Source organism: Chlorocebus sabaeus, chromosome 20, assembly GCF_047675955.1.
Source record: "Chlorocebus sabaeus isolate Y175 chromosome 20, mChlSab1.0.hap1, whole genome shotgun sequence".
Classification (NCBI taxonomy): Eukaryota; Metazoa; Chordata; class Mammalia; order Primates; family Cercopithecidae; genus Chlorocebus; species Chlorocebus sabaeus.
The window spans coordinates 2871890-2994186 of record NC_132923.1 but is presented as its reverse complement, the minus strand read 5'-3'; the positions used below and the strand labels follow the sequence as shown (position 1 = coordinate 2994186).

Sequence of the window (122297 nt, the reverse complement as noted above, 5' to 3'; positions counted from 1 at the left end):
CTGCCTCCCTGGTTCAAGCAATTCTCCTTCCTCAGCTTCCCAAGTAGCTGGGACTATAGGCATGCACCACCACACCCAGCTAATTTTTGTAATTTTTTTAGTAGAAACAGGGTTTCACTATATGTTGGCCAGGCTGGTCTTGAACTCCTGACCTCAGGTGATCCACCCACCTTGGCCTCCCAAAGTGTTGGGATTACAAGCGTGAGCCACTGGCTCCAGCCATGTTTTCATCTATATTCATTGTAATATCCTTTAAATAAACTGAAATATGTGTTTCCCCAAGTTTTGTGGGCCACCCTAACAAATTAATCAAACCCAAGGAGGGGGCTGTAGACACCCTGACTTATAGCACAGGCAAAATAACCCAGGAATTGCAATTGACATCAGAAGCTGGGGAGACAGTCTTGGTGATTGATTGATCAACCTGCGAGATCTGACACTGTCTCCAGGTAGACAGTGTCAGAATTAAAGGAAATTAGAGGATATCCAGCTGTTATCCACTGCAGAACTGCTTGCTTGTTGAGGGGAGGGAAGTCCACACGTGATTACAGAAGACTTCTGTGTTGCTCATTGTGGTGTGAGAACAGAGGATGAACAGTGCTTTTCCACTCAATGATTAACTGATAAATGGCTCTTTCCATTTGTAGTTTATGAGTCTAAGAACTATCTCAGGCTTAAAAACTGGACAAGAAATTGGGACTTTTCTTTGAAGTTTCTGATTTCAGCCTTCTGTTCAACCATTCTTGATCTCCCTTATACATAAGAGGGCAATACTCTTCTTGGTTGCCCATCTATCCGGCTCCTAGGACCACCCACATTCCGTTAGCCATCTCCACTTTGACCTTGCTACCCTTAGGGAAATTTACTCACCTTGCTTCTGAGAGTTAAATGTTGCCATCTGGCCTCTGCTATGTCAGGATCCTATCATTCCCCCACTGCTACTAAGAAACCATTTTCTTTTACATCTTCTATCAGCTTCAATCTACAGAGACAGCCACTTCTAAATTTCTCAAAGATGTTGGTAACCCTTCATCAGTGCCTTTCCTATTGCCTTTATTAAAAAATAATTCCCAGGTCTTTCCGGGGTATATAGTCAGCTCGTAGGTTTACCAGTGTTATGTAACATTCATTCTTGCATATCCACTTCCTCTAAGTCTTTTTGGTCCCTTTTTGTATGGTCTGCCATCTCCACTTTATTCAATATGGGCCAATGTTTTCTCTAGCTCCCCAAAGCCATCTTAACATCATAACTGCCTCATGGGGCTTTGACAAGACCTTCCAGAATCACAGAAAATGTCCCAATTATCACAAAGTCTGTATCAATTCAATTCTTAATTCATGAAGCCACCCATACAATCATAAATTTGTTATCTAACACATTTAATTTTGGAACAAAGGAGCAACTCCTTTAAAGTTTGGGAGTCGCATAAATATTTCATATACAGCTTAAACCTATGCTTTGTAATGATTATTTTTGAGCAGCAGAAAAGGAAGGCTAGAGAAATGCTAGAGATGTCCTTACTAGTGACACATTCTTGTTGAATAACAAGTTCTCTGGAAGTGAAACTCAAATAGGAGAGAACAAGAGGTACAGATAGGTATCAGTTCTGCGAGGATCTTCAGAGAGACGGAAGGCCCCAGAACAGTGCCACTCAAAGGTGATTTGCAGACTTGTGCTGGTCTGTGTACATATATATATGTGTGTGTGTGTGTGTATATATTTTTTTACCAGTCTGTGACATGGTGAATTAGAAATTGAAAGTGTTTAAAACCTTTTTAGCGTTTTAATGTTGCTGTGATATCCAAGTACATGATCAATGGACTTAACCTACAGAACAGTCTGGCCAGTTTGGGTGCTGTCAAACTTGCCTGGTGGGCAGCACACAGTGTGAACTCCATACTCGTCATAGGCAATAGGAATGCATATTGATAAGTGAAGGACTGGAAAACAAAAAACCTGGTCCTTTACCATACATAGTTAGAGAAAGACTGCCCTAGAGTACCATACTTCCACCACAAGTCCTGGAATAATTCCAAAAGTTTTTGGAACAAAGTGTGACCTGAGGTCAACTTGCTCACATTCTATCAAATCAAAATAAAAATGAGTACCTTGGGAATAAAGCTAAAGTGGACTAGGGCATCTATTTAGATTCCTGGAGTAATCCTTGGCTAGGCTAGCAGAAGTGAGAATCTGTAAAAGAAAACTGGTAGGACAGGAGGCACAAGGTTCATAGAGAAGGGCTCTTTTGTTCTTCCCTCCTCCTCTCTATCCTTGTCCAGTTTTTGGCTGGAGCTTTAAGGAGAAAATAGTGACACTCAGGCCACATGACTATATCACAAGTCTACCTGTACTTTCTCCATCTCTTGCAGAACAGAGAAGTTTCACATTCAGATCCTGGCTCTTCCATGCTCTGGTAAGGTATAAGAGTTGGAATTTCCCAAATAGCCTGAGGCCTTAAGAACATTTCCTTCCTAGTTAATACCATAAAACATGTACAGTCTTCAAGGGGTGAAAAGTTTTAACCTAGGGGCAAGTGACATGTCAGAAGCTCAAAGTGACAATAATGAACGCGAATTTGCTCTGGAGAGACTTATCTTCTGAGTGAACCAGGACAGCCAGCTGGGCTGACCAGAGTATCTACTAACATATGTCAGCCAAGGTCCAATAGACCCACTGGCAGCCACAGAAAAAAAAGCCACGTCAGCTCAAAGAAAAATAATTTAGAAAACATAACAATATATTACTAACATTAATAACAATAATGTAAAATGTTAAATTACAGTACCACTTGGAAGGGCTTTCTACATTGAAATACTCAAGGGAACATGAGGAAAGATGGTCACCCAGTCTCCTTTGCCAACTGAGGTGCAGACTAAGTTGTAGAAGGCGGGTGGCGATGGAACCCAGCATTACAATATTGCGTAGAACTAGTCTCCTAATATACCTCACTCTGCAACTTACAGAAGCTGAGGAAGATCAGAAAAAGACCTGAATGAAAAATAGGCCACACTCCTCACTCAGAATATTTATTATATTCTGCCCCATGGGGCCTTGCAGGAAAAGGGACCCAAGCTATACCCCTACTCCTTTCCCAAGCTACTTTCCTGAACCAAGGGACAGGATTCTAAGAGAATCATGTATCTCAATAAGCCAGAATGTATCCGGGAAAGAATAGCCATTAATTTCCTAGACCTGACACTGGGTTTATTTGTGTCTGCCAGGAAGAGGGGGAGTCAGTGAGAATGGTAGATGGACTAGATGAGGGGAAATAGAATGGGCCCTTCTTTATCACAGCTTGAGCTCAAAAAGGTTGGGATAAACAGGTGTTTAAAAGAGAGGAGGTAAGAGGCAGGACGGGCAGGGGATAGAGGAAGGTCAGGGGCTGGGTCCACCCACATCACACAGCATTGTAGGAAGAAGCAGGGTAACAATTTGAGTTCTCAGGCTGGAACAGGGAGGTGAGGGGTCAGCACCTAGAGAGAGGAGAATCCTAAGGCCTCTCTTTCAACTCTATTGTGATTAGATGCAAAAGCCCTTTCCCTTTAGAGAATTCAGAATGGTCTGTCTGAAGGCAAGAGAGCATAGTGACAGACCTGTTGCCCCAGCCCAGGCTGTTTCTCCCCATTCCCAAAGGCTCTGCCAGGAGAACTATAGAAATAGAGTCCCAGGACTCTGTCCCTCCTCCCCAGATCCAAGAGAGGGAGTAGAGACAAGGCACAAAGACCCTGGGCATAAAGATGAACATCAGTGTGGCCACATATAAAATTATTTTGAGAAAGGAAAGAAAGTGCATGCCCCAGAAAGGATGCCTTCCTTCACCTGGCAGGTAGCTGGAACTTTGATAGTGGCAGAAACCACAACGGAATAGGGGTCACAGAAATGGTCTCTGAAACAGACCCTATTCCTAGACAGAGGAAAAACCTCAGCTGGTATGGCACAATCTTGAATGGGATGACAGAGGGCAGCGGGTAGACTTCTCCCGCAGATGACACTCCTGCCTCAGGTCCCAATGGTTCTGCTGACTCCAGATGTTCCCCATGGCTGGGACTGAGAGAGGAAAACGTGTTGTGTTTCACATGATCAGACACTGTTCGCCACTGGCACCTGGTGGGCCCGAAAGATTGAGGGCATCCAGGTCAAAGTTGAGGCCAGGAGGCTGGGGAAGAGATGAAGGGACTCAGATAATTGCTCATTTTTTAGGACAGACCTTCTGAAGATCCATCCCCAGTAGCCACAGTTATTACCTTAGGTGGAATCATGAGAGGTTAAAGAATTCTGGAAATTGGGGGCTCAGATTAAAATCTGGAAAAAGAAGACATACTCACCATCTCTCCAGCCAGCTCTTTTGGAGGATGGCCCAAATCCTGTAGCTAGAAAATAAGGAAAATGGAACAAGAAATAGAGAAAAACCCAGAAAACAACAGAGGATCCAGAAAAGGAATCTAACAAATCATCTCTCCATTTCTTCTGAGAGAGAGCACAAGAGAGGATCCCTCCTTCACCTAGGTCTAGCAGTACTGCATCCTTCCCAGATACCTCCTCCACTGAACACCTAAGTGGACAGCACCAGTGGGCAAAGGGCAAGAGGCCTTACCTGCTGCATAAGATCTAGCACCATCTCAAAACGAGCCTTTTGAGTGGTCTCACTGTCTGTGGGGGTCTCTGCCTCGAACTGCTCACATATTTTGCACATGACGCTGTGCTGCTCCTGATATTTTTCAAACTGCTCTGGAGGTAGAGATTCCCGATGACTCTGCAACCATTCTGGATACTAGGAAAAGAGAGAATGGGTGGAAAAAAATTAAGTGAACAATGGATATGGATGGGTAATCAGAACAATGTGATTAAAATGTGAAAGGGAAGGGGACGTAGAAAAATGAAAAGCTAAATAAGTAAGTTCATCATGAAAAGTGGCACTGACTCCAACCAGATCACCTGGCCATGTTAGCATTTATGGTCACTAGAAATTGGTAAGCTTCTGTAAAGAGCCAGTGAATATTTTAGGCTTCGAGGGCCACATATGGTCTCTGTCGTGGTTTTTTTTTTTTTTCTTTTTTCTTTTGAGACAGAGTCTCGCTCAGTCGCCCAGGCTGGGGTGCCGTGGCTCGATCTCTGCTCACTGCAAGCTCTGCCTCCTGGGTTCACGCCATTCTCCTGCCTCAGCCTCCCTAGTAGCTGGGACTACAGGCGCCCGCCACCACCCCCGGCTACTGTTTTTGCATTTTTTTAGTAGAGACAGGGTTTCACCGTGTTAGCCAGGATGGTCACGATCTCCTGACCTCGTGATCCGCCCACCTTGGCCCCCCAAAGTGCTGGGATTATAGGCGTGAGCCACCACACCCCTTTTTTCTTTTTTTTTTTTGAGACAGAGTTTTACTCTGTCACCCAGGCTGGAGTGTGATGGTGTGATCTCCACCTACTGCAGCCCGGATCTCCCTAGGCTCAAGCAATCCTCCCACCTCAGCCTCCCCAGGTAGCTACAAGTGTGCACCACTGTGACTGGTTAATTTTTTTGTATTTTGTAGACACAGGGTTTCATCATGTTGCTTAAGCTGGTCTTGAACTCTTGGGCTCAAACAATCTGTCCACCTTGGCCTCCCAAAGTGCTGGGACTATAGGAGTGAGCCACTATCCTCGACTGTTGCCTATTTTCTTTGTAGTTTTTTTCAAATGATCTTAAAAATGTAAAAACCATTATTTGCTTGAGAGTTGGATTTGGCCCACTCAGGTCTTGGCCTGCTGACTCGTGGTCTGTATTATTCATTACACACTTACCCACGTTTCCCTGTGTCACTGAAAAGCTTCTATTCCCATATTTTATCTCTCCAGAAAAACTACTATACACTCTTTAGCCAGGTATGGTGGCTCACACTTGTAATCCCAGCACTGTGGGAGGCTGAGGTGGGAAGATCACTTGAGCTCAGGAGTTTGAGACCAGCCTGAGCAATATAGTGAGAGCTCATTTCTACAAAAAATACTTAAAACATTGGCCAAGCATGGTGGCGCACACCTGTAGTCCCAGCCACTCAGGAGGCTGAGATGGGAGAATCACTTGAGCCTAGGATGGGGAGGCTGTGGTGAGCCAAGATCGTGCCACTGTGCTCCAGCTGGAGTGAGACCCTGTCTCAAAACAAAACGATACAACCACACATATAAGCTCTTTTATGGCAGGGACCATCATTTAAACTACTCTTACACTGTTCACATCACAAAGCCAGTAAGGAAATCCTCAGTTAATTCTTTTTCTTTTTGAGATGGAGTCTTGCTCTATAGTCCAGGCTGGAGTACAGTGGTGCAACCTCAGCTCACTGCAACCTCTGCCTCCCAGGTTCAAGTGATTCTCCTGCCGCCTCCTGAGTAGTTGCAATTACAGGTGTGAGCCACTACGCCTGGCTAATTTTTGTATTTTTACTAGCGACGGGGTTTCACCATGTTGACCAGGCTTGTGTCGAACTCCTGACCTCAGGTGATCCATCCGCCTCGGCCTCCCAACGTGCTGGGATTACAGGCATCAGCCACCACACCCAGCCAAATTCTTGCCAGAGAAATGAAGTCAGAAATGCAAGACTGATTAGACAACAACCCCAGAGTCTTGAACCAGTTTATAGAAAACTAGAACTGAAGGATTTCCTTTTATACCCCAAAAGTTATACCCCTTATACCCCAACATATAGTGTGACAGCTTTATTCTCTCAGAGACACAACTCTCCCCACCCCCTACCTCTCCCCGCCTCAAATAAATAAAGGAAAAAAAGCAGACTCAAGTTACTCTTTCTGCAGGCTCTGAGTAGACAAAATAGCCCACATGAGCGGATGTGATGGAAAATGAAGAGAAAAAGCAGAAATGGAAGTTCACAAACCTTTTCTGTGATCTCCTTCAGTGATGGGTACAGCACATCCTTGGAGAGTAGGTTCTGCATAATACTCTGCATGATGGGGAGGATGTTCCCTTCCCCATCCCCTTCGTCCATGCCTAGCCCCTCCATGGCCTTGGTCAGCTCTTCATCCGACATGCCAGAGTTCTAGATAGGACAAGTAAGAGGTGAGCAGGTATACCACCTTCTTGGGATGCTCACACTCTGTCAGGTGGGAAAGATAAACTACCTAAACTTGCCTGTAACAAAACAAGACAGGAACAGACTTGGGATGATACTCAAAGCATCTGACTTTTGAGACTCTGCTGGAGAAGTGTCTGAGAGTGGACCCCTTGTGGGACCCTACTACTTTCTCCTCACCTGAAGGTCAGTGGCATTTTTGGCTAATCCACTTAGTGTTTCCTTTAGGCAAGAAGTGAATTCTTGTTGGGAGGTCATATCACTGCCTAGGAGAGATTTAAAAAGCCAACGTCATTTAGGAATTTGTTTCCTTGCCTAGACTGAACTGGTTATCAGCTTGGATATGAAGCATTTAGTAGTGAATCATTATCACTCCCCATCTTGGAAAACTCTGCGGTTATCTTGATAGTCTTTTCATACATCTATTTAATACACGGACTCTGTGTCAGTTTATTCTCCATGATACCCACAATAACACTGTGAACTTTCAAATGGTCAGTTTTGAATAATCTTTTCTATTACTTTCTAACCTATCTCACCCCTTTTCATTAAGAGGGATTTCCACCCCTTCTCTCATTGCCTTTACCCATTCCATGGCTGTGACATCATGATTGCTATCAACTTCACTAAGAATTCTGGTGTTTTCAGGCAACAAAGACTTAAGAGTCTGTTCAGATATTTCCATGTATCTAGGGTCTCCTCACCCACTCTCCCGGCAGCCTCTGAGAGCTTTTGGAACTGCTCCACCAGGTGGGGCTCTTCCTCAGCCAACTCCTTCATTGCCTTCTCGAACTCTGCAGTGGCTTGAGAAGCCAGTTCACTGTCGAATAGTTCCTGGAAAAACTTCTCTTGGGAAGCGAAGAGGGCATCCTGCGGGGGAAGGGTGGCTGAAATGCATCTCTTACTTAGAACTACACTGCACCTGGCCTCTGATAGAAGCCACAGGCAGTAACTATGGGAAATGCACTTCCCTCCTACCCACTTCCACTGGACACTCTAACTACTGCTCCTAATGAGAATAGCAAAAAAGGCATCTAGTCTTTGAAAGAGGGTGTGGGATGGCATACCAATCCAACCATTTAAACCTACTATTTTTTCAAGGAACTCTGAGGTTCCTCCACTCAACCTCAAGTCCTTATTTCACAAGGACTGAGGCTGGCAAGAGCACTCACCAATGTGAGGCCAAGGTACCCTCCCCCATTCCCCTCTGGCCCATAGGGGCCTGCCCAACCTCTGCTCAGAGCTGCATGCCCATCCCCTCCCCATCCCTTAAGGGGGTGGAATTTATACTTTGGCAGTGTCTCCTGGCGATCTCTTCTGGGGCCCCGAAGCATCAGGGGCCGTGGTGGTAGAAGGGGGTGCTGGGGAGGGTTTGGCTTTATCGAAATCATCAAGAGCACCTTCAGAGACAAGAGACATGGTGTGTGTGTTGGCGACAGATGAAGATGCAAGCAAGGCTGGGTGGTTTCTGGGCAAAGCATTAGGAATATGATTTTTCAAATTGCCAACTTTCCTCAATTTTCCGCCTTGAGGCTCCCACCTCCCCAGACCACCCTCAATGAGCCTCCTACTTCCTTCCAGATTACCTAATTTATTGTGAGCAAAGGCAAGAAATCCCTTACGGTGAAACAAGTATCCATCTCAGAGCTGGGAGGAGAGGATTAAAAATTTCTGCAGAGACATCTCCATCTATAGTGTCTCCCTTGCCACACCCTAATGATTCCCTAGAAATCCCATACAAATACCCAACAGGAGTAGAGAACACAGATGTCCTCATCCCTCTGAACTCACTCTGGAGCTCTAAAAGGAATAACTTGGTGAGAAAGCACATGACATCCCACCCAGCTTCCTGTTGGTACTGGTACCAGCACAGACTGAGGGACCACAGACTACATTCCATGGTAAGGCATTAAACTATCTTCTCTTATTCTCCAGTTTAGTGCTCTCCCACAACCTCCTAGAGCTCCTTTAGGTCTGATCTTTGCAGATAACCGTAGGCTAATTTACAGTCACTTGGCACTCCTCAGCGTTTCTGTTCATTTTTCTGCCTGCCCACATCTCTGTGATTGAGCAAGAGATTACAAATTCACCTCTGCCCTGAAAAGCCAGTGTCCTCACCACCATTCTGCTTGCCAGGCCCAGGGAGAGAGCACTGGCCCCACTCTGGGCAGGAAGCCAACAGGGGAGTGGACAGTAATGCTAAGAAAACATCCACCGTCTTTCAGGAGGGTGAACTGCTTTCCCCTGAAATCGCCACATCCTCAGTTTCTCAAAATAAGGGAAAGGAGTCCGCTTGAGCTACTAACAAGATGAAAGAACTGTTAAGGGGCCTAACGAGAGAAAGAGAAAAGGACTACGAGGAGAAAAGTGTCTTTCATGTCAAGGAAGGCAGGACGAGGCACAGCAGCATGGGCCACGAGCTTGCTAGGAGTTAATGTAAGCAATCAGTGAGTGCGTGGTTCGCTACCCAACAAGAACCAAATGCTGCTGCTGCTGCTGCTGCTGCTGCTGAAGTCGAACTTTAAGAACTTAGTAACCTAAAGAAAGAGGAGTTTGGAGAGGTATCATGAAACGCCGTCCTGCGGAAACATCCACAATCTGGACCACTGGGGGACCCCAGGTGAGTTCCCCAGCTCCAGTCGCGGAGGTGGGGCAGGATGACCCAGAGATTTTTGGGGGGCTCGCGGTCACTCCGCCCCCATTTAACCTTTGGAGATCCTCTCCCGCCCTGTCCCTAATATCTCAGGTTCACTTAACGCCCGGAATGGGTCCTCACAACTGCCCTCTTCGGGCCTTTCCCACTATGGGCTCTTACTTTCCAGAAGCTCCTCCAATTCCCTGTCTGCTTCTGCCCCGACACCACAGTCTTCCTCAGCGGCCGCCATCTTGCTACCTCCGACTTGCCGTAGGAGGCGGGACCCCTCGGCGCCGCCACGCCCTCCACCCCTTCTTTCCTGCCCTCTTCTGCCTCGGGCAACCAATGGTATTGTTGGCCAGTGCGGAACCGCCATTTTTAAAGGGCCAGGAAGCTTTGAGTTTCTGTTTTGGGTATTTTTCCCCTTTCGCCTGTGAAACACAGAATTAGGATAAGATAGTGTTATTTTCTGCCTGGTTTTAGAGGCCCGGACTCCTTTCAACTTCCCAAATTACCTGGCGAAGCTCTTTCATTATTTCTTCCTGAGCTATGAGTAGGCTAGATTGAGACAAACTGCCTACAAATAACCAGAATCTATACATATATGATTGATATGACAATTATGGTACATAACATACTACTTTCTCTCACTTCTTTTGTTTTTTGAGACAGAGTCTCGCTCTGTCGCCTAGGCTGGAATGCAGTGGCGCTATCTTGGCTCACTGCAGCCTTGGCCTCCTGGGTTCAAGCGATTCTCCTGCCTCAGCCTCCCTTGTAGCTAGGATTACAGGCATGCACCACCACATCCGGCTAATTTTTGTATTTTTAGTAGAGACGGGGTTTCACCTTGTTGGCCAGTCTGGGTAGCCAGGCTGGTCTCGAACTACTGACGTCAGGTGATCCACCCACCTCAGCCTCCCAAAGTGCTGGGATTACAGGCGTGAGCCACTGCGCCCGGCTTCACTTCATTATTTCATTCAAATGTTATCTTTTCTGAAACACTTTCCTTGGCCATTTCTTTTCTTCTTAACACTGAATACTATCTGATATATTATCTACCGTTCTTGTTTATTCTCCGCTCCCCACCCTGCAGAATTTAAACACTATGAAGGTGAAGATTTTCGTCTGTTGTCTTCGCTGTTGTAAAGCCCAACTCCTAGGCTAGGGTTTAAAACTTAGTAGGCACTCATTGGCCACTCTTTGCTCTCGCAGTCCCTAATCAGGCACATCTGTCTGCCCAATCTAGTGGCATCTCTCATTTCCTATTCTCTATTAGAACTGTTTGATTAAAGGACACAGGGCCAGGAACTTAGAACTCAATGTTAGAAAGAGAGCATCTGGGACCTTGGACTGAGCAGGGCAATTAGAATGTAGTAGTTAGTAATAGACTTGCTTTCCCTGACCAATCTCCTTTTCTCCACACAGAACCCAACCTCCAACTGAGTGAACACCGGGGATGCTCAGATAGAGGTAACTCTAGACGTCCCTTTCCTCCTTTGGAATTGTTCTATTCAGATCTGTAAGAATGTAGCAACTGTTTCACATACAGATCTGTTTTAGCACTTGGAGAGCACCTATTATTAAGGTCTTGTTCTGGGCACAGCAAGGACAGAGAGATAAATCAGGACCACCCCCTGCTGTAAGGCAGCTAAGTGGAGGTGAGCCGCAGGTATGATGAGATATACACACAGTAAGTATGACACAAGGTAAGAATTTTAAATGAAAAAAATTCCTGTGTTAAGTCACCTCATCACTTTCATGCTTAGCTTCCTAAACACACATTTGAGTACTGCATCAAGCACCAGATCAAGCACTTACTATGTCTTTCACAGACAGGGCACAGACTTGTAAAATCGTATCTGTGCAAAACCTGTTTCCTTCTGACCACAAGTAGTGTGTTTTGGGATAAAAATATTATGAACTATAAGTTATAAAGCCTAAATTCCAGCCCTAATTCTACCACTAAATCACTTTCTAAGTCCTTTACAATTCTAAACTTCTGTAATCAAATCCTTTCCTGATAAACTTGTTTCCCCAATACCTGCAACATAATTTATTCCAGGGTTTCTCATTCAAATTGCTTACATGTGGATCTCCAATATGGCTATAGGTATAACAAGCACGTTAAAAAAAAGAAAACTTGTCTATCAACAGGCATCTCTATTGGCTTTATTTTTTGAGACGAGTTTCACTGTCACCCAGGCTGGAGTGCAGTGGTTTAATTTTGGCTCACTACAGCCTCCATCTCCAGGGTTCAAGTGATTCTCCTGTCTTAGCCACCTGAGTAGCTGGGTCTACAGGCTTGCGCCACCATGCCCGGCTAATTTTTGTATTTTTAGTAGAGACAGGGTTTCACCATGTTGGCCAGGCTGGTCTTTAACTCCTGACCTCAAGTGATATGTCCACCTTGGCCTCCCAAAGTACTGGAATTACAGATGTGAGCCACTACACCTGGTCAATTGGCTTTAAACTAATGTAATATAAGCATGTTAATTAAAAGATAATAGATGATAATTAAAATGGAGTAAAAAACAAGCATGACTCTTTCTTTGCATTATTTCTTAAACTTGTTTCTGCTTTTCTATTTTTACTACTAATACTTCTAACATCTCATCTCAGTATTTACTGACCTACTACTGACTGCTCCTTCTGCCTTTCTAATGTATAGCGAATACTGTTGAATAACAGTATTTTATAGTACTTTCATATCACTCTGTCCTTAAGGATTTAATGGCTCTCCAGTTTATCAAATTCTAATTCTTGCCTGGGATTCACAATTATTTCATATATATCAATCTTGTTTCCCCAATTATGTAAGATTCAAGAGGCAGGAATTGTAAAGTTTTTCCATATCCCTCAGTAATGTTTTTGTGTGCAAAATTAATTTTGTAATTTAATTTGCAAATTATAAATAAATAAATTTGCCAAAATTTATCACCAACTTGCCTATGTTTATAGGGATAATGTTTATAACTTGGGAAAGTGTCATCAAAGTAGTATGTACTTTTTTTTTTTGAGACGGAGTCTCGCTCTGTCACCCAGGCTGGAGTGCAGTGGCGCGATCTCGGCTCACTGCAACCACCGCCTCCCAGGTTCACGCCATTCTCCTGCCTCGACCTCCCGAGTAGCTGGGACTACAGGGGCTGATACCACGCCTGGCTAATTTTTTGTATTTTTAGTAGAAACGGGATTTCACCTTGTTAGCCGGAATGGTCGTGATCTCCTGACCTCGTGATCCACCTGCCTCGGCCTCCCAAAGTGCTGGGATTACAGGCATAAGCCACCGTGCCCGGCCTTTTTTTTTTTTTTTTTTTTTTTTTGAGATGAAGTCTTGCTCTTGTCCCCCAGCCTGGAGTACAATGGTGCAATCTCAGCTCACTGCAACCTCCACCTCCCGGGTTCAAGCAATTCTCCTGCCTCAACCTCCCCAGTAGCTGGGATTATAGGCGCCTGCCACCACGCCCAGCTAACTTTTGTATTTTTAGTAGAGACAGGGTTTCACCATGTTGACTAGGCTGGTCTCAAACTCCTGACCTCAGGTGATCTGCCTGTTTGGCCTCCCAAAGTGCTGGGATTACAGGTGTGAGCCACTGTGCCCGGCCAGTATGTACATTTTTTTTTTTTTTTGAGACGAAGTCTCATTCTTGTCCCCCAGGCTGGAGTGCAATGACAATCTCATTAGTAGTATGTACATTTTTGAGAAGGCAGCCTTAGTTTAGGGATGCTGTTTAACAAAGCAATTCTTAAGATAAAGGTAAAAAAATACAACGTGCCGGGCGCAGTGGCTCACGCCTGTAATCCCAGCACTTTGGGAGGCCGAGGCGGGCGGATCACAAGGTCAGGAGATCGAGACCATCCTGGCTAACACGGTGAAACCCCGTCTCCACTAAAAATACAGAAAATTAGCCGGGCGTGGTGGCAGGTGCCTGGAGTCCCAGCTACTTGGGAGGCTGAGGTAGGAGAATGGTGTGAACCCGTGAGGCGGAACTTGCAGTGAGCCGAGATCGCGCCACTGCACTCCAGACTGGGCGACAACAAAGCGAGACTCCGTCTCCAAAAAAAGAAAAATACAACGTATATAGTATGAAGAGAAGTAAAAAACAAAGTGAAGCTCCCTAATATATTGATATGAGAAAATACCAAAAATGTTAAATGAAAAAACAAAAGTACAAAATTGTTAAATAATATGGTTTCATTTGTGTATAAAGGGGGATAGAAAATGGCATAGTCATATCTGCTAGTATATACATAAAAAATTTCTGGAAGGATGTAAGCAAGCTGGTAACAGTGTTACCTGCTTTGGGGAAGGTGATAGGAACTGGGTGCCTGATGAAAGGATGGAAAGATTTGTCACAGAATAGCTTTTTATATTTACTGATTTTTAAACTATATGCATTTTTTATTGAAAACATGAATTTAAAATGCAAAAAAGTACATATTTTAATCAAAGGCACAGTAACGTCTACCCAATTATTCTTAGCATATGACAAGCAAAATATTGTATTGTCAATGTAAAAATTTTATCATTGTAATATATATAATGTACTATTCTTATATCTGTATATTACATGTAAAATATCTAGAACAGTGACAGGCGCATGGCAGTTGCTCAATAAATATTGCTATAATCAGCAAGAGATAAAAGGCTGCAATCAAAAACAGAATAGGGGAGCTACTTGCTTTCTATCATTTTCACAGCAGTTTAGGTCCTCATATATATCCTATGAAAAATATGTGCTTCTTTTTTTCTTTCTGTTTTTTTGAGACAGACTCTCACTCTGTCGCCCAGGCTGGAGTGCGGTGGTGTGATCTCCGCTCACTGCAAGCTCCGCCTCCTGGGTTCAAGCAATCCTCTGCCTCAGCCTCCGGAGTGGCTGGGATTACAGGCAACCGCTGCCATGCTCGGCTAGTTTTTTTTTTTTTTTTTCCCTCAATAGTGGATGTTTATTTTGTAATTAAAAATTATTACTGGAAGGAAGACATGTGCTTTGGTGGGGTACCTGCATGGGTGAACAAGAACATGAGAGTGTCCAAGAAATAAATGGCCAAGTCAAGAAGCTCTCGTAGAGATTTATTTAGTGTGAGAAATATGAGAACAATAGTTGTAAAGAACAAATCAATAACCAGCAGTGTGCATTTTGGGAAACCAAATAACTTCTTCAAATTTCTGAGTACACAGAGGGTACCTGCCTAGGAATTTAAATGTCTAAGGAAAATGGGAGATGATTAAGAGTTGGTGTGGCCTAGTCACACCAACATGTATTTATTACATCCTGCTCCTTTCTAGTTGACAGGAAAGAAAGCTGCTGTGGGAAGAGAAGGGATAAATACTGAAGGGATTTACTAAATAAATGTCCATCATAGAGTTTTCCTTTTTTTTTTTTTTTTTTGAGACAGAGTCTTGCTCTGTCACCCAGGCTGGAGTGAAGTAGTATGTTCTTAGCTGACTGCAACCTCCACCTCCTAGGTTCAAGTGATTCTCATGCCTCAGCCTCCCAAGTAGCTGGGACTATAGGCGCATGCTACCATGCCAGGCTAATTTTTGTATTTTTATTAGAGACAGGGTTTCACCCTGTTGGTCAGGCAGGTCTCAAACTCCTGGCCTCAGATGATCTGCCCACCTCAGCCTCCCAAAGTGCTGGGATTACAGGCATGAGCCACTCCACCCAGCCCAGAGTTTTACTTGTTCCTTAGAATTAAGCTGGAAAGGCAGGGCCAATTATTAGAACAACTATAGTCAAGTTGAGAAGACCTCAAAAAAGTCAAGTTTAGGCTTCAGATTTTTCCATAGAAGAGGAAAAGATACTAGGTTTTAGGGTAGAGAAAGCCAAATCCAAAGAGTAGTTGCAGGAAGAAGGTGCTGTTAGAAGGAGGATATAGAGACATTCTCTGGGGGGGAACATATGGTGACTGACCCATGCACACAAAGGGGGCCTTAGCGAAACTGCAGAGGACTGATCCTTAAACCAATCACATCTTTGCCAATCTCTGTCACCTGTGGAAGAGCAAACAGAGGAATAAGTTAGAGATTTGTAAGGTTGAGAACCCTAGAAAACTTATTCCCTATACCCTCAATGGGCGTAGTAGACAGGTATTTGGGTGTTCGTCACTGACTGGCAAACAGCAGTGGGGAGATGCTCTAGCTTTCTCCAGTGTCACTGCCTCAGGGAGCAGGGGACAAGCACAAGAAGAAAAAAATGACCACCATGTTTCTTTCTTTTTCCCCTTCTCTCAATATCCTAGATACATTTATTGAGAACAGTACTTACTGTGGTGACTCTACAGATTTGACCTTTGAACTCAGGGGAATAGCAGGCCCCACTGAGTGGACACTTTTCCACTGGCTTTCCACGGTAGATGGGCCGATATGATGCAGCACAGATGTCAAAGGGGTTGTGCATGTCATAATTGAGCTGATAGGCATCTGCGGGATTCTTCTCACAGGCAGACAGGATTTTTCGGGTCTAGGGAAAGGAAGGAGTATTTTATTTAGGAGGATGGAAAGCTGCAGACAACACCTCAAAAGGATCCCATCACCATGGTTTGGTAGTTGCGTTGATGTGAGATACAACTGTACTAGGTGAAAAGAGGTCCTAACCTCTGTATTGGATGTATGTGAAGGGTTAACAATCACCATTCCTATTGTATCAAACTTTCCCCTCCTCAATACAAAAGTGGCTCCATAATCTAGACCCACATTCCTCCACCAACTCTGGAGATTATCAGGATCAGGTCCTAGAAAGGGTTAAAACAGACTTCCATCACCCAAAAAGAATGCATTTGGAGGACACAAGTAATGAGATGTGTATGTGAAGCTTTGTGGTGGTTGTGATGGGATATCTGGAGCTTAAGGACAGGACTGGGGTTACTTTCAGGTGCAGTGGAGCTATTCTAGGTTGCACAGCACTCTTGGACAATTGTCATGTCTCAATAAACTATTAATTTTCCAGGAAAAAAGGAAGCACCAAGTCAGGAAGTAAACAGAAGGTAGCATTCTGTTTCTTTTTGTTGAATGTTGTTATTTACTGCTTTGTTTCAGAGGCAAGGACCTTGGTCTGTTCCCTCCATGTAAGAGTTGATCTGGCTTCCCTATGGTCACTGAAGGAGCTCCATCTACCTGTTGCGCCACCTCAGGCTTGGGCCCGAGTTCTAGTAGGCGCCGAGCAAAGGTGGCAGCTGTCTTGAAGTTCTTGAGCTTGAAGAAGAGATTGAGGGCTGTACGCAGCACCAGGATCATGTGCACAGGCTGCAGGTTTGAGTGGGTGAAATAGGCTGCCATCTGGTGGACAGAAAGAGGAACACATGCCAGGTTGATGCTACACCTGGTAGAGGTCATTTCTAAGCTGCTACACATGCATAGAAAACACAACACAACACAACACAACAGGATGGGTTATAAAGCAGAGAGGTCTTCTGCCTCCTAGGTATGGAGGACTGGTGAGATGAGGAAGTAGGGTGAAGAAATGTATCCTCCCCTCATAGAAATGAAGGGCCTAAATTTCTCTTCGTCCCCACTCAGATCTGGGTTTGAAATTAAAAGAATTCAAACCTAGTGAAGGGTGAAGGGAAGGACGTCTTCTCTGTTGTACTCAGGGTCCTATAGATCTTACCTCACATATGCGCTTCTGCTGTTCTAGAGTCTCTTTGGGCAGCTTCTTCCTTTCTATCTCCATGGACAAACCCACAATGTACTCACGGCAAATGGTGATGAGCTGCTGGGCCTGTAGAGGGGGCAGAAGGTCAGGATACAGAGACAAGAATGTGGGAGTGCCCAGAACTGGGACAGTGGCTAGACCCTCTTACCTCTGCAATCTCTTGTTTATTGTCCACAACAAGAAGTGGCACACTGAGAAGGATGGAACGGAATTTTTCCACAGCCTCCTCAAATTTGCCAACTGTGGTGAGCTGGTAGCACAGCTGCAACCGTTGGATGAGGTCATTAAGCTTCAGGCCCACAGCTGGTACACCATTCTTCAGCCCTGCATCCTTCCTGGAAAGGGAAAAGTAGGAAGAAGACAGGATAGTCAGTAGCCAACTAGGATCCAATTTCCTTTTCTGGCAAACATCCTCATAGCTACCCTCCGGTCTCCTGTCAAAGTAGCTGCTGTCAAAGACAGCAGATGTAAACCAAACCCCATAGAGTAACAAGCTAAAGATTTTTTTTTCTACTGGAAAACCCTAGCTCTGAAAGAATTCTGACTATGTCACTGAGGCTACCATCTGAAGTATCGACCATAACTTGGAACAGATGAAAGCAAAGAGCGAAGAGCCTTACCAGTTGCGATTAGGATATCCATACATGGAGGGTAGGCAGGGCAGAGCCTGATAGGTTGTGCGGCCTCGGGCATATGTCTGTAGGAACAGTTGCTTGTAGGGGCCAAACTGGATTACCCCTACTTGGTCATGAAGGAGCTGGAACAGAAGGAAAGAAACAAGGATTTTGGCCCTGCTGCATAAAAAGCTACTTTTCCTTGGGCAAGGTAATTAACTTCTCTGTTCACGTTTCCTCATCAGTAAAACACATTTAATTGTAAGACCTACCTCATTTAATAATACCTATTAAAGTGTTTAGGATAGTGCCTGGCACATAGTGAACATTAAATAAACGTTAGCGGTTATTGCAATGTTATCATTATTGTTGTTATTATAACAATACTGGCTTAGTGTTCAAAACAGACCCCTGCTTGGGAAGGCGTACTTATCTCACTGATGTGAGCCAGAAAGCAAGCTATAAATGGGTGGAGGATGACTGAAGGATCTGCCCTAAAAGATTACTAGGCCAAGTGGAAGGCAGATAACAGAAAGTCAAGTGTACTTAACAAAGAGTTTTCATGAAAAATATACACCTTTGCCCTTGTGGGTAGGATAATTTCACTTGATTAAAATGAGTCAACCATCTCCCTGGGACCCTGGGCTAGGCACACTCAAGAGGAAAAGCCAAGGTTACTTACCCGCATGGCTGTTTCGAAAGAGCCTGCCAGGATGTGATCAACTGGAAGCTGAGAGTTATTACACCAGATCTAACAAGAAACAAGAAAACCCAAGCCAAGTGAAACTTTGTTCTTCTCTACTCTCCAACACCTGTTATACACTAATCGAGTATTAGCCACTCATCCCTGCTGGTTTCTTCCTGCTTACCTGAGTTGGACTTGTTCCCTTGGTTGGGGGCACAAAGAAACCATCTTCAGCCCCACCAGCTGCCCCAGGGGATATATCCTAGGGGAAAACCAAAAATTGAGTATTAATTTTTTTTTTTTTTGAGACAGGGTCACACTCTGTCACCTAGACTGGAGTACAGAGGCATGATCTCGGCACACTGCAACCTCTGCCTCCCATGCTCAAGCAATCCTCCAACCTCAGCCTCCCGAGGAGCTGGAACCACAGGCACAAGTCACCACACCTCGCTAATTTTTGTATTTTTTTTTTTGTAGAGATGGGGTTTTGCCATGTTGCCCAGGCTGTTCTCCAACTCCTGAGTTCAAGCGATCTGCCTGGCTCAGCCTCTCAAAGTGCTAGGATTACAGGCATGAGCCACTGTGCCCAGCCAAATTGAGTAATTTTTTAAGCCATTCAAGCACTTTGTTCTGTTGAATCTAGAACACAACCATTTACATTGTTCCCTGCCTCCACTGAGGAAGAGGGGTGATAGTTGTGGGAGAAGACTGCCAAAAGAGGAGCCACCTCACCAGTGACAAAATGACTTATCAAAAACTCCAGGTGCTGCCTTCTCATAAGCTGCTGCTGGAAGAACGCTGATTACCTCATTCTTCTTTCTTTCAATGGGAGTTAAGCATCAGATTAGAGATAAGTCCTACATCCTCTCCTCTTTGAGCATATCAGGACAGATGGAAGTGACAAGGCCACTAACTTTGACTCTCTCGTGCTTCCTGCTTCTTTTACTTTTAAAAATAGACAGGGTCTTGATAAGTTGCCCAGGCTGGCTGGTCTTGAACTCCTGGGCTCAAGCAATTGTCCTGCCTTAGCCTCCCAAAGTGCTGGGATTACAGGCATGAGCCACCGTGCCCAGCCATCTTCCTTCTTTCAAATGGGAGATAAGCATCAGATTAGAAGGAGGGTCTAGTCCCCTTCCCTTCTGGAGACCTTAGGATAGTGGTGGGGGACAATAAGGCCTCTAGCTTCCACAGGGAGATATGGAGAGAACCTTCTAAGGGTACAAATTCCACATACCAGCTCAGGAGGGAGCTCCAGATCTTCTTCTACATCCCAGCCACCTCCTTCTTCCTGTCCCTTGCCAAGAGCATCATCCCCCAAACCTTCTGTAGCTTCCACAAACCCATCTGTAAGGAAAATTCAAGCTCAAAACAGATTTGGGCAGTGGCATAATCTTAGCCAAAGAAAGTAAAATCAATCCTAGTTGGTTTCATGGCCTGGAGGTCTGCAGATCTACCCACAAGCCAGTCCCAATCCAAGGTGTCCATCGCCCCAGAACAGTCTTAAAACAGCACTTTTACCTTCATCCAATTGTAGCTCTGCATCCTCTCCCCAGCCCTCTGTACCAACAGTGTCAATGTCAATGTCAGCAGCCAGTGCTCCTCCCTTCCCTACAGAGGGAAGGAATAGAACGGAACTGGTTATAGTCCAGCAAGTCTGAGATATGGCCTCTTCTGCAGGCAGGTTAAATCCTTTCAAAAACAGGTGCCAAGCTTCTGCCTACTTATTACTTATTTTTGTGTATTATTTATTTTTGTGGTATATATGTTATGCTAACTTGCAGTAGGTTTCACAGAGGGAGGGAATAGAAGACAGATGGAAGGAACTGGCCTTCCTACTACCAAAAACTGGCTCTTAAATAATTTGTACTTACCAGCCTTTGGCTACCACTCTTGAATTTCTTCCTGAGAGCTTTGCTAAGCTACCACCACTACAATATGTACAAGGTGTCAGGCATAGGGTAGATAGAGGAGGTGGAGGAAAGACCGGGGTTCGGCACAAAATGCTTAAAAGTCTGTTTAGGCTCTTACTCATGTGAAATAAACTAGGAGACCAAGAAAACAGGAGGAGGTTAAGGGTGGAAGTGGTGGAGGGTGGTAGCACACATCTGCCTATACCCACATACTGGAATTACAGGTAGTTGAATTAGTACCTTTAAGATTGTGTCATGAATGATAAAATACTGAACAAAGAACATGACTACATATATAGTAAAACTTAAGAAAATATACCAAAATATTCACAGAAGTTACTGATGGTAGTAGAGGGATCCCTTGTTTTTCTCCCTATTTTCCAAATTTTCTTTAATGACCTGAAAATGCCATTTTAAGTTTTTATGACTGCACCATAAATGACTGGCATTTCAATACTCCATTAGGCTTCATGCAGAAAAAAAGGACAGATTAAACTAAATGCTAATGGTATTCTCTAGGACAGTTCTTCACAAAACAAACAACAAAAGTGGTATGGGAGAAGTAGGTACTTACCTTTGCTGGCAATGGTGCCTTCAAAAAATCCTTTGGATACGGTCAATAAAGGCCAATTGGTATCCAATGGCATGATAGGTGCAGGTGGCTGGAGCAGCTTGGCATTAGGGTCAATGTCTGGGATCTGAATAGTAGAAGAAAAGAGGCTAAAAACAAACAGCACTTGGAAGTCACGTAAGGAAAGTTATGGAGCCTCCTTTGATGTCATTTGTTTCTCTGCCTCACCTGATAACCAGGTGGGAGAGTGATATTCATAATTTTAAACTGTTCTAAGATCTTAGAGTTACTCCTGTAATAAGAGACAATCATGTAAATAAAGACTCACTGTCTCCTTCTCTGGGTCAAATGTCTCCTTTAGGCTCTCAGCTTCTTCATCTAAGCCATGGGTAGCAGCTGTGAGATAGGCCAGGGACTCTGTAGAGAAAACAGTCTTTGTGGTAGAGGTACATTTCCAAATGCATGTTGCTGGGGTAAGCAGCCTCTGAGATGGTCCCCCCAGTGATCACTGACTCCTGGTATTCAAGTTGTTGCATAATACCCACCTCTTAAGTGTGGGCTGGATTTATTAACTAGCTTCTAATGGATAGAACATGGCAGATGTGATGGGATGTTACTTCCTAGATCTGGTTACAAAGATTGTGGCGTCTATCTTGGGGTGCCCTCTTTTGCTCACTTGCTGTAAGGTAAACTAGCTACCACGTTACAAACTTCTTTGGAGAGGGCAACACGAAAAGAAACTGACGTTTCTTAGACAACAGGGAGCAAGGACATGGGGGCTGTCAACAGCCATTAAGTGAGTGCAGAAGTAGATTCTCTCCCTGGTGAGTCTTCAGATATCTGCAGTCCTGGCCAACACCTTGACTGTAGCCTCACGAGAGACCCTGCTAAGCCATGCCACAAATTGTGAAATAATAAATGTTTGTTGTTTTAAACTACTAAATTGGGGGGTAATTTGTTACACAGCAACAGAGAACTAATATAGCTGCTTATCTTTGAGACCTATCCATCAGTGCTGAGAACCTTGGATATCCCTGACTCATCTCTGTTACATCTCAAATCTAGTTACTGCAACAAATCATGTTGTTTCTACCTTCAAAATATATCCTGAATCTGACCAGTGCTCACCCCTCCACTAAGAGCACCTTGGTCCAAACCTCATCTTTCACCTTGTTTGTTCCCTAATATATCTCAAGTGCTAATACAATGCTTGGTATATAGTGGGTTCTCAAAAATATCCCTTGACTATATACAAGAATAAATGAGTGAAACCTCCAAACTGAAAATAAAGAATAAAATTCTAATGGCATCCAACCATGTGCATTTACTAGGGTGTCTGCTCTAGGCCTTTTAAAATCTCCTATCTTCCTCATGAATAACTATTTTCCTAAGGGTGTTTGGCTGGACTGAATATTCTGGCTGCACCTCGCTTTGGCTTTGAAGAAAATCTTCTAAGCACAGGAGGAGCATGTTGTCTCTCCTAAAAAAATGCACAATAAAGAGAAATCCCTCACCACTGTACACAAATTAACTCAACAAGAACAGAAAAATACTTCCTCAGACCCTGAAAAAGATGGCAAGTCCCAGATACTTACTCTGCCCACAGTTCTTTAGGATCCGCACACGCTCTGACACATCACCCAGGTATAGGGCATTCTGATAGTGGCCACTCATGTCCTTTCTGATCTCAGCTGCACCAAGTAAGTAAGAGACACCAAGTTAGGTCTTTTCTCTTAAGTTCCCTTTCTCCTTTATTCACCTTCCTCCTTCCCCCAAGAACCCCTCTTCCCATCCTTAGTTTGAGGGCCTCACCAATCTTCATCATCTTGCGAAGTTTTTCTAAATTGCCAGTGATAAGATACAGGAAGGAAAGTTTGTCAAAGTTTTTGGTACGCTGATAGCACATTTCCACAATCTGGTGGTTTCCCTGTAGCAGGGCCACTTCTCCCAGCTTTTCCCAGCAGTTCTTGTCATCCAGTGCTTTGGCTGCTTCCAGAGCAATCTAAAGAATCCCCAGGGTTGTGTTAACAGGTTGAAGGACAATGTGACTCAAAACCAGGGACTCTGCAAAGCATATGACTCTATATAAATTTCCCAAAGAATTTCTTATACTTTCAATTACTCCTAGCTTTTAGTCTAATTCCATTGAAAATTGGCCAGGCACAGTGGCTCGTGTCTGTAATCCCAGCACTTTCGGAGGCCAAGGCAGGTGGATCATGAGGTCAAGAGCTCAAGACCATCCTGGCCAACATGGTGAAACCCTGTCTCTACTAAAAATACAAAAAATTTGGCTGGGCATCATGGTGCGCGCCTGTAATCCCAGCTACTCGGGAGGCTGAGGCAGGAGAATCTCTTGGACCCAGGAGGCGGAGGTTGCAATGAGCCAAGATCGCACTCCAGCCTGGGCAATAAGAGCGAGACTCCTGTTTCAAAAAAAACAAAAGAAAAAAAAAATCCAGTGAACACATAGAACCCCTTTAGATACAGGGATAGAAATAATCACATCACATTTATCCTCCTCCTCAGAAATTTACTTTTACAACAAAACCACCCAGCAGTTGCTGATTCCACAGAGCCAGTTCCTGCTTAGCTACCTTACTTCCTAACTGCCAGGTATGAAGATCCACAGGGGCTTTAGCAAAGACAGAAGAATAATACTAGGAAGAAGTTCAGAACTGGAAAACGTTTTCCTAAGCCCTTTCCACCTTAGAAAGCAATGCCTATACATTCTAGGCCTCAGTGCTTAATAGGTACTCTTTCATCTAAGTAGCCAGTCAGCAAGATTAAGTGTCAAGGAAATAGTAAGATTTTCAAATTCCATACCATCTTGCTTTTATCCTAGAAGTTACTAAATTCATACTAATTGAGGTTGACAAAAATAGAAATGCTGTGGGAGAAGCAGAGGCAGGTAAAAGTAGAGATGGGCAAAGAGCAACAGGAAGATGGCTCAATGTAACAACTAAAAAAATCCCAAATGTCATTATTCTGGCTAAAGAAGCAAGGCCAGAATAATGCCCTCCCAATGCCACTCTAACCCTCTCACCTCTAAGATAATATGGGGCTGATGACCACATTCCTCTCACCTCAATGTTTCCACACTCCAGTGCCAGACTAAAGCGAGTTTTCTCATCCTTGACAAAATGCAGTGCCACTTCAGGATAGCCCTTCTTCTGGAGATAAGCAATAATAGACTGGCCTACTAGTTTGGCATTCCTCACCATGTGCAGTACCTAGACATTTGGGGTAGGGTTGGGCAAGAAGTAGACATCATTCACAGGAAAGAAAAAAAAAAAGAGTGCTGCCTCTCTTAATATTCTAGTTTGCATCCTCACTTCGTACCTCATCATATTTTCTGTTGATCAGGGCCAGCTTGAATTTGAACTCAGTGGGATCAATGGTGAGTACCCGGGGACGACACTCCCTGTCTAGGCAGTATACATTGTTGCCCTTCACCCGTGTAACATAGATGGGTAAATCCAGAGTTCGAATGATCCCGTGGTCCCTAAGAACAGAGGGTAGATGGCACAACTTTCAGTAAGTGAGAGGGAAAATCCATCCTGTGAAGAAATGGAACACACCTAGGAAACGGTCTTTTGTCAAGTGCCATTTGAACAATGATATAGATGGGAAGTGATTCAAAAAAGAGCAGAACTAAATGCCAAATTTATCGTATTCTTTCTATGATGGGGTAGATGGCATGATTTTTCTTTATATACTATTATTCTAGAAGATGAGTAACAGACATGGCTATAGGAATCAGACTTAACAGTTAAATCTTAAGTTCTTATATATAATCAGTAGGTGATTATGGACAGATAACTCCTTTATAAGCTATAACTGAAAGTAGAAGAGAGGTATATGTGAAGAGTCCTGACAAAGAAATAATAAAAAACAGAAAGTATATATATATTTTTGAAATGGAAGTCTTGCTCTGTCACCCAGGCTGGAGTGCAGTGGCGCGATCTCGGCTCACTGCAGGCTCTGCCTCCTGTCACGCCATTCTCCTGCCTCAGCCTCCCGAGTAGCTGGGACTCCAGGCGCCCGCCACCACGCCGGCTAATTTTTTGTATTTTTAGTAGAGACGGGGTTTCACCGTTTAGCCAGGATGGTCTTGATCTCCTGACCTGGTGATCCACCTGCCTTGGCCTCCCAAAGTGCTGGGATTACAGGCGTATTTTGAACTCAATAATAATAAATAGATTGCAAATTGAAGTTTGTCAATATAGCTAACGCAATACTTGACAATTTATAGACTGTATTAAAAGAAATACTAAAAATTATTGGGTTCTACATGTATATATTAGGAGAAACTAAAAATTAACAAGCACTCATCTACAAAATGTTACTGTTCTTTTTAAACCAAAGAAAGTACTTAGAAGAAAATAATAAAGCCAATAGTAGAAATTAAATAGAAAACAAAAATATAATAGAGAAGTTCAATAAAGGCAAAACTTGAATAAAATTGATAAGCCTCTCAGGAGGGTAATTCAGAGAAAAGAAAATAGTATAAATGAAAAAGGGGATATCACTACAGATCTTGCAGAATAAAGATGTAACTTTTTAAGAGAATCAAACTGGCCAGGCACAGTGGCTCACATCTGTAATCCCAGCACTTTGGGAGGCCGAGGTGGGTAGATCACATGAGGCCAGGAGTTCAAGACCAGCCTGGCCAACATGGTGAAACCCCGTCTCTACTAAACATACAAAAAATAGCCAGGCATGGTGGTGCATGTCCGTAATCCCAGTTACTCAGGAGGCTGAGTCAGAAGAATCACTTGAACCCAGGAGACGGAGGTTGAAGTGAGCCGAGGTCGCACCACCGCACTCCAGCTTGGGTAACAAAGTAAGACTCCAACTCAAAATAAGATAGATAGATAGATAGATAGATAGATAGATAGATAGGCAGAGCGAAGGATCAAACTCCTAAAAAATAACATTTGCCAAAGCTGACTCAAAAATAAATAGAAAACACCTATAGTCCTGTAATAGCTAAATAAACTGAATCAAATTTTTAAAATCCTCCCATAGAGAAAGTCCTATGTCCATATGACTTCAAGGGCAAATTCTAACCAATATTCAAGGACGAATTAATTCCAATCTTATGCAAACTCATTGAGGGAACAGAAAAAGATACATTATTTGCTTACTTTATGAAATTCACACAACGTTGATACTAAAACCTAACAAGGACAGAAAGAAAAGGGAAAATTACAGGTAATCTCACTTATAAATATGTGAAAACATCAGCAAAATATTAGCAACCTAAAGCTAGCAATATTTGAAAAGGGTAAAAATATCAAGACCAAGTTAGGTTTATATCAGGAATATAATGTTGATTTAACATAAAGAATCAGCTGGGCACAGTGGCTCATGCCTGTAATCCCGGCACTTTGGGAGGCTGAGGCAGGCGGATCACCTGAGGTCAGGAGTTCCAGACCAACCTGACCAACATGGCGAAACCTCGTCTCTATTAAAAATTCAAAATTAGCCAGGCGTAATTGCTTACGCCTATAATCCCAGCTACCTGGGAGACTGACACACAAGAATTGCTTGAACCTGGGAGGTGGAGGTTGCAGTGAGCTGAGATCATGCCACTGCACTCTAGCCTGGAGTGAGACTCTGTCTCAAAAAAAAATAAAAAATAAAAAAATAAATCAATTTAATTCACTACATTAATCAATGAAAGGAGGAAAATTGTATGACTACCTCAATGCAGACTGAGCATCCCAAACAGGAAATCTGAAATGCTCCAAAATCCAAAAGTGAGCACTGAAATGACACTCCAAGGAAATGTTCATTGGAGCAGTTTGGACTTCAGATTTTTGGATGTGGGATGTTCAATCAGTAACGCAAATACTCCAAAATCAGAAAAAAATCAGAAACATAAAATACTTCTGGTTTCAAGCATGTCAGGTAAGAGATACTCAACCTGTATATGCAGAAAAGTTATCTAATAAAATTTAACATTTGGACCAGGCATGGTGGCTCATGCCTGTAATCTCAGCACTCTGGGAGGCCACGGCAGGCCGACTGCTTGAGCCCAGGAGTTCAAGACCAGACTGAGCAACACGATGAAACCCCATCACTACAAAAAATACAAAAATGAGCTGGGCATGGTGGCATATGCCTGTAGTCCCAGCTACTTGGGAGGCTGAGCTGGGAGGATAACTCGAGCCTGGGAGGCAGAGGTTGCAGTGAGCCAAGATTATGCCACTACACAATGGGCAACAGAGTGAGACTCTCTGCCAAAAATAAATAGTTAAATTACATTGAATTAATAAATATATATAAATAAATAAATTCAACATTCATTCAAGGTAAAAAAAAAAAAAAAAAAAAAAACAAAAAAAAAACTCTTAGCAAAAAGAAATAGCAAAATTCCTTCACAGAAAAGGGATATACATTTAAAAAATCTACTGTAAGCTCACATAATTCTAACACACTGAAAGTTCGCCCTTTAAGTTAGGAATAAGACAAGAATGTTTGCTGTCATTATGTTAACTCAACATTGCTGGAGATCCTAGTCAGTGCAGTAAGACAAGAAAAATACAGTAATATATAAGTACTTGAAAGAGAAACTAAATTGTCATTACCCACAGATACTATGATTATTTGTAAAGGAAATATAAATCCTAGAATTGGTAAGAGTCTAGCAAGATTCCTTAAAATAAAATCAATTTTAAATTGATTTTATTGTATTTAAATTGAATTAACTATATTTCTAAATATCAACAAAATTAGAAAATTAAAAATTTAAATAGATATCCATTTACAAACAGAATTTTAAAACCGTCAAGTGTCTAATAAATCTAACCAAAGAAATGCAAGATCTCTATAGAGAAAACTATAAAACGTTATTGAAGGATGTTTGAGAAGACCTAAATGAATGAAGAGCTGCTATACCAAGTTCACAGATTAGGAAACTGAACACTGTAGGACTGTAAAGATGGTGGTTATCCCCCAACTGATATAGAGATTCAATGCAATTCCAAACAAAATGACAAATGTTTTTGTGTGGAATTTCACGTTACTTTTTCTTCTTTTTGAGACGGAGTCTCGCTCTGTCACCCAGGCTGGAGTGCAGTGGCACGATCTCAGCTCACTGCAACCTCAGCCTCCCAGGTTCACGCCATTCTCCTGCCTCAGCCTCCCGAGTAGCTGGGACTACAGGCGCCTGCCACCACGCCCAGCTAATTTTCTGTATTTTTAGTAGAGACGGGGTTTCACCGTGTTAGCCAGGATGGTCTCAATCTCCTCACCTCGTGATCCGCCCACCTCGGCCTCTCAAAGTGCTGGGAGTACAGGCTTGAGCCACGGTGCCCGGCCAAGAATTTCACAAGTTACTTTAAAAACTTATGTGAAGGGCTGAGCCTGGTGGCTGACGCCTGTAATCACAGCACTTTTGTAAGCCAATGTGGGAGGATGGCTTGAGGTCAGGAGTTTGAGACCAGCCTGGCCAATATGGTGAAACCCCATCTCTACTCAAAATACAAATATTAGCTGGGTGTGGTGGCATGCGCATATAAGGCAGGAGAATCTGGGGAGGTAGGAGAATCACTTGAACCTGGGAGGCAGAGGTTGCAGTGAGCCAAGATTACGCCACTGTACTCCAGCCTGGGCAACAGAGTGAGACTCCATCTCAAAACAACAACAACAACAACAACAACGACAACAAAACTTATGTGAAAAGGCATAATTTCCTTGAAAATACCCTAACAACTTTTAAAAAATAAACAAAATAGGATCAGAGTAAGAGTTGTACCAGATGTGAAGATTTATCATAAAGCTACATTTAAGACAGTGTGGAATTAGAGCAGAGATAGACCACAGACCCTTGCATTTTTGAAAACATGATTTATGTATGACAAAGGTGAGACTGCAGAACAATGGAGAAAGAGTGGTCTTTTCAATAATGCTGCTGAGCAATTGAGTGTCCTTATGGAAAAAGTGGGATTAAGCTTTCTATACCTCACAGCATACATAACAATCAATGTCAGGTAGATTATAGACCTAGAGATAAAAAGCAAAGTTACAATGTTTTTACAAAAGAATACAGAAGAATAGTTTTATGATTTGGGAGTCAATAAGGATCTTTAAAATAGGATGAAACTTAATATCCATAAAAAATAAAGATTCATAAACTTAACTACGTTTTAAGACTGTTCATTAAAGGATACCATAAGGAAAATCAGAAGACATGCTACAAAAGGGGAGATACTGATATTTGCAACATGTAGCCCTGACAAAGGACAGACATCCAAAAAAGAAAGATAATGTAAGACAGATTAAAGATTTGAACAGAATTCATATGAGGAATTCCTACTGGATGGCCAGATGAAAAGGTGCTCAATCTCATTAGGAAACAGAGAACAGCAAAACAAAATTACAAGGAGATACCATTACACATTCATCAGATGGACAAAAATAAGTCTCACCAAACCAAGTGTTGGTCAAGAAGGCAAGAAAGGAAATTTTTTCTTTCTTTTTTTTGAGACGGAGTTTTGCTCTTGTTGCCCAGGCTGGAGTGCAAGGGCACGATCATGGCTCACTGCAACCTTTGCCTCCTGGGTTCAAGTGATTCTCCTGCCTCAGCATCTGGAGTAGCTGGGATTATAGGCACCCACCATCACGCTCAGCTAATTTTTTTGTATTTTTAGTAGAGACAGGGTTTCTCCATGTTGGTCGGGCTGGTCTTGAACTCCTGACCTCTGGTGATCCGCCCGCCTCGGCCTCCCAAAGTGCTGGGACACAGGAGTGAGCCACCGCGCCCAGCCCAAAAGGAAATTTTTATACCAAGCTGGGGGGCATGCAAATTGGTACAGCCACTTTGAAAAGTAGTTTCACAGCTGGGCACGGTGGCTCACAGCTGGGTGCGGTGGCTCACACCTGTAATCCCAGCACTTTGGGAGGCCAAGGCGGGCAGATCACAGGGTCAAGAGTTCAAGACCAGCCTGGTCAACATGGTGAAACCCCGTCTCTACTGAAAATACAAAAATTAGCTGGGCGTGGTGGTGCGTGCCTGTAATTCCAGCTACTTGGGAGGCTGAGGTAGGAGAATCACTTGAATCCAGGAGGCGGAGATTGCAGTGAGCCAAGATCACACTACTGCACTCCAGCCTGGGCGAGATTCCACTTCAGAAAAAAAAAGAAAAGCAGTTTCACATTGCCTAATAAATGTGAAGATATGCATACTCTATGGCCTAGCAATTCTACTCCGAGGATACACTCTAGAGAAATGTATGTACATGTACACCAGAAAACAGGTAAAAGAATGTTAAGCATTGTTCACACAAGCCAAAAACTAGAATTCACTCAAATATTCCTTAAAAGAGTAGAACTGACAAACTGTGGTATAATCATATAATTATACAAAAATGAAAATAAATACATTGGAGCTACAAGATGGATGAATCTTACAAAATATTGAGCAAAATATGAAATAATATATTCAACGTGGTTTCATTTATATGAAGGCAAAACCAGGCAAAACTAAATCATATCAAGAAACACAGGGCAGTAAAATTATAAAGAAAAGCAAGGAAGAAATTAACTGTAAAAACTAGAATGTTATTTTTGGTGGAAACAGGGTGGGTTGTGACCACATGGCAAAGGGCTTTCTGGGGTGCCAGCACTGTTCTGTTTTTTGACTTGGGTGGTAGTTATGTTGATGTTCACTACATAACTTGTTATTCTATATATTTTTTTAATGTAATTGTCTACATTTGTTTTAGAGTTCTCAATTTTTAAAAAGTTGAAAAAAGAATGTTCTGATGCCCTTTGCACATATATGCCAGGTAAGACTTTTCCATGAAGGAAGTTCATTGAGGACTTCAGTTACATCTCAAGACAGGACAGTGATTTCAGGAAGCTGCCTTCTCCCATTCTGTATCCCAGATAATTAACTTACCCAGTGGTGACAGCATATTTGATGTGGTTGCTTGTGGTATAGATAAATACCCCACTCTCATCCCAGGCCCCACTCTTGACACGAATGTTCTCATGAATGTTACATAAAGCATCCAGTTTGCGGTTACAGATCACAATGGCTGTAAGAGGCAAAGGGCATGAGTGTTCTGTTGGATAGGGTAAGTGCCGTAGACTGGCAGGAATGGGGGTGGGAGGGACTGGTCTCTAAATCAGGGTGGATATAATGAAGACTCACCGTGTTTGGCTAGTAGTGCTACATGTGACATGTCTGCTGACCAGATAACATATTTCACTTTAGAAATCTTCACAGATGCCAGAGTCCTGAGATAGACAGAGATGTGCAAACATGAATGGATCTATTTCCCTTATCTCAGGCTATGATCTACATCAACTGCACCCTCTAATTAATGTAAACCCCAATTTCTTAATGCAATACTAATTACACAAAATAATGTAATTTCTACATAGTAGCTCAGTGACTTAAACATTTTGGCTCACACTGTGCACTTTCCCCCTCCTCAACCCCCTCTCCCTCATTTCCTTGTATTGTTAGGGAATCTGTGTATGTCTATTTTCACCACTGGACTGTAAGCTCCTTTAAATATAGGAACTATGTTATTAATCTGTGTCTCTCTCGTTCTAAGCCCTGAGAACACGCTTTGTTCAGGTAAGTACTGTAAAAACAGATAAATAACCAAGACTCTCGCTGTAATGTTAGTGTGGATGTGCAGGATGGAGAGTGATCACAGAAAGGAAAAGTTACTACAAAGAGTCTTGGAGCATAAGAAGTGGCCAAGCAACAAGCAAACTCACTTGGGGAAAAAGGTTCCCACTAAAGATGTCCACTCTCCCCAACTACATGGCTGTTTGCTTAGGGGCACCTGGTATGTTACCGCTTCTGCTGTACGTCAAAGAGTGTGATAGAGTCCGCATCTCGAAGCAGGAGATTGCCTGTGCCGGCATAGAAGATCTCATCACAGTTGGGCACCTGTACCTTTTTGGTGATCTCATTCTTCAGATTCTTGATCAGAAGCTGCAATAAGTATTAAAGATGGGGTTAAGAGAAGAAGTGTGTATAGATGATGATGGCAACTGATGATGTCTCTCAGCAATTGTTCCTCAGTGTCAATTAACAAGTATTTTTTGTCCTGTCCATGTCAATGACCACTGCAGACAGACCACGCCAACCAAGATCTTCTCTAAGGGCTTTAATACATATTTTTTCTCCTCCAACTAAAACATTCTGAGAAGTCCCAACTAAAGTCTGAATTCCTCAATGAACAACAGAGAGAAAACAGTGTTTCTGGGGCTTAAATTTTGTTAAATATTTTCTTCAGAGTGCTTTATCTTGTGCTGGACCTATTACATTTCAAATAACAATGGAGACAGCAGAACAAGGAGGGAAATTTCCTCATCCAGCCCATTCACTTCAGATTTGATGCATTTTGGGCTCCTGTAGTCAACAGTGACTTTAGCTTGGTTCTTAAACCCAGAGCCACAGCAATCGTCAACCCAATCAAATCAGTTTTAATGCCTTTCCCCCAAGAGGGTTTAGTGTAGGGCTAGAGACAGAGGTATAGCCAATACATGAGAATCACGGCTGCTCGGGGGAGAATAGAAAAAACAATGGTCTTTATTTTGCAATACACAGGCCGCTGCCACCACACCCCCCAAATTAGTTTCCGCTTTTAGTCTTAACTCACCGAATGCATCCGATCTAGGACAGCAAACCGATTTCGAGCGACCCAAACAGCTGTCAGGCCTGAGGATCGTTTCCCTTCAGGCGCTGAGAAGAACAAAACCAAAGGGTGGGAGCATGTGGTGAGTCACTGGCAGGTGACATAGTCGGGTGCCATGGAGCTCCCAGTCTTGCTGGATGCCATCTTGGCTTCGCCAGTTGAGCTGCTTCCTAATTCAGCCATAACCTGGGGCTATTATTGAGTGACTTTTCCCCACCAGTCCCCTCCAAACACCAACCACCACCCCTGCCAAGGCTCTTTTCTCTAGGCCAAGTGGTTGCATTTCAGCCAACATCATGTACTGGCAGAAGGGCCGCCCATCTTGGGAGACAGCACACTCCATCAAGCTAACGAGCAGGGCCTCCCTGGCCAAGCTGCAGCAAAGCAAGCCTGTGTCATAAGACCCCCTCCTCAGGATGCAGCTGCTCTGCTGCTTTTAACATGCAAATGCTGACTTCCTAGTAGGGCAGGGTGGGGCAGAGCACTCCCAACTAAATCTTGACAGGAGAGCTTGGTGCTGGGTGGTATTTAGAACCAAGCTGTTGCTCTGTAAATGTCAACTGACCATTCTTATCAACTTGACGAGAGTTAAAAAATGTTTCTCAGTTCAGTGGCTTATTAGAATTTTGAAATGGACACTCCATTCTCTGGGAAACTTGTAGAAGGATAAACAGAAGGGTGCATCAAAATACTCTTTTACCTATTAGACCAGCAGAAAACTGGAGAGAACATGTTGGCCAGTCTTGCCCCTGGCATCTGGAGGGCAGGCAATTTATGAAACTAATTACTATCAAAACTAACACTCCCATTTTCCAGGGGCCAGGAATCTGCATTATTCAAGCCTATCACTGTTGCCCACCATTGGGCTGCTCTTTTATTATTATCTCCCTCAAAAAATGAAGTACAGAATATAAAAGTGGTAATAAAACAAAATATTTTAAATTCTATTAATTGTAAACACAGATGGGGAAAAAAAAAAGCAAAGGGCTGAGTTGGGAGGTACCAAACCATAAGATTTAGTCAGAAATGGCTTAACTAATTTATAAGGGAGAATTTGACTTATGGATACCAAATACAAATATATTTTCTTTCTCTCACTATGAACACATTTAAAAGAGAGGAGATAGATTAGCAACAATAATAACCCAGTGGCACCCAGCTAGTAAATTATTTCTCAGGAAACTGTTGATAGGGTCTAAAATATCATGAAAGTATGCCAGTAAGAGTGGGGATCTGCAGAATAAATCTCTCATCTGGTACTAGCTATAAACCCGCTGGAGGAAGTGCACTGAAAGGACCATAGGCAATAGTCAAATCCATTCTGAGAATGTTTTGTCAGCAAGTTCTAATCACAAGGACGTCAACAAGGGATGGTGGTGATGGAAGAGGTAGGCAGGAGTCTCAGCTGGATCCTGGGATCCCAGGTGGGGTGTGGGGCTGTTAGCAGCCTCATCTTTTTGACACGCAAAAGGAAGCAAATCGAATCTGGATGTGGATGGGAGAGTATAAATCCCTAGTCCCAGGATGAGGCATTGTAAGATTGGAACCACATTTTTAAATAAATGAAACTACCAGGGTGAAAGTCGTATCAACTGACAATAAACTAGGATAACATGCTGTGCTGAAAGAGAAAATGGAGAGTTTCTAATAACCAAATTATAAAATATATATATCTAGCTGGGGTAATAAAATGGAGGAGGAACATGAATATTTCACACCATGGTCGCCACTGATGCAACTGTCAGCAGCACCTGCCAACAGACATGAGTGATGTGGCCATGGCTTGCGGATGGAATGTGAAAAACTTGAAGAGGAGTTATGATGCGGGTGAGGAGAGCTGGAAGCAGAGTGGGGTAGACAAAAAGAACACCTACCATCAGGATTCTGGGAGTCAGCATCTTTAGGGATGGTGTACAGGTCATAGGTACTATTCTCTAAATTGCTAGCTCTCTGTAGAAGAAAAGGGGAAATTAAAATGTTAGTGAGAAGCACCCAAGGTAACAGTTTTCCAGTTTACTCTGACAGAGAAAACAGTTCAATTGCACAGACATCAATCTGAAACCATACTTTTCTTACCCCTCACCCAGAGGGCATTTGACTGTTTCTACATCTATGAATTATAGGGCTCTTTGCCAAACAACTCGGCACTGATGCCACTTTATTTTCTTTATCTTCCAAAGATGCAGATATTATCTGAATGAAGTAAGAACTGCTCTCTATTCCACAAATTAGCAGACTAGGACCCTGATATTCTGGTACCCCACCCTGAGGACTCATCAACGGAGTACTCAACCACTGGAAAGTAAAAAAAGACATCAAAGAAAAGACACTATAGGAATGCAAATGTTTATTGGAAAAAGAAGAAAAGAAAAAACATGAAAGAAAACTGTCAGAATATGGGACTGCTAGATATTAAAGAAGAAAAGATTAGACAATATAGTTATATGAGGAAAGACATATAACTTCATTCCTTTCAACTTGGCCACCAGGGCACTAAAATTAGAATGTCATTTTTTTTTTTTTTTTTCAAATTCTGTTGCAAGAAACAGAGAGGACTCTTTGATGACTCTGAAGCCAACCCCACTGACATGAACTCCCTCTCAAAATCATAGTTCTTCTATTTTCACCCAAAGGAAGGGATCAAGGTAAACATTTTATTTCCATAGGATATATATAGCCTAAACATTCTCCCAAATTATTTCTAGTGATCTGGGTCATTCATCCTGATGCTCCATTAAGTTCAGCTTTATGAAAGACAGGCAGTTCACAAATGCTCAATATGTTTACGACAACTGAAACCTACCTGATTTGAGTCTCTGAGTGATCACCATGTCAGCTCTCACAAAGTGACCATTAAATAGTTTTTAAGAAGCCATTAGAGATTCCCTGAGGGCGTAAGAAAGAGACCTATGGAAAATGGGGAGAACCTAGGAGGGCTCCACAGGTTACTTACCGTACAAAGCAAGACCGCATTTTCTGCTGGATTGTATGACATATTGAATACTGGAAACTTGGAACCACTAGAGATATATATAGAAAAAGGAAAAAACAGGGAAGACACATAAGAATAGAAGGAAGAAAGGAATCACCCCCACACCTCCTACTTATCCAATCTTTACACTATATACTCATCACTTTTATAATCAGGAGTAAAATGAATAAATATTGTATTCTCTTCCTTTAAGGCTTGGCAACTTCCCTAGCTCAGCTTTGAACAAACAGTTTTAAAAAGTAAGCCATAGTAGAAGTCAAATTATTCAATAGAAGGTAGGTAGGGTTAGCACTCACTGTAGTGAGTGGGACTGAAATTCCTACACATAATTGCAGTGGACACCACACAGTAACATAATGTGATTTGTCTCTGGCTGGTTTCTCCTGTCCCTTGGAGTGTTCACATAAACCCATTTTTTTATCGTAGTGATGCTAGAGGGCGGTTATCAAACCCTCATGCCAAAGTTTGCCACCATTAATGTTTCAGCATGCCGATGCAGCTGGCTTTTCAAAAGGACAGTTCCTTTTGCCAGACATTCCAGAAGTTATCATATCTTCAGAATTAAGGGTTTCCAGGGACATATATTCTGGTTCAGAGCTGTGTGCTTTTTGAGGGAAGGCAATGGACAGTTAAAGACAAGAAATGCCAAATAAAGGCAAAAAGTTCTGTTATCAGTTTGGGCCATTCTCTATCAAGAAACTTCCTCTGGCTTGCAAGAGACCCAGCAAATTGTGGCAGAATGGTCACTAGCATTCTCAAGAAGGGAACTCTCATTCTACTCATGACCACTTTCTTGCCTCCCTCACTCACTGAGTTTACACTGAGCAGGCTCATCTAATGGGGATTCCATCTGTGACAGAATACGAGATCCAAAACGTCATTTAAAAGAAGAGTCTTGGTCAGGTGCGGTGGCTCACGCCTGCAATCCCAGCACTTTGGGAGGCCGAGGTGGGCAGATCACAAGGTCAAGAGTTTGAAACCAGCCTGACCAACATGGTGAAAACCCATCTCTACTAAAAATACAAAATTAGTCAGGCGTGGTGGCACACGCCTGTAATCCCAGCTACTTGGGAGGCTGAGGCAGGAGAATTGCTTGAACCCAGGAGGTGGAGGTTGCAGTGAGCCGAGGTCGTGTCACTGCACTCCAGCCTGGGTGACAGAATGAGACTCCATCTCCAAAAAAATAAATAAATAAAAATAAATAAATAAATAAATAAAAGTAAATAAATAAATAAAAGAAGAGTCTTGTTTGTGGGAGTTGCATCAGGGTGACAGATGAGAGGGTTGGGAGGAAAGAAACAAGTCCGATTTACCTCCGCAACTGCATCACAGCTACATCTTTGGAGCTGTTGAAATCCAGCTGACGTAAGAATCGGTCCTTGACATAGTGTAGCATATTGCCGTGAACAGCATAGGCTGGCCGTTCCCGTTCCAGCTTAAACACAATCATACCACCATCATGGCCTGGGGGACAGGGAGAAGAGGAGAAAGAATTAAGCTGTAGGCAAGAAAAAAACCTGGAAATTGGAGATACATAAGGATGAAGATTATATCTGTATGCTATTAATAAAAGACAAGACACCTGAATACATCTCTTATTTGCCTAAATTCTCACAATTCTTGGAATCTTTATTTAAATAATTCTCTGTGAATCCTTTTCTAATACTATTCACACTGCCACACTTAGTGCCACTATTCACACTGCCCTTTTCTGTGTTCCCCTAATGCTTTGTACAAACCTCCATTACAGTACTTATCATCCTGCACTGTAATCATTTAGCTCTATCATCCACATTATAACATGAATTCCCTGAAGGCAGAAATTATAATTTCTGTCCTTCCTCAGTCTCTAGCATATAAAAAGAGTATAAAAAGTATTTACTGAAAAAATGAATGTTAGTTTAAAAACCCTTTATGATTCTGTTTTTTAAAATGTTTTGCTCTTTCCCTACGAGCATCATCGTCCCTTAGAGAACCCTTACACTTTTGTTCTCCTACTGTTTGCTCTCCAAATATAAACCAGATCATGTCACTTTCCTGCCCAAAACCTTCCAATGGCTTTCCATTTATTCAGAATAAAATATTAAGTTCTAACCGTGGCATAGAAGGCAATACACGATCTGGCCTGACCTCACCTATTACTTAGTCCCTTACTCACTGTGCTCCAACTAGCTGGCTTCTTTGGTGTTCCTTAGCATGTGATGGTGACACACTAAGCACCTCTCACAACACAGTCTCTGTATTTGCTGTTCCCATTGCCTCACACCCTTTCACTTTTCTGAACACCCAATATAAAGCAGTAGACCCCATACTTATCCATCTCTATCTCCCTTAACTTTAATTTTTCTTCAAAGCATTTTTCACCACACATCATTTTATGTACATATAAAGTGGAGAAAAAAAGGAGGAAAGCTTCAACTAAGTGGCTCTGAGAGTCCTTCTTCTTCTTGTCATCCTACTACATATTTACTAGAGACAAAGCTAATAATCACTTTCAAGTCTTATATAAAGCAAAGAAAAAAGAGAGAAAATGGCCCTTACCTGCTGCAAAGAGGTTAAGGTTAGGGTGAGCAGCTAAGACCCAGAAACGATCATGGTCTCTGCGGAAAGTCTGAACCCCAGTCCTAGTAAAGGTACACAAAAATAAAAATATTAATTTCCTAGGAATCTTCAGCCCATCCTACACAAGAATATTAAATGGTAAGCCAGCAAGCTGATTAAAATGTAAATCAGGGAGCGTAAACTGCATATCTTAAGTAACAGTAGTCGTGATAAGTTCTACCAAAGAACAAAAAGCGGAGACTTCAAAACTGACCACATTATCATGATATATAGATTTCCCCTTTTCAGCATAATTTTATGGCTTTCATTCCGCATTTCTTACTTCTCTAGCTACAGAACTGGAGAAAGGTGGAAGAAGAAAAAATGTTTAAATTTGGAGGCAAAAAATAATAAACGTGGAGATTTCTATTTGATGGAAAATTTGTAAATGTTGACTGATCTCTAGGTCTCTTCAAATTTTCATAATATATGATTTGATTTGTCTACATGCTGAAGATGATGAAAGACATAGAGAAGTATTCCAATCTAGTTTTAAAAGAGAGAGTAAGAGAAAGTTCACACAACATTGATGACTAACTTACCGCTTAGACATATCCCAGACTCGAATACTCTTGTCCTCAGAATTGCTGAGGATCAACTCTTGGCGAGGGTGGAAGACGGCACAAGATACATTGTTATAATGGCCCCGGCAGGTATCAACCTCCCATGCCTTTGATTCTGAAGACAAAAAGAATTAGGTCATCACAATTCCCTACTACTATAACTGTAGGATTTGGAGATATGACATCCTTTTAATTAAGAACTAAGTACTATTATAGAATGCTAAATTTCCAACTTCTGTCTAATATGGCAATCTCCTTCATTTAAGCCTCTTAATCTTTACATTTCTTGGTTCTTTCATTCTGACCCTCTTAGTGATTATAACACATCTTCCCTTGGCCGTACATAGTGGCTCACACCTGTAATCCCAGAACTTTGGGAGGCTAAAGTAGGGGGATCACTTGAGCCTAGGAGTTCGAGATCAGCCTGGGCAACATGGCAAAACCCCACCTCTACAAAAAATACAAAAATTAGCTGGGTGTTGTGGCACACATTTGTAGTCCCAGCTACTCAGGAGGCTGAGGGGGAGGATCGCCCGAGCCCAGGAGGTCAAGACTGCAGTAAGCCATGAATGCGCCACTGAACTCCAGGGCAACAGAGCAAGACCCTGTCTCAAAAAAACAAACACCTCTTTTTCATCATTCGCCATCCCTTTATCCTGTTTTATCTGTCCTGATAACAATTTGTCCTAGTTGCCCTTTTAATTTTTATTTTTTATTTTTTTTCAGGGACCTGCCACTTCAGGAGCTGCCATTTTAGAACAAATATGAGCTCCTTAAGACAGGGGCCTTATCTGTTTTAGCCACCACTGTATCTCCAGAGCCTTAAACAAATTCTAGTACAAAGGAGGTACTCAATAAATATTTGTCAAATGAATGGATGAATTCTATGTTCATACTCCTCAAAACAAGGGTACCATCACAGGAAAAAAGGGAAAGAAGGAATACTTTCAGTTGCAAAACAGTGGTATAGAAACAAGTTGGCTTCACTCCCCTCCACAGAAAACCCAAAACAAATATACAGGGCTGAGATTTTCATCAGCAACAACCCAGACCTCAAATATGACAATGAGACAGTTCCCAGGGCCACAGAAAGATGAAAAAACTCTGAGCAGATGGTAAGAGAATCTGATTTCCACATCTGCAATGCCCCTCCCCCCAACTCATGGTTTCTACACTGCAAAAAGTAAGACTGAGGTGGTCAACTATCTTCCCCATCTTCCTGGGTGCCCCGGCAGGACATCTAACCTTGACTTAACCCATGGGAGGCATCACGACTGCCTGAGAGAGGAAATATCCCTGAGGACAGGCAGAGAGAAAGTGGGGAGGCAGGACTATCATACCCAGCCCCAAAAACTTGCTCTGTTACTTGGCCAAAGGAGATGCCAAGTAGCACTGCATTGCAGGAAGTATGTTCCACAGGTCCCCCCATACACGAACCTCTAGCCAGGCTTGACACACAGATGGGATAATCCCTTTGGGACCTCCCCATTCAGGACAGACAATGCTCGGGTCATTTACTAGAGCCAAGGTGAACCTGGGCTTAAGGTGTCACCTAAAGTCAAAAAGGAGGAAGTGATCGAGCAGTAAAGATTTGCTAAGCAAATATGTTCAATAAAAACTAAAGCAAGCCAAACAGAGAAAACTGGAATAAGTAACTAATCTTTCAACACAAAGACATAGGTGTATACCCAAAAGTAACAACAGCAAACATGGAACCATAACCTTCCCACAAGGATAAAGCAAAAATACACTGATTGACCCTAAAATGACAGAAATTTCTGATCTCTGACAAAGAATTCAAACCAGTAGTTTAAAGGAAACCCTGTTATCTCCAAGAGATGGCTGAAAAACAATTCAGAAATTTACCAGAGAAGTTTAACAAAGAGATTGAAACAATGAAAATAAATCAAACAGAAATCTTGAAACAGAAACACATTTGCTGAAATGAAGAGCTCATTAGAGACTCTGAATAGCAGACGGGACCAAGTGGAGGAAAAAAATCAGTGAGCTTGAAGACCGGCTATTTGAAAAACACATAGTTAGGCCAGTCGTAGTGGCTTACACTTGTAATCCCAGCACTTTGGGAGGCTGAGGTGGGTGGATCACAAGGTCAGGAGTTCGAGACCAGCTGGCCAACATGGTGAAACCCTGGTTCTACTAAAAATACCAAAATTAGCTAGGCATGGTGGTGGATGCCCGTAATACCAGCTACTTGGGAGGCTGAGGCAGGAGAATCGCTTGAGCCCGGGAGGTAGAGGTTGCAGTGAGCTGAGATTGTACCATTGCACTCCAGCCTGGGCGACAGAGCAAGACTCTGTCTCAAAAAAAGAAAAAAAGAAAAAAAAAAAAAAGAAGTCAGTGGAGAAAAAAAAAAAGAAGAATGAAAAGGAACAGAGACCACCTACAAGACTACATGAAACAGAAAATTGCCTCAAAAGACCAAATTTAAGAATGATTGGCTGGCGTGGTGGCTCATGCCTGTAATCACAGCACTTTGGGAGGCTGAGGTGGGCGGATCACCTGAGGTCAGCAGTTTGCAACCAGCCTGACCAACATGGAGAAACTCCATCTCTGCTAAAAATACAAAATTAGCTGGGTGTGGTGGCGCATGCCTATAATCCCAGCTACTCGGGAGGCTTAGGCAGAAGAATCACTTGAACCCAGGAGGCGGAGGTTGTGGTGAGCCGAGATCGCACCATTGTACTCCAGCCTGGCCAACAAGAGAGAAACTCTGTCCCAAAAAACAAAAAGAATGATTGGTTTTCAAGAGGGAGCTAAGCAAGAGCAAGGGTAGAAAGCTTATTTAAAAAAATAATCACAGAAAATTTTCCAAAACTCGAGAAGAAAGAAATATCCAGGTACAGGAAGGCCTGAGAACACCAAACAGGTCCAACCTAAATAAGACTACCCTAAGGCATATAAAAGTCAAACTCTCAAAAGTCAAGGACAAAGAAAGGATCCTGAAATAAAAATAAGCAAGAGAAAAGAAGCAAAGAACACATAAAGGAGCTCCAATTTGTCTGGCAATAGATGTTCCAATGCAAACCATATAGGCCGAGAGAGAGGAATGACATTTTCAAAGTGTTCAAAGAAAAAATCCAACATCTAAGAATACTGTACCCAGCAAGATTATTTTATTTTCCAAATATGAAGGATAGTCTTTCCCAGACAAACAAAAGGTGAGAGAATTTACCACCACCAGACTCATCTTTACAGTAAGTATTAAAAGTAGTTCTTCGATCTGAAAGAAAAAAACACTAACGTGCAAAAAGAAAACTTTTCAAGATATAAAACTCAAGATGTAAAATTAAGTTCACAGACAAACCCAGAATACTATATTACTATAACGGTGGTGTGCAATCCACTTATAACTTTACTATGAAGCCCAAAAGACAAATCTATCAAAATCAATAATAGCTATAGCAACATGTTAAGAGATAGTCAAAAACACAGGAGCAGAAATGGAGTTAAATGTATAATTCCTGAGTGTTTTTGCCTTTGTTTTTGTTCTTGTGATATAAGATAAGCTGTCATCTCTTTAAAATACCTTATTCTATCTATAAGATTTTTTTTTGTGACTCTCATGGTAATTACAGCACAAAAACCTATAATACACTCACTAAAAATAAAAAGCATCAAATTAAGACATATTACTAAAGAAAATCACTTAACCACAAAAGACAGTAAGAAAAGGAAGAGAGAAGCCTCAAAAAAAAAAAAAAAAAAAAAAAAACCCCAGAAAATAAGCAAAAAACAGCAGTAATAAGTCCTTACTTATCAATAACATCACTGAATGTAAATGCTCTCAATTCTTCAATTAAAAGGCACAGAGTGGCTAAACGGATAGAGAGAAGACCTAACTATATGCTGCCCTCAAGAAACCCATTTCACCTATACAGACACACATAGACTGAAAATGAAGTGGTGGAAGACATTCCATGAAACTGGAGACCAAAAAAGAGCAGGCGTAGCTATACTTGTATCAGATAAAACAGACTACGAAGCCTAAGACTCTAAAAAGAGACAAAGAAGGTCACTATATAATGATAAAGGGGTCAACTCGGCAAGAGGAAATAACAATTATAAATATCTGTGCACCTAACACCAAAGCTCCCAAGTATATAAAGCAAACACTAATAGATCCAAAAGGAGAGATAGACTACAATATAATAATAGTAGGAGAACTAATACTCCACTCTCAAAAACAGACAGATCATTCAGACAGTAAATCAACAAAGAAACAGTGGAGTTAAACTATACACTAGATCTAATAGCCCTAACTGAAATTTACAGAACATTTCACCCAATGGCTACAGAATATTCTTTTCATCAGCACATGGAACATTCTCTAGAATAAACTATACTTTAGGCCACAAAACAAGTTTGAAAAAATTGTGAAAAACAAATCATATTAAGTATCTTTTCTGAACACAATAGAACTAGAAATAAATAACAAGGGGAACCTCAGAAAATACAAACACATATAAGTTAAACAACATGTTTCTGAAAGACTAATGGATCAATGAAAAAATTAAGAAGGAAATTTAAAAATTGCTTGAGACGAATGAAAATGGCAATACAATGTATCAAAATTTATGGGAAATAACAAAAGCAGTACTAAGAATGAAGTTTATAACATAAACACCTATGTCAAAAAAAAAAAAGGAAAGACTCCAAATGAACAATCTAATTATGCATCTCAGGGACCTAGAAAACAACAAAAAAAAGGCTGGGCGCAGTGGCTCACGCCTGTAATCCCAGCACTTTGGGAGGCCGAGACGGGCGGATCACGAGGTCAGGAGATCAAGACCATCCCGGCTAACACGGTGAAACCCCGTCTCTACTAAAATACAAAAAAAATTAGCCGGGCGTGGTGGCGGGTGCCTGTAGTCCCAGTTACTCGGGAGGCTGAGGCAGGAGAATGGCGCGAACCTGGGAGGCGGAGCTTGCAGTGAGCCGAGATCGCGCCACTGCACTCTAGCCTGGGCGACAGAGCGAGATTCCGTCTCAAAAAAAAGAAAAAAAAAAAAGGCCAAACCCCAAATTGGTAGAAGAAAAGAAACAATAAAGATCAGAACAGAAATAAAATTGAGATTAAAAAAAATACAGACGGCCGGGCGCGGTGGCTCACGCCTGTAATCCCAGCACTTTGAGAGGCCGAGGTGGGCGGATCACAAGGTCAGGAGATCGAGACCATGGTGAAACCCCGTCTCTACTAAAAATAGAAAAAATTAGCCGGGCGCAGTGGCGGGCGCCTGTAGTCCCAGCTACTCGGGAGGCTGAGGCAGGAGAATGGTGTGAACCCGGGAGGCGGAGCTTGCAGTGAGCCGAGACTGTGCCACTGTACTCCAGCCTGGGCGACAGAGCGAGACTCCATCTCAAAAAAAAAAAAAAAAAAAAAAAAAAAAAATACAGACTATCAATGAAATGAAACACTTGCTTTTTGAAAAGATAATATCAACAAACTGTTAGCTAGACCAACTAAGGTAACAGTACAGAAGATCCAAATAAGTAAAATCAGAAATAAGAAAGGAAACATAACAACTGAGACCTCAGAAATACAAAGAATCATTAGAGACTATTACAAGAATGACATGCCAACATATGGAAAACTTACGAGAAATGGATACATTCCTAGACACATACAACCTACAAAGATTGAACCATGAGGCCAGGGATGGTGGCCCACGCCTGCAATCTCAGCACTTTGGGAGGTCGAGACAGGTGGATCACTTGAGGTCAGGAGTTCAAGATCAGCCTGTCCAACATGGCAAAACCCCATCTCTACCAAAAACACAAAAATTAGCTACGTATGGTGGCACAGCCTGTAGTCCCAGCTACTTGGGAGGCTGAGGCAGGAGAATTGTTTGAACCCAGGAGGTGAAGGCTGCAGTGAGCTGAGATTGCCCTGCTGCACTCCAGCCTAGGCAACAGAGCGAGACTCCATCTCAAAAAAAAAAAAAAAAAAAAAAAAAAAAAAAAAGATTGAACCATGACAAAATAGAAAAACTTCTAAAAACCAGTGCCTAGATCAAAGCCTTAATAATAGTTCTTCCATCAAAGAAAAGCCCAGGACCTGATTGCTTTACTGCTGAATTCTACCAAACATTTAAAGAATTAATGCCAATCCTATTCAAACTCTTAAAAAAAAAAAAAAGGAAGAGGAGGGGGGAATATTTTCAAACTCATTCTATGAGGCCAGCATTACTCTGATAACAAAACCAGACAAGGACACCATAAAAAAAGAAAACTACAGGCCAGTATCACGGATGAACATAGATGCAAAAATCCTCAACAAAATATTAGCAAGTCAAATTCAACGGCATATTGATAAGATCATTCACTAAGATCAAGTGAGATTCATTTCAGGGACGCAAGAATGGCTCAATATACATCAATAAACATGATATATCACATTAACAAAATCAAAAACAAAAACCATATGATAGTTCAACAGATGCTGAAAAAACATTGGATAAAATTCAACATCCCTTTATAACAAAAGTTATGATCAATATGGGTAGAGAAAGAGCATACCAAAAAATAATAAAGGCCATATATGGTAAACTTAGAACTAATATTATACTTAATGGGAAAAAATTGAAGGCCTTTTGTCTACGGACCAGAAGGCAAGGATGCCCTCTTTTACCACTTTTATTCCACAAAACACTAGAAGTCCTGACCAGGTCAGGTAGGTATGAGAAATAATCAAAGGACAACCAAATTGGAAAAATTACCCTTGTTCACAGATGACATTATCACATACTTAGAAAAAACCCAAGACTCAACCAAAAAACTGTTAGAAATGATAAATTCAGTCCAGCTGCGGGATACAAGATCAACATACAAAAATCAGTAGCATGGCCAGGTGCGGTGGCTCATGCCTGTAAACCCAGCACTTTGGGAGGCCAAGGTGGGCAGATCACTTGGGGTCAAGAGTTCGAGACCAGCCTGGCCAACGTGGCAAAACCTCATCTCTACTAAAAATACAAAAATTAGTTGGGTGTGGTGGTGTGCGCCTGTAGTCCCAGCTACTCAAGATGCTAAAGTATGAAAATCACTTGAACCAGGGAGGCGGAGGTTTCAGGAAGCCAAGATCGAGCCACTGTACTCCAGCCTGGGCGACAGAGCGAGATCCTGTCTCAAAAAATCAGTAGCATTTATATATGCCAACAGTGAACAATCTGAAAAAGTATCAAGGAATCCCATTTATAGTAACTAAAAAAAATATAAAATGCCCAGGAATCACTCTAACCAAAGAAGTAAAAGGGCCATACAAGGAAAACTATAAAACTCTGATGAAAGAAGTTGAAGAGGACCCCTGAAAATGGAAAGATATTCCATGACTGTGGGTTGAAATAATTCATATTGTAAAAATCACAGGGTAAATTACTACCTAAAGTAATTTACAGATTTATTGTAATCCCCATCAAAATATCAAAGACATTCTTCACAGAAACAGGAAAAAAATCCTAAAATTTATGTGGCAGCACAAAAGACCCCAAATAGCCAAAGCAATTCTGAGCAAAAAGAACAAAGCTGGAGGCATCACACTACCTGACTTCAAAATTTACTACAAAGCTAGAGTAACCAAAACAGTGTGGCACTGGCACAGAAACAGACACATCGACCAATGGAACAGAAGAGAGGACCCAGATATAAATTCACAAATCTACAGCCAACTCATGTTTAACAAAGGTGCCAAGAACATAAAATAAAGTGTTGGGAAAACGGGGTAACTATATGCAGAAGAATGAAACTCCTATCTCTCACCACACACAAAAATCAAACAAAAAGGATTAAAGACTTAAATATAAGACCAGAAACCATGAAACTACTAGAAGAAAACATTGGGGAAATGTCCCAGGATATTGGTCTGGGCAAAATGCTCATCACTAATTACCAGAGAAACACAAATCAATGTGTCCTTAACATAAATGCTGAAATATATACACATATATACAGAAATAAAAGACATGCAAATCAAATCCATAACGAGGTATCATTTCACCACAGGTAAAATGGCTTGCATCAAAAGGACAGGCAATAACAGATGCTGGCAAAGGCATGGAGAAAGGGGAACCCTCCTACACTGTTGGTGGGAATGTAAATTAGTATAGTCACAATGGAGAATAGTATGGAGGTTCCTCAAAAAACTAAAAATAGAACTACCATATTATCCAGCAATTCCACTGCTGGGTATATACCTAAATAAAGGAAATCAATATATCAAAGCGGTATTTGCATCCCCATATTTGTTTACTGCAGCACTATTCACAATAGCCAAAATATGGAATTAACTTAAGTGCTCATCAAGGGATGAATAAAGAAAATTACACACACACACACAATGGAATATTATTCAGTCATAAAAAACAATGAAATCCTGTAATTTGCAGCAAAATGATGGATGCAACAGGAGGCCATCGTGTTAAGTGAAGGCAAGAACAAAGAGATAAATATGGCATATTCTCACTCATATGTGGAAGCTAAAAAGTGGATATTATTAAGATGGAGAGTAGAATGGGAAGGAGGGTGAAGGAGGAAATGAAGGGACGAAAACAGAATATAAATATATTTATTACCACTTAACTGTACACATAAAAATTGTGAAGATGATATATTTTATTTGTAAAATAAATAATTTCTATGCTCCTGGCATTAGCATTAATTAATCACCTAAGGTAGAAAAATTGGTCAGAGTCCAGAAGACCCGCCTACTTTACCTTGATGGCTGGCAGTTTCCTAGATATGGTGATAATGTAACCAGTTCACTCACCATTCATGCGCCAGATCTTCACTTGACGATCGTCTGCCCCAGATACAATAAGGGGCATAGTGGGGTGGAAGGCAGCCCAGTTTACTCCACGATCATGACCCTGTAGAAAAAGAGTGGTTCTTCTAAAACATCTTTATAGCCGTCACTCAAAGCAAATCAATGAATCAAGCTACCCGTTGTAAAAGATCTCTCTGATTTATTCTTCATGTGAACAGATTCAAGAGACTATGCTGCTCTAAAATTTTGAGCATCAGAATTATCATGTCTGTCCTCCCATATTACCCCAAATTCTCATGTGAATTTCCAAATACATATTTCTAACCCCAAACTCAGCCTCATTTGCATTTAGGATATTCTGCTTTTTCACTTGCCCATTTTTATCTTATTTCTACAAAAAATTATTAGTATCTCCAGACAAATTTTATTTTATTTTTTATTGTTTTTAGATGGAGTCTCGCTCTGTTGCCCAGGTTGGAGTGCAGTGGCGTGATCTCGGCTCACTGCAACCTCTGCCTCCCGGGTTCAAGCAATTCTCTGCCTCAGCCTCCCAAGTAGCTGGGATTACAGGCACCCACAACCATGCCCAGCTAATTTTTTGTATTTTTAGCAGAGACAGGGTTTCACCATCTTGGCCAGGCTGGTCTTGAAATCCTAGCCTCATGATCCATTTGCCTCGGCCTCCCAAAGTGCTGGGATTACAGGCGTGAGCCACAGCACCCAGCCGACAAATTTTATAACTTAATGCAGAAATCTCAGTCTGATCTTGAAGGAGCTCCAAGATTCTTTTAAGAAATCTGCAAGGTGAAAACTATTTTCATAATATTACTAAGATGTCATCTTCTTCATTCTTTTTTTTTTTTTTTTTTTAAGATGAGGTCTTGCTGTGTCACCCAGGCTGGAGTACAGTGGTACAATCACACTAATTGCTCCCTGCAGTCTCAAACTCAAGTGATTCTCCTACCTCAGCCTCCCAAGGGACTGCAAGTGAGCACCACCATGCCCAGTTTTTTTTTTGTTTTGGTAGACACAAAATCTTGCTATGTTGCCTAGACTGGTTTCAAACTCCAGGCCTCAAGTAATCCTCCAGCCTCGGTCTCCCAAAGTGCTCAGATTACAGGTGTGAGCCACTGCACCCAGCCTATTTATCTTCTTCATTCTTATTATTTCATGAGTATACAATAGAGTTTCCCAGCACATGATACGTGATATCATTGCTCTGACAGCTAATAGAATGTGTGCTGATACATTTCACGTTTTTAAAAGTTGTTTTAATTTAAAATGTGGTAAAAAATTGACACACATAACCCACATAAACAAAAACTCTTTGGGGTCCTCAATAAATTTTAAGAGTCTAAAGAGATCTTTAGACCAAAAAGTCTAAGAACTGCTGATTTTAAGATACTGTATACCCTATTTATACAGTTATATGGTATACTGTGACAGAATCCTGGATAAGGCAGTTTTGAATTAGCAGTATTACTGAGATATATCATAGTGCAGTGAAAAGCACCTGGGTTTTACCGTCAGATCCAAATTCAAATCTTAGTTCTTACATTTATTTAGTAGATACATGTAGATTTTGGTAGACTGCTTAATTTCTCTAAATCTCAATTTTTTTTTGTCTGCTAAATAGGGATAATAATATCTACTTCAGTGGGTAGCTATGAAGATTAGATCATTTTTTAAAGAAAAACTAGTTTCTTTCCCTTATGCTTTTCTGTGTTCTCACCTGCACAAAAGTTACACATGGCTGGTTCTCAATAACTTTGATTAAATTTCTTACTGCCCTGCCTGACAGAAAGCTTGAGAATGGGCTCTGCTTTGGGATGGTGATGAAGTCTGTGCCTGGCCTTCTCCCTTTCCCCACTGGGTTTATAAGGTAATAAGACTCTCCCTCAGGTGGCACATAAGCTTCATTCCTCTGTTGGTTCACTCACAGTTTGATTTCTAGTACCTCAAACAGTGCCTGGCACTTAATAAGCACTCTGTAAATATTTGTTGAAGTAATGAATACATGAACAGCATATTGTGACTTTCTCAAGATGACAGCCCATATCCAGCCCCTGGCTGTAAAGATAAGTACCTCTAGTACATGCTTCACCACTGCATCTGTAGTTCCAAATAGATCAACCCCAGTGATTCCTCTCACATCCGATTCCACCGCACCAGGGGACAGGTTTTTTTTCCTTAGACCTTTGAAGGGATAAGGAGCAGGATGAAAGATGTAAACATAAATGTTATCTAAAACAGCACAGTATCAGAAACACAGAAACTACAGTGAAAAAGAAGAGAAAAAGAAATGGAAAAGACTGAAGAAAGAAAACAGACTCAAGAATTTCTAAAAATGTTCAAAATATTGAAGTACATTCACTATCTTCCCTTCTGCTCCCTTAACACTTAAACAGATCCATTACTGGAACTTCTTTCCAGAGGAGGGTGACCCAAATTTCTGGCACACTTTAACCTCTTCTTCCGCAAATCTTACCTCAAGAGGTGTCTGCTTCAGTTAATGCCCACTTTCCATTCTTCAGTGTTCTTGTGTTCTTGAAATGTGGTCCCAAAGGGTAAACATTCAATTTCTACTCTCAACTTCATAAAATTTATAGCAGCTTTTTTCCCATCATTTTAGAAAATTTTTCCTTTTTTTTAAAGACTAGTCAAGTGCAGCAGTGAGAATGGGGAAAAGAGTGGAACAAGGAGTTCAATCTGTAACTGACTGTGAACAATCAACTGAGATAACTCACTATCTTCAGACTAAGCTCAAGAAACTTTAAAGGAAAGCCATTTGAGGCAGGCATGGTGGTTCAAGCCTATAATCCTAGCACTTTGGGTGGCCAAGGCAGGTGAATCGCTTGAGCCCAGGAGTTTCAGACCAGCCTGAGCAACATGGCAAAACCCCATCTCTTCAAAAAAAAAAAAAAAAAAAAAAAAATTTGCTGGGTGCAGTAGCGCATGCCTATAGTCCCAGCTACTTGGGAGGCTAACAGATGGGAGGATGATTTGAGCCCAGGAAGTCGAGGCTGCAGTGAGCCATGATGGTGCCACTACACTCCAGCCTGGGTGACACTGAGACCCTATCTCAAAAAAGAAAAGCCATTTGAAGAGGTCACAGCACAGTGTTTTTCAACTTGAAGCCTTTCAACAGCTGATGGGGGAAGTTCCAAATGGGTTACAGAAACTAGGCCTATTAAGGACAAAACAGCTATTTGGTAGAAGATAATGTAAAACCACAAGCCATGTAAAAAAGTGTACTCATGCCTACTACTTGACTCTTGGACAAGGAACAAGATAATTAAAACTGTCATGTCCTTTTAAGTTCCTGCTTAAAAGGCTAATTATAGATTTGAATACTTGGATTTTGCCATTAAAACCTTTGGAGGCTAGTTTTACTGGGAGGAATTAGGCTCTAACTTAAAAACGATGGAAAAAGACACCAGAATAATAACAGTCTTATTTGTAGAGGACCCACATACATGGCTCAAGTACAACTATCTTTAAAAGCTATTTGTGCTACAGTCAGAACCAAAATTATGATAACACTATTACTATCTCACATTCAAAAAGTACTTTGCAGTTTTCAGAGTGTATGCTATGTAACTGGATTCTGATAACAAACCTTTGGAATGAGCAAGCAGGTAAAACTGTAACAGTCTGTAGATGAGAAAAAAAGAATTGAGACTAAAATCCTATCTTTTGAAGTATTTTAGGGGGAAAGGGGAAGATGAAATTACCCAGCACTTGTAAATTTCTTTTAAAAAGATAGTTACGTATAATGGAAAACAAAACCTCTTATTGAAAATAAAACCTAAAGGCTGGGTGTGATGGCTCACGCCTGTAATCCTAGCACTTTGGGAGGCCGAGGTGGGTGAATCACCTGAGGTCAGGAGTTTGAGATCAGCCTGGTCAACATGGCAAAACCCCATCTCTACTAAACATACAAAAATTAGTCAGGCGTGGTGGCGCATGCCTGTAATCCCAGCTACTAGGGAGGCTGAGGCAGGGGAACTGCTTGAACCGGGGGGCAGGTTGGCGGGGGTGTAGCACAGAGGTTGCAGTGAGCCAAGATTGTGCCACTTCACTCCAGCCTGGGCGAAAGAACGAAATTCTGTCTCAAATTAAAAAAAAAAGGAAGCTGGGCGCAGTGGCTCACATCTGTAATCCCAGTACTTTGGGAGGCCGAGGCAGGTGGAACACCTGAGGTCAGCAGTTCGAGACCATCCTGGCTCAAACGGTGAAACCCTGTCTCTACTAAAAATACAAAAATTAGCTGGGCATGGCGGTGCATGTCTGTAATCCCAGCTACTTGGGAGGCTGAGGCAGGAGAATCACTTGAACCTGGGAGATGGAGGCTGCGATGAGCTGAGATCGCGCCACTGCACTCCAGCCCGGGCAACAGAGTGAGACTCCGTCTCAAAAAAAAGGAAAGAAAGCCTAAGTCATTTTAAGCCTAAACTTTGCCATCTGTAGGAAAATATAAGAACTTAAGTTTAATAACCGCATTTATATTTATTGTTTTAAAACTGTGATATTTCTCTTCTGTTATAGTGGCACCTACATGTTAACACTGGAGAAGCAAGAGCTTAGAAGGCCACAACAACTTTAAAATTATTTTGTCCTCTGTCCAAGATGAGCATTTAGCTGGTAGGTAGACAGAAATAAAGCTGATGCTTTACAATATATTCTCCCAAAGGTTCATAAATACTTCATTGCTGGGATGCCTCCTTTCACTTATTACACTTGTCCCTTTAATAAGATCTGTCAATTTTTTCTAATGAGTCTGGTATATGAAACAGATTCAAAGGAAAATACAAAGATAGACAGCTGTGAGAAACTTCACCTCCAATAAGCTTCAACAAACACATTAAAAGGAAAGCTGTATGACAGAATGGAAGGCTTTGTTGCATTTGCATGTAATGATCCAGGAAAAGGGGAAGAGCAAAAACAGACAGATGAATGGTGACAGGCAGTGAAAAGATACTTAGAGAAGAAATATTTGAGCCTTCAACAAGCCACTCGCTAGGACTGAACGACAGATGGAAAATTTCTACAGCAGCTACCCAAATCCAGAGGGAGGAGAGGACACTCTCAGAATGGACCAGTTTGATGCACACCTCCCAATACGGACCAGGGAAAGCAGGAAAAAGAGAGGGATGATAACAGGATTTGGCAGCAAATTAATACTTTTTTAGTAGCCATTTCAAAGACTGAGCCTGAATTACATGGGCTTGACATGCAAAGGTACAAGCCTATTAAAATAATTTAACTGTCAGTTTACTTGGGAGTTCAAGTTAAGAAAGTAATCTTTTATATACAGGTTTGCAAATACATTCCCTTTTAAATAAATAGTTTTTGCCAGGCTAACACAAAAGATTCAGGTTAAGCTAAGCCCCGTGGGGTTCAATCTCCATGGGAGAGGTATCAAGAGATAGGTTTTCCTTTAAAGATCTCTATATTCTCTTATTGCTTTACTAACTCAGAGAGTGTCCCTTTCAAAAAAAGATAATCAAAAAAATTAGAATTAGTCCTCTAAATTTGGGAGTATTCATACTCTTATTCAGAACTAACTTCTCTGTTTTGGAAATATAAGCACTGGTCTTTAACAGATCGGAAAGCTAATTCCTCTTCCTGTTTTCTGACTTATTTGAACCCAATAGCAAAAAATAACTCTGCTGAAAAAGAATATGCTGATTTCTAGAGAAGGAAAGCATAAAAGTCTAACCCAAAAGCTTCTTGCACTTTGTTAAACACCAAAGCATCTCCTTCCACTCTGGTTAAGGGGTTACTGGAAGTCAAGAGTTGTGGGTAAAGAACAACACTTAGAAATGGTAAAGACAGCATTAACATTAGTACAGCAAGTTAGCACAAAATTCTCACTACCACATAAATAAAGTATAGCAATTGCAAGATTATTATATAGTAATCCATGCACTTCACACATTCAAAAGCAAGTATAAACCCCATGGTGTCACACTCTCTCCCTCTCTTCCCTGATCTAGGGCCCTTAATTTTGATGTAAAAATGTTCTCTGTCTGCAAAAGGTAAAGAAAAGTATTTCGTGCCTTGAGCATTTCATGTTCACCAATAATCCAACCACCTGATTGCCCCCAAACGGCACTGGCTAGACTGCAGGGAACATGCTGGGCTGGCATCAGGTGGCACAAACATTACTCTTAGAGTGGAGCCCTTCTCAACCTGGTGTTCTGGAAAAGAACTAAGTCTTAATGCCTGAAAGCATCAGTTTAGGTATGTAATAAATTCTCTATGATCTAGAATAGCATTAGCTATATACCATTCTTGGAAGAACTATGGAAACAGCCACTGAAAGTACTTTCTATAGCACTTAATTCTCTCACAGAATCCAGGTTGACAAAGGCTATTCTGGATAATTGCCGGCCGGGGGCAGTGGCTCATGCTTGTAATCCCAGCACTTTGGGAGGCTGAGGCAGCCAAATCACTTGAGGTCAGGAGTTCGAGACTAGCCTGGCCAAAATAGTGAAACCCTGTCTCTACTAAAAACACAAAAATTAGCTGGGCATGGTGGCATGTGCTTGTAGTCCCAGCTACTTGGAAGGCTGAGGCAGGGTAATTGAACCCAGGAGGTGGAGGTTGTAGTGAGCTGAAATCATGACACTGCACTCCAGCCTGGGTAACAGTGAGACTGAACAGCATGAATTGGGATCCAACCCCATCAGGTTCCTATATCCTGAGACAGAGAGAGTGCTTTGAATGTGCGCACAGTGAAAAATCATGGAAAGCCATAGTGAGGTTACTGGGAGAGTAGATGCTAAGCTCCCTGGTACTGGCAGTGAGGAGAGGAGAGGACACAGGTTCACAGTGCCTATGTCTAGCTCCTCCTGTTGGCATGGCTGGTCACATCTGGGTGTACTTCAAAAAACCTTGTCAGTCTGACGAAAAACTGCAATGGCAAAGCCCTAGGGAAAGAGAGTACAACTGCCCTATCTCTAATACCTCTTTTATACTACTCCATTTCATTCTAAGCCTTTGAAAACTACAAAGACAGCATGATCTAGAGGTTCTACTCTACAATTGTCTCCATCTCCCCTTGTCTTGTTTCTATGCTACCTTAACCTAAACAACTGCTATTGCAACATTCCAAATGCTGTATCCCAGAATCCAAATTTTCAGCTTGCTGTTCATTAATGGTCTATAAAAACAAGTGCCATTATTGCCCCAGCCCCCCATGCCACAATGGAGTTGGGAACAGTTATCACCTCCGCTGTACAATGCAGAGGATGACTCCTTTATTACAAAGAACCAAACAAAGATCTATGAGGGGGGGGGCCTTCCTTTCATAGAATGAAACATGTTTTGTAGTCCAGTCACTGACATTTCAAGGAACTCAAATCTCCAAGAATTTCTAAGGAAATGAATAGAAAGAAACAACAGGCTGGGCACTGTGGCTCGTGCCTGTAATCTCAGCACTTTGGGAGGCAAAGGTGGGCAGATCACCTGAGATCAGGAGCTTGAGACCAGCCTGGCCAACATGGTGAAACCCTGTCTCTACTAAAAATACAAAAAGTAGCTGGGCACGGTGGCACATATCTGTAATCCCAGCTACACAGGAGGTGGAGGAATGAGAATCGCTTGAATCCGGGAGGCAGAGGTTATAGTGAGCTGAGATCATGCCATGGCACTCCAGTCCAGGTGACAGAGTGAGACTGTCTCAAGAAAAAAAATAAATAAATAAAAGTTAAAAAAAAAAAAAAAAAAGAATGAAAGAAACAACAAATACTAACTGGTCAGGGAACTACAGCATTTAGTGTTTGATTTCCCTATTCCACCACGAAGCACTTCCATCATTCTCACAGGTACAGTCCACTCTCTGCATTTAAATTCTCTAGGTAGCACCTTCTTAGATCTCCTCTACATAAGACTAAACATTTAAATCCTTGTCTCAAAATAAAGATATGTAAAGTGTAAAAGGAGGAATTATCCCAACTATCCATAATCTATAAATTGTTTAATTTCTAGTCCTAAATCTGTCCATTAAAAGGTATTCCGGGCCAGGCACAGTGGCTCACGCCTGTAATCTCAGCACTTTGGGAGGACAAGGTGGGTGAATCACCTGAGGTCAGGAGTTCGAGACCAGCCTGGCCAACATGGTGAAACCCTGTCTCTACTAAAAATACAAAAATTAGCTGTGCGTGGTGGCACACACCTGTAATCTTAATTACACAGGAGGCTGAGGCACAAGAATCACTTGAACCCAGGAGGCAGAGGTTGTAGTGAGCCAAGATCGTGCCACTGCATTTCAGCCTGGGCAACAGAGTGAGATTCCATCTCAAAAAAAAAAAAAGGCCAGGCACAGTGGCTCACACCTGTAATCCCAGCACTTTGGAAGGCCAAGGCAGGCGGATTACGAGGTCAGGAGTTTGAGACCAGCCAGGCCAATATGGGGAAACTCCGTCTTTAATTAAGATACCAAAATTAGCCAGGCGTGGTCACATGCACCTGTAGTCCCAGCTACTCAGGAGGCTGAGGGAGGAGAATTGCTTAAACCTGGAAGGTGGAGGTTGCAGTGAGCCAAGATGATTGCACCACTGCTCTCTAGCCTGGGCAACAAAGCAACACTCCCTCTCAGAAAAAAAAAAAAAAAAAAGGTATTCTGGACATAAAAGTTACCAACTCCTAGAACCCAACCATGCTCCTTGCTCCTTGCACTAGAAGAAATGTAATAGAGAGATTTTACTATTTTTAAATAAAGCAACAGGGTCCAACAGTCTTGTTTCCCTGTATTAATCTATTCTAAAAATTTCTTTTTGTCATAGATGTATTTTTTTCTTATTTGTAGTGGAAAGCCTGATTCTTAATCAAATGTCCCAACAGTATATAGATTTTAACTAAAACCTGATCTAACTAGAAAGTTAAAATTTCTTCAAATCAAATGAATTTTCTAGAGTTACCTCTTTTCTTAGAGAAGACTTCCAATATGAAGAACGATCAAAACAGATTCAACACCCTCAGAAAAAAAGATGCTATTATAAAACAGAATATTCTAAATTTTCCAGTTCTAAGTCAACTCTCCTCACTATTTTAAGCAATTGCAGTTTTGCACCAGACATGACCAGGTTGTCCCCTGAACATGGGCAGCTCACCAGAAATATCCCAAACGCGCACAGTCTGGTCCAGGCTGGCTGATACTACCAAGTCTTCTGAGGGGTGGAATTGAGCACACATCACATAATGGTTGTGCCCTGTTAACACACTGCAAGAAAAAAAAAGACAATACCAAATTAGAGGTGGAAGTCAACAGACTCCTAAACTAAATACCTTTCTCCATATTCAATAAATGCTTATCCAATTATATTTTTATGGAGACAAAGGTAGGTCATCCTACCAATTGTGAACTAATAATAATAAGCCCAGTCAGCTATTTTAACAACAGTTCTCTTCTTGCCTCTAATGCTTTAGTATTTAAATATTACTAATTTCAGGAGAACTGAGATTGCATAGCTCTCCTCTCAAAAATATTTTATAATATCAAAATAAATGTAATCTCAGTAATTCATACTGTAAATTATCTGTGAGATTTTAGTAAGGTATCTCTTTTAAAGGCCATCACTTTATTTTTTATTATTATTATTTTTTTGAGACGGAGTTTCACTCTGTTGCCTAGGCTGGAGTGCAATGGCACAATCTTGGCTCACTGCAATCTCTGCTTCCCCAGTTCAAGCAATTCTCTGCCTCAGCCTCCCAAGTAGCTGGGACTGCAGGCACGCGCCACCATGTCCAGCTTATTTTTGAATTTTTAGTAGAGACAGGGTTTCACCATCTTGGCCAGGTTGGTCTCGAACTCATGAACTCAGGTGATTTGCCCGCCTTGGCCTCCCAAAGTGTTGGGATTACAGGCGTGAGCCATGGTGCCAGGCCAAGGCCATCACTTTAAATGGTCCCTAACTCTTCGTGGAAGGTTCTATGTAAAGCTCCAGCTCCAAACGCAAAACAAAACAAAGGTCTAGACCTTGACTCAGGTTTTCTGGGAAAATAATTGAAAACCAGCTAAAATTTCTTGTTCTAAAAGGCTGTATGACTTCTCTTCCTGGTAAGAAAGTATTGGAAGATCCAGATTCACATATGGGATTGCCTCTACATTTATTATTTTGCACTTAAAAGCATCCTACAAATACAATCAGTAATCAGCCGACATAGCCAATTGGGAAGGGAGAAGATTGTTGTAAGAGAAGCTGATTATGAAAAAGTAGGAAAAATGAAGACTCTTTTTGAGCCCTCTGCCTCCTGCTTTACCAAACACAGGTTCTAGATTGCCAATTCCACACTCGGATGGTCTGATCATCTGAGGCACTCAGAATCCAGGGATATTCCTGAAAGATATTCCAGACAAAGGCTTTAAACATTAAACAAATTTGTTTTATCAGCCTCTTGTAATCATTTTTCTCTAAAGAATTGCATTGCTTAACAGTTCAGCTACATTAGCAAAGGGGCTGCTGCTTTTGCTACCAGGTTAGCTGTCGCCTTTTCTCTACCACTCTAACAGCTTTTTTCAACTTCGGCACTTTCACCTATAAGACTTAAGAATGGAAGCCAGTCAGAGGCATAATAGATTCTCAGAGGCAGATAGTGACATATACATTTACATTTTCTTCTATACGTGTGTATGTGTGTGTATTTATATATAGTTAATCATGTAAATTAAGATCCTGTGAAAGATTCTTCTACCTTTAACTCCAGGATGGGAATATTATTTTATTGTCTGACTTCTTTCTGTCCAGTTTCAAAAAATTCCCAGGTCTCAGCAATCAAAGCAGAAAGTAACATGTAAAGACAATTTAACCTTTTTGGAATCTGTAAGATTGTTGAGAAAAGGAAGTATTTCTTATTTACACTTCCTTAATACTACACTTGCTAAGCTTTGTGTTAAACACTGAAGATAGACAGTATCTCTACCTTCAATACAGAGATAGTATCTCTAACATCAGTATTTAGCACAAAGCTTAGAAAGTGTAACACACATACGTATTTACTGAGCTGGTAAAATGAAAGAAAATAAGGTTTTTCATAACTTCCCAGGTAGATGGCAACTTGTTCTAGGCAAGGGTCTTCAGGAAGTCCTTTATGGCAATGACAAACAATTCCTACTTAAATTATCTTATTGAGTGGTTATCATTCTGAAATGTTTAAATTGTAATTTTCTCATTCTCTCCTATCCTAAAATTTTTTAATTAAAGAAACAATGTATACTCAACCAGTAAATTATTGTTTATTTCATCATATTCTAACTTAATTCAAAGACTTAATTTACTGGCAATCAAAGAATAGTATAAGTTAATGCTAATACACAGAATTATAAGGAGATCCTCTCAGGTTGCAAATGGATTCAGAGGTTGGGAGTCTGTAATCTCACTATCTAAATCTACTATGATACCTGGCAGCTCAAAGAAAGTAGTAAGCCTGGCTAAGGGAACAGCCTCCACCAGACCCAAAAATCCTAGGATAGAGGGGGTATGATTGTTAATACTTCAAAACGTTTGTTAGCTCATCAAAATGGCATCTTAGTCTGATCTTCCAGACACACCTACTACTTACTAACAATACCCTACATGGGATTAGTTGGCAAACTTTTGTTTTTTGGTTCAGCAAACCTGAAATCAAATCCCTACTTTTCCCTACAGAGAAACAATGACTTCCCATAGAATCCACTGAATCCAATAAAATTAAATTCAGTACAATCCCGAGTGCTTCCTTTTGCAGAAAGAAACAAAGCAGAAAGGTCGATACCACACAGATTGTAGAAGAGCCACTCCAAAAACAACTCTGTTATTAAAACATGGGTTCTCAAGGATCAAATAAAGATTACTATGGGGAAAGTAAGAATGCTCCAAAACTAGCACCCCATGACTACTTACATGATGAAAAAACGTGGTGCGAATATAATCTAAGTGCCCAAGCAATGTGAAAAGACAGCGCCGAAGCTTGTAATTCCAAACCTGGAAAGACAGAAATCAAACTAAGAAACAGAAATATAGCTATTGGGCCTCTATAGAGATAGAAATATGTATATAAATATGGGTTTACATACATATTTGTACTTTGGCATTTCTAAATAGGTAGGAACCTTGGTAGGAAGCCTTAAGATTTGAGGGAAAAAGAACAAGAATGAAACTATAAGTCAGATAAACAATGTGGGGTTGGGGTATGATTAGGGAAAAGATAAATATGAAATTATTGAAGTTTTTCAGGCTGGGCGCAGTAGCTCATGCCTGTAATCCCAGCACTTTGGGAAGTCAAGGTGGGTGAATCACAAGGTCAAGAGAATGAGACCACCCTGGCTAACACAGTGAAACCCCGTCTCTACTAAAAATACAAAAAATTAGCCGGGCATGGTGGCATTCGCCTATAGTCCCAGCTACTCCGGAGGCTGAGGCAGGAGAATCACTTGAACCCGGGAGGCAGAGATTGCAGTGAGCCAAAATCATGCCATTGTACTCCAGCCTGGGCGACAGAGTGAGACCCGGTCTCAAAAAAAAAAAAGGAGAAAAGTTTTTCTTTCTTTGGGAAGACACCATCTGTATTTAGTAGCGGGAAATATTTATCCAGGGCTTGATTTGAAACTCTTTCTTCTACTGCATAATTGTGCTCTCAGCTTGAATACAGGCCCCTTAATGCTTTACCCATCACTTTTAAAAAGTATGACGGGCCGGGCACGATGGCTCATGCCTGTAATCCCAGCATTTTGGGAAGTCAAGGGGGGATCACCTGAGGTCAGGAGTTTGTGACCGGACTGGCCAACACGGGGAAACTCTGTCTCTACAAAAATACAAAAACAAGTAGCCGGATGTGATCCCAGCTACTTGGGAGGCTGCAGCAGCAGGATCACTTGAACCTGGGAGGCCGAGATTGCGGTAAGTTGAGATCGCGCCACAGGACTCCAGCTTGGGCGACAGACAGGCCTGATCTCAAAAAAAAGTAGGACAGATAGATACCATGACTCCAAGGGAAACAGTAATATACGGCATCAGCTTCTTAGACTCCTACCCTGACGGCAAATGACGCCCATACATATGTGGTCTGTACTCAACTGTCAAGCAAACAGACTTTAACTTATTACATGGAAAATACTACATTGCTCAGTAAGGCTGAGCTAGGCAGAGAAACAATATCATATTCAGATGTGAAGTTGAGTCTCAACTACCAAAGTACTAGGCATCAACGAACACAACTGAAGACACGAAAACCAGGAGCATAAATATAAAATAGCTTATCTTCCTCATTCAGAAAATCCCCTAAAAGGTACAAAAATAAGAGACCAGATGCATTTTTCTTTTTATTTCATTTAATTTTTAAAAATTTCTTTTTAATATTTGTTTATAATCAATCTGGGCCAGCTTGTTACTATTTCTAATTTTTAACTTTTCTTTAGTAAATTATAAAAATATCATTTCCTATAACAAATTCAAACAATCCAAAAGTATGATCTTCCAAACAAGAATGCTGAGTTGCTTAAAGGCAGGGTTCTTGCCCAGCATGCTCAACACTATACCCTTACCACCTAACACAGTGGCTGACACTAGGTAAGTGCTCAGCAAGCATTATGCATGGAAATAAGAATAACATGAAAAGTTAAAGTATTCCAATACCTTCGCCTCTATCTATTCAATCAGTTACATATAAATACACATGTACACAGTAAAGTTTCACATAAAAATTAGATCATACCATAAACACTATTCTTTAACTGACTTTCCCCCTTATAGAGTTCAGTGTTTTAAACTTTCATATTTCTAGCTTCAAAATGTCTTGACTCCTTCAATGGCCTAAGTCAAGCTCCAAAACTGTAAATCCTTAAAGACTTATAGGGGTTTTAGACCAATAGTCTGACCATTTGCTGGGCTCCCCGTCTTACTCTTTATAAATGAAGATTATACTAATTTATCTGGATATAGCATAGCAAGCAATATGATAGTCCACAGACATAACTTTTCAGATAATCCCCCTTTTTATGAGAAAATGTTCAAGTTTATTAGTCATCAGAGAAATTAAATTAATTAAAACCACTGAATGGGCTGGGTGCAGTGGCTCACGCCTGTAATCACAGCACTTTGGGAGGCTGAGGCAGGAAGATCACCCAAGGTTGGGAGTTTGAGAACAGCCTGACCAACATGGAGAAACCCCATCTCTACTAAAAATACAAAATTAGCCGGGCGTGGTGGCGCATGCCTGTTATTCAAGCTACTCAGGAACCTGAGGCAGAAGAATCACTTGAACCCAGGAGGTGGAGGTTGTGGTGAGCCGAGATCACGCCATTGCACTCCAGCCTGGGCGACAGCGCAGACTTGGTCACAAAAAACAAACAAACAAAAAAACAAACAAAAAAACTCCACCGAATGACAGCACTATACACCTACCAGGTAGTAAAGAATTCCTTTAATAACAGCATTATTGAGATACAGTTCAAATACCATACAATTTATTCATCTAAAGTATAAAATTCAATGGTTTTTACTATATTCACAGTTGTGCAACCATCAATTTTAGGACATTTTTATGCACTCCCCTAAGAAATTCATACCCATTAGCCATCACTCCTCATTTCCTCCCAACCCCTCCAACCCTAGACAATCACTAGTGTACTTTCTGTTTCAATAGATTTACCTATTCTGGACATTTCATAAGTGGAAGATTATTTCTTTTCCAAAGTATTAGTCATTTTGGAAAAACTTTTTTCTTAATTAACACCCAGTTTTTCCTTTTTAAACAGATTATAAGAATCCCAAGTTAACCATTCTTGATACTCAATGTTCATCACTATAAACAACAAATACAAAAATATTATAATGAGGTGATATCCTTATGGGCTTCTGAGATCTATCAGGTGATTTGAGTTTTGATTGCCCCAGGATGTGGTGCTTAAAAACTAGAAAACAGAAATAAATGTCCTTCCTATAATTCCAATAGCTCTTTTCTCTGTAGGCAGCTGTCACTCATTACTCCTGTCACCTAAGTTCTGTGGTATAATCACAACATATAACTTCTTGAAGTTGCTTATGAAAAAGGCTTTACCTTTTTATCAAGTAAATTTCACTGGTTTGGTCTGATAGATAGACTTAATGAAAACAACTAAAGGAAGCAAATAAAGGAAATTTTGATTTATTTTTATAGGTTGCTAGTCTCTGGCTCTAACTTTCGCTATTATGATAGTCAATCATCTTCAAAGAATTGCCTATATTCTGTCTGCTTCCTCATTTTATACTAAGGCCTTCCAAATTAAGCACTTTAAAGGTTATTTCTCAGTCTTGATCTTACTCTAAATGCTTTCTCCTTCCCAAAATTCTCTTCTTCCTTGGCATGCAAGGGGCTTCTTCTCCCTCTTGGTTCATCTTGAACCCCTCAAATCACTGTTTCCCATACTAACTCTACTTCCTCTCTCTCCTTTAAATGATGGTCTATCTTCTTACACAACGTATTCCTTGAGCAATATCTTCTACTGCTTCTCCTTTGGCTCCTCCCTTCACGACGACAAATCACAAATATATTTCTAGCACAGACACCTCAACTAGACTGTCTCTTAGCTCCCTCAAAATTATCAGAGACAAGATGGAATTCATTACCCATTCTCTTCCACTCCAGAAAACTATCTCCTCCTGATTTTCCCTTCCTAGTTAATGACACCCCCTTTACCCAGTGACCTAAACTAGAAGCCTGAAAGTCATCTCATTTATTTCTCCTTATTGACCATCATCCAACAGATATACTGATTCATTTCCTTAAATTCTCACATCCATCTCCTTCTCTCCATTTCAAATGCTACTACCTAAGCTCAGGTTTCCTGACTGGAATCTTTGCCTCCAGTTCTGCCCAAATCATCCAATCTTTTCTTTAATTACCACCAAGTAATCATTTTAAAAACATATAAATCTGATATCACTCCTGTATTTAAGTTCCTTAAATTGCTCCTTGTTATCTGCATGATAACATCTAAACTCCTGAGTGCTGCAAACAGGTACTCCATGATCTGGCCCCTCTCATCTTCTGCCCCTTCTCTCAACATTTCTTCAGGTTTTCTCCATACAAAACTAATAAGAGTTGCCCTGTATCTAGCTGTATCATGCCTTTTGTCTTTGCACCTGTACTGCTCTTTCCTATTTCACTGTGAATATCTCTCTATTACATCACTCACCAAACTGTACATGCTATTACTTGGATATATGTTTATCTCCTCTATTAGAATAAAAGCTCCTTGAAAACAGAAGCCATTTCTTATTTATTTTTGAATTCCCAAAAAAGAAAACAGTGTCTGGTACACAGTAAGCATTCAATAAATGTTTGCTGGGTAAGTTCTCCAGATAATGTTGTCAAAAGCCTGAGCTCTGTATGAATGAACTTCCCTGTCTTTCAGTCCCTTTCATGATTCCCAAACCTTCCCACATCCTCTGTCCTTTATTCTTAGTCATGACAGACCCTCTGTACCTTAATCTTATAGTCATCTCCTCCAGAGACGAACAGTGGCTGCTGCTTATGGAAGTCAATGCCTCGCACTGGACCTGGTGGGGAAGGCAGGCAATGTATGTTAGAGAGAGCTATCCTTTCTAATATCTAAGGTGATTCCTATTCAGGATTTTTCAGTTTTATCACTTCCACATTCTTTAATCATAGAGGAATCCATGTCAAACAAGGCTTTAAATACCCCAGGATATGATAAATACTTATACTCCTTTAACTTCCTCTTAGAAATATCTCACCATCGTGTTCATCAAACTTGTCAATGAGAGTGCACATCCGATAGTCCCATAACTGGATGACCCCATTATGTAAACTAGTCAGGATCCAGGGTCTTTTGGGGTGAAAGCTGAGCCCTGAAAAAAATAGAAAATGATACAATGAGCTAAGCCCCATGATGTCACCTTCTGTCAATTCTGATAAGAAAAAGAAACAGCAAGGTTAATCCTAGGTTCATTTATTCATTCGACACACTTGATGATTTTTTACTGGATGCCAGACATCATGAATTTTATGTTTGGTACTAGATGTTTGTTATATTCCTTTAAATATTGTTGGGCTTTGCTCTAGGATGCAATTAAGTTACTTGGAATCAGTTGATCCTTTCAAGGCTTGCTTTTAGGTTCTATTACAGGGGGGCTACAGCAGCCTTCATTCTAGGCTTAATCTGGAACCATTATTAAAGCAATAGCCCATCTGAGGTCTCTATTGGAAGTCCTATAATATCAAGAAGTCTTTCCATTCTGGCCAGTAGGAACACAAACTAGTCCCAGCCCTGTGTGAGCTCTGGGGATTGCTCTGCCTTCTCCTTTCCAGTGGTTCTTTGTCAGGTTTTGAATAGTTTTCTCACATGCAGATCAGTACTCAAAGACCCGAGAGGGCATCCTGCAGATCTCTAGTGCTCTCTCTCTGCAGCCCCCTCTTTTCCAGTATTTTGCCCTGCAAAATCTAGCATCTTTGCTTCCCCACACTCTGAACTTTTGTCTCCTCAGAAAGAACAAGGGATTCCCCTTTTCACTGAAGCCTGAAAACTCTCTGGGCAGTAATCTATGACAATCATAGGACTCACCTTGTTTATTTCCCTTCTCTCAAGAATCATTTCCCTGCACTGCGTGTCACCCAACGTCTGTGAGCAATGTATGAACCTTTGTTTCATACATTTTGTGTGTTATTCTATCAAGACTGGAAATGGAAGTCTCCAGAGGTAACAACTACTAACAGTTTGGAGTGTACCCTTCCAGATTTTTAATGCAGTTACACATAGACATAGGCCTTAGTATTTTATGAGAGTGGGGATCACATTATGATGTTGTTCTGCAAACTTTTACATTATTCTAACAGGCATTTACCTTTGTCCCCCAATTTTTGGCTATCAGAAGAGCCTACTGAAGATACTTCTACACATAATCTAGCCTATTTGCATTATTACTGCTCTAGGCTAAAGACCTGTAAGTGAGATTGCTCAGGAATAGAATATGTGCACTTAACATTTTAGTACGTATATTTAAATGTAAAAACACTGTATCAATATACAGTCTCATGAAGTTTATGGAGGTGCCCATTTTGCACACAGGATGTTATCAGCTATTTGTTGTTTTGTTTTATAAATCTAAGACCCTCCCCCCAAGAAAGTAACTTCACTTTTTTTTTTTTTTTTTTTTTTTTGCATTTCTTTCATTACTAGTGAGGTGGAACTATTTTAATTATTTATTGAACATTTACAATTTTTCTTCTAAATTGTCTATTTTTCCATTAGGTTCTCTTTTTTTTTTCCATTATGATATATAAGTACACTCAACAATGGATGTTTGCCCTCAATTATTACAACATCTTTGTTTTTCCTTCTCTACTGCCCAGCAAGAAATTAGGAGCAGAAAAGAAAACTGAGAGATTATGAAGACCCATTTCACCTATACAGGTCTCAGAAATTCTTAATGGTACCCACCTTTCAAGGTCAAGTTTCCCAAGAGACTTAGAAACTGCTCAGAATATATTCACACATTGAGAGCAGCCTCCACTTTTTGCACTACTGAGTCTACACCAGGTGCTGTAATAAATACATTCCATACTTTCTCATTTTAATTCTTTCTATAAAAGACTATTTTACAGATGAGGAAATAGAGACTTAGAGACCTTAAGTCACCCAAGTCATACAGCTTGTTACTGGATGTCTCAGGATTCCAAAGCAAGCCCATCTGACTTCGAAGACCAACCACTTCAAAGACTAACCATTTTGTTACGCTGCATCTTACTACATACTCTAGATACTATTTTTTCCAGGTCTCTGGAGACCTTACTTCTCTCTGCCTTTCACATTTTAACATTCTGAGGCTAATACTGAGATCTCAGTATTTGCCCTCCACCCCCAACGACCCACACTCGAGCTCTAGAGTCGCCATACTTAGCAAATAAAAATACGAGATGCCCAGATAAATTTGAACTTCTGGTAAGCAAGGACAGACTAAAAAAACTATTCATTGTTTACCTGAAATTCAAATTTAACTGGGTGTCCTGCATTTTATCTGGCAACCCTATCAAGTTGAGACTTTATTGGGGTTATAAGCCTCAAAGTACTACTTCCGGGTAGTGAATAAAGCCGAATGGAGGTACTGATGTTGAGATGCTGCAGCCAAGGCCTCCTTAAGTGAGGTAGCCACTACACGTCTCCAAAAAAGCTACTGACTCGGGTGCGAGTAACGGAGATCGAGACTCAAGCCCCAGGGCCACTCCATATAACACAATCAAAAAGCCAACAGGTCACAGGGCCTTTGGAGCAGAACAATACAAGTTGGGAGCACAGCAAAGAGAGAAAGGGAGAAGAAAGAATAGGGAGGGGGTCTAAGGAATCACCTACAGTGTGGGAGCCACTTTATAGGTAAATCGAAGCCCAAGGACACACCAAAGAAGAGGGGACTGGAGAACCGCTAGCCAGGCCTAACCTCTCTCCCACCCTCCGTCTTCCTCTGGGTCCGTCTAGTGGGCCCACTTCGGCCAGCACATCTACCCATTTTCTCTTCCCCGGTGTCTGCGCCGCTCTTGACATCCAACCTCCATGTTCCCCTTTTTTTTCTCCACTACCTTTGACCCGCGCGCTCTTGGTCTCGAATTTGGTTAGCATCTCTCAGGTCTCCGACTCCGATGTTTTAATCCGAGCCCCGACACACCCTGCCGCCCTTCGGACGCCTCCACGTCAGCTACCCTCTGCCGCGGTTTCCGGAAGCTCCTGGAAACACGAACTTCCGGTCTGTTGGGCTCCGGGCCACAGAGATGGTGTCAGTGGTAGCCTAGAGAGGCCGCTACCCGGCAGGAGCCGAACGGGGGCTTCCGCTCAGCAGAGAGGCAAGATGGCCACGGCAGTGGGTGGCTCTGGGGCAGACCTGGGAAGTCGGGGTCTCCTTCGTCTTCTGTCTTTCTGCGTCCTACTAGCAGGTGAGGCCTCCCCACCCGTGGGCTCCGTTCTCTAAAAGGAACTCTCCGGATCGGCCCAGCCGCGAGCGCCACTGTCTCCCTTCTGGTTCCTGCTGCCCCTCGGTCCCCCCACCCTGTAAATCCTCTTTCTCTTTCGTTCCCACGACAGAAGTTCCCCCTTTGCCTGGCCCTAAAGGTCCCTTCTCCCCTGCAGCATGTCGTGTCGCTTCACTCCCTTCTGTAGGCCTCTTCCTGGACTTCGAACTCGACCCTCTCCCACTTTGTCCAGATGCCTCGTTTTTCCCACAACCCCAGCCACCCACCCCACAGTCGAAAGGAACAGGTGTGAAAGTTAGCTTTCTTCCCCGCGTTTAGACTTTTTGAGACGAAAGCAATCTTGTTCTGTGGGTGCTGTGCGGCGCTTAAAAGGTAGATTTCTTATTTCTTCCTCTATTGGTTACACCCAAAGTCTGTGTCCCTCTGCCTTGCCTCAGGTTTTGTTTTTGTTTTTGTTTTTTTAATCAGTAAAGCAAGAATAAGATAGGATATGGGTACTCTTAACTGTCAAGACCGTGAAGTAACGATTCAAGGAACTTTTGGCATTTATAATGTACTTGACTGTTTGCTTATGCGCGTTTATTTACTGATACATGGCTTTTTAGTTGGTCACGCCCTAAAATGCAAATGTCTGTATGTAACTATGGCTGTGCCTTCCCCTAGTTCACATTGTTTTTAAAGATCCTCAAAGGAGAAACTACAGCTGCCCCACACTGTGGGCACACAAATTACCTACTGATGTTAAATTAACTGACCAGTGTATGTCATAAGGTTTCTCTCAATTCTGTTCACACTCTTGGAAAAATGTCTCAGAAAGTTTTCTTAGCCCAGCACCTTTGTATTAACTGGTTAGTAATATACATACAGGATATACAAGCAGAAGTGTGATCACCTGTGCAACCAGAATTTGGCAAATCTAAGGTCAAACACCTTTCCTTTGACCAAGTTTTCTCTCTTTTAGTGTCACTGTCAATGGCGCTACATGGACTTTTTAATAACCCTTTGAGGCACATAGCTGAGTGCCATGTAGAGCATGTATATGTTACAATAATGTGCGCAAGAAGTAAGAATAGTGGACTTTAATCTCATTTTAGAAAGTGTGATATTGTTACCCAAGCCATACATCAGGTTAATTACATGATAGAAGCTAATACCTGTGTCTCTCAATTTTTTCTAACACTTTTTATCTTCCGATCAGGTTTGTGCAGGGGAAACTCAGTGGAGAGGAAGATATATATCCCCTTAAATAAAACAGCTCCCTGTGTTCGCCTGCTGAATGCCACTCATCAGATTGGCTGCCAGTGTGAGTTGAGACTGGGATTCATGTTTATGGACATTGATATTTGTCTGTGCCCTAGATAGTAAGTAACAGTCACGTCCTGCTTAGGAGTTCTGACACTCATACTGGACTGAGAGTAGGCAGTTGTAGAGAACGGTCTGTCAAGCTAGGCAAGATAATTAATAAGAACTGACATTTAGTAAATGCTGCATACCAAGCTTTTTACATGTGCATCTCATATAACCCCCACAACAACCCCATAAAATAGGTCTTACTATTGTTGTCACTTTATAAATGATGAAACTAAAACTTAAAGAAGTTGAGTAACTTTCCCAAGATCATACTGGTAATAAGTGATGACGCCAGGATCTGGTGGCTCTAGCACTAAACTGGGACTCTTTTTTTTTTTTTTGAGACAGAGTTTCACTCTTGTTCCCCAGGCTGGAGTGCAGTGACACCATCTTGGCTCACTGTGACCTCTGCCTTCTGGGTTCAAGTGATTCTCCTGCCTCAGCCTCCCAAGTAGCTGGGACTGCAGCCACTCACTACCATGCCCAGCTAATTTTTGTATTTGTAGTAGAGGCAGGATTTCACCATGTTGGTCAGACTGGTCTCAACTCCTGACCTCAAGTGATCCACCTGCCTTGGCCTCCCAAAATGCTGGGATTACAGGTGTGAACCACCGTGCCCAGCCAAGCCAGGACTCTTAACCACCCTATTACACTTTTTTTAAGGAGGAAATGTCCAGTCATCACTTGCACTCTGAACTTTTTGGAACCAAAATGGGCCTCTTAAAGGCAATGAACTATTTAAAGAGAAGGCGTTGAAAATGCCATATAGACTGGGTGCGGTGGCTCATACCTGTAATCCCAGCACTTTGGAAGGCCAAGGCGGGTGGATCACTTGAGGTCAGGAGTTTGAGACCAGCCTGCCCAGCATGGTGAAACCCCCCATCTCTACTAAAAATACAGAAATTAGCTGGCTGCTGTGGCGTACCTATAGTCGCAGCTTCTCGGGAGGTGGAGGAAGGAGAATCACTTGAGCCCAGGAGGTGGAGGTTGCAATGAGTAGAGATTGTGCCACAGTACACCAGCGTAGGTGACAGAGTGAGACGCTGTCTCAAAAAAAAAAAAAGAAAAGAAAATGCCAAATAATTGCAGGAGGAATTAGTGAAGCATTCTATTTATCCTTTTTTAAAACTTTGTTTTTCCTTAAATTCAACTGACAATGAGGCCACTTATTTTTACACTTTGTGTGTTCCAAAAGAAGGTTCCACGACACTATGCCTTTAAAAACTGTTAAAATCATAGGGCAGGAAAAGTAGTAATCTAAAGGCTAACCTGCTGTCTTCAGATTTTGTTTCCCATGGACAATAGCTCTGTCAGAAATAGTTTTGCAGATAAGCAGGAAACTTGGGGTCTGATATTGGCTTTCTCATCATCAAATTGATCACCTCTGAATTTCAGTTTACCCCTGGAATAATGGTTGGAATACTTGCATAAAGCTGAAAGTCAAATATCTCTTAATAGATGGTTATTGATGATGCTAGGTAAAGAGGGTGATCTCAGAAGTGCTGTATAAATTTCCTGAAGCCTTCTTCCAATTTGGTAAGAGAAAACTGGGACACTGAGAAGTGAAAGACTTGTTCATGGAAGCAGTTACTACTTTTTTAGCCATCTTTCCCTGAGCTGTAGTATCTGTTCATTGTCCCGTGTCCCTGCCATACAGAGCACTGGGAGTAGGTTGACTGATTCCAATCAGCCCCAGATAAAGTTTTTGTTGTACTTAGTTTCTTTTTTTTTTTTGTCTGAGATGGAGTCTCGCCCTCTTGCCTGGGCTGGAGTGCAGTGGCACGATCTCAGCTCACTGCAATCTCTGCCTCCCAGGTTAAAGTGATTCTCCTGTCTCAGCTTCCTGAATAGCTGGGATTACAGGTGTGTGCCACCATGCCCGGATAATTTTTTGTATCTTTAGTAGAGGCGGGGCTTCACCATGTTGGCCAGGCTGGTCTCGAACTCCTGACCTCGTGATCTGCCCACCTTGGCCTCCCAAAATGCTGGGATTACAGGCATGAACCACTGTGCCCAGCCCTCTGGACTTAGTTTCTGAACTGGTTTGTAGGTAGAAGAGAGCTAGGTCCAGGGTGGGCTGAGATCAGACTGCTGGTCTTGCTGGAACCTCACTATAAAGTACAGAAGGCCAGGACCCCATCTTCTTGTTACTGGGCTCTAAGAAAACTCCTTTGGGAATGAGTCATTCTGCTCTATGTTCTTAAAACAGCTTTGTGGGAGCAAAGCCTCTGGAGGTAAAGCCAAGTGCCAGTACAGAGAAACAAGAGGGGGCAAGCGGGACTCTGGCCACTGCCTCATTAAGATCTTGTTTCCTTTTCAACGTACTTATTTCTAAGTCTTACTTTGTCATATCTATCTTTTCTGAGCAGGCTGCGCCCTTTTTAATTAGTGTAGCTAACATGATAAAACTAAGGAGAAAAAGTGATACCCAGGTTTGATTTCTCATTATAGTGCTCTGCTTCTCTTGGACAATTTAAAGTTTTGAAAGGGGGCTATAAATAGATTTCTTTTCCCTCCCTCCCTCCTTCTATCCTTTCTTCCTTCTTTCATCTATCCCCACAGTATGAGATGAACAGAGGTAGAAAACCTCCTCATTGAAGGCCCAGAGAAAATAAGCAAGTTACTTAAGACTACACCATTGCTAGTTGGAATCCAGATTAGAATCCAGGTTTTTTTCAGTCCAGTATCATAGTTTGTTTTCTTCCTATCCTCCCTGGAGTTGAAGTTTTGGAGTGGGTGGGTGTGTGTGTGTGAGAGTCGGAGTCACACTATGTCACCCAGGCTGGAGTGCTGTGGGACAATCTCAGCTCACTGCAGCCTCCACCTCCCAGGTTCAAGCGATTCCCCTGCCTCAGCCTCCTGAGTAGCTAGCATTACAGGTATGTGCCATCACACCTGGCTAATTTTTGTATTTTTAGTAGAGATGGGGTCTCGCCATGTTGGCCAGGCTGGTCTCGAACTCCTGACCTCAAGTGATCCAACCACTTCGGCCTCCCAAAGTACTGGGATTACAGGCATGAGCCACTGCACCTGGCCGAAGTTATATATGTTTTAGTTGCCACACTATCTGTTCTTTTTCCCATGTTTTAAATGCTATGGCAAGGGCCAGGCATAGTGACTCACTTCTGTAATCCCAGCACTTTGGGGGGCCGAGGCGGGCATTTAAAACTCTAAAGTGATTCTGATACACAGCCAGGGCTGAGAACTACTGGTCTTAAATAATTTATGAATAACACATCCAATTTTCTGTGGGGGGAAGACTCACAGGGAGACCCTAGGATATCTCTACACACATCACTGGGGACTTAAGGAGTATTACCTAATGTCTTGAATTATGTAGAATTCAAAGTATTCTGGATTCTGGGTATCCATCCTCTAATACAGTGCTTCCCAATCTTTATTATGTCATGAGACACATGGAAAATGTTATTTGTATGGCATCCTGGCACATAGAGAAATGGGTGATATTTTCAGGGCATCCTGGGGTAAATGATAAGTAGACTCCTGGCTGGAGGTGACTTTGGAAACCCTAGGTTTCCTGGAATGAGGAGAACCAATGAGAGCACATCTCTGATCCATTCAAGGCTTATCAATTGGGAAGCTCTGTTTCAGAAACTTCAGAGTTCTTGATTAACCTCATCTAAAACCGGCCAGAAGCAAGTAAAGTCATTCCCAAAAAGGGCAAAAGGAATGCCGATCCAGGAAGGCTCCTGAGGCCAAGGGCATCTATGCATGTGTTTTCACAAAGGAAGATTCAAAGCTAAAACCCTGAGCTAGAGATTTAGTGGCATTTCCTGGAGAAAATATAGGTTTGAAAACTTTGGTGTCTGTTGTTGTAGAATCTTATGTATATGGCTAAATAAGGTTGGGGGCAGAGAGCAAGAAAATGAAGTTCACAGAACCTTTCTGGCATATAATGAGTCCTCTTGTGCTCTTTTATATTCCATTCCCTCCTGATAAACTTCAGATGGAGCTCGGGCAACAGCTTTTCAGTTCAAATCTAGAGGTGCCTGTATTCACCCAAATATGTTGTGACATCTTTAGGGATAAAAGATATGCAGAATCAGTGAGGCAGAGTGAGAATTATCAACTGTGGGAGCTTTAATTTAACTCATTCTGTCTTGGCAGCTTCAATTAGTGGAGACACAGGGGTTATCCACGTAGTAGAGAGAGAAGAGGACCTACAGTGGGTATTGACTGATGGCCCCAACCCCCCTTACATGGTTCTGCTGGAGAGCAAGCTTTTTACCAGGTAAGAATGGATATATCTGCTGGGAAAACATCCATAGAGGGAAAGTTTCAGTGAACAGTCCTCCCACTTATTAGTGAAAACTTCCCTTGGCTGCCCTAGTCTGGTCAGGGGAGAAGGCAGGGTTGTCCTCAGAAGGAAAGGTGTACCATCAAAAGAAATGATCTTGAGCTCAGGGCCAAATTTCACCTATCTTGTCCCTGAGTAACCCTGGGTACCCCTCCCCTTCCTTCCTGGGGTGCTGACTCACTAGAGCTCTACTTTTTAGAGCAGATCATACTCCAGACTCAGAAGTTAGAGACTGAAAGGGAAGAAATAAGTCAACAGTATGATTCCACTAGTTCCCCATTTGTTTCCATCCTGGAGGGCAGGATGTCAGGCTGTCCGACACCTTCCTGTGTTCCTTCATGGAATTCCTTTCCTATTCCAGGGATTTAATGGAGAAGCTAAAAGGGAGAACCAGCCGAATTGCTGGTCTTGCAGTGTCCTTGACCAAGCCCAATCCTGCCTCAGGATTCTCTCCTAGTGTGCAGTGCCCAAATGATGGGTTTGGTAAGTGTCTCAAAGGATCAGGAGAGCCTACTGTCACCTAAGGCTCGTTGTTGCTTCGGTCTTATGTCTTTGTGAGGGATGTATGTGTGTTTGTGTCTGTGTGTAGTATCAGTAACTGACTCCCAAACAGGAGGTAGTGTTTATTTGTCCTCGCTGCTCATCCCTTCCCTCTCCTGCTTCCCTTTCCTTTGCCTTACATGGCATCATCTCTTTTTGTCACATGTTCACATCCCTAATCTTATGGCCTAAGACTCCCTGATACCATTGTCTTTCCATTTTAGTGTGGATGGTGATAGACATCATGCCTGCTTCTTTGAGTCACCATCTGCTTTTGAACTCTTAGTTCCAACTGTAAGATTCTTCCTCCCTCACTGGGTTCCTAAGTACTTGGTGTCCCAGTAACCAGTCCCCCTATTCCCCATCCTTCCCTTCAGGTGTTTACTCCAACTCCTATGGGCCAGAGTTTGCTCACTGCAGAGAAATACAGTGGAACTCACTGGGCAATGGTTTGGCTTATGAAGACTTTAGTTTCCCCATCTTTCTTCTTGAAGATGAAAATGAAACCAAGGTTATCAAGCAGGTAATGACTCTGCCAGCTCCTAGCAGTTCCAGTTAGAAAGAAGATTATTTTTCTAGCCAGTTGTGGTGGTGTGTGTATGTAGTCCCAGCCACCCAGGTGGCTGAGACAGGAGGTTCACTTGAGCCGGGAGGCAGAGGTTTCAGTGAGCTGAAATGGCACCATTGCAGTCCAGCCTGGGTGACGGATCGGGCTGTCTCTATCTCAAAAGAAAAAAAGAAAGAAAGAAAGAGGATTATTTTATAGGCTCTCCTATTTGGAGGGTGGCTCATTCTACTAGTACACCTGCTGAAAGATGGTTGCTCCAAAAAGAACCAAGATGTTTATTTTTCTCACATTCTCTCCCCACATTTTGCTCCTGCTCCTTTAATGCTCACAGCATTAAAGCCTTTTATACTAGAAGAAAATATAAAGAATATCTGAAAGAATAATATGAAACAAGGTACACAGCGCACGTGAAGAACCACTAGTATCGTAAAAAAAAAGCATTGGACTAGAGATTGAGAGATTCAATTTGGTAATTTCTGGGCTTCTTTTTAGCTCTACTGTGCCTTAATTCTGGCCTAGTATTTCCATTTTGACTCATAGAGTAGTTAAGAGATTTGTCCAAAGTTACATGTTGAGTTGATCTCCTAGCTGTGTCATGTCTGATTTTCTATCTCTAGTTTGGTGCTCTTTGTATCAGATCACACTGAGTCTTTTCAGTGGCTGAAACTTTCAATTGGGCCTAGCCATCTGGAATGGGATAATTTCATCTCCAGCTAAACCATTGAGTCTGCAACCCTTTGTACCTCTTGATGAGTTTTTCTCTTTGACCTTATAGATCCTGTGGTTGTACCAGATAACTATAGCTCAGGGAGAGATGTCTCTGAAAAAAGTGTGGCTTCATCCCAAAAGGATGGAACTGGGCCCTCCTCCTTCTGGGACGTAGGGGAGGGCCTCCACCAACTAGCTGTCTCAGTGGGGTCCATCTCCCCTTTCAGTGCTATCAAGATCACAACCTGAGTCAGAATGGCTCAGCACCAGCTTTCCCACTGTGTGCCATGCAGCTCTTCTCACACATGCACGCTGTCATCAGCACTGCCACCTGCATGCGGCGCAGCTCCATCCAAAGCACCTTCAGCATCAACCCAGGTAGGGCAGATCCAAACCATGAGGGTAATGGAATAAGGGGCAGAGGGGAGTGGAACCAGGCCGGGGAATGTTAAGAGAGACTATAATAGAGAAGGAGTAGACACCATGAAGGAGCTCTGCGTGGGAGAACTAGAAACAATTCTGAAAAATTGAGGCAGCTTGTTCCTAAAGCGAATCGTGGCAGAGAAGCCAAGCTGGGACTGTTGGAAGTAGAGAAAACGACTTAGATTCCGTGGAGCACTGGTCAGAAGTTTTCCAGTGTTGCCTTTATAGCTACTGTCTCCTTTAGCCTTGTTGATCTCTCATTGTTTTCATCCTGCTTAGAAATCGTCTGTGACCCCCTGTCTGATTACAATGTGTGGAGCATGCTAAAGCCTATAAATACAACTGGGACATTAAAGCCTGACGACAGGGTTGTGGTTGCTGCCACCCGGGTGAGTGTTGGCTTCTGATCAGGATGGGCAGGGCTGGCACAAAAAGAGCTGGTAGGCCCCTCTCTAGCATATCAGATTTCACAGTTGCTACATTGGGAAGCCTCAAATGGGGAGGAATCTGGGCTGTGGGACTCCTGGGTTGTCTCCGTTGCCGCAGGACAGGTATATTCTCTTGACTGGAGCAAGAAAGGAGGTTGGGGCCAGTTTTAAAGTATATATCCCCTGACTTTTCTTCTGTTGTACCTAGCTGGATAGTCGTTCCTTTTTCTGGAATGTGGCCCCAGGGGCTGAAAGTGCGGTGGCTTCCTTCGTCACCCAGCTGGCTGCTGCTGAAGCTTTGCAAAAGGCACCCGATGTGACCACCCTGCCCCGCAATGTCATGTTTGTCTTCTTCCAAGGGGTAAGGGCTCTTTGCTGGGGTGCAATGGCAGGGAAGAAAGAAGATAGTAAGGATGAGAGTGGCCACTGGTTGGAGAAGACCTCGGCACTTGACCTAAGTTGTTAATCAGCATAGAGCTTCTGGATGTGTCTACGTGTGTCTCCCCTTTAGATTCCTCCATTTTAGGAAGCTTAAAGTCCTTTTTAGGAAGCTTTTACACCCTGAATTGGTATGTAACCAGCCCCTTTTTTCCCCCACTGATAAGATATATTGGAGGTGGCCTTTTACTTTTACTCTCTGGACTCCTTTACTGCTATCTCCATCCAGGAGCCCTGAGGCTCCTGACTCCCATCACTAGGACCACAGCCCTAAACTAAGGGAACAGCATCTGTGGCTTAGTCACTGGAGGTGGGAGACAGTTAAGAAGCAGACACGTTATAGCTGATGTTCATCTTAGGCCTTTACTGAGGCTACTTTCCCCATTTCTGGGCTTGAGAAATCTTGTAATACATACATAATGAGGCATAGTCACAGCTGGGATGTGGGGCCAAGAGAAGCACAAAGTTGCATGACTGTAAGCTGACTAGCAGTTGAGGTGACCTGAGACAGTCGTCTTGCTTACAGCTTTGATGATCTGGCCTTCCTCGAGGCTCTCCTAACCCTTTGGAATCTCTGTTCCCCCTCCTACCTTCCTCCATCTCTCAGGAAACTTTTGACTACATTGGCAGCTCGAGGATGGTCTACGATATGGAGAAGGGCAAGTTTCCTGTGCAGTTAGAGAATGTGGACTCATTTGTGGAGCTGGGACAGGTATGTGACATGTCCCCCAGCCCCTTCCTTTTTAATTAAAACTTCCTCCTTTGTTATTCTGTGGTCTCAACTGCAGGAACCACCACCTGTTCTCTTGACTTCTGTCGCCTAGGTATGGCCCAGAACAGGAGACTGATTCTAAGTGTTGTTTCTTCATCCTCCCTCCAGGTGGCCTTAAGAACCTCACTAGAGCTTTGGATGCACACAGATCCTGTGTCTCAGAAAAATGATTCTGTACGGAACCAGGTAACCTGAGCATCTCCCCTCATTTCCTGTTCCTACAGCTCAGAATCCAGACCCCAACCCCTGCCCTGTTTCCACCAACCCCCAGGGCCTGTGAGACAGGGTAAGAGACAGGATTGGATTGGGTGTTGGCCAAAGGATGAACACCACAGCTGTTGTTGCTGCTGGGAAGAATCAGGAGCTCAGTGGCATTCCATTGGTTCCCTGGACTGGGTGGTTCTCTGATCATTTGTTGCCTAGCAGACTACTACTGCCCATTAAGGATAGGTGAGTGACTAGCTCCCTTCTTGCCTTGCTGCCCCATGGATCCAGTTGTCAAGGCTGCTCTGCCCAACTCCTGGCTGTGTTACACTCCCTATCCGACTTGTCCTCCACTTTCCTCACTGCTTGTTCAAAACCTTCCCTTCCCTCTATGTCCACCTTTAGGTCTGCTTTTTTCCAGGTGGTCCTCTTTCTGCAATTCCAGCCTTCAGCATCATCCCTGCTGTGGAGTTCTGTAGCATTTAAAGAATTGGTTATCTGTTTGGCATTCAGCACACAGTTTTCTATTATTATTTGCTCCCTGAAATTCTGCACAATAAGTAATAAATGAAGCATCCACTGAGGATAAAGCAGAGTCTTGAAGACAGTAGAATTTCCTTATAAATATGAAAAAAATAGGTCTCTTCTTTATTCCCCAATTTTCTAATTCTAAAAAGAATGGTGGAAGCTACAGGAAATTGGTCCCAAAAGGCTTGAGGGATAAAGGTCTACTAGAGACAGGGTAGCTCCCCTAGAAGGGGACTTGAAGTATAGAGCATTTCAGGCCTAAAATAGACCTCCTGCTTCCCATCCCCCAGCCTCCCATCAGTTAATCTCCCTCGTTCCCCCCAGGTGGAGGATCTCCTGGCCACATTGGAGAAGAGTGGTGCTGGCGTCCCTGCTGTCATCCTCAGGAGGCCAAATCAGTCCCAGCCTCTCCCACCATCTTCCCTGCAGCGATTTCTTCGAGCTCGAAACATCTCTGGTGTTGTTCTGGCTGACCACTCTGGTGCCTTCCATAACAAGTAAGAATCACTTGGCCCTGCATCCTCTTCATTCTTGAAGAGAGTCTATTCTGTAGTCTGGGAGGAAGGTTATTACCCTCCGCTTTCCCACACTACCCCCTCCAAAATCTCCGGTCCATCTGTATTCTTTGCTCAGTGGCCTTTTCACATATGACCTGAAACCCTTATTTGTTTGACTGTCTAGTCATCTTAGAAAATCATCCTCACCGTTAGCCCTTTCCTGTCAATCCTCAGTTATGGTTCCACTGCTCCCAAGCTCTCCAGGGTCCTGCGTTCCTCAGGGCTGCCAGCAGAGGGCATCATCTCAAACAAGCATGGAAAGGATGGTGGGGGCCCTTTGACTAGAGGACAAAAAGCAATCCTTCTCTGGAACTCACCCAGAGGTGCCGGAAACAGTATTCATACTCTGTGAAATGTACCCTGTTCTTGACATGTGGTAGGTGTCCATGATTCAGTGTGAGGGTAAAAGTGCCTCCTATAGCTGATGGAGCTCCAGAGATAGTAAGGCCCTGTTAGTCACCTCTTTCTTGGTCCGGGTTACCCTTAAACTGCTCCTAACTTGAGGCCTCGGATAATGGGGGACTTCTTACTCAGGCTGGATTGCCAAGCTTCCCTGGGGCCAAATGAGTTTCAAAGTGAAAATGCTTGAGCTCTGTTTCTGACCCCAGCCAAGTAGCACCTTCTCACTCATTTAGGGGAGTGACAGTCCTAGCACTTAGGGTCAGCTGTCTTCTCTAAAGCAATCCTTTTTTTTTTTTTTTGAGACGGAGTCTCGCTGTGTTGCCCAGGCTGGAGTGCAGTGGCCGGATCTCAGCTCACTGCAAGATCTGCCTCCCGGGTTTACACCATTCTCCTGCCTCAGCCTCCCAAGTAGCTGGGACTACAGGCGCCCGCCACCACGCCCGGCTAGTTTTTTGTTTTTTTTTAGTAGAGACGGGGTTTCACCGGGTTAGCCAGGATGGTCTCGATCTCCTGACCTCATGATCCGCCTGTCTCGGCCTCCCAAAGTGCTGGGATTACAGGCTTGAGCCACTGCGCGCGGCCTCTAAAGCTATCCTTGTACCACTCTGGGGCAAGTGAGGATTCATCATTTGAACACATTTTGGATTTGATTATGTGGCTGACTTGACTTGTGTAAACAGGGATTTACTGATGGTAAAGACTGTGGAGTTCAGCCCCTCTTAAGGTCTGTCTCCTTGGGGCTCCATAAGGATCATCGTTTTATCAGTGCATTCTTATATATCTATGAGCAGACCTGATCCTAAGACGTGCTAATCACCTCCTGCTCCCAGCCACCGTAAATATAAATGTTCATTGGAACAGTTATACAGTTGATCTCATGATATATGGCAGAGTTCTCTGAAAATCATCTTAGCCGTCCCCCATATCTCCAGCCCAAATGATACAGAAGTCTCTCCTGTGTTTAAAGATCTGAGCTCATTCACCTTTTCTACCTTGTCTCTCAAGAAAACCTTTAATTTTCTGTAACTACCTCACCCTCACTCCTACTTCCCTGTTCTCCACACCTTTTTCAGTATGGGATCCTGATTTTCTCTCACCCCTTTCTTCTGGATGCTGAAAATGAGATACTGAGTTCCTGCATAAGGGGCATTTGAGGGAGGAGAGGGGCAGAGCCCTGGCTAAATGTAGCCAAGGCTCATGCCGGCTTTCCTGGCAGATATTACCAGAGTATTTACGACACTGCTGAGAACATTAATGTGAGCTATCCTGAATGGCTGAGCCCTGAAGAGGACCTGAACTTTGTAACAGACACTGCCAAGGTAGCATTGAGTCAGGCTGGGTGGGAGCCTGGGGCACACAGTGAAGAGCTAGCATTTGAGGATAGGAGAGGTGGGCCATTCAGCCCCCTCCTCACCTACCACAGGCCCTGGCAGATGTGGCCACGGTGCTGGGACGTGCTCTGTATGAGCTTGCAGGAGGAACCAACTTCAGCGACACAGTTCAGGCTGATCCCCAAACGGTAAGAAGATGGACCCTAGCTCCTTCTTTCTGTTTACACAGCAAGCTGTCCCTATCCTCCCTTGCCCTAGTGTCCCAAACCTTGGAATTCCACGTTACTGTTGATGCCGGTGAGAATGCCTGATGCCCCAGAGAGCTCTTAGGTGGGCCTCATCTGCATCTTATGAGCCAGCCACTGTCTCCCAGCTCCAGTGTATCTGGCCAGTCTGGTTCCTGCCCCATGACTGGGTCTCCGCTGATAATTCTTTCCCTGGGCTCCCTTCCAGTCACAGGGTTTTTTCTCCTCACTGTTCCCATCCTAGGTTACCCGTCTGCTCTATGGGTTCCTGATTAAAGCCAACAACTCATGGTTCCAGTCTATTCTCAGGCAGGACCTAAGGTCCTACTTGGGTAAGCATCTGGTGTGGGAATGGGACCCTTAGCTGAGGAAAGGGATAGAGAAAAAGTCATTTTGGTTTAACCTTTATTATTTTTTTCTTTTTCCTCTCTGTTTTTCTTACCCCCTGTTTTCCTTTCTTCTCATATTTGATGGATCCTTTCCCCTTGCGCTCCTTTCTGGCTGCTGCCAATCTTGGGCTTTTCTTGTTTCACCCACTGTCCACCCACCAAATCTTCCCTTCCCTTTGGTCTGCAATCAGGTGATGGGCCTCTTCAACATTACATCGCTGTCTCCAGCCCCACCAACACCACTTATGTTGTACAGTATGCCTTGGCAAATTTGACTGGCACAGTGGTCAACCTCACCCGAGAGCAGTGCCAGGATCCAAGTAAAGTCCCAAGTGAAAACAAGGATGTGAGTGGTGGTGGGTGTCGGAAGTGCCCTGGGGCCCCTTTCCCTTGGGAAAGTTGGAGGTTCTTCTAGACCCAGTTAGACCCAGGGGTTGGGATGGAGAGGTAGAGAGATGCAGTCCTCAGCAATTGGGTGTTGAAGAACCTGGGTGAAAATGGACCATCTAAAGGATAAAGGGACAGCAACCAGTTAGCTCAATTGGTTAGAGCATGGCACTGATAGAGGGTAGACGGAACGAGTGAGAAGAGGATCACCCTAGCCATGTGTTGTGGCCCATCTTCTGTGCAGCTGTATGAGTACTCGTGGGTCCAGGGCCCTTTGAATTCCAATGAGACGGACCGACTCCCCCGGTGTGTGCGTTCCACTGCACGATTAGCCAGGGCCTTGTCTCCTGCCTTCGAACTGAGTCAGTGGAGCTCTACTGAATACTCTACATGGACTGAGAGCCGCTGGAAAGATATCCGTGCCCGGATATTTCTCATCGCCAGCAAAGAGCTTGAGGTGAGATAGGGCAGGAGGGGAGGTGGCAGGGATCTGTTTGACTTCTTTCTGCTTTCTTGTGTCACATAGCCCCTTCCATCTCCCATTTGCCCCACATCTGTAGCAAAAGCTTACTGCAAATCTGTCCCTGGTCAGCCAGCATGTTCTCTTAGGAGGCCTTTCTTTTCTTTCTTTTCTTTCTGTTCTTTCGTTCATTCTTTCTTTCGTTCTTTCTTTCTTTCTTTCATTCTTTCTTTCTTTCGTTCTTTCTTTCGTTCTTTCTTTCATTCTTTCTTTCTTTCGTTCTTTCTGTCTTTCTTGATGGAATTTCACTTTTTGCCCAAGGTGGAGTGCAATGGTGCGATCTCGGCTCATTGCAACCTCCGTACCCCAGGTTCAAGTGATTCTCCTACTTCAGCCTCCCAAGAAGCTGGGATTACAGACGTGTGCCACCATGCCCGGCTAATTTTTTTAATTTCTAGTAAAGATGATTTTCACCATGTTGGTCAGGCTGGTCTTGAACTCCTGATGTCAGGTGATCCACCCGCCTTGCCCTCCCAAAGTGCTGGGATTACAGGCATGAGCCACTGTGCCCAGCCAGGAGGCCTTTCTTCACAGATAGTTTGAGTAGGTGTTCATTCTGGAGAGCACCTTTCTTCACAGATAGTTTGAGTAGGTGTTCATTCTGGAGAACTCCTGTGGATCCCAGAACTCCTTCACAGCTTCCACTCCCATCTGGCATTCCCCGTCTGGCACAGCTGGGATGAGTCAGTCTAATGTACTGAGCTCCTGTCACAAGTCAGTAATGTAAGTGCCACAAGAGAACCAAAGCCATGGGCCCTCCTTTCAAAATGCCTAAAATACGAGACGGAAGCAAGAACAGAGATACTTCACTTCTCTTTTCAAATGGGGAGACAAAGTCTGTAGGCTGGGGAGATGTTGCCCATGGTTGTTCCATACTTGGTGCTTAGAGCCAGCATCCGAATTCCCATGGCTACAAACCCCAATTATCAAAAAAACGGCACTGAGTTCTGAGAATGCCTTTCTCCTTTCCTGCCGTCCCTCCTCCTGCAGTTTATCACCCTGATAGTAGGCTTCGGCATCCTCGTCTTCTCCCTCATCGTCACCTACTGCATCAATGCCAAAGCTGATGTCCTTTTCATTGCTCCCCGGGAGCCAGGAGCTGTGTCATACTGAGGAGGACCCCAGCTTTTCCTACCAGCTCAGCAGTTCACTTCCTAGAGCCTCTGTCCCACTGGGACACAACCACTAATTTGTCACTGGAACCTCCCTGGGCCTGTCTCAGACTGGGATTAACATAAAAGACTGGAACTATCCAAAAGAGACAGGGAGAGATAAATAAGTTGCCTCCCTTCCTCTACTCCACTTTCCCATCTCCCCTTCCCCATTTCCTCCTCCTTCTCTACTCATGCCAGATTTTGGGAATACAAATAGAAGCTTCTTGCTCCTGTTTAACTCCCTAGTTACCCACCCTAATTTGCCCTTCAGTATCCTACCTTTTCCGTCCTGCCCTGTACCTCTCTCTGCTCCTCACCCCTACCCCTGTACCCAGTTACCTTCCTGACTGGGAAGGACATAAAAGGTTGAATGTCAGGGTCAAACTACATTGAACCCCTGAGGAGGACAGGGGCATCTCTGGGCTGAGCCTCCTGTATCCTTCCCACCGTCCTTTCTTCAGGCCCTCAGACGGCACATTAGGGTGGGCGTGCTGCGGGTGGGTATCCCACCTCCAGCCCACAGTGCTCAGTTGTACTTTTTATTAAGCTGTAATATCTATTTTTGTTTTTGTTTTTTTCCTTTATTCTTTTTGTAAATATATATATAATGAGTTTCATTAAAATAGATTATCCCACATTACTTGTACTGCTACAGTTATTCTTCCCAGGCAACTTTGTTCAGCGATCCTGGACTGGAAGTCATGAAGTTGTTATCTTTTATGCTATCGTCTTGGGCTCCAGAGGACCCAAGGGGTAAGGCTCTGTCAAAAACAGTTGAAGTCCTTTCAAATTGCAGAGCCCTGGTTCTGCAAGAAACTACGAGAAAAACGTAGTTTTTCTTTAAAAACTTTGTAATGAACAGGCATGTCTTTATTCACTCTGAGACACTGGCTGGGGTACAGAGATGAAGAGAATATAACCCTAACCCTTGAGTAGCTCACAGTTGGGATGAGAGAAGAGACAGACATTCTCACAGCTACATGCAGTGTAATATAAGGAATAATCTCAGTGTATCCGAAGTGCTCTGGTAGCACATAGAGGAATTCAGGACCATGTCGCGGGTGACGTTCAAGTGATGACTTAAAGCATTCACCGGGTGTGGAAGCACAGAATCAAGAAAAGGTGTGAGTCACGTTTGGGAGATGGTAAGTTCAGTGTGTCTGAGCCATAAGGATCAGCAGGAGGCGAGACTAGGCTGAATCCCGAAGTTCTTGGCTGGCATGCTAAGGAGTTTGGGTTTCTGTTAATGGTGGGCCTTTTGTAGGCCAAAACAAGTTTGGACTATTTTAGAAAAAGAACCTGACCTCTGTAGAGATGCTCAAATTCCCTAGGTCTTCACGGAGGCAAAATTCTGGAGTATAGCAGCCCTGCTAAATGATCGTGGGCAACGGCTGAGTCAGCCAAGGGGGAAAGAGGACCTGCAGGAGTAGAAGCTTAAACCCAGCCTTCACTCCACTGCTGGCCAGGAGGCTGCCTCTGACACGTGCCTGAATGCCAGCAGCAATGGAAAGGGACTGGCTGGCAGTATTCACAGGGTTTCAAGCACTCCTCTTAGTTCCCTGATTGGACCTTTTCAAATTTACCTTTTCAAATCCTGCTGAGAAGAGGTGATTTTTCTCCAGGTTTCTCTCCAAGTTCCCCTGGGGGGAAGGGAGACATGTTTGGAGTTCCGAGAGATGAAATATACCCTGCTACTTCTCCCCCACCCCAACCCTCCCAGTTTGAGCTGGAGAGGCTGTGTGGTGCTGGCGGGAGTCGAGCACAGCTGCCACCATCGACTGGGCCGGGCTCCACACCTCCCTCGGCCAACAGGTCTCCCAGCGGACAGAGCAATAAACTCCCTCATCCTGCTGGCAGCTTCAGGAAGCAGAGAAGTGGCTGGGTACCAATGAGGGGGCTGAACAGGGAAACAGGGTTGGGCGGAATCGTGATCAAGGGGTAAGTAAGAAGTTTCGAGATGTAGGACTGTCACTACTTCAATCTCCTCTGCCTAGGGAAGCATCCTGAACACAAACTTGTCTGCTGCCTTCCATGCTCCCTTACCTTCCACCTCCTAAAAAACCAGCTTAGCTTTTTCCATGGCTCATGGAGAGGCCAGGCCCCATAGAAGGAGCACAGCCATCCAGATGACCCACTGGTCTCTCAAACACCCTTCCTTTCTAAGACCATAGTTCTGACTTCTTACCAGTTATCTCCTATGCCCTGAAGACCATGTGTGACTGGCTGGAAGCATCTAATGGGCCATGTACTTCTCAGTTCCTTAGCCTCCGCCTCTCCCTTGATCTTGGCCTTGCCTACCCATGCCTTCTGAAATGTTTCATTTTCCAGCCCCTTTCCTTTCCCCGAGGGTTTTCCTCCCTATCTACTCCTGCCTGTTGCTAGCTGACACTGTACCTTCTCTTCCTCCCAACCCATGCCAATACTTGAATAACTGACCACTCCTGCTCCAAGACCCAGCCTGCCTCTGCCTGTTGTGATATCTTGTCTCTCAAGACGAAGGTTTTCCTACCCACTGGTGTTTCTTGCCCAGCTTATCTGGGTAAAGGGATTTTCTATTTTTTTCTTTTTCACCTCTGGGTCACTGCTCTCAAAGGTACATCCTGAGATGAGATACTGTTTACCCAGAGTGTGGTGGTCTGTACTCCGTGTCACTATTATTCAGTAGGACTTTTGTTTCTTCAAGGGACCTTAGAAATCATTTGCATAGTCTAACTCAGTTGATTGAAGAGGGAAACAGCCCAGAGGAGTGATGTGGCTTGCCCAAGGTCACACAGCAAATTAGAGACAGAACTAGGATTAGAACCTTCTGTACATCTGCACGGGCAGCCACAGCAGTAATAAGCATTTATTGAGCATGGCTCTGGTCAGGGCATTCTGCCCAGCATGGACAAAGGGGAAGAGATAGAGCATCTTCCCTTGGAGATTTGGGACCCAGAGTCTAGATGGCAGGACGAGACATAAGATAAATAACAGGCAAGGCAGCATAGTCCCCATGCAAAATCAGTGCTATAAACAAGTTCTACAGAGAAGTTCAGAGGATGAAGGGTTTTCTTCAGTCAGGCGAGGCCAGTATGGAGGAACGTCGTGGGAAAAGCTCAGGACCAGGATTCTGCCACTAATGCTCTTTGTGGCCTTGGAAAGGGCATTTCCTCCCTCTGTAAAATGTAGTTAGACAAGGGACTGCTCCCAGGTCCCCCCAGCTCTGTCAGTCTTGTTCTTTGAAGAGAGCCAGAGTTGAAGCCTCTTCCTTCTCCCTTCATCTGAAAACTCGGAGCAGGGAACGTTTGAGAGGTTGATCAATTCCTGAACTCTCAAAGGTAGCAGGAGAATCAACTCTAGGGAGGAAGGCCTGAGGGACACTATTGCCGTATAACCCAGGGACAGCAGGAATATGGGGAAACTGTGGCATAGCACCAGAGAAGACCCTGTCACCCAGCATCCCATTCCCAAAAAAAGTTTGGCAGGAATTGAAGTTAAACTGGGGAAGCAGGGACCCCTGGAAGGTTGGGGTCCCAGTGGGCCTCAGATTGGATTTTTATTCCTTCCTGAATTCAAACTCCAAAGCTAGAGGAGCTCTCCCACTCCTATTGTGGGAAAGGGCAGCTGTTGCCCCGTCCCCAGTCGGGGAAACTTGGAGCAGGAGTGGAGGGGTCATCTCAGGAGGCCTAAGGAGAAGTCATTAGTCTGAGATGATGCAATTGTTGAGTAAATGTTACAGCCTCTGGCTCAGGCTGGTTGGATGCTCACAGGCTGGGGGCTAGGACCCCTAGAGTCCCCACTATCTCCCCCAACTCACAACTGAGAAGGAGTTAGATAAACTGAGGGAAGAAAGAAAAAAAATGAGAGGGTATCCAGAAAAGGATAAGCTAGTGAAAGGAAACTAAGGAAGTAGGGGGTTCCTGGAAGGACTGAAGGCGGAAAGGGAGGCTGAAAGCTGTACTGAGAAGGATGGGAGCCTGAGGGGAGAAAGGCCAGGTGGGCGTGGCCAGGAGGGGAGTAAACCCAGAGCTGGTGGTGACAGATGGGTGGACACAAAGAAGAGAGCTTCAGGGAAGACAGATGGATGGGGGAGGGAAGAGAAGAGGTTGGGGGGATTTGGGGGGAGCCCAGTAGTTGGAGGCCATAATGAGATTGGAGATGGGCTACGAGCTGAGGAGAGGTGAGTGGAGAGGAAAGAAGAAAGGGGAGGCCGCCTTAGGAGACAAAGGCAATACAGCCTAGAGGGCCGGGGACGAGAGGGCTCAGTTGGGCGCTGAGAAGGGGGGCTTCCAGCCGGGCTGGCAGCAGAGAGAGTGACAGATTGTGTAGTGAGCCAGAGTGGAGGCCCGCTGTCACCTTCCAGAGGCACGGAGAGGTGGAGACAGAGAAAGACAGACTGACAGAGACCATGTGGAAAAACACAAGGAGAGAAGCTAAGACGAAAGACATCCAAGACAGGCTGTCCCTTCCCAGAAACAACAGCTCCTGCCCAGGAGGAGCAAGCTCTGCCTGTCTTGCTCCTGTGACCCAAAACACTGCCACTGTTACAAAATAACACCCTAGCCATAGGCCACTCCCGGGAAGGGTCAGGCAGTGTGGCACAGCGAGGGTTAATGTCGTCTGCTCTCCCTGCCAGCCGCTTGCCTGGTTGGGTCCCCAGGGCTCCCCACATATGTCACCCCCTCTCCTGCCAAACCCACTGCTTCCCAGCTCCTCCAGGCCCTCCCCCCACCCTCGAGGACAAGGCCCAGGCCCCTGTGTCTTCCCTACACACCAACCTCCCTCCCCTCCCACAACGATCTACCTCTCAGGCCATGGGGAAAGATTTGTGAATCATGATCTGAAAAAGTGAATGCCTGTAAAATGTAAAATAGCAGGAACACTCGTTCTGTTGTATCAGGTGTTGCCTGATGATTGGATTATCACAAATAAAAACCAGTGGAGATTTTTAAACAACAAAAAGAAAGTAAAATAACAAACTATAAAGCCATAATCCTCCTCCTTATCCCCAGGCCCTGGTCTTCCTGCCCTCCTTGCAGCAAAGACCCACACACAACTCCAGGGGTTCTCCCTTTCCCTGGGGTCCGAGGCCAGACAAGCTGGGTTGGCCTCAGAACTCTCCCCAGCCTCCATAATCATAATGCCGCAGATATATGTATGTATGAAACTTCTTGCCACTTTAAAATCACCATGGGAGGTTGGGATGAGCACTTTATACAGTTTACCCAGCACTTTCCCATGCATTATTTCACCTGGGTGTTACTACTCTGGCAAAATAAAACTTAGTCAAGGTTAAGTGACTTATCCAAGGTCACCAGGACTTAGACCCATGTCTAACTGCCCCCAAATTTAGTAGATGTAGTTCTTCCCACCATTTCATGCGTTTATGTCCTCTTTATCACAATTGTGTTCTTTTTTAGCTATTCCCCTAAGGAGCAAATTCTAAGTGAAGTCCTAAGTGAAAACTGGGGCAAGAGGCCCCAGAGTCCAGGATCCTGGGATGCCAGATGCAGAGGAGGAGGAGCGGCCCCCAGAGCGCTCTTGCACCCTCCTCTCCTATGGAACCTTAGCTTGAACTGGGACAGGTTCAGGCAGGGTGCTTCCAGGATGGAGGCTGCAGAGCTTAAGTATCTGAGCAAAATGGCCTGAAAGGAGGGAGCACTGCAAGGGGTTTGGCTTCTTCCCGCATTCTCTATGTGATCCTCAAGGTTCCTTTCTGCTTAGGGTGTCTCTCCAGATTCTGCTTCTGTTTTCCTCAATGTCTTACTTTTTGGGATCTGGCCTCCCTGTTTCAGTAATAGTCCCTCATCTCCATCGTTCAGTTTATCACCTTTCCCCCACCTTGTTCTCTTTGTCTCTGGTATTTTTTTGTTTCCTCCCAACTGTCTGCTCTCTGCTTACCCCGTGCCTATGTGGCCCCACCCTGCCTTGGGGCCTCCCTCAGGACTCTGTCTCATGGTGTCAGTATTTCCCTGTCGCTGAATGGCTGTGTTTCCTCCACATCTGTATTCATCCAAGTCTGTGTCTCTCTTTCTTTTTAGACGGAGTCTTGCTCTTGTCGCCCAGGTTGGAGTGCAATGGCACAATTTCGGCTCACTGCAACCTCTGCCTCTCGGGTTCAAGCGATTCTCCTGCCTCGGCCTCTCGACTAGCTGGGATGACAGGCGCCTGCCACCACACCCAGCTAATTTTTGTATTTTTAGTAGAGACGGGGTTTCACCATGTTGGTCAGGCTGGTCTCGAACTCCTGACCTTAGGTGATTCACCCGCCCTGGCCTCCCAAAGTGCTGAGATTACAGGTGTGAGCCACTGTGCCTGGCTGCAGCATCCTCTTTTAAAGCCTCTCCCCAAGTCTCTCTCTCTCCCATAGCTTGGGTCTCCAAGTCTTCCACAAAGCCTTGGCAACCTGGCAATTCCGTTTCCATTCTTTTGTTTTTTTCTTAAAAAAAAATCTTTTTGCCTCCTTTGTGTGTCAATCTCCCCATGAGACTGTGTCTTCCCATTTCCCTATGTCTTCCCTATGTCTGTTACCCAATGACTGTGGTTTCTCATTTTTTTCTCTCCCTGAGTCTCGGTATCTTCCCGTGTCTTTCCCGTCGTTTCCCTCCACTTCCCCTGTCTCTGTTCATCTCCCCTTCTTTCTGAATCTCTCGTCTCCCCCATGGCACTCTCTCCTGAGTCTCTTGGTCTCCCAGTTTCTTGGATGGGGTGGAGGGCAGGAGAGTGGAGGAGGTAGAATTGTTGCTGGGGGCTCATTAGGTGGAGATTGGTTTTTAATCAGCACCATGGCAATGATGATGCAAGAACTGAGATGCCACCTGATCCCCTGCCCCCCAGCCCCCCTCCTCAAGCCTCCTTTCCCCTCCAGCTCAGCCCATCTGCTGGCGCCTGGGCACCTGTCTGGGCCTGCCCAGGTGGGAGTTGGCACCTCCCAGACTCAGGGGTGGGGGCAGGTGGGGGAGCTTGGGGAGGAATTATGGGACTCCCCTTAGGGAATGCTTCACCCTGGAGAAAGCCCAGAAAATGTTGACCAGCAACAGAGAAATGGCAAGTTCCTCCAGCCTGAAGGTGGGATGTGCTCCTACTAAGCTCTAGGCCCACTACACATATTATCTCCCTTAATTTCCATGGCAACCTAAGAAGCAGCTATAATCAACCCCATTTTACAGAAAAAGAGGTCAAGGCTCAAAAGATTGTTATTTGTCCAAGGTCACACAGCTGACAGAGCCTTTTTCACTATACCACACTACCTCTCCAGCCATGGTTCTTTTCAATACTCGCAAAGGTTCAGTGAAAACATCGAACAGCTGAGTAGGGAGAGAACTTCAGATACTGAAACCCTCTGTGCACTCTCTATGTACCCTGGTCCCTGTGCTGCCCCTCCTCAATCCTGCCACTCGGCAACATACACACACACACTCTCACACTTACATTCACACTCAAACTCACACACACTTGCATATACATGCTGGAGGCTACTGAGCTATTGATGGGAACTTAATCAGTGGCCATTTGCATATAATTTTGTATCTGGTTTTCTTATTGCTGATTTGATGCCCTCAAAACACACTCAGAGCCTGCCTAGGCTGCCCTGCCCTCCTCTCCCAGTATCCTTCCAATCCTGGTTCTTCCTGTCTTGGCACTCCTCCACTCCTCTCCTTTTAGCCCTTACCTCTTTCTTCCTAAGAGCCATCTAATTCCCAGTGGTTCAGGTTGGGCTGGCCAGCCTAGAAAAAATCCCTGTGGGATCTGTGTCCCAAATTTGATCCTGCTCCTCCCCTTGGTGATGGGTTAGGTAGGAAGATAGGGGATGGGGTAAGGAGGGTGTGGGGGTGATTGAGTCCCAGGATGATGAGGGTAGGGGCTGGAACAGTTGCTACAGGCAGCCTGGCAAACAGTGGGTACCAGTTTTATGAAGGATAAAAACTTGAGGGCCAGGACCCTAGGGTCCTCTTCTGCATTGTAGTGCTGTCCACTTGCTGTTTTCTCGGTTTCCCTGTTAGTACCTTGAAGAGTCTTCCTCTCAGGAAAAAGGAGACACCAGGAAAGGGCTGTCCAAGTCACGCTGGGACTCAGAATGAGGCCATGGCACTTAACCATAGCTTGCTGGGAGCCTCTGCCCTGCTGCCTCTGATGTGGGAGACTGAGGGGGTTCATCTGTGGTCCTGCCCTGGCTCTCGCCCCAGCCCCACCCCTTCCCCAGCTCTCCATTTCTTGCTTATGAAATATGCATGGAGAACAGATGTCCCTGCTCCCCCACTCCCCGCCCCCCCCAGGGCCAGCCCCCGCCCCCAGCTCCCGGGGGGTTCCCAGATCCCTCTGCCAATGGCTGCCTGGCCTGGCTGTTTAATATTGATGAAGGGGGGTGGGCCTGGGCCAGCCAATGGAGAGCTGGGGGTGTGTGTGTGTATCTTCATATATATACATAGGGCTGGGCCAGCTCAGGTGTGTATGTGTCTGAGGGTGTGTGTGTGAGTGTGGCTGGCCCCAGTACATTGCCAAGCCTACCACCTCCACCTGGGCCCTACACCGCCACAATGTGTACCCCTCTTATCTGCCCTGGAGCCTGTACAGCCATGCCACGCTGCCCCTGAGAGTCTAGAAAGCTGGTCACTAACTTTGCAGACGGATGAGCCCTGAGCACCCAGAGGAGACTGGGGCTGTCAGCGCTGCCCCTTGTGCTGCCGGCTTGGATCCCCTGACAGGGTCCTTCTAGGTAAAGGGGAAACTACGGGTGGGGAGGGATGGGCGTGTCCCTCCCATTCTCTGGCTCAAGCCCCTTCCTAGAGCCTCCCTCTAGTTCTCTCTCTCATGCGCTGTGTCTCTCTCTGTCTCCGAATGCCCCTCTTCTCCACTCCTCCCCTTCGACTCTTTGTGCCTATCTATCCTCAGTCGGGTTAGGGCTGGCAGAAGTCGGGTGGGAAGTCCTGTCCTGGAGGCTTGGAATTGCTGCTCGCCTGATCCTTGGACCCTGGAACTTTGAGACCAGAAGTGGATTTGGGGGTGAGGATTTGATGGGTAAATAGAAGCTGCTGCCGGGACTGGAACTGGGGAGGACAGTGGGGCCAGGTGGAGATGAGACTGGGGCCAGATGGGGAGCACAGAGAGGGGAAGGAAGGGCATGGCGAAATGATGAGGGATGAAGGAACATAGGGACCAGGCAGAGAGAATTAGCCTGTGATAGATGTGATAAATGTGTTGGGAACCCCACAGCTGAACTCCTGCTCCCAACTCCAGCATGGGGGTGGGGAGTTGGGGACACTAAACATGTACTGGGAGGTGCTGACTTTGGGGTCTCCCACACCATTGCCATCCCCCCATAGTTCATTTGAACCCCAGAACATGGAATGTGTTCTCAATTTCAGCACTAACCACCTTCTGTTTCCTGTTAAGATTGTGTGTGTACTTGTCATCAGATGTGGATGACTTTGCATCCCTCCAGAGCTTCATAGCTGTTTGTTGGCTTGATTTGAACCTATCTTCTGTGTGATGGGGTGGGGCAAGGCTTGGGAGGATCCTAACCCCTGTGAGAGTATCTATCAGGCAGGAAAGCCAGGGCGGGGAAAGAAGGGGAGATAGTGACGGTGCAGGCACCTTGGGGCTTCTGTTTCTAATCACTCTTAGTTGAGCTGATGGTGAGTGGCCCACTGTTCCCTTTAACACTGCAACAAGCAAAGCCCTTTCCCCAGCTTTTCGAATGCCATGTTTGTGCTGCCCTGCCCTCATCTCCTCTGGTCCTAGGACAAACAAACCTTAGCTGAGTCCCATAAGGGTAGCTCCAAAAATCTGTCTGTGTCCTCCTCTGCAGGCCATGTCTGAACCTACCCTGGGCTATGGGAGAGTATGAGGGTAGAAGGTTGATTATGTTCCCTTTCCCCAGTCTTCCTTGCAGAGCCTCCAAAAGGGCCAGGGAATGGCAAGGGCTGAAAATTTCAAGGGCAGAGGTGGAGGAAGGGGCTGGTTGTGCATAGGCGGGTGGTGGTGAGAAGAGATATCTTCCCCTGGTTTTAGTGGACAGGATCTGACATCCACAATGGTTCGGCTGGAGAGGTTTGGGGAACTGGGAAGGGAGCTGTGCAGAGCTGGGGCAGCTGTGCAGAGCTCCATATGTCCTAGTCTACTCTACAATGGGCAATCTGTGTGTTTATCCGCTCCTCCACCCCAGGCAGCAAGGGTGGAGAGGGGCCCTGAGAGGGAGGGGACCACAGGACCAAGGCTTGTATTCTCCCCTCACAACTGGGAAGCATCTAGAGTCATAGCTAACTTCTCTTGGAGCTGTGGCTGCGGCCTTGCTCAGATTTTTTCCTCCTTTTATTTATTCATTTAGGTAAAAAACAACATAAAATTTATAATAACCGTTTTTAAGTGTACAATTCAGTAGTGTTCAGTATATTCACATTGTTGTGAAACAGATATCTAGCACTTTTTCATCCTGCAAATGTATAATTCTATACTCACTAAACAACAACTCCCCTTTACCCACTCCCTCAGTCCCTGGCAACTGCCATTCTACTTTCCGTTTCTATGAATTAGACTACCTTAAATACCTCATTTAAGTGGAGCTATACAGTATTTGTGTTGTTACTGGTTTATTTCACTTATCATCATATCCTTAAGGTTCATTCATGCTGTAGTGTGTGACAGAACTTCCTTTTTAGGGCTGCATAATATTCCAATGTATGTATATACTACATTTTGTTTCTCTGTTGTCTATTGATGGACATTTGGCTTGCTTCTACCTCTTGGCTATTGTGAATAGTGCTGCTATGAACATGAGTGTGCAAATATCTCTTTGGCTTGTATATATACCCAGAGGTAGGATTCCTGGAGCATATGGTAGTTCTATTTTTTTATTTTTTGAGGAACATTTATACTGTTTTCCATAGTGGTTGCATCATTTTGCAGTCCCAACAAGGCATAAGGGTTCTGATTTCTCCATATCCTCGCCAAGACTTATTTTTTGTTTGTTTGGTTTTTGTTTTTATAGTAGCCATCCTAATGGGTATGAAGTGATATTTCATAGTGGTTTTGATTAGCATTTTAATGATTAGTGATGTTGAACATTTTTTCATATGCTTGTTGGCCATTTGTATAACATCTTTGGAGAATGTGTATTCTAATCTTTTGCTCATTTTTTTTCTTTAAAAAATTTTTATTTACATAAATTTATTGGGTACAAGTGCAATTTTGTTACACGCACAGATTGCATAATGGTCAAGTCAGGGCTCTTAGGATGTCCATCACCTGAATAACATACATGGTACCCATTCTGTAATTTCTCATTTCACCCCCCTCCCAACCCCTCTTTTGCCCATTTTTAAATTGGGTTATTTTATTTTATTTTTTTGTTATTGAGTTGTAGGATTTATTTGTATGTTCTAGATATTAACCGCCTATCAGATATATAATTTGCAAATATTTTCTCCCATTCCATAGATTGCTGTTTTACTCTGTTGATTATGTTCTTCAATAAATTAAAGTCTGATGTGGTCCCATTTTTTCTATTTTTGCTTTTGGTGTCACATCCAAGAAATCACTGCTGAGTCCAACGTCATGAAGGTCTCTCCCTGTTTTCTTCTAGGAGTTTTATGGTTTTAGATCTTCAATCCTCTTGCTCAGTTTTAACCTGCCTGGTGTATCCTTCTCATCACTTCTGCTCCTTTCCTGTTACTCGTTTTCTCTTCCCTTCTTATTACCTTTCCTCCTCCTCTTCCTTTCACCCTGTCCACCTGCCTCTCTGTCTCTCAGCCTCTCCCCACCCCGACCCACACTCGTTTCTGCTGTTCTTCCCTCACACTCGCAGTTCCTTACCCCTCCCAGCCCACCTCAAACCTGCTTTCCTACCTCTGAGCTGAGCACTCCCTCCTCCCTCTGCTGCTACCACTTCTCTCTTCTCTTTTTCAGGCTTCAGACTAGAACCATGACCATGGAACCCTGAAGTGGCAGTGACTTCTAGAGCTCAGTGGCAGACCCGACGACCCCAGGCCCTTCCTCCCCCTCCCACCACCAGCTTTCAAGCTCCCAGAGGGAGGGGTGGGGAGGGGATCCTGATCTCACAGGGCAGGGGGCTTCCATCATGATGCTCAACTCAGACACCATGGAGCTGGACCTGCCACCCAACCACTCAGAGACTGAGTCGGGCTTCAGTGACTGTGGGGGCGGGGCGGGCCCTGATGGTGCTGGGCCTGGGGGTCCGGGAGGGGGCCAGGCCCGAGGCCCAGAGCCGGGAGAGCCTGGTCGGAAAGACATGCAGCATCTGAGCCGCGAGGAGCGCCGGCGCCGGCGCCGCGCCACAGCCAAGTACCGCACGGCCCATGCCACGCGAGAGCGCATCCGCGTGGAAGCCTTCAACCTGGCCTTCGCCGAGCTGCGCAAGCTGCTGCCCACGCTGCCTCCCGACAAGAAGCTCTCCAAGATTGAGATCCTGCGCCTGGCCATCTGCTATATCTCCTACCTGAACCACGTGCTGGACGTCTGAACTCGGCCTGTTTCCCACCTCCCGGACTTCTCTGGGGCCCCTTTCCACCGCTCACTGCTTAGAATGGCCGCATCCTCCCCGAGCCCTTAAACCTTGGCATGGAGTCCCAAAGGCCCTGGGCCCAGGCAGAGAGCCCACTGGCTGGTCATGAGGGCATCTTTCTTTCACTGACCCAGGCACCTCGAGGGCTTTTCTCCTGGGTTCCTCCCGGGGTTTACTGCTGAGGCCCAGCTGTGCAGAATTGTTTGCTAGTGTGGTTGGTATGGAATCCTTGCTAGCTTTACTAAGCCAGCCGCACTTGGAGTCTGCCCCCAAGCTCTCTCACGGCATGCTGCCTCTTCTACCCCTATGTCCAAATTTTCAGCGACTACAGACCCCAGCTCTGTATCCTATCTGTTGTAGCTTCTCCTGCCCATGGTGGGGATGGGCTGTCAGAACTGCAAGGGAGGAAGACTGGGATTAGAGTGGGAGTGGGCTTCTTCCTTCAAGATCTCAGTCTCTCAGTGCTTGGCAGAGGGGCGGGGCCCTGGGGAGGCAGGGGTTGGTGCCCTGACTCCTGTGAGGGGAATCTCAGTAGCTGGGAATTATGGAAAAACTCTTCCTATTTCTGCCCATCTCGTTCCTGTGGCTTAGCACATACAGACCTCAGATCTTACTTGGTAGTGAGTGCCTTGCCCTCTCCGAGCTATTTGGCCACTTCCCTGCCCCTCTGACTCCTACTGTCCCAATTTTCTCCCTCCCTGTGTGTCACTAGAGAAAAAAAAAAAACAAACACCTAGATCCCAGATTAGGGGATGACATCCCAAACAGCCCGGAGTATTTGCAGGAGGCTCAGGCAACGAGTGGGCCACATCTCACTTCTGCTTCCTCCATCTCAACCCACCCTGAAAATGTGCAGCACCCTCACTGGTTCCTCCCCCTCACAAAGAGAGTGCCCGATTGTTGCCCTCTGGGAGTGCTCGGTTCTCCTGGCCCTAGGACCTACTTATTAAATTTTTTTTTTTTTTCCTTGATCTGCTTTTGGCAAGGGAAAAGACCCCCAACTCTGTGTCCCTACTCCATGTTGCTGATCCCCACCTGCACACTATAACCCAGGGTCAGCAGTAGAATGAAGGGCCTTAGAACCTGCACAGAAGAAATGAACTCACTGCATTTCTGTGTTCCCTTCTCCCTCGCAACAAACTCCTAGCTCTACAAGTATATTTATTTATTCATCTATTTATTTATTATTTATTTATTTATTTATTTATAAATATTGCTATTTATTGCCGAGTTGTGCACTTTGGGATAGAGTGAGGGGCTCCCAGCAGCTCTAGCTGGGTCTTTCTTGCTTCCTCCCTGTTACTCCTCTCCTTTTCTTGCTCCTTCTTCAACTCTTGGTGTGTGTGAGCATGCCCTTTGCTCGCCACACCATATCCTTTCCCCAGATCCACCTGTCCTGACACTCTAGTCCTCCAGGATAGTGCTCCTCCCCAAGCTTCGGGGCTCCTGGATGTCCTTCCTCAACACCCTCCGCCCCTAGGCAGTCCCACCCGGTCCCGTCTGCCTATTTTCTCTCCCCAGCCTGCCCTGTGACCCTTGCTTCTTCCTGATACTCCCAAGAGCAGGCCCCAGGGGTCTGTGTCTTATATCTGTGTGTGATTCCTTCTGGTTGCATTCCCAATTTCATACAAAAGGAAAAATAAAAGTGACCTCGTTCTAGCACCAGGTATGGTTGTGGTTCATTCAGTTGGGTTAGGAAACTGGCCTGCAGGTTATGGTAGGGTGGGCATTAAGGGTCCTAGGCTTCGTAGGCTCTTCTGATGAGGTCAGAGAGCTCAGTTTGGGGAATAAATGAAGACAGAGAGAAGGGGCCACAGGGAAAAGAGGCTCAGGGGAGAGTATAACATACAGATCCAAGATTGCCCCACCAAAATCTGGGTGCCAGATACTCCCTTCTTGGTACTTATTTAGTGACACTATCTGACTTCTCTGATGTTGTGCTTCTGCTCCTGCTCTCTACAGCCTGAGAAAGAGGTGAATATTCCAGTGGAACCTAAGTTAAACATGTGTCTGTGGGTCCGTGCTGCTGGGAAAAGCTATGGTATGAAACTGAGACATTGCCTTCCCCTTTATTGTCTCTAGGCTGGGTCAAAATTCCCTGCAATCTCAGTTCTTGGCCTATTTTGTGTTCCCCAGCCTTAGGATACTGGGGAAAACAGACGGCAGGCCTGGGACTCACAGAGGAGTATGGACAGGGATTAAAAAAAAAAGAGTGCTGAAGGAACCCTCAATGAATTTATAGATGGGAACACTCAAGCTCAGAGAAGGTCAGGGTCTTACCCAAGGTCACACAGCTAATTGGGAGCACAACTAAGGCCCAAATCCAGGTTCTTTGTACCATATGCTGCCAATTCCCCTCTGCCTCCTTAAAATGACCCAGCCTGACAGCCCTCTTTTGGACCCCATATTTTCATACGTGCATTTATAAACTAGAGAGGATTTAGGGTTGTGTGGCGAAGAAACCAAAAGGTCTGGAGACCACTTTATAGAAAGAACAGTTGAAAAACTGAGGATATGTGTCTTGATCAGAGTAGACTTGGGGATAATATGACACCCACTTTTAAATATTGAAAAAAGAATCAAAAATGGATATTCTGTGGGACCCCAGGAGGCAGAACAAAACCAGTGAGTAGAAGTTAGAGGAAAGTGGATTTTAATTGGAAGAAAAATTTTGCAATACCTGGAGCTGTCCAGCAATGACAGTGACTGCCTCAAGAGGAGAACTCCAATAGAGAAGCTGGAGTTGAAGCGTGTGGTTGATACCACACGCAAAGAAATCATAGAGCACATTCCTGCCTCTGAGGGAAGACTGGCTAGGGTCATTAGAAGATCCTTTCCAAACTTAAGGTCATACGAGAAGGCTGAAGGCAAACAGCAGGAGGGAAATGCAGAGACACCTTCCAGTCCCTGAAGGGTTTTCTTTTTCTTTTTTTTCTTTTTTTTTAATCGTGTTGAGACAGTGTCTTGCTTTGTTGCCCAGGCTGGAGTGCAGTGGCAGGATCTTAGTCCACTGCAACCTCCACCTCCCGATTCAAGCCATTTTCGCAGCTCAGCCTCCTGAGTAGCTGGGACTACAGCTGCCTGCTGCCATGCCTGGCTAATTTTTGTGTCTTCAATAGAGATGGAGTTTCACCATGTTGGTCAGGCTGATCTCAAACCCCTGACCTGAAGTGATCCTCCTGCTTTGGCCTCCTAAAATGCTGGGATTACAGGCATGAGCCACCGTGCCCAGCTATGGATTTTCATCTTTTTTTTTTCTTTTTTTTTTTTTTTGAGGCGGAGTCTCGCTCTGTCGCCCAGGCTGGAGTGCAGTGGCCGGATCTCAGCTCACTGCAAGCTCCACCTCCCGGGTTCCCGCCATTCTCCTGCCTCAGCCTCCCAAGTAGCTGGGACTACAGGCACCCGCCACCTCGCCCGGCTAGATTTTTGTATTTTTTAGTAGAGAAGGGGTTTCACCATGTTAGCCAGGATGGTCTTGATCTCCTGACCTCGTGATCCACCCGTCTCGGCCTCCCAAAGTGCTGGGATTACAGGCTTGAGCCACCGCTCTCGGCCAAGGATTTTCATCTTTGATGAACAAAGAATGACATAAACAGCACGAGGGGCTTAAGTTAGACTTACAGAGGAGCTTCCATACAGGAGGACTTGACATCTTCCCCTTCCTATGTGAGTTAAACGACGTGCTCTGCCCAGAGCCTGACAAAAGGGAGGGCTGAACTGAGATCAGGGAGAACTTTAGGACTCCAAAGGGCCGGAGTTGGGTGGGAACACAGAAATCAGTGAATCCAACAACTTTATTTCAAAGGCAGGTAAACTACTGTCCGGACAGGGGACATAACTCACCCATGATGATGGCCTGGGATTAGAAGCCAAGTCTTCCATTCCTGGCCCTGAGAGCTTTATGCTTCTCTGTGCTCAGCAGCCACAGTCCTCTGGGCTCCCTGCCTCCCTCTCTTGTCTCTTTGCCTGGGCTGGAGAGCAGAAGAGGTTAGGGGGCCCCTCCCCTCAGGCATCCCTGAGGGCCTGGGGATGGTGAGAGGGGGAAGCTGCAGCTGTTCTACTGCTAGCTCCAAATTTCTTCAGATAATCAATTGGCCTCGCTGCCGCTCTTCTTGCTCTTCTCGCTCTGGGCAGGACAGGAGAAGGAGGTGGAGAGTGGGAGGAGGAGGGAGCAGGGGACCAGGCACTGGGGGAGGAGGGAGAGGGCAGGGAGCTGGAAGTCCCTGGGCTGAGGGGAAAGTGAAAGCTTTGGGGCTAGCAGACAGGGAGGATGGAGAAAAGGGATTGTTAGAAGAGGATCTGCTCTACATCCCTCATTCCACATCCCTCTAAACCCAACTAGTGGGTGGGAGGGTGGGGGAGGGGCAGCTTGAGGGACCCCAGAATGGGACTCTTGCACTTCACCCCTGCTTTCCTCCTCTATCCCCTTGCCAAGTATCTCATGCATGGCCATAGCTCCCCCAGCTGTCCATGCCCTCTTCCAGCTCTAGTGACCACAGATGCCTGACCCTCCAGTCGTGTCTTCATCAATGCCCCCCTCTGTCCTGTAACTCAGCAAACCCCACCACCAGTGACAGAGCAGAAGGCAAGGCCCCAGGGGCTTGGGGGGATGCCTAAAATACCACACACACACACACACACACACACACACACACACACACACAGAGTCATAGGCTGCCAGGCATATGGCTTCTTTGTGCCCACACAATGGAGGCCCTGTCTGTGCCCTTTCCCAAGTCTGGGCACAGTGTGGAGAGTGCTCCGCTCCCTCATTCCACCTACCTCCCTTCCCTCTCCACCCCCTGTGCAGGTCCTGCCTTTTTTGTCTTTGCTTCTTCGTCTATCTGGAAAGCCCTTTCTACCACCCAGTTCCTTTATCTTTCTGCTTTTTTCTTGTGTTCTTTCCTGAGCTTTTGACCTCTCATTGGATGAGGATTATGGGCAGAAGAAAGAGGCTCACAGTGCTGGGATGTCAGCGAAGGGAGGAGAAGGGAGCAAACAGAGATGAGCCTGAAAGGCTGAGAGGGAATGGAAGAAGGAAGGCAGTGGTGGCAGCTCAGCCATACTGTGCTAGAGGGGAGAAAACCCACACCCAGGCAGCCAGAGGACCCATGCCCCTGCTCTGTCTCCACTCTCCCCTTTGTGCCACAGTGAGCAAACTGCAGGCCTTCCCTGAGTGACAGCTTTTTCATATGGAAAGCAGAAAGACAACAAGACCCACTGGGGTGTGATGCGGATTAAATGAGATCATCATGAAAGTGTTCAGCATCCTAAAAGCTCATCAGATGTTATCTCAGGGGCAGTAAGTAGCAGGGTCAACTGTACTTTTACACAGTTTGTGCACCGTTAGAAAGCACCAGGCTAAGGGCAGTGTGGGGGCCTGACTCCCAACCCCCCCTCTACTAAACCAGCTGTGTACCAGGATGCAAGCATTCCCCGAGAGGTGGCCCTGGAACTGAGCCCCTCATGTGGGTTCCTGAGCATTGGTCGGGAGTCCAGATGAAAACTCCGGAGTCCTGATCACCTTGGGAACCAAGACAGGATGGAAAGGGACAAGAGGCTATGGGGGATGCCTCTCCCTGAGGGGGAAATTCCTGAGCTCAGTCTTCTCTGAACAGACAGACAATCTATGAGATCTACTAAACGAAGGATGGAGAAACTGCAGCTGAGGAGAAGAAGGGGGCTGCAGAAGCAGGAAAAAAAATGGGAGACGTGGGTCGAGGGTGTGATCAGAGCAATGTGTTGGTCTGAGGACCTTTCTCTGGTTCCCTCCTCCTCCATTCCCTCCCTTTAGCAAGTTGAAGGCTGATTTGATTATTTCTTGTTGAACACTGCCCCCTGCTGGCTACTAGCAGAAACGTTTTCCCTCTTCCCTATTCCCAGCTAGGAGCTGCTGAGAGCCTGAAAAAGAGAAGAAATGACCCGACTGAGGACAAAGCACGAAGGAATTGCAATTCTGCAATCTGGAATTTTCTACTTGTCAGAGATTTCTGGAAGGTGAAGGAGGCTTGAGGGCTGACTGGGAGTAAATAGAGTTTAGAATCCACAGGTGGTTCATTTAGCTATGTTATGACCTATAATTTTCAGATTGATTTTTTTTCTGGTCTGTGCCTGTTTCATTTATTCTGCGTCTGTGTTATGTGCGTGTTCTGTATCTGGGTATGCTTACCTAATTCTGTAGTTTTTGAACACGTCTATGTCTGTGTACTTTGTGTGTGTGTGCTCTTTTTAATGTAGGACTCTGAGTGACAGCTGTCAGGTATGGAGCAAGGACAGGAAGCTGTCTAATTTCCTCTTTCCTAGAAGCCTGTTCTCTGCTTGAAGTTTTGCCTTTGTCGCCCAGCTCCATGAGCTATAACCTATGGCTATTTATAGGTCACAGGTTTTATTCTGGCTCCTGCCCCTCTTTGGACATCCCAAGCTCAGAGCCTTGATTTGCTCTAACCTGAGACTCTTGGACCTCCCAAGCAGGGCCTCCAGTGTGGTTCCCAAGTGAGAATCTCTACTGTCTACTTCCCTTTTATCCTTTCTGGCATTAAACTCCAGCCTCCTTCTTTCATAAGCTTGTAGCTACCTCTTTCATTGGTTGATTCCAATTTATTCAGTGCGACATGCATTTATGGACTAGCCAATGTATATCAGGCACTGTTCTGGATTCTGAAATACAGGATCAGGCCCTCCCCACCATCTGCTTGGGAGGGAGTGTGGGAGACAGGCATGTAAACATAACAATTTCCCAAAAGGGAGAGGCATCTGCAAGGAAAAGAAGTAGTGCAAGGAAGCGAGTGATTACCTCAGAGAGGGTGTTGGTGAGGAAGGCAGCCAGTAAAATCTGAGCTGGATTTTGAAAACCATGAGATGCGTACAGTGAATTCTGCGGTGTGCAGCCACGACCCTCCTTACAGATTTCCTCCTTCGCTGGACAAGCCACTCACTTCTCCAGCTGTAGAAGTGTTGACTCACAGCTGAGTCCCTCTCCAGGAATTGCCTTTGGAGGAAGAAAGCCACCTTGCCTGAGGTGCTGCTCTCTCCCTAGGGCAATGACTGGTTGATATGGGGTTACAAAGTTATCCCAGCTTGAGAGCCCCCATGGGATGGACAGAAGCCTCCATTGCCATTGTGTTGCTTTTCGTTTCTCTCTCAGCTTATTGCAGCTTCCCTCACACCTCACAGGTGTTCTCAAGATCTCTCCTGCTGTCACTCTCATGTATACGATCTCAGAGTTCAGGAATCCGCTTCCCAGGGAACTCCACCTAAGATGTAAAGGCACTGTAGGTATGAAGGCATGGAGCCCTGAGAAGCTCTGGTGAGCAAGAGCACACTATAAGCAGTGTGGTATTGTTGGGACATTAAGTGCAAAGGGCTGATGGGACAGGAGAGTGACAGAATGGTCTGGAGATGTAAGCAGGGGCCAGGTCAGGAGAAGCATAATAGGGACTGTTGCTTTGCCACACAGTGATGGGAAACCAATGAATGTTCTCTAGTAGGGTAGATAAACACCATCATCAGATGTACGTTTTAGAAATATCACTTTCAGAACATTTCTTTTTTTTTTAAGAGAGAGTCTCGCTCTATCACCCAGGCTGGAGTGCAGTGGTGCGATCTCGGTTCACTGCAACCTCTGCCTCTGGGTTCAAGTCATTTTCCTGCCTCAGCCTCCTAAGTAGCTGGGATTATAGGTGTGTGCCACCACGCCCGGCTAATTTTTTGTTTATTTATTTTTTGAGACGGAGTCTTGCTCTGTCACCAGGCTGAAGTGCAGTGGCGTGATCTTGGCTCACTACAATCGCCGTCTCCCAGGTTCAAGCGATTCCCCTGCCTCAGCCTTCCAAGTAGCTGGGAGTACAGGTGTGCACAACCACACCCGGCTAATTTTGTGTACTTTAGTAGAGATGGGGTTTCACCATGTTGGGCCAGGTTGGTCTCGATCTCATGACCTCAAATGATCTGCCTGCCTCGGCCTCCCAAAGTGCTGGGATTATAGGTGAGAGCCACCATGCCTGGCCACTTTCAGGACATTTCTGAAGATAGCTGAGTAAAGGTAAGCTCTGTGCAGGGAACAGTTTTAGGAGGCTGTCGCAAAGTCAGCTGCAAGAAGATGAGGGTCTGTATTTGGGTAGTGGCAGTAGGAATGGTGAAGGGAGGACAGATTTAGTAAGCTATTTAAATGGTAGATTCAACAGGATGTCGTGATTCATTAAATGTGACAGGCTAGAGGAGAACTCCCAGGTTTCTGGCCTGGGAGCCTGGGTGCACAGTGGTGCTACTTTCCAAAGTAGAGCACGTAGGAGGAGGAACGTTGTAGGGAATTGTGGTGGAGATGGTGGCAGTAAGGTGGTGTGATAACGACAAACTGAATGAGAGCCCCCTAGGAGCCTTCCTGTGGAGCTGCCCAGAAGGAAGTTGGCTTTCTGGGTTTGTGGTTGAAAAGTTGTACCTCTTTACTAGGATGTCTCCCAGGAATGCCCAACTCCACATATCTCAAACTGGCCACCTTATCTTCTCCTGTCCTCAACTCTCCTCCTCTCCTGGTATCGCCACGGCAAAACATGGTACCATCAGCATTCAGTTGCCCTGACTATTGCTACTCATTTTTCCCTCTGGTCTCACCTCCAATCCACCATCAGTAGCTATTCATTTTACCTCCTAAATGTGACTTCTGTTTTTCTACCAGTTCTACCAATGCTTTTCTTCACCTGGAGTATTGTGGTGGTCTAGCTAGTCTCCCTGCCTTTCGGTTTCCTCCCTGTAGGTCCACCCTTCAAACTGCCCTCAGATTTAGCTACCCAAAATGCAAACTGAACCAGGACACTTCTACACTATCCTTTAAATGATTCCCCATTATTTCCCCAGAATAAAACCCAAGTTCTTCAACATAGTATGAAAGTCTCTTCACAGTGCAGCTCCTGCCTGTTTGTCCAGCCCCATTGGTCATTCTGTCCTTTGTACTTTTTGCTCTAATAATTCAAAGGCAGTCAAGGTTCTCTGGAACAGTCCGTAGTACTGACTGCTGTGCCTTTGTTCCCGTGGTTCCTCCTCCTGTACTTCACCTGTATGAGTCCTATTCATCCTTCAAGACAATGCAGATGTCCTCGCCTTCAGAAAAGTGCCACAACTTGCTGTCTCTCTCCTATAGCCCCAGCTTGGCTCCTCATGTGCTCCCTGGTCTTTCTATGCGTATCTCTGTCATTGCACTCACCACACTGAAGTTTACTGAAATCATCTATCTGCTAGCACATGAGTTTCAGTGTGACCTGGGGTGAGTTACTTCAAATCTCTGACTATGTTTTCTTTATTTGTTTGTTTGCTTCTTTGTTTTTTTGTTTTGAGACAGAGTCTTCCTCTGTCACCCAGGCTGGAGTGCAGTGGCCCAATCCCAGCTTACTGCAACCTCCGCCTCCCAGGTTCAAGCAATTCTTGTGCCTCAGCATCCAGAGTAGCTGGGATTACAGGCATGCGCCATCACGCCTGGCTAATTTTTGTATTTTTAGTAGAGATGAGGTTTCGCCACATTGGCCAGGCTCATCTCAAATGCCTGACCTCAAGTGATCCACCTACCTCAGTCTCCCAAAGTGCTGGGATTACAGGTGTGAGCCACTGCACCCGGCCCTAGTTTCACTTTTTAAACTTCTGCATAGGACATATGTATATAATTCATTGAGCTTTCCTCCTGCTGATGGCTTCAATCTTCCATTATTAACAATGCCGCAGTGCATATCATCCCATGCATATACTTGTGCATTTATAAGAGCATTTCTTTTTTTTTTTTTTTGAGATGGAGTCTCACTCTTTCGCCCAGGTTGGAAGGCAGTGGTGCAATCGCGGCTCAGTGCAACCTCTGCCTCGTGGGTTCAAGCGATTCTCTTGCTTCAGTCTTCCGAGTAGCTGGGATTACAGGCTTGCACCACAACGCCCAGCTAATTTTTGTATTTTTAGTAGAGGCATGGTTTCACCATGTTGGCTAGGCTGGTCTCGAACTCCTGACCTCAAGTGATCTGCTGGTCTCGGCCTCCCAAAGTGCTGGGTTTACAGGTATGAGCCACCGCACCCAGCCTATATAAGCATTTTGTGAAGGTAGATTCCTAGAAATAAAACTGTTGGATTAAAGATAATGTACATTTTACATTTTGATAGATACCTGCAATTCCCCTCCAGTAAGGCTTTATCAATCCACACTATTTCCAACCACTTGTAGGAGTCTACATTTCTCCCTACCCTTTATAACAATGAATATCATCATTTTTTTTTTTTTTTGCCAGTTTGATGGGCAAAAGGAAATGTCATATTTTTCTTTAATTAGAATGTTTCCTATTATTTGAGGTTGATGATAATTTCATGTACTTATTATATATTTGTTTTTCTTCTGCGAATTTCCTGTTCATATCCTGGGCCTATTTAAAATTTGTTTTAATCCTTTTTAAAATTTAAGCAATAATAATTTTTTTAAAAATACAATTTATTTTAGGTAAAATAAAAATGTTTTTATTCCCCCTTTTTTTTCAGAGACGGTAGCTCACTCTGTTGTCCAGGCTGGGGTGTAGTGGTGCTATCCTAGCTCACTGCAGCCTCAGACTCCTGGACTCAAGTGATGTTTCTGTTACAGCCTCCTGAGTAGTCTTACTGTTTTATTTATTTATTTATTTTTTTGGCACACTAAATAATTGGTTCATGTATCCCTTTTTGTTGCATTCTATTTTCCCATCCCTAATCTTATTCTTCTTATTTTTATTTATTTATTTTATTTTAGATGGAGTCTTGCTCTGTCACACAGGCTGGAGTGCAGTGGGCGCCATCTCAACTCACTGCAAGCTCTGCCTCCCAGATTCAAGCTATTCTCCTGCCTCAGGCCACCAAGTAACTGAGATTATAAGTGTGTGTCACCACACCAGGGTAATTTTTGTGTTTTCAGTAGAAACATGGTTTCACCATGTTGGCCAGGCTGGTCTTAAACTCCTGACCGCAAGTGATCCACCTACCTTGGCCTCCCAAAGTGCTGGGATTACAGGTGTGAGCCACTGCGCCCAGCCACCTAATTCTCTTTTTCACACCCCATAGGCACTGACTCATTTATTTAGTGTGTGTCTTCGAATCTACCTTTTATTCCTTTATTTTCTTTGTCTGTGTATCCATGATCAATACATTAGATTATTTTGCATATTTTACATTTCAGAACAATCTTGTAGTGTACATCTCACTCTGCTTCTTTTACTTTTCCTTCTTACCAAACATTTGTTATTAAATTCTATTCTGCTTTTATATGAGCTGGAATTTAAAACAATATATGGTGACTTAGTTCATTCTTTTTATCTACATTTACTATATGTATAACATTCCACAATATGTTTATCATAGAAGATATTTTTCCTAATTTTTTGCTGCATTGAATAGCCTTGAGTATGTAACTTTACGTATCTTTTGCAGAATTATTTTTGTAATATATTCCTAGATATTGGAACTAGATCATAGGTTACACACATATTCAATTTTACCAGACACTTCTAAATTACCCTACAAAAGGTACCAATTTATACTCACACTAGCAGCTCACGATGCTCTTCATTTCCTACCACTTCACTAGTGCTTGATTTTTCTGTTTTTAAAATTGAGATGGAGTCTTGCTGTGTTCGCCAGACTGGAGTGTAATGGCATGATCTCTGCTCACTACAACCTCCACCTCCTGGGTTCAAGCAATTCCCCTGCTTCAGCCTCCCAAGTAGCTGGGATTACAGGCCCCCACCACCATGCCCGGCTAATTTTTGTATTTTTAGTAGAGAGGGGATTTCACCATGTTGGTCAGGCTGGTCTTGAACTCCTGACCTCAGGTGATGCACCTGCCTCAGCTTCCCAAAATGCTGGGATTACAGGCATGAGCTACTGTGCCCAGCCACTAGCACTTGATATTATCCAAACTGTAAATCTTGCTGCTTAGGTAAAGTGATGTAAAGTGAGAGATATTTTTTTTCCACTTTCTGTTTGATTGTTTGGAATTTTAACTGATTTTAGGATCTCTAGAATTATTAAACTGAGGATCCGTAGGTTTATAGACAGTAACACTTGCCATGCAGAAAATTTTTGTTTAGTCAAATGTATAATCTTGTCTTCTATGACTTCTATATTTTGGGCCTTGGCTTTCCCTGCTCCAAAATCACAGAAGAAAAAAAAAAACTCCTTTCTTCTCTTTTCATACTTATATGATTAATTTTTTGTGGGTAGTATTTTACCTTTAACACTTTAATGCATCTGCATGTTATTAGAATAAGAAATGAAGTAGGAATCCAGCTTTACTTTTTCCAAATGGCTATCCAGTTGTTCCAACACCATTTATTGAACAATCCATCTTTTCTTTATTAAAATAATAGTTTTATTCTCCCTTTGCAATACTTTTATATATTATTCTCTTTTTTCTTTCTTTAGTTTTGAGAGTTATTTATGTAATGTGAATACAAGTTTTTAAAAAATCAAATACGTGATTTGCAAATGTTTCCCTCTAGTCCGTGACTTGTCTTTTCACCTCTTAAAAGTGTCTTTTGAAAGTGGAAGTTCTTAATTTTTAGTGAAGTCCCACTTATCATTTTATTTATTTTATGGATCATGCTCTTGGTGTAAGAAATCTTTGCCTCACCCAAGTTCACAAGGATTTTCTCCCTGTTTTTGTCAGGAAGTTTTATAGTTTTAGGTTTTTTTGTTTTTGTTTTTGAGACCGAGTCTCGCTCTGTCGCCCAGGCTGGAGCTCAGTGGCGCGCGATCTGGGCTCACTGCAAGCTCCGCCTCCCGGATTCACACCATTCTCCTGCCTCAGTCTCCCAAGTAGCTGGGACTACAGGCGCCCACCACCACACCTGGCTAATTTTTTTGTATTTTCAGTAGAGAAGGGGTTTCACCCTGTTAGCCAGGATGGTCTGGATCTCCTGACCTGGTGATTCACCTGCCTTGGCCTCCCAAAGTGCCGGGATTACAGGCGTGAGCCACCGCGCCCCGCCGATCAACTTTTAGATAAGTAAAATCTTAACAATATGAAATCTTCTAACCCATAAACAATGTATAGTATATTGCCCCATTTATTTAGACCACCTTTAATTTCTTATTTTATTTTTTGCTATACTTTAAGTTCTAGGGTACATGTGCACAACGTGCAGGTTTGTTACATAGGTATACATGTGCCATATTGTTTGCTGCACCAATCAACTCGTCATTTACATTAGGTATTTCTTCTAATGCTATCCCTCCCCCAGCCTCCAACCCCACAACAGGCCCCGGTGTGTGATGTTCCCCGCTCTGTGTCCGAGTGCTCTCATTGTTCAGTCGCCACCTATGAGTGAGAACAGGTGGTGGTTGGTTTTCTGTCCTTGTGATAGTTTGCTGAGAATGGTGGTTTCCGGCTTCATCCATGTCCCTGTGAAGGACATGAACTCATCCTTTTTTATGGCTGCATAGTATTCCATGGTGTATATGTGCCACATTTTCTTAATCTAGTCTATCATTGATGGACATTTGGGTTGGTTCCAAGTCGTTGCTATTGTGAATAGTGCCACAATAAACATACATGTGCATGTGTCTTTATAGTAGCATGATTTATAATCCTTTGGGTATATACCCAGTAATGGGATTGCTGGGTCAAATGGTATTTCTAGTTCTAGATCCTTGAGGAATTGCCACGCTGTCTTCCACAATGGTTTAACTAATTTACATTTCCACCAACAGTGTAAAAGTGTTCCTATTTCTCCACATCCTCTCCATCATCTGTTTTTTTCCTAACTTTTTAATGATCACCATTCTAATTGGTGTGAGATGGTATCTCATTGTGGTTTTGATTTGCATTTCTCTGATGACCAGTGATGATGAGCATTTTTTCATGTGTCTGTTGGCTGCATAAATGTCTTCTTTTGAGAAGTGTCTGTTCATATCCTTTGCCCACTTTTTGATGGGGTCCTTGTTTTTTTTCTTGTAAATTTAGATTATTTGTAGATTCTGGATATTAGTCCTTTGTCAGATGGGTAGTTTGCAAAAATTTCTCCCATTTATTCCTGTTCACTCTGATGGCAATTTCTTTTGTGGTTCAGGAGCTCTTTAGTTTAATTAGATCCCATTTGTCAATTTTGGCTTTTGTTGCCATTGCTTTTGATGTTTTAGTCATGAAGTCTTTGCCTATGCCTATGTCCTGAATGGTATTGACCAGGTTTTCTTATAGGGTTTTTATGGTTGTAGGTCTAACATTTAAGTCTTTAATTCATCTTGAATTAATTTTTGTATACGGTGTAAGGAAGGGATCCAGTTTCAGTGTTCTACACATGGTTAGCTAGTTTTCCCAGCACCATTTGTTAAATAGGGAATCCTTTCCCCATTTCTTGTTTTTGTCAGGTTTGTCAAAGATCAGATGGTTGTAGATGTGTGGTGTTATTCTGAGGCCTCTGTTCTGTTCCATTGGTCTATATCTCTGTTTTGGTACCAGTACCATGCTGTTTTGGTTACTGTAGACTTGTAGTATAGTTTGAAGTCAGGTAGCATGATGCCTCCGGCTTTGTTCTTTTTGCTTAGGATTGTCTTGACAATGTGGGCTCTTTTTTGGTTCCATATGAACTTTAAAGTAGTTTTTTCCAATTCTGTGAAGAAAGTCATTGGTAGCTTGATGGGGATGGCATTGAATCTGTAAATTACTTGGGCAGTATGGCCATTTTCACAATATTGATTCTTCCTATCCATGAGCACGGAATGTTCTTCCATTTGTTTGGGTCCTCTTTTATTTCACTGAGCAGTGGTTTGTAGTTCTCCTTGAATAGGTCCTTCACATACCTTGTAAGTTGGATTCCTAGGTATTTTATTCTCTTTGAAGCAATTGTGAATGGCGTTCACTCATGATTTGACTCTCTGTTTGTCTATTACTGGTGTATAGGAATGCTTGTGATTTTTGCACATTGATTTTGTATACTGAGACTTTGCTGAAGTTGCTTATCAGCTTGAGGAGATTTAGGGCTGAGATGATGGGGTTTTCTAAATATACAATCATGTTATCTGCAAACAAGGACAATTTTACTTCCTCTTTTCCTAATTGAATACCCTTTATTTCTTTCTCCTGACTGATTGCCCTGGTCAGAACTTCCAACACTATGTTGAATAGGAGTGGTGAGAGATGGCATCCTTGTCTTGTGCTGGTTTTCAAAGGGAATGCTTCCAGTTTTTGTCCATTCAGTATGATATTGGCTGTGGGTTTGTCATAAATAGCTCTTATTATTTTGAGATATGTTCCATCAATACCTAGTTTACTGGGAGTTTTTAGCATGAAGGGCTGTTGAATTTTGTTGAAGGCCTTTTCTGCATCTATTGAGATAATCATGTGGTTTTTGTGGTTGGTTCTATTTAAGTGATGGATTACATTTATTGATTTGCATACGTTGAAGCAGCCCTGCATCCCAGAGATGAAGCTGACTTGACCGTGGTGGATAAGCTTTTTGATGTGCTGTTGGATTCAGTTTGCCAGTATTTTATTGAAGATTTTCACATCGATGTTCATCAGGGATATTGGTGTAAAATTCTCTTTTTTTGTGTGTGTTTTTACCAGGCTTTGGTATCAGGATGATGCTGGCCTCATAAAATGAGTTAGAAAGTATTCTCTTTTTCTATTGATTGGAATAGTTTCAGAAGGAATAGTACCAGCTTCTCTTTGTATCTCTGGTAGAATTTGGCTGTGAATCCGTCTGGTCCTGGACTTTTTTGGTTGGTAGGCTATTAATTATTGCCTCAATTTCAGAGCCTGTTATTGGTCTATCAGAGATTCAACTTCTTCCTGGTTTAGTCTTGGGAAGGTGTATGTGTCCAGGAATTTATCCATTTCTTCTAGATTTTCTAGTTTATTTGCATAGAAGTGTTTATAGTATTCTCTGATGGTCATTTGTATTTCTGTGGGATCGGTGGTGATATCCCCTTTATCATTTTTTATTACCTCTATTTGATTCTTCTCTCTTTTCTTCTTTTTTAGTCTTGCTAGTGGTCTATCTATGTTGTTGATTTTTTCAAAAAACCAGTTCCTGGATTCATTGATTTTTTTTGAAGGGTTTTTGGTGTCTCTATCTCCTTCAGTTCTGCTCTGATCTTAGTTATTTCTTACCTTCTGCTAGCTTTTGAATGTGTTTGCTCTTGCTTCTCTAGTTCTTTTAATTGTGATGTTAGGGTGTCGATTTTAGATCTTTCCTGCTTTCTCTTGTGGGCATTTAGTGCTATAAATTTCCCTCTACACACTGCTTTACATGTGGGCCAGAGATTCTGGTATGCTGTGTATTTGTTCTCATTGGTTTCAGAGAATGTCTTTATTTCTGCCCTCATTTCATTATTTACCCAGTAGTCATTCAGGAGCAGGTTGTTCAGTTTCCATGTAGTTGAGAGGTTTTGAGTGAGTTTCTTAATCCTGAGTTGTAATTTGATTGCACTGTGATCTGAGACAGGTTGTTGTGATTTCTGTTCTTTTACATTTGCTGAGGAGTGTTTTACTTCCAATTATGTGGTCAATTTTAGAATAAGTGCGATGTGGCACTGAGAAGAATGTATATTCTTTTGATTTGAGGTGGAGAGTTCTGTAGATGTCTATTAGGTCCACTTGGTGCAGAGCTGAGTTCAAGTTCTGGATATCCTTGTTAACTTTCTGTCTGGTTGATCTGTCTAATATTGACAGTGGAGTGTTAAATTCTCCCGCTGTAATTGTATGGGAGTCTAAGTCTCTTTGTAGGTCTCTAAGGACATGCTTTATGAATCTGGGTGCTCCTGTATTGATGCATATATATTTAGGATAGTTAGCTCTTCTTGTTGAATTGATTCTTTACCATTATGTAATGGCCTTCTTTGTCTCTTTTGATCTTCGTTGGTTTAAAATCTGTTTTATCAGAGACTAGGATTGCAACCTGTTTTTTTTTTTTTTTTCCCTTTCCATTTGCTTGGTAAATCTTCCTCCATCCCTTTATTTTGAGCCTATGTGTATCTCTGCACATGAGATGGATCTTTTGAATACAGCACACTGATGGGTCTTGACTCTTATCCAATTTGCCAGTTTGTGTCTTTTAATTGGGGTATTTAGCCCATTTACATTTAAGGTTAATATTATGTGTGAATTTGATCCTGTCATTATGATGTAAGCTGGTTATTTTGCCCGTTAATTGATGCAGTTTCTTCATAGCATCGACAGTCTTGACAACTTGGCATGTTTTTGCAGTGGCTGGTACCAGTTGTTCCTTTCCATGTTTAGTGCTTCCTTCAGGAGCTCTTGTAAGGCAGGCCTGGTGGTGACAAAATCTCTCAGCATTTGCTTGTCTGTAAAGGATTTTATTTCTCCTTCACTTATGAAGCTTAGTTTGGTGGATATGAAATTCTGGGTTGAAAATTCTTTTCTTGAAGACTGTTGAATATTGGCCCCCACTCTCTTCTGGTTTGTATGGTTTCTGCTGAAAGATCTGCTGTAATCTGATGGGCTTCCCTTTGTGGGTAACCCGAACTTCCTCTCTGGCTGCTCCTAACATTTTTTCCTTCATTTCAACCTTTGTGAATCTGACAATTATGTGTCTTGGCTCTTCTTGAGGAGTATCTTTGTGGTGGTCTCTGTATTTCCTGAATTTGAATGTTGGCCTGCCTTGCTAGGTTGGGGAAGTTCTCCTGGATAATATCCTGAAGAGTGTTTTCCAGCTTGATTCCATTCTCCCCGTCACTTTCAGGTACACCAATCAAACTTAGATTTGGTTTTTCACAGAGTCCCATATTTCTTGGAGGCTTTGTTCATTTCTTTTTTTTTTTTTTTTTTTTTGAGACGGAGTGTCGCTCTGTCACCCAGGCTGGAGTGCAGTGGTCAGATCTCAGCTCACTGCAAGCTCCGCCTCCCGGGTTTACGCCATTCTCCTGCCTCAGCCTCCTGAGTAGCTAGGACTACAGGTGCCCGCCACCTCGCCCAGCTAGTTTTTTGTATTTTTTTTTTTTTTTTTTGAGACAGTGTCTCGCTCTGTCGCCCGGGCTGGAGTGCAGTGGCCGGATCTCAGCTCACTGCAAGCTCCGCCTCCCGGGTTCACGCCATTCTCCTGCCTCAGCCTCCCGAGTTGCTGGGACTACAGGCGTCCGCCACCTCGCCCGGCTAGTTTTTTGTATTTTTTAGTAGAGACGGGGTTTCACCGTGTTAGCCAGGATGGTCTTGATCTCCTGACCTCGTGATCCACCCGTCTCGGCCTCCCAAAGTGCTGGGATTACAAGTTTGAGCCACTGCGCCCGGCCTTGTTCATTTCTTTTTACTGTTTTTTCTCTATTGTTGTCTTCTCACTTTATTTCATTAATTTGATCTTCAATCACTGATACCCTTTCTTCCACTTGATCAAATTGGCTACTGAAGCTTGTGCATGCATCATAAAGTTCTCATACCATTGTTTTCAGCTCTATCAGGTCATTTAAGGTCTTCTCTGCACTGTTTATTCTAGTTAGCCATTCGCCTAACCTTTTTTCAAGGTTTTCAGCTTCCTTGCAATGGGTTAGAATATGCTCCCTTAGCTTGGAGAAGTTTGTTATTACCGACCTTCTGAAGCCTGCTTCTGTCAAGTCATCAAAGTCATTCTCCATTCAGCTTTGTTCCATTGCTGGCGAGGAGCTGCGATCCTTTGGAGGAGAAGAGGCACTCTCGTTTTTAGAATTTTCATCTTTTCTGCTCTGGTTTCTCCCCATCTTTGTGGTTTTATCTACCTCTGGTCTTTGACATTTGGTGACCTAAAAATGGGGTTTTGATGTGGATGTCCTTTTTGTTGATGTTGATGCTATTCCTTTCTGTTTTTTAGTTTTCCTTCTAACATTCAGGTCCATCAGCTGCTGGTCTGATGGATTTTGCTGGGGGTCCACTCCAGACCCTGTTTGCCTGGGTATCGCTAGCAGAGGCTGCAGAACAGCAAATATTGCAGAACAGAAAATATTGCTGCCTGATCCTTCCTCTGGAAGCTTTGTCCCAGAGGGGCACCTGTCTGTATGAGGTGCCTGTCAGCCCCTACTAGGAGGTGTCTCCCCGTTAGGCTACACGGGGGTCAGGGACCCACTTGAGGATGCAGTCTGTTCTCAGAGCTCAAACGCTGTGCTGGGAGAATCACTGCTCTCTTCAGAGCTGTCAGACAGGGACATTTAAGTCTGCAGAAGTTTCTGCTGCCTTTTGTTCAGGTATGCCCTGCCTACACAGGTGGAGTCTATAGAGGCAGTAGGCCTTGCTGAGCTGTGTTGGGCTCTGCCCAGTTTGAACTTCCAGGCTACTTTGTTCACCTACTCAAGTCTCAGCAATGGTGGACACCCCTCCCCCTACCAGGCTGCTGCCTTGCAGGTTGATCTCAGACTGCTGCGCTAGCAGTCAGCAAGGATCTGTGGGTATGGGACCTGCTGAGTCAGGCATGGCGGAGAATCTCCTGGTCTGCTGGTTGCTAAGACCATGGGAAAAGCACAGTATTTGGGCGAGAGTGTACCGTTTTTCCAGGTACAGTCTGTCACAGCTTCCCTTAGCTAGGAAAAGGAAATCCCCCAACTCCTTGCACTTCCCTGGTGAGGCAACACCCTGCTCTGCTTTGGCTTGCCCTCCATGGGCTGCACCCACAGTACAACCAGTCCCAATGAGATGAACCAGATACCTCAGTTGGAAATGCAGAAATCTCCTGTCTTCTTTGTCAATCATGCTGGGAGCTGCAGACTGGAGCTGTTCCTACTCAGCCATCTTGGAATGGACTCTAACTTTCTTTAATTTCTTTGAGCAATATTTTATAGTTTTCAGTGCATCAGACTTGCACATCTTTGGCAGGATTTGTCCCCCAGTATTTTACATTTTTTGGTGTCACTGTAAATGGTGTTTTAAATTTAATCTTTTGAGTGTTCATTGCTAGTGTTATGGGTTGAATTGACCCTTCCTTCCAAGAGCTATATTGAAGTCCTAACCCCTGGTACCTGTGACTCTGAGTTTGTTTATAAATAGAAGTCTTTGCAGATGCAATTCATTAAGATGAGGTAATGGTGTAAGACAAGCCCTTAATCCAATATGGTTGGTATCCTTTAAGAAGAGGGAAATTTGGACATAGACACACAGGGAGGGAAGATGATGCAGAGATCCAGAGAGAGAATCCAGCCAAATGACAATGGGGGCAGAGAACGGAGTGATGAATTTACAAACCAAGGAATGCCCTGGATTGTCAGAAAACACCGGGAGCTGGAAGAAGCAAGGAAGGACTCTCCCCTAGTTCCTTCAGAGAAAGCATGGCCCTACCAACACCTTGATGTCAGATTTCTATCCTCCATCACCTTGTTAATGAGTGTTTATCATTCTTAAGTTCTGGTATCATTTCAAGTTCTCTCCTCTAGTTACTTTGAAATATACATAATATTGTTGCTAAGTATAGTCACCCTAGTCTGCTATCAAACATTAGAGCTTATGTCTTCTGTCTAACTATATGTTTGTGCCCATAATCAACCTGTTTTCATCCTTTCCTTCCCCTCCACCCTTTCCAGTCTCTGGTATTATATTTGGAGATTTTCTAGATATCTTTCTATTATTGATATTTACTTTAATACCACTGTAGCCAGGGAATATATTTTATATAATCTGATTCTTTTAAAATTGATCACTACTTACTTTCTGGCTACCTTGGTAAATGTTCCAGTGAAATGTTATTGAAAAAAATTCGGCTGTTGGATGGAATGTTCAATAATCAATTGAGTCAAATTAATTGATACTGTTGGTCAAATCTTTTATATCTTTACGATTTTCTATTTGTTCTATCAATCATTAAGATATGGGTATTGATATTACTGATTATCATTGTGGATTTGTCAATTTATCCTTGTAGTTCTATTGGTTTTTGCTTCATGTATACATGCATACACACACACACACATATATATACACACACACAAACATATATACATAGAGAGAGAGAGAGAGAGAGATAAAGAGAGAGTCCTACTCTGTCACCTAGGCTGGAGTGCAGTGCCACAATCATGGCTTACTGCAGCCTTCACCTCCCCAGGCTCAGGTGATCCTCCCATCTCAGCCTCCCTGGTAGCTGGGACTACAGGTGTGAGCCACCATGCCCAGCTAATTTTTGTATTTGTATTTGTATTTTTTTTTTCTGAAATAGAGTCTCACTCTGTCGCCCAGGCTGGAGTGCAGTGGCATGATCTCGGCTCACCACAACCTCTGCCTACTGGATTCAAGTAATTCTCATGTCTCAGACCCCACCTCCTGAGTAGCTGGGACTACAGGTACACACCACCAAGCCTGTTTAATTTTTGTATTTTTAGTAGAGATGGGATTTCACCATGTTGCCCAGGCTGGTCTTGCACTGCTGGGCTCGAGTGATCAACCCACCTTGGCCTCCCAAAAGTGCTGGGACTATAGGCGTGAGCCACTATGACTAGCCATTTTTTTTTTTTTCAAATTCAATCTTCGTAAAGACTGTCAAAAATTGTCAATGCTGACTATGTTACAAGTCATCACAGTGGGGTATTGGGAAAAGTTTTCAATTAGCAATAGTCGTGCCTCAGATAAACCTCATTGGCTATGATACTTGCCATTGTGCAAAGCTGCTTCATGTACTTTGAATATCTGTTATTGGGTACATAAATGTTTAGAGTTATTATGTCTTCTTGATGAATTGACCTCTTTATCATTATGAAATGATCTTTTTTATCCCTGGCAATATTCTTTGCTCTGAAATCTACATTATTAGTATTAGTATAGCCATTCCAACTTTATTTTGATTAGCATTAGCATGGTACATTTTTTCTATCCCTTTAGCTTTAACTTATTTGTGTCTATATTTAAAAGGATTTTTTTAGGCAGTTAGATATTGCTTTTATAATCTAATCTGACAAATCATGCTTTTATAATCTAATCTGACAAATCATGCTTTTATAATCTAATCTGAAAAAGTATGCTTTTTTTTTTTTTTTTTTTTTTTTAAACGGAGTCTCACTCTGTCACCCAGGCTGGAGTGCAGTGGTGCAGTCTTGGCTTACTGCAACCACCACCTCCTGGGTTCAAGTGAGTCTCCTGTCTCAGCATCCCAAGTAGCTGGGATTACAGGTGCACTCCACCACGCCTAATTTTTGTATTTTTAGTAGAGACAGGGTTTCACCATGTTGGCCAGGCTGGTCTCGAACTCCTGACCTCAACTGATCTACCCTCCTTGACCTCCCAAAGTGCTGGAATTATACGCATGACCTCACTGCACCTGGCCTTTAATTGGAGTATTTAGACCATTTATATTTAATGTGATTACTGATATAGCCTGGCTTAAATTTTTGTCTTGTTATTTGTTATCTATTTGTACCATCTGTCCTTTGTTTCTTGTTGCCCCTTTTTCTCAGGAACATAAATAACTAAAATTCAAAATAGTGAATATGGCTGAGCATAGTGGTTCATACCTGTAATACTAATACTTGGAGAGGCCAAAGCCGGTTGATCTGTTGAGATCAGAAGTTGGAGGCCAGCCTGGGCAATGTGGTGAAACCCTGTCTCTCCAAAAAATACAAAAGTTAGCTGGGTATTGTGGCAGGTCCCAACGACTTGGGAGACTGAAGTGGGAGGATCACCTGAGCCTGGGGAAGTTGAGGCTGCAGTGAGCTGAGATCATGCCACTGCCCTCCAGCCTGGGCAACAGAGCAAGACCTTGTCTCAAGGAAAAAAAAAAAAAAAAAAAAGACAAAATAGTGAATATGGTGGGAGAGATTCAAAGAAAGATTTGGGACTTTACAGAAGAGAGATATTAAGTCAAACTGATGATGTCAGGAATGACTTAAGAAAATATTCAAATTGAACCTTGAAATATTTTGGATATGGGTGATGGTGTAAGGAAGGTGCTCTATATAGAGGTAATAGGATGAACAATGGGATTGGAGGCAGTAAAGTGTTTGGGCTAGGGAATAATAGATGGCCTGAAAAAGAGTGGCAGGAGAGATGTGGAAAGTACTTATGTTATTAACAGCTTCCTACGGATGTCCCTACCCTGATAACCCAGGGATACCTGAGATACCTGTCAAATCCCACATATTATCTACTCTTTAAACCTGCTCTCTCAATAACCCCTAATTTTATGTATGGTATCACCAGCTTCCTTAATATACATACCAGATAGTCATTTTGAGTCCTTTTAAATGCCTCTTTGTTCCTCGACCCTATTCATCCCACCTGCAGGTCATCTCTTCCAAATTTCAGCTTTTTTTTTTTTTTTTTTTTTGAGATGGAGTTTCTCTCCTGTTGCCCAGGCTGGAGTGCAATGGAGTGATCTTGGCTCACTGCAACCTCTGCCTCCCAGGTTCAAGCAATTCTCCTGCCTCAGCCTCCCAAGCAGCTAGGATTACAGGCATGCACCACCATGCCCAGCTAATTTCGTATTTTTAGTAGAGACGGAGTTTCACCATGTTGGCTGGTGGTCTCAAACACCTGACCTCGTGATCATCCGCCTTAGCCTCCCAAAGTATTGGGATTACAGGTGTGAGCCACGGTGCCTGGCAACGATCTTTCTTTTCTATCCTTATCTATCCCCACAGCCTTGGAGCCAGGCTCAACTCCCCTCCCCCACCCTGCCCCCCAAACTGTTTAATTAGCCTTCTTACTGGTTTTGCTGCTTCTAGATTCTTCTCTCTTTCAACCAATGCCACACATACCCCCCTGTATGCCCTGAGATGGATGTGAAGTTCTGTGTGTGTACATGAGTACATTTTTCTGGGGAGTACTTGTAGCTTTCATCAAAGTCTCAAAAGTCCACAAAAGGCTAGGAGTCACTACCCTGTATCTTTATTTCAGATGAAACCATGCTCAGTTAATGTGGTGCAGTTGACAGACTACTGAACAGTAAGTCAGGAGACCTGGGGTTTAGTTCTGGTGCTGCCACTAATTAGCCGTATGATTTTGGGCAATGAGGCACTTACTTTGCACCTGTTTCCTCATCTGTAAAATTCAAAGTCTCTTCCAACCTTAAAATGCTATTACTGAGAAATTACCATTCAATTATTATGAAGAAATTACCATACAATATCATAAATGCTAAAATAAAGGTATGCAGAGCTTTGAGAGCACAAAGGAGGTTCTCTGGGTGTGGGGCCATCTAGCTTTGCTTGGGAAAGTTGGTAAAGAGTTGCAGAGGAGGCTACAGTCGAGTCTTGAAGGATGAACAGAACTTTCCAGGCAGAAAGAAGGAGGAGGGCATTTTAGGCAAAGGGAACTTTGTGGGAAGGCAGAGAAGTAGTAGAGCCTCAAGTTGGCAGAACAATGAGTGGATGGTTATAGTTTGGATATATGTGTGCTGAAAGTTTGGGCTTTAAATGCACAGGGAGTACTAGGAGATAAGCCTGCAGAAGGGGAATGAGTTGGGGCCTGAAGTTTCTTATATATGGTGCCAAAAAGTTTTGACTTTATCTTGTAGACAGTGGGAAGCCATGGGTTGTTTTAGGTAAGAGAGTGACAGGCTGATTTCCCTTTCATAAAAATCACATTGGCAACAGGGAGGAAGATGGATTGAAAGAGAATGAGACATGTTTGGAAAAGATAAAGGTCTGAATAAGTCAAGGGGATAGAGGTGGAAGGAAGATAATGTTGTTCCTTTTAAACCTATTACGTTTAAGATACCCAAGAAATATCCAAGTTAAAATGTATGGTAGGAAGTCGGAAATTTGAGTCTTACGCTCACAAGTTAGACCTGGATTTAGCAGCATTCATAAGTAAGCACTGACTGAAGCCACAGGAGTGAATGACATTGCTTTGGAAAAGCATGTGGAGTGGGGAGTAAGGGGGCCAAAGGCTAAATTCTGGGAAGTAACAGTATTTGGAGTCAGGAGTAGAAAACACATTGGAAGGGTGGCTTGGGTTCAAGGAGCTGAGGAGTGAAGGGAGGAAGAGAGATAGTAGTGAAGAATCTACCTTTTTTTTTTTTTGAGATGGAGTTTCACTCTTTTTGCCCAGGCTGGAATGCAATGGCGGGAACTCAGTTCACCGCAATCTCCGCCTCCCGGGTTCGAGCAATTATCCTGCCTCAGCCTCCCGAGTAGCTGGGATTACAGGCACCTGCCACCACGCCCGGCTAATTTTGTATTTTTAGTAGAGACAGGGTTTCTCCATGTGGGTCAGGCTGGTCTCGAATTCTCGACCTCAGGTGATCCACCCGCCTCAGCCTCCCAAAGTGCTAGGATTACAGGCGTGAACCACCAGGCCTGGCCTAATAATCTACTTTTTTAAGAAGGTTAGATGAGAAAGAAATGAAAGCGAAGGCTAAAGCAAGAGGAGACTACTGAGTGGAGGAAGGTATTTCATTTTATTATGTCTGCTGGGCAAAGATCAGTGAAGAGGCCAAAGTTGGTTACAGGAGAGATTGGGAATAATGGATGGAGGTGGGAAAGGACGGGATATAACACACACCTGCAGGGCCTAGACCCAGGCAAGGGAGGTGGAGAGTGTTTATTCTTCCCTAGAAGGAGGAAGGAAATCAGAAACAGTTTAATTCAGTGGTTCTCACATTAAAATCACTGAGGTATCTTAAAAAAGTGCCAATAGCTGGGTCACACCTCAGAAGTTTCTGGTTTAATGAGTCCGGGATGGTCCTGGGCATTGATGTGTTTTCAAAGCCTCCCAGGAGATTAAAATCTGCAGTCAAAGTTCACAACCACTGGTTTAATTGTAGGTAACATTTTAGATTCATGATAATAGGATTGGATTTGAGGAAACTCACACTTAATAAAGGTTTGATGAATAGGGAGTGATCAAGGTTTCATAGATGAGGAAGGGAGAAAGAGAAGGAAGCAAGAAGGGAAGGCAGCTAATGCTAACTTAGTGTATTTTATGTGCCAGAGATATAGAAATGAATGAGGCGTGGTCCTTCTTCTTAGAGATCAGGATCTCACATGAGAGACACCTCACCACAAGCCTAAGATGTAGTACAGTTCTTGACCAGTTAAGTTTTTTTGTGTGTGAGCAGTTTTTTTTTTTTTTTTTACTAAAACTGAGGGGGGAAACCCCTCACCCTCAGAACCCAGGTATTTCACAATATAGACTGGTTTTGGAAATCCTTTTGTGAGCATTGAGAGTAGCCTTTCTGGGAAGGTGGGTGCTGGGGAAAGATCTCTAACTATTCCGGGAGATCAACTCATCCCCAGGCTCATCAGCAGGGCTGGAAGTAGACGGTGATTGTGGCCCTGCATGTGGGTACATTACTGCAGTCACCTGTACCTGGGAGGTGGTTAAAATTGCTAATTGCTCACATGGAAACACTTTGATGGCCATTCTGCTAGTGTGTGAAGCTTCTACGAGTAAGGTACCAAGGATTCCCTTTCTCTGAGCAGCATTGTAAAAAGGCCCTACTTTTCATCAGAGCAGAAAACCAAACTTTTGCTACTGTGGTCTGGGCCTGACCTCCAGGGACAGCTTCAACCACACAGGAAGTAGGTAGGTGCTTCTCTATAGTCTGGACCTTCCCTCAGAGAGAGTCTACTGTCACTTCTTGAGCTCCCTGAATCTTCCCCAGGAGAGTCCAACTCCCAGGGCTCCTGGGAAGCCTCTGATCTGACTCTGCCAGCCCCACCTCCACCTAGTGAGCTGGTGAGGCGTTGAAAGGGCTTTAATGGAGAGCCCTGGCTTTTAGCTAGGGCCCTCCTTCCCCGAGGAAGAGTACTGAAAGAAGTGTCCTAGAGAAGTGTTCTCTCTTAAGAGGAGTGTCCTAGGCACAGAACAGAGAGGGGAAGCTCGATTGGGAATTGACTGTGGCACTATGGGTATGTGGAGGGTGTTCCTTCGGTTATTTCATTAGATCCTTTTTATACAAGCAGAAATTGAGGCTTGAAGAAATCAAGAAACTCGACTATGTCCTCAAGGACAGGAGCTGTACAAAATCCAATCTG

At 43.6% G+C, this 122297-nt stretch overlaps 4 protein-coding genes and 1 non-coding gene across 6 annotated transcripts; 2 read left to right on the top strand and 3 right to left on the bottom strand.

Annotated features, from left to right (window-relative positions):
• Nucleotides 1-1762: 1762 nt before the first annotated feature.
• PEX19 (peroxisomal biogenesis factor 19) lies at nucleotides 1763-9994 on the bottom strand. Its single transcript, XM_007976496.3, has 8 exons — nucleotides 9872-9994; nucleotides 8347-8456; nucleotides 7761-7926; nucleotides 7237-7322; nucleotides 6862-7023; nucleotides 4596-4772; nucleotides 4327-4371; nucleotides 1763-4157 (listed from the first exon to the last, which is right to left on the bottom strand). Exons 1-8 carry the CDS (start codon nucleotides 9939-9941, stop codon nucleotides 4074-4076), a joined length of 900 nt encoding a protein of 299 aa, XP_007974687.3. The 5' UTR covers nucleotides 9942-9994; the 3' UTR covers nucleotides 1763-4073.
• Nucleotides 9995-14741: 4747 nt separating this feature from the next.
• On the bottom strand, nucleotides 14742-67419 carry COPA (COPI coat complex subunit alpha). Its single transcript, XM_007976492.3, has 33 exons — nucleotides 67282-67419; nucleotides 64446-64559; nucleotides 64174-64247; nucleotides 59613-59693; nucleotides 57994-58070; nucleotides 56844-56953; nucleotides 49811-49920; nucleotides 47728-47827; nucleotides 38928-39063; nucleotides 38326-38408; nucleotides 37098-37248; nucleotides 35746-35812; nucleotides 34667-34742; nucleotides 32757-32839; nucleotides 31947-32086; nucleotides 31289-31374; nucleotides 31034-31172; nucleotides 24466-24628; nucleotides 24210-24356; nucleotides 22939-23128; nucleotides 22722-22817; nucleotides 21455-21543; nucleotides 21130-21253; nucleotides 20164-20253; nucleotides 19880-19989; nucleotides 18830-18907; nucleotides 18643-18711; nucleotides 17967-18103; nucleotides 17495-17681; nucleotides 17302-17412; nucleotides 16809-16970; nucleotides 15961-16155; nucleotides 14742-15686 (listed from the first exon to the last, which is right to left on the bottom strand). The coding sequence occupies exons 1-33, from the start codon at nucleotides 67319-67321 to the stop codon at nucleotides 15627-15629; spliced, it is 3675 nt and encodes a 1224-aa protein (XP_007974683.1). The 5' UTR covers nucleotides 67322-67419; the 3' UTR covers nucleotides 14742-15626.
• Nucleotides 67420-67478: 59 nt separating this feature from the next.
• NCSTN (nicastrin) lies at nucleotides 67479-83567 on the top strand. 2 transcript variants are annotated; one of them, XM_073008222.1, is made up of 17 exons: nucleotides 67479-67632; nucleotides 68867-68971; nucleotides 73147-73270; nucleotides 73698-73819; nucleotides 74254-74399; nucleotides 75380-75530; nucleotides 75855-75964; nucleotides 76212-76364; nucleotides 77049-77153; nucleotides 77322-77399; nucleotides 78270-78442; nucleotides 80121-80223; nucleotides 80328-80423; nucleotides 80725-80812; nucleotides 81061-81215; nucleotides 81501-81713; nucleotides 82038-82428. In XM_073008222.1, exons 1-17 carry the CDS (start codon nucleotides 67548-67550, stop codon nucleotides 82317-82319), a joined length of 2289 nt encoding a protein of 762 aa, XP_072864323.1. In that variant the 5' UTR covers nucleotides 67479-67547; the 3' UTR covers nucleotides 82320-82428. The 2 variants fall into 2 exon arrangements, with proteins under 2 accessions (XP_072864323.1, XP_007974684.1); XM_007976493.3 differs by lacking the exon at nucleotides 82038-82428 and adding an exon at nucleotides 82767-83567 and having other exon boundaries at nucleotides 67483-67632.
• Nucleotides 83568-94200: 10633 nt separating this feature from the next.
• NHLH1 (nescient helix-loop-helix 1) lies at nucleotides 94201-97060 on the top strand. Its single transcript, XM_007976490.3, has one exon. It carries the CDS (start codon nucleotides 94986-94988, stop codon nucleotides 95385-95387), a length of 402 nt encoding a protein of 133 aa, XP_007974681.1. The 5' UTR covers nucleotides 94201-94985; the 3' UTR covers nucleotides 95388-97060.
• Nucleotides 97061-116850: 19790 nt separating this feature from the next.
• Nucleotides 116851-116992, bottom strand: LOC119624518 (U4 spliceosomal RNA). The gene has a single exon (XR_005240686.1). It is a non-coding gene; the product is annotated as a U4 spliceosomal RNA (small nuclear RNA).
• Between the last annotated feature and the right edge of the window lie 5305 nt (nucleotides 116993-122297).

Bases quoted from the DNA above. Each gene is read 5' to 3' on its own strand.
- PEX19 (XM_007976496.3), bottom strand. From the start codon at position 9,941: ATGGCGGCCGCTGAGGAAGACTGTGGTGTCGGGGCAGAAGCAGACAGG. The intron at 8,457-9,871 runs GTAAGAGCCCAT...TTGTCTCTGAAG, and splicing joins ATTGGAGGAGCTTCTGGAAA to GTGCTCTTGATGATTTCGAT. The intron at 4,372-4,595 runs GTAAGGCCTCTT...CTTATTTTCTAG, and splicing joins TGCTAGATCTTATGCAGCAG to CTACAGGATTTGGGCCATCC.
- COPA (XM_007976492.3), bottom strand. From the start codon at position 67,321: ATGCTAACCAAATTCGAGACCAAGAGCGCGCGGGTCAAAG. The intron at 39,064-47,727 runs GTGAGTGAACTG...TTTTGTCTTCAG, and splicing joins GAAGATCTGGCGCATGAATG to AATCAAAGGCATGGGAGGTT. The intron at 18,908-19,879 runs GTATGTGGAATT...GTTTTCCCCTAG, and splicing joins TGGAGCTCCCTCCTGAGCTG to GATATATCCCCTGGGGCAGC.
- NCSTN (XM_073008222.1), top strand. From the start codon at position 67,548: ATGGCCACGGCAGTGGGTGGCTCTGGGGCAGACCTGGGAAGTCGGGGT. The intron at 74,400-75,379 runs GTAATGACTCTG...CTCCCCTTTCAG, and splicing joins AAACCAAGGTTATCAAGCAG to TGCTATCAAGATCACAACCT. The intron at 77,400-78,269 runs GTAACCTGAGCA...CGTTCCCCCCAG, and splicing joins ATGATTCTGTACGGAACCAG to GTGGAGGATCTCCTGGCCAC.
- NHLH1 (XM_007976490.3), top strand. From the start codon at position 94,986: ATGATGCTCAACTCAGACACCATGGAGCTGGACCTGCCACCCAACCAC.